Here is a 144,179-nt window from a genome sequence, read left to right as displayed (position 1 = left end):
GTGGATATTCTTGTACAGAATCTCTCTAGTTCCGTGTTTGCAGCAGAACCATCAAATGGAACATTTTCCCTCTCATTTTACACATACATAAATATAAATAACCAATTAAAATCCTGCACACATTAATTCAAAACAAAACACACATTTATATTGATTTAACATTCCAAACCTTTCCAACTGACATAACTTTCTACCCTACCCCCAACAGATCATGCAAAAGTCAACTGTCAACAGAGGTCAAAAGTTCAGCACTGTATAAAACACTGCTCCTCAACAAATTTAGACTATGCATAAGCACTTACTTTTAAGTACCAATAAAGCAAAAACGTCTCATTAAAAGCAACAAAGATATAAACACATAAACTTGATAAATATCTGTAAAAGATTTATTTTTAATTCATTTTTGTTGCTTACGTACGTTTATGGAACAACTTTCAAAATTCGCACTGTACTCTCACAATAAATATAGCGTAAAAAAAAATAGCATACATCACTCATTTTTTACAATCACCGGACACCCCATCCACCAAGCCTCAAATATAACGTTCAAGACCGTAGGTAGAGCCTCAAATCCACCATGATATCAGCCGGCTCCCTGCATCATTCGGGAGCCGGAATTGCTTTTGGTCAGAGAAACTACCTTACATACTGCTCTCTCAGATGAAAAACAATCTGCTTTCCTTCTTCAAAGAGAACTCTCCCCAACCATAGCAAACAGCAGACTCCCACGAATAGGCACCTTATAACACTACAAGAGCCGACCCTCGGAGACGGTGCTCCCCAGGGCCATCAAAGGCTCAACAAAGGCCATCAAAGATTTTGAACTTGGACATCATTGTAAATCCCCCTAAGCAGTCCTACGGGATCAGGAAGTCCTATAGCAAATAGCAAACTTTTCCGATCAAACTACACTCTCAATCTACACCCATATAAAAATAAATAAAAAATCACATTTATTCCCACATTAAATTCAAAACGAAACACACATTTATATTGCTTGAACTTTTGTTCCCTTTCCAACTGACAAAACATTCAACCCTTCCTCCATTCCACAATCTGCCAGTTACCATAGAAACACTTCAGGGAACACCTAACTCAGCACACAGGTGAAAAGTTCATCATACATTGTTGCAAATTAAAACAGCAAGTATGCTTCACTTGAGAATATATGCCTATTTTATGTAATGTTCTTTGCTAACACAAATTCTTAACCAATAAAAATCAGCCTTTTAAAACACAAAAACATTCATTGTAGCTTAGTGCAGAATGATCTCGAACAACTAATTAATCCTTTTCTTTTTTCAAAACTCCATGTTGTCCACCATTTTAGAAAAAATCTCACTTTTCAAACTGCCACTTCATTTACAGAGACCTTCAGAGTGCATCCAGACCTCTCTTCAAGATGCTTCCAGTGTGGATTTTGAGACACAGCTATATTTTCTGGAGTCAAAGGTATGCAGAACAGAAAGGAATTCACAAAGACGTACGTTTACCAAATTTAGACATTAAATGGATTGGACAGAGAGGGTTAAAGTGGCACCAATTGATTCCATTGGTGAAATCCTTTTTGCATCTCCAACACCCTGACCTCATAATTGTGCACTGTGGTGGCAATGACCTAGGCACTTTGACAGGGGTAGGTCTGGAAATGCTTATGAAGAACACCTTTGCACAATTGATGACACTGTTTCCCAAAACTGCCTTTGTATATTCTAATATATGCCAAAGGCAGAAAAGGAACTGGTCCAACCACTATTGTCAACGGATTGAAAAAGCTAGGAAACATGTGAATACATCTGTTTCTGCCTTTCTCCGTGACTATTGAATGGGGTCCATTTACAACAACAATCTGCGTTGCAATATGCATGACATCTATAGGAGAGACGGTGTACATTTTACAGATGAGGGGAACAGGGTCTTCCTCATAAACTTAAGACTCTGCATCGGTACTTACTTGTAGGTACTAAAATCTCCCAATAAACACAACAGCTCTTTTTAGAGCCACACAACTCATAAAGAAATACACTTCATAAATATCTAAAATTATTTTTATTTTTCTTGCTTAGGTACGCTTACAAGACGACTTCCAATATTCCAGCTGTACGTCGTCCATACGTGCTTGGTACGCGTAGATGAGAAGGACATCTAACATGAGCTTCGATTGGAATTCCATAGAGCATATTATCAAACTCATTATTGCCATTTTAGCGGAACTTTCCTGCCGATAAAGTGGCAATAATGTTGTCGCCCAGGCTTGATAATATGGCCCAGAGTGCGTAGTGTACAGCAGCTTCTCTGTAAAATCAGATACGTTACAACAGTCTGACAAACAGATCCACAACCTTATTACGCCACTTTTGAGTCACTTTTAACATGGGTAAAGTGACGCAAGGAGCTTCTAAATCTGCATCTGACTTTTCAAGAAAAAATCTCAACTCCAGACTCTGCGACACAGTTTTAATGTTGTTTTCTCTCTCTTTCTCCCTCTCACTCCCTGTGACATAATTTCTCTTTCTCTCTTATACACACTACTGTCTGTTGGACATGTAGAAAAATTGGTGAAAATAAGTTGTGAATTCAACTGGCTGAAGTGTTTCGCCGCAGTGTTTATACAACGGTAAGCACAGAGGTCTAGATCTACAAAGCCTTCATAGCAATGCATTATAAATAAGTCGGCATAAGAGGCGTCAGTAACGCATTAGCCACTTCCACATAGACACCACTTGAACACAGCACTATAACAAGTGAAATGTACCAGGTACACTGCACTCGTAAAACTGTAGTGTTACCTTTATTTGGGAAAGGAGAGAGGGCCATATTATCAAGCCTGGGCGACAAAACTATCACCACTTTATCGGCAGGAAAGTGCTGCTAAAGTGGCGATAATGGGTTTGATAATATGCTCTATGGAATTCCAATCGAAGCTCATGTTACTCAAGAAAACTTGTAATGCTTCAGCTCATTTACTCACATCTACATAATTCTAAACTCTAATTTTCTTTTTTGTTTTGCAGATTACCAATCGGACATCTTTTGGAGTCCATTTAACAATTTGTTTATAATATTGTTTGTTGTTAAATTTATTTTTCTAGTTGCTTCTAATATAGTCATAATTCAGTTTCGTTTACATTTATTAATTTAATAAAAGTGAATAAAAAAAACCGACATACTTCTTTTATTTTGTGGGGGAGGGGTATGACGGTCCACAATAAAAATAATGTTGAAATACTATAGTAAGATATTCAAGACTAGGATTGAAAACTACTGAGTTCTAAGTAACAGATATAATAAAAATAACGGTGAAAAACTACTAAAATGGTGGTGGACGGAGTACGTTATCAATGTTTGGCGCCTCAGCACTACCTTTCAAATAAATATAGAAAAAATATGATTACTAATACATTACAAAAGTACAGCAGCGGATAACACACACGACCCGGGAAAAGAAAGCGACAAATTTACTACCTGAAATAAAGAAAGTTTGCTTGTTGAACTTGAAGAAAAATAAAAGAACGTGGGCTGCGAAACGAGGCTGCGCATGCGTAGAGAGTACAACTGCTACACAAAAAAAAGGAAAGTTTTACATACTATCATAGAAATTAAGGGGCATATTATCAACAAAAGGCGATCCATTATCGCTGATTTTATCGACAGGAAACTGCCGATAAAGCGGCGATAATGGGCTTATGATAGGCCCTTGTAATTCCCATAGCAGCCCAGGTTCTGAAGTTAACCTGGGCTGCTATGGTTATTCACAAGGGCATTTTATCAAGCCCATTATCGCCACTTCATCAGCAGTTTCCTGCCGATGTAACTGACCATGTCATGAATGATTTGATATGTGACATCATCAGCAGTGGATTGCGGGTGCGCGAAATATAGTTAGTACAACTAATTATATAGGAGCAATTTCAATGGTTTTGTATGAGTGAAATGTCCAGCTAACTATAACACCCCTAAAACTTATAGTGTTTTGAGTGAATTTCAAAGGTTTTTTAAAAGCGAAGTCCTAACTAGATAAGGCCTGAAACCTAAGGTTTTTTCAGTGAATATATATATATATATATTACCTACTGGCGGTCGCCAGTAGGTATATATAGTTAGGATTTTTTCTCTATGGGATTTTTGAAAATTCTATGTCTAATAACTTTGCCGTTTGTGGACGGAATTGGCTGCAATTTTCAGGAAAATGGCACATTTTGTTTCTGAGCAGCCTTTGAAAATTTGGGGGGGGTTCGTCAAGGGGGGGCCGAGAAAAAAGGGGGGTCCCAAAACGCGTTTTTCCCATGTTAATTTCCATAGGGCGGTTGGCCTCACTTTTAGCCCGAACGGCTGAATGGATTTGCACGAAACTTGGCAAAATTGTAGGGACTGGTAGCCCGATGTGCCTTTTGTAGGTCTCAATATATGTGCTCCAGTGGATTTTGAGAAATTAACGTTTAAAAAAAGATATATATCTGTAAGCGCGGACCGGGCAGCGGCCTAGGACGCGTACTTTTCGCGCAACGGAGCTTTGTGAAGCGAAGCTGATTGGTTCTCCGGCGTCTGTCAACATTCCAAACAGTCCGTAGTGGCCGCAAACAGTCCGTAGTGGCCGCCATCTTGTCTCTCGGTAGGATCGAGAGACAAGAGGAGGCCAAAGCGAAGGGGCAAATGACCATAAGGGGGAATAGTAGATCCTCGCTGACCCCCTAGGTTTGATGTGGAGGTTTTAAAAGGGCCCCGCGGGGCAAAAAAAAAAAATTATAATAATAATCTTACGGCTGAATGGATTTGCACGAAACTTGGCAAAATTGTAGGGACTGGTAGCCCGATGTGCCTTTGCTAGGTCTCAATATATGTGCTTCAGTGGATTTTGAGAAATTAACGTTCAAAAAAAGATATATATCTGTAACAGCGCACCGCTTCGCGTACTTTTCGCGTTACGGAGCTTTGCGAAGCGAAGCTGATTGGCTCTCCGGTGTCTGTAAACATTCCAAACAGTCCGTAGCGGCCGCCATCTTGTCTCTCGGTAGGATCGAGAGACAAGAGGAGGCCAAAGCGAAGGGGCAAATGACCATAAGGGGGCATAGTAGATCCTCGCTGATCCCCTAGGTTTGATGTGGAGGTTTTAAAAGGGCCCCGCGGGGCAAAAAAAATAAATAATAATAATAATCGAACGGCTGAATGGATTTGCACGAAACTTGGTAAAATATTAGGGACTGGTAGCCCGATGTGCCTTTGCTAGGTCTCAATATATGTGCTTCAGTGCATTTTGAGAAATTAACGTTCAAAAACAAGATATATATCTGTAACAGCGCTCCGCTTCGCGGAGATAAAATTATATCTGTATTACCTAGCTGTTGCTAACACCAGTTAGCGACGGCTAGTAGGAGATAGCGACCATCTTGGGCCCCACTTTGCATGTGAGTGATATTTATCACTAATGACATGCAAAGTGGGCATGCCAAGATGTTAGCGACTGGAAACAGTCGCTAACATCGCTATCTCCTATTATCAACTTTTGGAAATATTCGAGATAAGCGCGAATATCTCCAAAAAGTAACAGCTGCCCTGAGCAGTTCTTAGCCATGTTATCCTATGGGAGGTGGATAACATGGCTAAGAGGATTAGCTCGGTAATGCATGAATATCGCTGAGTTTTCAGCGATATTAATGCATTGCGGTCGGTTTTTATCGTATTTGCGATAAACTTTGATAATAGCAAGGTTTATCTGCGATAATTTCTGACGGTAAAAAAATCTTTGCAATGCATCGTTAGGGATAAATATCGCTTAACTTTGGTAATATGCCCCAACGTCTGTTAACGTTCGATTCGAAGGAAATCAGGAAGTGTTGAAAAACATTGTCTGCGCCATCTTGTCTTTTTTCAAATGCCACACTTTTGTCGTGCACGGCAGCCATTTTAGATGCCTTGACCAGACCCACTCTGTGCACGCTGTCGATCCTTAGCATGGCTCCCCACCCTCGCAAGCATCTCCCCCAGGCAGTGGTCACCCCCGCTCTCTGTCTTATGCATGGGTAATAAACCTCCCCCCATCTGCGCTGCTCTTTCCTGAGAATCACACCCTGTGCCCGCCCGACACCTCCCTTTCGCCCTATTCACTACTGCACCCTCTGACACTCCTTTTCCTCTGTGTCCGATTGTCCAGGCTGGTCCTAGGGTATCAGCTAGCCCTGCAGATGTAGTTTATGGCCACAGCTGTAAAGATTCACCCCTCTTCAAAGGAGTTATAGTAGATCAAGGCCCACACTCGATGAGATCCGTCACAGCAGAAGCGTTGCTATTATCTGAAAACTATCCTGTATTGTGATTGGGGAGGGGACCGAGCGTGAAGCGGAAGATTCCAGGGATGAATCTTTGTACATCAAAGTTTTTACAATTATGTGTCACATTAAAAATATATAGCACTCCGACAAAGTAGTAAGATTATAAAACTTTAATAATTTATAAATATATACAAGAAAACAAAAATAGTAATAACATATAAACATTTTTAGGGAAAAACAACGAAGTAGCGGTCGGCTGTGCGAATAGTCCCAACGCAGCACAACGTCCAGATTTCCGGCGTGGGGCGGGTCATCAGTAGCAAACTGTTGTGCGAATAGTTCCAAGGCAGCAGAACGCGCTGAAATCTAGATGACACGAAAGTGATGTCTAGTAAGTTGCCACCCAGCAAATAACGGCGTGGGGCGTCGCGGGGGGTGGGTCTTCAGTAGCAAACTGTTGTGCGAATAGTTCCAAGGCAGCAGAACGATGGCACCAAGGTGATGTCCAGTAAGTTGCCGCACTGGTTTTGGTATCCTACAATGCTGCTCCGAATAACGGCGTGGGGCGCCCCGGGGGAGGCGGCGTGAACGGGCCTCTCCAGGTGGAGTGTCATCTGTTGTAGTGGGGCGCCCCTTTACCGTTTCAGTTGCCATTCCGTCCGTTTTTGGTCCACTGTGTCAAAAGCCGCAATTCAGCTGAGTTGCGCCCACTCTTGCGGTGCAGCGATAGGCGGCTGTCACAGGACTCTCAAAATGGCGGCAGGCTCTTTCCTTTTTGGGCCTGGTCCACTGAAATGGCCCTGGGACACCTTGGAAATCGGACGCTTGTCTGCTAGGTCTTGGACCCCATTCTCGAAAGCGTCCCCTCCGCCTTGAGAATTCATCAAAAGTTTTGGGGGCCCCGACTCCTGCAGGCTTCTGGTGGGGAGCGGCTGCCATGATTGCTCGCGGAATGACTACGACGGAGCTACGAGATGGTGGTGCTCTCATGCTGACGCCAGCTTCAGTCTGAAACATCCAGAAACAAGGTGGGGCTTTCATCGTTTGGAAAAAAAAAAAGTTTTCATCCAATGAAAAGTGTTGTTTTTAGGTCATATGATCAAGCCTTCCATCATTAGGAAACCAAAAGTAAAATGAACCAATGAAAAGTTTTATAAACAAGTCACATGACCTGTTATGCGGCATAGGGTATAAAATGCGGAGAAAATACGTTGGCACGTGAGGCGGCGTCAGTAGCGGACCGATGTGCGAATAGGCCGAAGGCAACACAGCGCGCCAAGATCCGGATGGCACCGAGGTGGTGTCCAGCAAGTTGCAGCACTGGTGTGGCCATCCTACAATGTTGAAAGTCGGCGTGGGGCGCCCCGTTGGCCTGTGAGTTTGCGTCAGTAGCGGACCGATGTGCGAATAGGCCGAAGGCAGCACAACGCGCCAAGATCCGGATGGCACCGAGGTGGTGTCTAGTAAGTTGCCGCACTGGTGTGGCCATCCTACAATGCTGAAAGTCGGCGTGGGGCGCCCTGTTGGCCTGTGAGATGGTGTCAGTAGCGGACTGATGTGCGAATGGGGCCAAAGGCAGCGCAACAATATTTTCTGACTGACACCACAAGGCGCTGAGATGCCAAGATCCGGATGGCACCGAGGTGATGTCTAAGTTGCGGACTGATGTGCGAATGGGGCCAAAGGTAGCGTAACAATATTTTCTGTATGGAAGATACCACTAGGCGTTGAGATGCCAAGATTCGGATGGCACCGAGGTGATGTCTAGCAAGTTGCTGCACTGGTGTGGTCATCCTACAATGCTGAAACTCGGCGTGGGTCGCCCCATTAGCCTGTGAGATGGCGTCAGTAGCGGACCGATGTGCGAATAGGCCGAAGGCAGCACAACGCGCCAAGATCCGGATGTCACAGTGGTGGTTTCATAGTTGAGAGGCACTTCATCTGCAGTGGGGCGCCGAGATCCGGATGGCACCGAGGTGATGTCTAGCAAGTTGCTGTACTGGTGTGGTCATCCTACAATGCTGAAAGTCGGCGTGGGGCGCCCCATTAGCCTGTGAGATGGCGTCAGTAGCGGACTGATGTGCGAATGGGGCCAAAGGCAGCACAACGCGCCAAGATCCGGATGGCACCGAGGTGGTGTCCAGCAACTTGCCGCACTGGTGTGGCCATCCTACAATGCTGCGCCGAAAGTCGGCGTGGGGCGCCCCGTTGGCCTGTGAGTTCGCGTCAGTCAGTGGGGGCTGTTTGAGGATCTGACTGCATTGGAAAGCAATGTGATGCTGTGCGTCGCCCCCAAGATGGAGGTTCCTCGGCTGCAGTGGGGCGCCCCTTGGTGTTTCACTCGCTATGCAGCTGAGTTGCGTGCGCACTTGTGGCGAATAGGCCGAAGGCAGCACAACGCGCCGAGATCTGGATGGCACCGAGGTGGTGTCCAGCAATTTGCCGCACTGGTGTGGCCATCCTACAATGCTGCGCCGAAAGTCGGCGTGGGGTGCCCCGTTGGCCTGTGAGGTGGCGTCAGTAGCGGACCGATGTGTGAATAGGCCGGAACCAGCACAAGGCGCCAAGATCCGGATGGCACCGAGGTGGTGTCATAGTTGAGAGTTCTGAGCAGCGCTTGTAACACTGTCTGAAGCTTATTTGCACCTGCTGCAGCTTCACTATTGCCCTGGTGTGGCCTAAGATCGCCCATGACATAGGCGGCCACCTCCCGGGGTCCGGCGGAACTTTTTTCCTTTTCCTTTGTGCATCTTGTCCCACAATCCGTTTGACCTGAAGACACGACCAGGTCCCTGAATGTGTGCAGGGGGACGCTATTGATTGAATCAAAATGGCGGCTTCACACAAAGCTGACTCAAGCGTTGCTGCTGATGCTATACAGAGAAAAACTGGTTTTCAGTTTGTACATTCTTCAGGATTTTTCCATCCAAGGCTGGTTGAGAGTTTGTATAACAATGGCTTCAGATTTTCAACATACTACTCTTCAACATTCTTCCTAAATGTAACAATGTGAGACTCACTAGGAGAACGGTGTAGTGAGGGCCACAAACGGCTGTTTGTCTTTCCTTTCAAAATGCTGCCAACAATATTTTCGGAATGGAAGACAACACAAGGCGCTGAGATTCGGTTGGCACCGAGGTGGTGTCCAGCAAGTTGCCGCACTGGTGTGGCCATCCTACAATGCTGCGCCGAAAGTCGGCGTGGGGTGCCCGAAGGGGGGGGGGGAGGCGGCGCAAACGAGCCTCTCCCGCTTCTCCATGTGGAGGCAGTTCATCTGCAGTGGGGCGCCGAGATCCGGATGGCACCGAGGTGGTGTCTAGCAAGTTGCCGCACTGGTGTGGCCATCCTACAATGCTGCGCCGAAAGACGGCGTGGGGTGCCCGAAGGAAGTGTCCTTATCCAGGGCATTATCGCTGTATCATGTCCTCCACTAAAATGGCCCTGGGACACCTTAGAACTCGGACGCTCGATTTTTTTTTCCTTTCCTGTACATGCAAAAAAAGGTAAATGCCCGGTACGTTACACGCTTCATCTGCCACGATGAACTCTCCAGAGGAACCGAAAAAAATATAGTTGTGGTAACTATACCATGCATCGTCATATGGAGAGGTGGCACCAATTAATTATAGTGCTGCATAAAAGAGAGATTTGGAGGAGAACCCCTGACCTGCTAGTACATTCATCAAAGAAGTGGCACTGAGAGCTTCAGAGGCAAGGGAAATGGTCCCAAATATTTAGAAGAACTTTGGAAAGATTAAAATGACATGTTTAGATTGTGGCAAATTAATTTCATGTGGACAGATGAGTGTTACTCTAATAAATACAGCATATGAACATCATCATAGTCGATGGTTGGTAGAGACATTTTGACTATATCCTGGACCTGCCCGTCCTCGCCCAAAATGGCGCCGGAATAAATGGGACTCGTAACTCCTTGTTGTGTACTGGTTGCAGAACCTTGAAATCACGAGATACGTATGCAGTTTTGAAGCACATGGCGGGCGGGGACGAGAATTGATTGAATATTTCGACATCCCTATTGATATTAAGTTCTGATGTGTTATTGATTACTGTACTGTTGAAAGTTCGAATTAACGTCACCCATGGTACTTGCCCGCAAATGTATATCTAGATAATTTTATTGTAACTGGCCCTGTCGTATTTTAATTATAAAATGTACGTCCACCGATTCCGTAACTGTTAGACACCTTAGTTCTTGCAACCTAATGGCCCGCCCGTTACGTTCCTCTACAGTGTAAATGTCTACTCATGACATACGATTACAGTTTGCTCCGTGGCCGGCCCACGTGGTTATAGGCTCGTATTTGTATAATGAAATTTTCACAATAAAGGTTTTTAAAAGAAAACATGGTAGTAGTATATACATTGGTAAAGTTTGTAATAATAGTCACTGTTTTAGAATCATTAAAAGGCAAGTGAAATAAAGCAGACCAATTACATGAAGGGTAAAAGGTATAATACGAAGGAACGCAGTAAAGATAAATGGTCAAGGGCTGTTGTGTTTTCTATTCCTGCAACATAAAGTGATCGATAAGAATCTCATATTCAGGCGTATCGGCGACTAAGACAGCAGGTCGACCCTCTTTTGCTCAACGGCTCCATCATGGGACGAAGAAACGCTCTTTTTCTCGAAAAAAGAATATATTTTACTTGCAGGACAGTTGTAAAATTTCCGGGAAAGTACATTAGCCTGGAACATTATAACATATATTTAAGAAAAAATAATGTTCGGAAGTAATGAAAAGCGTAATTTTTAGGTCATATGACCAAGCCTTTCATCATTACAATAAGAAAAGTAAAATGAACCAATGAAAAGTTTTATTAACAAGTCACATGACTTGTTATGCTTACGTTACGCGCTGCGCGCCCCGGATGACTTCCGGATGCGCTAACGCGGCGCGTCATATGACGCATTACGCGACAACGCAGGTCCAGAATATAGTCAAAATGTCTCCACCAACCAGCGGTCGGAACACAACCCCTTTCAGCAGGCTAAATAGTTCTGTTAAATGAGAACAGAAGGGACAGGCAACAAGAACCATCAGTGAAAGAGGGGAGGGCTAGTTCTTCTCTACCGGGTTACATTGGGGCGCTACCGGAACTGATCGAATTGGTAGTCTACAGTGTTTCTGGATGTTTCAGACTGAAGCTGGGGTTAGCATGAGAGCAGCATCATTTCGTAGCTCCGTCGTGGCCATTCCGCAACCAATCATGGCAGCCGCTCTTTATCGTTATTTTGGGCGGGGTGGGTGGCGGAGCCGAGCTGTTTTGCAGCCATCATTGTGTGGAGTTCAGTTCATCTCACTAGTTTTGTATTTGTCATGAGGGGTTGTTCCTAATGTTTCTATTTTAGCGAGGTCAAAAAGAGATCCCATTAGTGGCCTACTGATTTTGCTCGATTCCTTTTCTTTTTTTTTACACGATTTTTCGTTATCTGCAAAGACTAAACAGAGTATTGCGACTCTGTGTTTGTTTGTAAATAGAGAATGAACCAAAGAGAACTAATTCTAAAACAGTAAATACTTGGATAACAATCAATCAAATGGAGAGAGAAGCAGGCACGACGGATTACAACGGGGGCAAAGGCCTGCGTTAACTACCTTTCACTATCTGCAAAGAGAGAGTACTCCTAATAGAAATGAGGGGGGGGGGCACCATTCAAAGCAGATCAGTGTGCATAAACACGAAAATGTTTTCACTTACCACGTACTTGACATTCGACAGCTTATGATATTTGCTATTAAAAAACCATTGAAATTCACTGAAAAAACCATAGGTTATAGACCATATATAGTTAGGAATTAGCATTTACAAAACCTTGAAAATTCACTGAAAAAACCATAGGTTATAGACCATATATAGTTAGGAATTAGCATTTAAAAAACCTTATTTTACTCACACAAAACCATTGAAATTCCATATATAGTTAGTTGCACTAACTATATATTGCGCACCCGCAATCCACTGCTGATCATGTCACATATTACATCATTCATGACATGGTCAGTGACATCACTGATGACATCACTGATGACATCTCAAATGACATCACTGATGACATCTCACTTGACATCAATGATCACATCACTGATGATATCATTCATGTGATAATACAATGCATCTCCTCACACTCTAATATAACCTCCGTTACACCCAGTGTTAAATACAGAGTATAATTTTTGAAACCATTGACACACCAATACTAGTTACTACATACGCACTCACTGATTCCTATGTCTACACACACATTCACTCATACAATCATTCATACATACAATCACTCATCTTGACAACACTATCATATGCACTCATACACCTATACAGACACTCACACTCTGCCACTCATCCATGGAGTTACTCACACACCTAGTCAGTCCTGAAAAGAATCAATCACACTTCCATTTTCTCATCTATACAGTTAAACACAGAACACCTTACATTTTTTAAACATATACTAACACATACTTACTCTCTTATAGAATCACTGATACAAGTACACATTGATCTGCACAGAGTCACACACCTCCCAGCCAGCCATACACACACTCAGTCTCCCATACAAATACTTGTGCAACCAATCAATAACCCATATAGCTACTTATATAGCTACTGATCAACACATGAAGCAGCTTGCACAACAACAGACATACTGATGCACACTTTCAGACAGTTTAGTCACTAACCCGTGCATTCAGTAAGACGCATTTAATCACTCACTCATACAGTCAATCACGCACCTACTAAAACCTTCATTCAGACACTTATACATCCACTCATTCTTCAATATGTAAAACATATTTAAACTTTACAGAAACACATAATCACTGGATGTTGTCATCAGTGATGTCATCAGTGATGTCACTGACCATGTCATGAATGATGTAATATGTGACATGATCAGCAGTGGATTGCGGGTGCGCAATATATAGTTAGTGCAACTAACTATATATGGAATTTCAATGGTTTTGTGTGAGTAAAATAAGGTTTTTTAAATGCTAATTCCTAACTATATATGGTCTATAACCTATGGTTTTTTCAGTGAATTTTCAAGGTTTTGTAAATGCTAATTCCTAACTATATATGGTCTATAACCTATGGTTTTTTCAGTGAATATATATATATATATATATAATTCCAACTCCCGCTACTTCCAACCTCCACACGGCGAAGGAGACTCAGACTCCGCAGAACTTCTGCCAAGATGTTTATTCTTCAAAACAACAACCCACGCACCAATATATATATAGCCTACTGGCGGTCGCCAGTAGGTAGTTATAGTTAGGACCTATTTCCATAGGAAAAGTGTTTTTTGTTTTCTCAATATCTTTGGTGCTGGTTAACAAATCTTCGCGTAATTTTTAAAAACTAGTGGCCCGCTCCGGTCAGCTCCTGTCTTGAAAGCTTCGGGATGATTCAACAAGCAGGAGCTGAGAAAAAAGGGGGGTCCCAAAATGTGGTTTCCCCTTTTGATTTTCCATATGAAACTTTAGACACAGCTACAGCCTGAACTTCTAAACGGAATTACACAAAATTTGGCAAAAAGCTAGCCCTTGGTTCAGATAGAGCCCTTTTTAGGTCTCGGGCTGATCCAGCGCATGCGCTGTCTCGGCCGAGACCTTTACTGGGGCTTTGAGAAATGCTACTTTGATGGCGATCAGCTTGCTAGAATGCGCACAAGAGCGCGCGCGCATGGCATAATAGCAAGCTGATCGCCGGCAAAGTAGCATTTGCTGCGCTGCGCGCTTCCCTTGTTTAAGACTTGTGCCCTGCTTCCATCCCAATACAGAGTTTTTCTTCATTGCAGTTTCTGGCTTAGGGGGAACACGGTTCAAATATGAAAATCTGCCTTACAAAGCAAACACTGGTGTGCAATGAAGAGCTTATGGATTCTACAGCTAAACTGTACAAGGGAAAATGAATAAAAAACGACATACACGTGACATTGATTTCAAATTTCTCAAATGTGTTCTTTTATAAAGAGTTTACATGGAAAAAAAACACGCACCATCGGTTAAGCATTAATACATAGTTGTGCACTTGATTCAGAGAGGTTAGTTTATACATGCAATTTTAGCTCGTTTATGAATTTTTTGAAAATTACTCTACACCAGCTGTGCGTGTGTAAGTAGGTGAGCAATAAAAGCGGCGTTGCGTGAGTGTTTTGTAGTACTGCATCCCTTCCCACATGCACTGTCAAGGCAGCACAAGCGAATTCTCTATCAAAAGCATTTTCTTTCTTCATACGTCACCTGCTGTCACTCGCAGGTCACTTCCTGGATGAACTGCGCTTCTTGCAGAGCTAAAGCCATGCACTAAACAAAGGCTGAGCTCCAGAGCAGCCGCAACCCACAGGAATACTGTACCTACATTTACACCCTGCAGATCACTGTTGGGTTCAGGAGGTGGGACAACCGCGTCATTGGTGTTGATAATAGGAACGATGTTCATCCGCAGTAACTCGTGCAATGTTCAGTTTAAATTCCGACGCTTCTGCTCTTCATGAAAATCCAGGTTGGTGACCAAAATCTGGAAAAAAATACAATTTGCGGTTAAGTTCTAGCAGCAGAAAACAGATGGAGTCACAAAAAGGGAGTCTGATAATCAACCTAACTAGTCACAGTTTTGACTCATCATAAAGTAGCACAGAGGGTTAAAGTGCCTACTGTCAAGCGGAATATGTAACATGCAAGCCACAGATTTGTATTTTAAGTAGATAGATCAGTAGATTGTCAGAGAGATCCTTATGTTACTCGCAGTGCATAATTTACAAGCCTTCTAAAATAGCACTGTGAGCTATGAAACGGCATCCAGGAGGTGCATGCAAAGGTTTAAAACCATATTGTTGTTCTCTCAATCTTTTATTATTCGAAGGTTGTTAGAAAGGGTTTCTTTGGGTCACAATCAAGTCTTCTTAATCCTGAGAAACACAGCCATTGTATTAAGTTGTAAACTCCAACTTTTTTTCACCAGGCCATGCACTTGTACCATATATTAAATGCCTAATAATATGAATGATGTGTGACTTTTACACATTGTAACCCTCGTTGTCACATGCAACTTTGCTGTACACTGATTTGCACACTACTGCAACTCATTCTCTCTAGATAATCTGTGATGTAAAGTACTCAGACTCCCTACACCTGGATGAATAGTGCTATAAAAGTAATTACATGCAAATAATAAAAGAGTTGTTCCTATTTACATTGTTATTGGAGTTATTACGTACACAGACACGTTTAGCATGCTTACAGGCAATGCATTTATCTTGTTTACTTTGAGGCAAAAGCTCTAAGGACTTTCATTTGCCCCAAGACTCACGTCTCCTTGGGTGCACTCACCCCCCCAACCCCGCTTGATACGCCACTTCCCAGCGCTAGGATTCTGCCAAAAGGGAAAGGCTATTCAGATGGAGGGGTAAAAAGCAAGGTTAGATGTGATTTCCTTAAGGATGCTTCTGATGGTGCCCGCTGAACTTTCAAACGCAGAATATTCCAAATCTTGCAGCCACTTGAAGACCGCCGCCAGACGGTCTGGGTTTCACGGAGCTCCGCCGAGATGCCGCCATTGGGAGTTGGGGTTCCACAGGGTTCTGTGTTGAGCCCCACGCTATTCAACATCATTATGTCCCCTTTGGCGGACTTGGTGGAGGCTCATGGGGCCCAGATCGTTTCCTATGCCGACGATACGCAACTCCTCTTCACCTGCAGAAAAGATCATGAGTTTGATGGAGAGAGAATCCGGGACTGCCTTGCGCTGGTCTTCGACTGGTTCCAACGGAACAGTCTGAGGGCCAACTCGGGCAAGTCTGAGATTTTATTTTTTGGTTGCGTCGTCGAGCCGGATTGGCAGCACTGGTGGCCGTCCGACATGAATCCTCCCGCTCAGTCCTCCCAGGTCGCTAAAAATGTGGGCGTTAAGTTAGACAACCAGTTGGCATTGCGAACCCACATTATTGGCCTGGCCGGTACCTGTTACGGAATCCTGAAGATGCTCCGCAAATTTTTGCCTCTGCTATCGGAGGAGCACAGGAGGATTACCGTTCAGGCTCTTATCGGTTCGAGGCTGGACTATGTCAACGCTCTCTTTCTTGGCCTCCCCGATTACCTGGTCCAGCGTCTCCAGGTGGTGCAGAACTCTGCTGCCCGGGCAATCTTTGGTCTTGGTAGGCGAGCCCGTGCCTCGGGGTTGCTTCAGAAGCTTCATTGGCTCCCTATTGGGAAGCGGATCCTGTTTAAGTCCCTGACCCTGATGCATAAAGCTCTGCATGGATCAGGGGCGGGATATCTGCAGCGGAGGCTGAACTTTTATCATCCAGTTCGTTCTCTCCGCTCGGAATCCCTCTTTAAAGCTGTGGTTCCACGGGTAAGGAAGGCTCGCGCTGGAGGGAGATCCTTTAGCTGTCGAGCTCCCCAGGTGTGGAATTCGCTTCCGCTTGCCTTGCGCAGTGTTTCCAATCTGCTTCAGTTCAGGAGGAGCCTGAAGACGTGGCTTTTTAACTCTTAGTCTGTTTCTCTATTAAATGGTTTGTTTTATTCTCCTTTAGGTTTCTGTTTTTACTGTGTTGTGTTACTTTTTATCAGCCATTGGTGGAAAAAGCGTCGGGACACTCCTGTTCGAGTAGCCGTACGCTATACAAAAACAACGTAACATAACATAACATAACATATATTCAAGATACATAGGTATGAAGTTAAGACTAGTAAACCTATACTTACCTATTTTTGCTTACATTCACAATATTATGGTATGGATTGTCATATTTCCTAAGTACTTTTGGGTAAGATAAGAAAGTATTTAAAATGCTCCACCCGCTTCGGACTCTAGACATTTCACTGGCTTCCAGCTGAGGTCAGATGTCAGTTTAAATCACGGTCCATTGCATCCGGCGCTTTTCTCAACAGGTCTCCTATTTATGCAGTAGGTTCCAAGCCCTACAATTTAACGCCCCTAACCTTTCCGTGGCGATCTGCTTCCTTTAGCTTCCTCTCTGACATACATTTCTGCCGTTGCCACCGTGGTGATGCTCCTGTTTCGTTAAGGCTGCCTACCTCTGGAACTCTTAGTTAGAGAAATTTTGTGAAATATGAAAATCAGTGCAACCAACAGGAAGTGCGACAAAAAACAATAGGCATAAAGTATGTTGCATGCATCCTAGTTATGTGCTTTTCGTAAATCATTGTGAGGTGCAAATCAGTTTCTGTGTGGAGTGAGAACTTGATGCTGGATTTAGCAACGTGAACGTTGAGGGTTAGACGTGTGCCCTGTTTAACACCCAGACGAATGAATGAGGCTTCTAGTCTTATAGGGCTGGGCAGAGTCATTCACAGGCCGCGTGGTGGGGAATGGCAGAGTCAGTCACATGTCAGTCGAATTGTGATTTTCTATTTTCTATTTAGGGGGTTTTATAGAGCGCTTGGTGACGCACAGCGGCGTGTCCCCGCGCTAAGGAGCTAATGCCTACCAGAGCTGACAAATGCAGAAGATTATTGTGAGAATAGAGCAGTCTTCAGCTTGGCTCTGAAGAGTGTTTCTGAGGGTTCTAGTCGCAATGCCATAGGTAGCTTGTTCCATCTGGATGCTGCGAGGAGCCTAAAAGATCTTCCACCCATCCGGGCTCTGGACACCTTAGGGATTGACAGGAGTCCTGAACCGGAAGATCTCAGAGAGCGAGACGGCTCATAGGGTGTCAGCAATCCTTTCAAAGGGAGCGGAGCTCTCCCGTTGATCATCCGGTGGCACGTGCACAGGGCTTTAAATTCCACCCTGCTGTGAATCGGGAGCCAGTGCAGAGACCGGAGGGCCGCTGCGGAGCCCGCTCTTCTGGGTAGTCTAAGCACTAGTCTAGCAGCGGCATTCTGGAGAACCTGGAGACGGCTCAAATTCTTTTCCAAAGTTCCTAAGTAAAGAAGATTGCTGTAATCCATCTTTGACGTGACTAGTGCATGCACCAGAGTTTGGCGGGCTCTGATAGGTAAGAATTTTATTACCTTCCTGAGACTTTTGAGGGTCCCAAAGCATTATCCAGCCACCTGATTGATCTGAGGACCGAAGGCAAGCTCAGAATCAAACCAAATGCCCAGGTTCTTTGCCTTCTGGCACGGGGAGGGTGCTGGGCCCAAGCACGACGGCCACCACGCCGACGTCCACGCTGATTGGCCTCCCCCCACTACCAGTACCTCGGTCTTGCCTCCGTTGAGTTTGAGGCAATTGGCGGACATCCAGGCCGCAAGGTCTTGCATGCAAGCTCTGAAGATGTCCGCCGAGGGACCGGGTGTACGTGATAGGGAGATGACCAACTGCGTGTCGTCGGCATATGATACCATTTGGAGGCCGTAACTCTCTACCAAGGTAGCAATCGGGGTGACATAGAGATTAAAAAGCGTAGGGCTCAAGGACGAGCCCTGCGGCACCCCCTGATCCAGAGAGATGCGATCAGAGTAATGGTCACCCTGCCTTACTTGGAAACCCCGGCCTGTAAGAAATGAATAAATCCATTTCAGTGCTGCCCCTCTCACCCCGCCTTTGCTCAGACACTGTAGCAAGATGGAGTGTGCTACAGTGTCGAACGCAGCACTGAGGTCCAGGAGGATTAAGGCCATGGTTTGTCCCTCATCAGCACCTTGCCTGAGGGTTTCGGTAGCCCTAAGAAGGGCAGACTCCGTAGAGTGACGCGGCCGAAACCCGAATTGCGTAGGGTGAAGGAGGTTACTTTCTTCCACAAATTTCATTAGCTGCTTATTTACTACTTTCTCCGCGATCTTAGAGAAATAAGGCAGCAAGGAGATGGGACGAAGATTATCTAACTTCTCGGCGCTAATGTTGGGCTTCTTACGTAAGGGGAGCACCACAGCCTGTTTCCAGTCCTCTGGTATGGAACTGGATAAAAAGGAGATATCTAGCAGATGTCTGATATAGGGTTCTAGTGTTTCCAGACTGTCTCCCAGCCTTTTTGGAGAGGCGGGATCCCGAGGAGAGCCAGATTTAACAGATCTGCAAATCCTAACTAAATCCACCGGTGAAGGGGTGGTAAAATTAAGTAGCAGATTGTGATCGGCTTCATCACTCAATAAGTCTGCTGACATTTCTGCTGCAGGAGGTATGTGGGGAAAAGCAGAGTAAATCTTAGAGACTTTATCTCCAAAGTAGTTCGCAATGCGATTGCATGCTGCTACTGAGTAGTCGTCCTCTAAGGTAGAGGTTTTTGGGGTGGCCAGGGTTTTATATATGCTGAAGAGTTCCCTGGACGAGTTCTCTGCCTCGTGGATTCTGTCAGCATAGTATGTGGCCTTCTCTATCCGGATCTTGTTGTGATAGGCACGTCTCTTAGCGAGATAGGCCTCTTTCATCCGGTCGTCGTATGCCACTCTCCACTGCCTTTCTGCACGTTTGCAGTCCCTTTTGGCGCCGCGCAGCACCTCGCCAAACCAGGGGGCCGATTGGTAATTGACTCTGCCCAACACTCAGTATGTCAGAAAATATCACTCTCTTCTTCTATAGGCAGGACCGGACATATAATGTGTGACCTCAAATAGTAGTATTCTGATTAAAATACATTTTATTGTGCAATGAAAACGAGCTCTTACTCTATAAGAGGTCAATAAGTCGATGACTTCCACCCAGTCCGGGTCTTTTAGCCAACACCTGTCAGCCTGTGGAATTATGGAGATCCATACTTACAAGACATGTGGAACTACAAAACCCAGCATGCTACGTGTTTTGATTTTTGAAACATAAATAAAACCATTGTCAATTTTTACTTTGACAGATATACAAGCCTCTAAAGATGGTGAAATGTTTCTGTTGCCACCCCTTACCCAATATATCCTTTGACCATTTTAACTTGATGTAAAATAATTTTCACTTTTACTGGTCGCCCTGAGTTGTGTCTCTGGATACACCCAACACCCAGAACTGTAGCTGTGCCTTTATCCTGGTTACAACAGCAGCACTGGTACTTGGTTTCTATTCCACCAATGGAAATCATGAGTTAAGTGGTGTGTTTTTGTGAGTGGTCTTTGCAGTTTATACTCATGCTCCTGAACGAGCTCAACTCTAGGCTACATCCAGGCAAATATTATTCTTGTAGCATCATAGCTACTTCTTAACTAAAATGAAATTGATGGACATATTTTTGAATGCGTCTTAGGCTTTTTTTTCTCCTTTTTAGGTCAACTCATAAATAAATGGCTTTGTGATTTACAATGCCAATAGCTCAAACTCTGATAAATGCGAGTGCTATTACATTGCAAATGCTTGTTGTTAAATAGTGTAAATCCATTCAGTAGTTCCTCAAAATGTATAAAATACATTTTTCGATATATAGGGACGCGGTGGAGTCGCAACCCCCTCCCAAGCACAAGCTTCACAGTGATTGGCTGCCAACACTCCAAACCAGGAAGCGTTGGCAGCCATCTTGTGACTCGGTAGAACTGAGTCACAAGAAAACAGTAAAACAAAGTTGGAAAACAAGAAAAGGGGCAGGGTAGAAACATCCTGACCCCCTAGGCCTGCTCAGTGGGTCCCACAAGGACCCCCAGGTGCAAAAAAAGCATTTTTTTAAAAATTCAGTGAAATTCGTGCTGGGATTGCAAATCCAGCTGGAAAAAAAGTGATGCCCGTGCTTCATGTAATTGTGGTCCCGGGGTGGGCCAGGTCCGGGGGCACAGCCCAAAAATATTAGCAGGGGCCCGAGAGAGCCCAAGCACCCCGGGGACCGTCACCTCCCCAGGGCTATATTTATAATTTACGGGAGGGGATGTTGCCCTCCCGCCGCCCCGGGGACTGCCACCCCCTGGGGCTTGTTTAATTTGTGGGGACTCCAAGGGCCCCCAAAGCCCTGGGGATTACCACCACCAGGGCTTTTCTCAAATATTTGCGGGGTCCCACCCCCGGGGCTTGTTTAAATTGTAGGGGGCCTCTTAGGCCTTCCCACAGCCCCGGGACCGCCACCCCCGGGACTTCTTTTTTAAATTAAAATTAAACCTGTGTGGGGGGCTTGAGCCCCTCCTCACACTCTTGGGAACACTACCTCCCTGGGGCACTAATCTTGTGAATTTGGGGGTCCATTATGGACCCCCAAGCCTAGGGTACCACCACCTCCCCCGGGGGAGCCCAGGTCCCCGGGGATGAGGTCCCCAGGGCGAATGTAAATTAATAAAATTGTACATTTAAAAAAAAAGAAAATTGAAGTTGTGACGCTGGTGCGGCACTCAGTGAGGCCCCCTGGTGTGTACGCTGGGGATGCGTGCCCCCCTTGTGTGAACCCCAGGGGTGCGTGGCTCCCAGCACAGCCTCTGGTGTGAACACGAGGGTGCGCAGTGCCCAGCGCGGCCCCTAAGTGTGAACGCAATGGGTGTGCAGCTCTAAGTCGTGCTGGGTGCGCGAATCCTACCAAAAATATTTATGATTTTTTTTATATAAACCTAGATTATATGTTGGGTTATTGGGTGGCTCTAAAAAGAGCCTTTGTGTTTATTATGAGTTTCTTGCAGGTACATGTAAGTGCGGATGCAGCGCTTTAGGTTGTTTAGAAACACTCTGTTCCCTTCATCAGTGAAGTGTACTCCTTCACTCCTGTAGATGCGCTCCATATGGAAACGTAGATTGTTGTTATATATTGAGCCCATTCTATGGTCTCTGAGGTAAGCAGAAACAGCTTTATTGACATTTTATTCTAGCTTTCTCAATCTGTGGACAAAATTGATTGGACCACTTCCATTTCTGTCTTTGGCATATAGTAGAGTATACTAAGGCAGTTTGGGGGGAAAGCAACATCAATTCTGCAAAGCTGTACTTCATTAGCATTTCCAGACCTACCCCAGTCAATTTGCATAGGTCATTGCTACCACAGAGCACAATCATGAGGTCAGGGGGTTGGAGATGCAAAAAGGTTTTAACCAAAGGCATCAATTGGTGCCACTTTAATGCTCTCTGTCCAATCCATTTAATGTCTACATTTTTCAAAGCTAGGTCATTGTCAATACCTCTGCTTTCAGCATACATTTTGCACCAGAATACATAGCTGTGCCCAACAATCCACACTGAAACATCTTGAAGGGATCTCTGTAGGTAATCAAAAGATGTATGTAGCTGAGGTAGTCAGTTGGTAGAATGAGAGATATATAAAATGGTGGAGAAGATTGACAAAGCCCTCACAAACTCCAAGTTGATTTTCTGCTGCTTTGTCGACTTCAAAGCAGCATTCGACAGGGTGCCTAGGACTGCTCTGTGGCAAAAACTGAGGGAGTGGGGAATCCCAGACAACATCCTGAATCCCATCATCATGCTGTACTCCAACACATGGATCCAAGTGAAGTTAGGGGCTGGCTCACATCTCTCCCGTAAAATCAGGACCTTTCGTGGTGTCAAACAGGGATGCGTGTTGGCCCCCCTTCTCTTCAATCTATTTATTGCTGATCTATCAAGCACGTTGGAGAAAGTAATTAGCCATCCACAAAAAGTAGGAGGCACGGCATTAAGCAATCTCTTGTATGCGGATGACCTGGCACTGTTCAGTCTCACTAGAGTGGGGCTCCAGAGACTCCTTGATGCCCTAATGCATTACACGGTCAACAACCAGTTAGAAATTAACATGAAAAAAACGATGGTTGTTCCGTTCGGCAAAAAACGTTACAGCGGTGGAGGCTGGACAATTAACAAAGAAAGCATCACAATTGGCCAGTCGTACAAGTACTTAGGGGTCCATTTGGATTCCAGGGGCAGTTTCACCAAGCAGAGCACTGTGATTGCAGCCAAGGCCACTGCGCTAAGGGTATCCCTGGCTAACCTATCGAGGAGACTCTCAGGCCCCATGCTCTTGCCTTTACTGGATGTGCTCAGAGCAAAGATCGGGCCCACACTTTCGTATGGCATTGAGATCTTTAAGGGTAAAATGAACAATTCCTTAAACAAACTGACAATCAAACTCTATAAGAAACTGCTCCATCTGCCGAGTTCCTCCTCGCCAGCCCAGGTCAGACTAGAGTTGGGCTTAATTAACTACGAATTCTCTAACGCTGGCTCATATCTTAACCTGATTCACAAACTAAGACAGGCAGAAGAAGGCACCCTGGAACTCTTGGTTTGGAACGAAATCAGTGTGAGCAATCCGGGGGGGTCATTTGGTCGCCTTCTAAATGACTACACCCAACAAATGTCTGCTGCGGACCTCTGGGCCCTTAATCCAAGTCAGACTGCCTTCAAAATCACAATCAAAAAAGCCACAAGACTTAAATCTCTGATTACGGACAAAGCTCTCCTTGTGAAACCTAGCCATGCATGGGCAGTAGTCAACTCCTACAAACGATTATCCCCGGCTAACTACCTTTCGACTACTTTTTCTTATCTGTCAAAGCGATGTCTGATGGCCCTAAGACTGGGAGACTGGCGCTTCCTTCAAAACCTTCCTGTATGGCGTAGAAAAAGGGATGATCAAACGTGCAGAGCGTGTAGGTCAGCAAATGAAACTTTTTTGCACGTGCTTTGTACATGCCCTTTTTTTATTCTCCAACGTAGACGCCTTCTCAGGCCAGAATGGATCAGGCTGGTAGTTCGGACTTGTAGACATGCCACTATTGCCGCTCTGTCCCCAGAGAACACTGTGTTAAACATAAAATTGGCAAAATTCATTCAGCAAGTGTATAGTCTCTTAGAAAAATTGGACAACTGTGCAGAAAAACATGTACTTTAACCACACCTGCACGGTGCGGGAGTGCTAATTTCTAAATTGAGACGCTGCAGTAACCACTGAAAAGAAGGACACATTTTACTTTGTTTTTACATTTTCTTTTTTCTTAATCTCTTTTAATCTATAAAGTTGTGTTAATGTGCTCGAGGAATCTTTTAAAGATATGTTTTATATATCTAAATAAAGAATTTATTATTATTATGGTGGAGAAGATGCTGTTTTTAAGAAAGTAGAGATTTGATTGGCTGTTTAAGTTGATTATACATTCAAAAATAGGGTGCATTTTACTTTGTTTAAAAAGCATGTTTCTTATTGGTTAGTAAAAAAATGTTTGAAAGGTACAGCAGAAAGGATAAGGGCATGTTTTGCAAAAGCAACCACACTTGCTGTTTTTATTTGCAACATTCTGTGGTGAACTTGTGACCTATCAGTTAAGTTGAATGTTGCATGAGCTGTTGCTATGGAAACTGGCATTAAGCAGAAGCGGTGTAGAAGTCAGTTAAAAAGGGTTATTATGTATGACTAATGGAAATGTGTTTTTCAATTTGAAAATCTCTGGGAAGCAATGTGATTTGTTGCTTATGTGTATTTGTATGGCAAAATAGAGGGAAATCTTGCCATTACTGGTTTTACCTTGCAGAGTCAGGTGATCTATATTGACTGTGTGTAAAAGAAAATCCTGATTTTTCATTCAACAGATTTATTTGAAAGGTGAGTTATACATTTTTGAGGTTTATTTAAAATAGATTTGACATTATTGTAAAACTGTGTTGTTTGAAATATATTATTAAATGTAGAGATGTATATTGGGATTATTTTTTATTGTACTTGAAGTTTGTTTAAAAAACAGTCTATACAGTAATATATATATTTTTAAGTCTTTTGAAAGGTATAGCTGAATGATGCCTCTTTTTTTAGATAGTTGGTTGAACATGCACTACAAATGTGTATATTCAAAGATGTTCATATAAGGTGTCGTTTATTAGGCATCATTTTTTCTTCTTCCTACAAAGATATGGTTTAATGATACTGCATAGTTATAGATAGTTTGGTAAAATGTAGCACAGCTGTGCTGTCTGAAAGAGGATCATATAAGGTGTTAATAATTAAGTTTCTATTATTAGTTCGTACGGAAGGTAAAGTTAAAAGATGCCAAATGTTTTAAGATAGAATGGTGAAATAAGGTGTTGTTAATTATGCTTCTTTTTGTAGTTTGAGCTAAGGTATAGTTGAATGATGCCACATAATTTTTAGATATAATACTGAAGATGTATAATAAAAGTGTGGTTGTAGAAATGCTCATAAAAGGTGTTGTTTATTAGTCTTCTTCCTTAATCTGTTGAGAGGTATAGTTTGATGATGTCGCATATTTCTAGATTAAATGGTCAAGATATAGCTCAAAAGTAGACCACCACATGTTACTCTTTCTGGTATGTTGTAGTTATCTACTTAACTAGATAGTATATAATGACTCATGTATCTGTTCAGATTGCATTTATATAGTTGTATGTATATTTACTGAATTATTGAGAGTTGGCTGACTCATTACAGGAGTGCAAAGGTAGTGAATATGTGATTTTATATGTACATGAGAAATGATTTACTCTATTCTATATTTTGCAATCACCCAGTTAGAATCCAAGTACTCCCCATGCATTCATGTGATGACTCATGCACTAACTCATGCAGTGGTAAAATCTCCAAAGCACTACACATGCAGTGCAGTAATCCCCCTGTCACTCCCAATGAACTCTTTTATTCACTCTGCCATGTCCTTATGTAATCACTGTGCCAAAACCCAAGCACTTATAAATTCACCATGCTGTCAACTTCCAGCACTCTAAGTATCCAGTCACTATCCATGTACTTGTACAATGACTCCGACATTAACACATGCAGTGCTATAATCAAATGTGCACTATCCATGCAGTCCCCTAACCAACTCCACACTGCTGATTCACTCCTCCACTTACCCAGGTAGCACCCATGCAGTCCAGCAATCACACTGTAACATTCCGTCCACTCCTCCAATTATCCAGCCAGTACCATGTCTTTATCTAATCACTGTGCCAAGACCCAAGCACTTATAAATTCACCATTCTGTCAACTTGCAGCACTCTAAGTATCCAATCACTACCCAGGTACTTGTACAATGACTCAGGCATTAACACATGCAGTGCTACAAACAAATGTGCACTACCCATGCAGTCCCCTAACCACCTCCACACTCCTGATTCACTCCTCCAATTACCCAGGTAGTACCCATGCAGTCCAGCAATCACATTGTCACTCTCTGTCCACTCCTACAATCATCCAGCCAATACCATGTCCTTATCTAATTACTGCGCCAAAACCCAAGAACTGATAAATTCACCATGCTCTCAACTTGCAGCAAACTAAGTATTCAGTCACTGTGCATGTACTTGTACAATCACTTAGAGATTAACACATACAGTGCTACGATCAAATGTGCACTATCCATGCAGTCCTCTAACCACCTTCAGAGCTCTGATTCTCTCCTCGAATTACCCAAGTAGTACCCATGCAGTCCAGCAATCACACTGTCTCTCTCCGTCCACTCCTCCAATCATCAAGCCAGTACCATGTCCTTATGTAATCCCTGTGCCAAAACCCAAGCACTTATTAATTCACCATGCTGTCAACCTGCAGCACTCTAAGTATCCAGTCACTATTCATGTATTATTACAATGACTCCGGCATTAACACATGCAGTGCTACAATCAAATGTGCACTATCCACGCAGTCCCCTAACCACCTCCACTCTATTGATTCACTCCTCCAATTACCCAGGTACTACTCATGCAGTCCAGCAATCACACTGGCACTCTCTGTCCACTTCTCCAATTATCTAGCCAGTACCATGTCCTTATCTAATCACCACGCCAAAATCAAAGCACTTATAAATTCACCAAGCTGTCAACTTGCAGCACTCTAAGTATTCAGTCACTATCCCTGTAATTGTACAATGACTCAGACATTAACAAATGCAGTGCTACAATCAAATGTGCACTATGCATGCATTCCCTAACCACCTCCACACTACTGATTCACTTCTCCAATTACCCAGGTAGTACCCATGCAGTCCAGCAATCACACTGGCACTCTCAGTCCACTCCTCCAATTATCCAGCCAGTACTATGTCCTTATCTAATCACTGTGCCAAAACCCAATTTTTAACACCGTTCTTGATAGTATGCCCCCTATGTGTCACGCTTAGAGCACCAGAGATACACATAAACACTACACTGCTTGTATCGTGTTTAGTGCAGACACAAAAATACCTCTGTAAATAGCGCACTATGCTTATGATGTGCTTAGTGCAGACAGACAAAGACAGCAAACATTGGAATTCGCTCCCACTTCTACTTCGGGGAGCTACTACTCTTCTGGATTTTAGGAGAGGTCTTAAAACTTGGTTGTTTACTCAGTAGGCCTCTCTAGCAGTTTCTCTTTGTTTCTGTGTGTGTTGTGCTTTCTTTTTAATTGTGTTGTGTTATTCTGAATTAGTTTCCCTTACCCAAAGCGCCGGGACACTCTTTTTGAGTATCCGTTGCGCTATATAAAAGTATAAATAACATAACATAACATAACATTTCACTAGGTGTTGCCTGTGCAGGGTAACCAGACATATGCACAATAAAAACTGCACTATTTTATCTTGTGCCTAGTTTAGACGCAAACATAATCCACACTGCAATTTGAGTATCATATAGTTATATGCATAATGCAGCCAAACACCCAAACATAACCTGTGAATAATGCACTGCGTGTATCATGTGCTAAAAGCACAATCTCCAACCAATATAAGATGTTTATCATGTTTATAGTGCCACCAGAGACATACACACACAAACTGTAACACTGCATTACTCCCTGCTGCCAGATTGCCCTATAAACCAGTCTAGCAGCTGTATACGCCTGGTGCAGCCACACACATTCTTTCTTTTACAGACACACACTGTAAACGTGGTCCTCTGTATCATGTGCCTAGTGAAGCAATCACACACCTGCAGTAACAAATGCAATATTTGTGTCATGTCCATTTTGCCAGATGCAAATCTTCAACAGGACACTATTTGTATCACGTGTTATACAGGTTGGTACATAGGGCCATATGTATGAAAATGCCCATTTGCAATTCTCAAATAGCGATATTTTCCGAATCGCTATTTGAGAATCGCAAAACCCTATGTATGTAGGATTAGCAAATAATCTTGCGAATCCTACATATTCATTAATTGCGAATCGCAAATTGCCTAGAGGCCCATGGGAATGAATGGAAGGAATTGCAAGGGTGCCAGGGTCTCAAAAGGACACCCTGTTGCACCCCTGAAATGGGCATGGGGGCAGATGTGGTGAACATACATGCCCTAATGACATGTATGTGAGTCACATAGCACTTTGAAAAATGCATAAAAGTGCATTTTTTCCAAGAAATTGAAAATTACCACCAACTTGAAGTTGGTGGTAATTTGCGATTGCTTAAGTCCAAATTGCACTTTTTGGTGCTTCTTACATTGCATTTAAGGATTCGCAAAATTTGCGATTCCTTAAATGCAATCGCAAAATAAGGAATTGCAAATTTTGCGATTCCTTATTTTGCACGCAGATTTGCCTCATACATACCATTTGCAAAATTGCGATCTCAAACGCTGAAATTCGGCGAATTTCGGCCTTTGCAATCGCAATTTTGCTTGATACATATGGCCCATAGTCTCTAAAAAGTGCAATATTTGCATCACATGTTTATGGCAGTCAGACACACATACATCCTGTGGACAGTGGTGCATGAGCATCATGTCTATAATGCAGCCTGATCATGTATTTAGCGCAGCACGCGCACATACTCTGAGCACTGTAGTTTCTGTGTCACCTCTTGTGTTGCTAGAAACAGACTGCAAAAATAGCACTATATGTATCATGTGCTCCGTGCACTCAAATTAATGAGGTACGGGTTTGGTAGGTCTACCAAAGATCTGGCACCACCATGTGTTGGACCGTTGATGAGATTAAATATCACCAGAAAGTGAGAGTCCATTTTGCACATGTCCTGCAGAGATCGATGAGCGCACAAGGAGATTTAAGATCTCCTCTATCAGCTAAAAGTTTTCTCATCACTCTGCCTGAACGGTGGTAACCCACAATTATACACCAGATTTGTAAAGTCCACGGACCTTGTGGAGTCAAAACTACAAAATTGGACGCCTTACTAAAAGCATTCATCATCATAACTGGCCGCGTTCCTGCTGACGAACCTGTACTAATTCTATAGCTGATGGAAATATAGCAGGCTGCTTCTCGTGACCAGCAATTCAATACATTTTGCAAATTGTGAGTTGGGCAGTGTTCAGTTGACCCCAAGAATGGCTTTTATTTATTTTACATATGACTAAATTATTACTTTTTTACTAAACTAAAAAGCATTTTTATGGTTTCATGCATGTTTATTTTATCTTCCGTTTCATTTTGTATAATAGAATGAATTAATAATTGTAATGGTTTTAAATGACTTTGCAATAAACACCTACATTTCTTAACATGTACCCAGTGCAGCCACTCACATAAACTGTCACCCTTCATCTGTTTGTGTAATATGCTGTCTATCAAACACAAAAGGGTCAGGAGGATTAAGGGCTGTTAGTGCAGCCTTCAAATAACCTAAATGGACCACATAAGAACTGTCTGACTTTATTGTGTAGAGAAAATCACAATAACAGGCTTCCTTTTTAAGGACGGACACCCTTACCTACCCAGTGGATAGCATGCTTCATCATCTGTTCCATGCTGGCACCTCTCCAAATTGAGTAGATGCAAGCTACTATCCATGAGTTTATTGGAGAACTTAGGGGGCAATAAAAGATAGATAATTAGCTATGCCACTCATTTAGTCTGGATAAGTGTGAGGGAGTGCAGAGGGGAACAAGCATTTGCAATGCATCAGTCTCGCCTTTCGGACCTTATAATGCAGCATATTAGCCTGGGTCCTGAAACAACTACTGTTCTTTGACATGGAGGGAAAGTAAGCACCACACTGCGTGACATGCCAGGTATGGGAACACATGGAGAGAAATATTGCCTTTCAGCGGGAAATGGTATGGTCCAAAGCTCTGTTTTTAATATAGAATTAGGCCTTCGGTGATTATATCAGTTGAAATACAAGATTTAAAAAACATTTTTATCTACGGGTGCTCGTAGAAGACAACTTCTTTGGACCAATCCCTGTGTGGGCAGAAGGACATGGAGGAGGTAGGTAGTATGGGTGGCAGGCAGTGTGTGGAAAGCTGGACACAGGAGACATTAATAGAACTTAGCATGAATTAATGTAACTCAAGACAGGATCCAGAGAGTCATGGAATCACCATCTCCAGGTTTTAGTGAGAAATACTGTTTCCCCTTGTGTTTGCCATTACAAAGCACAATATGCTCTGAATTTTTCACCCTGAGGGTGGGGGCAATAATGGAGAGCGCAATAGGGACCTGTCTCAACACCTGCTAGTTACAACTGCCAGTGCTGAGCACCGGCAGGACCCGGCCCACTTAAATACTGGGTTGAGGTGTCCCTGCGATTGGCATGACCTACCCCATAGGGCCCTAGTTCATAAAAAGGCAAGGGGATTGAAACTACCTATCAGCCCCTACACTGTAACCCCTCAGCTGTTTGTGTAATATGCTGTCTATCAAACACAAAAGGGTCAGGAGGATTTAGGGCTGTTAGTAGAGCCTTCAAATAACTTAAATGGACCACAGAAGAACTGTCTGCCTTTATTGTGTAGCGAAAGTCACAATAACAGGAAAGGTAACCAGATGGGAAAACCTTCCCTCTTTAAGGACGGACACCCTTACCTACCCAGTGGGTAGCATGCTTCATCATCTGGCCCGTGCTGGCACCTGCAAGCTACTATCCATGTATTTATTGGGGAGATTACGGGGCAATAAAAGATGGATAATTAGCTATGCCACTTATTCAGTCTGGAAGAGTTTAAGGGATTGCAGAGGGGAAAAAGGAGTATGTGTGTATGTTAAAACTATCTACTGGGTGGAACTGATACATTTTATTGAATCTCCTAGTGGCAGGATAAAAGAAAATTGGCAGATAATTCTACCCACAAACGGAGGTCGACATGTTTCTGCCCATTTAGTCCTTCAAGAAGGTGTCAATGGTATTTGTGAGGGCTAAGGTGAGTTCGGTATGGTGGCTCAGTGGACTAATGCATTGACTGTATGGACCTGTATTTGACCTCATGGTCACATGGTCAAATCCCAGAGGGTCCGCTCAGCCTATCATCCATCTGAGGGCTAAAAAATGAGTACCATTGAGTTGGGTAACAATAAACATCTGTTTTTCAGCGCCAAGATGCCTACGGGTGAACATGCGCTTTACAAATACACGTTATGTCATGTTAAGGTCACCCTCCCTGCTAGTACAGTATAATCAAAGTACTAGTTTTAGATACTACCCGCATCTGTCGTGTATGTAAGATGTTAGGTGTCCACCTCAATAATCCGAACCATAGGTCTTTAAGAAGAATCAAGAAACTTACATCAATAAAATGTTAAAATAAGGATTACAAGTAGTTTGAACCCTGAGAACTCCAGATGTTGAAATTGTACCAGAGGTGGCTGTTTTTAGATCTCGCATAGGCTGGGCTTGTGCTGCCTTTTCGATACATGCTGTATTCAGGTAAGGACATGAGCTCCGCCCACTTTCAGCACATCTTTTTAATTGGCTCCGGTTACTGTCCTTTGTAAATGGTACATTTTCATTTGTCATCAGGCTTAGTAGTTCATCCTTAGTACTGCCTTTTCTGTTGTTGTAACCTCCCAAGATTACTAGCCCTCTTAGTGTGTTGTTACTCCAGATGAGTTATTTACAGTCTGTGAGGACTACATTTTTTATGTGACTTTATCATATTATAGGCACGCCATGATAACTTGCAACCGCGCTTTAACTTATTTTATTTTTTTAAATTCAAGAATGGCATATGCGCTATTAATGCTGTTAATGCCATTTTCATTATCACCATCGTTTTAAGACCCTCTTTGTTTTTTTTTTTAGGGGCGAGGCACGATATAGGTTCCAGAATGGCAGCCACACATTTCTTTTGTTATGCGCAACTCACTAAATCAGCTAACACAGTCAACAATTGTGCCGCAGCTTGCAGCCATTCATCCCTGTCTCGCCCGGGCACCACACTTAAAGCTTAGGCACAGCACCCGCTTTTCATTTTATTATTAACAGCACTCCCGCTTCGCCTTTAAGAATGATGGCCACACCTTTTTAGGTTGAGCCTGGGAAGTGCCTGCGCTGCTCTGCGAGGCATTGTGTATTCGTGTATGGATTTGAAGCTCTGCCCACTCTCCTCCCATATTTTTCATTGGCTTGTGGCATTGTCCTTCGTAAATGCAGGCTTATGATTCATGAATAGGCTTGTTAGTCCCTCTTTAGTACCCCCTTGTCATAATTTGTAACCTCCCATGAGAACAGCCCTTTTACTTCTGTTGTCACATGTCTTATTTAGTCTGTAAGCACTATATTCTTTGAGTTTCCCCTACTGCAGGCAGGACATGCTTTCCTGCAACATTCAGCGCGCCAAGCGTGCTTTCACTTTCCAATCAGCCTGGGAGAATGGCGGCCGCTTCTTTGCAATGCAATAGGTCTCCCTTTTACAGGAGTTTGTGCTGCTGGCATTGTAAATGACAATGCCTTTTATTTATGTGTTAATTATCAAAACTGATAAATTAAAGGCATTGTCATTTACACTGCCAATAGCTTAAACTCTCGCAAATGCGAGACCTAATGCATTGCAAATGCATGTTTGTTTAACATTCAAACACACAGATCTGAAGCTTTGCTCCTACCTATTTCTTCTTTTTCATCACAAAATACGTAAAGCTATCCACACAGTTCCACATCACACAATTCAACTCCACACATTTGCAATCTATACCACATAATTTGACACCAAATGACATAATACAACTCAACAACTCAATTACACAACATACCACATACATCTATTCCACAACACACATTTCCACATCGTGCCCAAAAAATGAACAGCACACCACATAAATAAACTCCACTACATACCACAACACAAAAAACCATTTCACATATTTACACTCCATAACCCACAATCCCACTTCACATAATTCTAGTACACTCAATACCTCATATTTACTATCCATATAATTCTACAGCATACCATGCCACATAATTCCACCACACGAATCCAATCCACACCACACCACACGATTCCATTCCACACAATTACACAACTAACTAATCCAATCCAAGACACATAATTCCCCTACACACCACATACATACATTCCATAACACAAACGCAAAAGACATTGCCATTTACAAAGCCAATAGCTCTAACTCAAGAAAACGTGAGAAAGATTGCAACGCCAATAGCTCAAACTTTCATTAATGCGAGACCTGTTGCATTGCAAATGCTTGTTCTCTTTTAGCTGCATGCATTTGGCCACAGCTCGCCAGGGGTCAGAAGGAGGACAGGCAGAGGTAAACATTCAGATATGTTTGGAGAGAAAGAAACAGGTCTATCTCTCCCCCTCCTCCCTAGTATTGGAATTGAATTGATGTTAGAGCTGGTTAATACTTCATTCTCTTTTCTTTCTGTTTTTCTTTTCCATCTGTGTTGAGAACACACATTATTGATTAGAAAATAATTTGATACTGTTTTTATAACCAAGTCAGATGGTTATGGAAACGTGAAACCGAAAGTGCATCTGTATGTTGTTTTATAGTCATTAATGGGACATGTCAGCATAGATGGAAGTAACAGGTACAGAATGATCTGCATGTGTTCCTTTTACCGAATGCGACTGGAGCCACAACCAAACAGCGAATAACTGCTTGTGTGATTGTTGCTGCAATCATGAATGGCTTATGTTGATTGAGCAAGCCACACAAACTGAAAGAAGTCATAAGCTTTGGCCTCTCTCCCAAGCAGGAGGCGTATTTAAATGCCTCTTAAGGGAGTAATTGTATTTTCCACATACACGTTTTCAATATTTTAGGCCCAGTTGTAAGACGATTTTTAGCATGAAAAATCTGGTTTTAAACTCATTTGCGCCCACTAAAAACCGTGGGCCCATGTACAAAACATATTTTGCGACTCGCTAATTAATTAGCGACTCGCAAAATAGGTTTCACTATTAGGAAGTCACTCATGACCCATGTATGAATGTTTTTTGACCGCAATTGAGATTGCAAAACACTCGCAAATTACCACCTACTTCAAGTAGGTGATAATACAATCACTTCTTCCAGTGCATATGCTCTCTGAGTTAATGTATCTGCTCTCTGTGTTTATGAATGTGCACATGCATTCACTCAGAGCGCACATGCATTAACTCAGAGTGCACATGCACTGGAAAAAAATATATTTTTACCCAATCAGGAGCACTGATCTGGCCTATGCTGGCTGGACCCACAGTGGGTGCACAGCTCCTGGAACAGGGGGCTGTGTGTCTGGTTATCCTGGGTGTCTGTATGCCTAGGTGTCCGTTGACAAAACTTGACCATTGCAACACTCATCCAATGAATGTTATTGATATTAAACTGTTTCTAGCAAAGAAGAAAGTTGTGTTTTTCACTCTGGCCCTCATTGGGAGTCAAGGGTTACATTTCGGTCCCTTTGCAAAGGTCTAGTCTTGCAGTCATAAACAGTGCAAGGTTTTTAGGTCTCGCTGAGTCAGAGCGCATGCGCTACACGGAGAGACATTTAGAAGCTGCTTTGGGAAGTGCTTCCAAAGCGGCGACCAGCTTGCTAGAACGCGCACAAGGACGCGCGCTTGCGCGCGCATCCCTTGCGTGTTTTAGCGCGTCATAGCGATCACTTTTGCTTTCACAGCGATCGTGATCGCGATTACTTTTCCTGGCCAATGCTTGTTGTATCGTTGGCATGAACCACACCATCTAGCTTTGTGATTATTGAGAATTCAGCCTCCTGCTAGTTTCTTTCCTCCTCTTTTACTGTTGTTTATTTCAATATGTGTGCTTTAATTTTTACTTGATTTCAGTTAAGCACAGTATGTTAATCAGTTTGAATGAATCATTTTCCATTCTTCAGCGACTTGCGTAGTTAGACACGTTGCTTTCAGAATGGAGGAATCCTGTCCGAGAGCATGCAGAAATTTCACATCTGGCGTAATGTCATGTTCCTCTGATGACGTCACCGTCTAAAGTTAGGCTCCTGAAATGTCTGGCAATGATTTCCCCTAGGGATGTTGTATCCTGTTGTGAGATGAAAGAGTAATGTCATAGTCTGTGTTCTAGGATTGATGTCTGGTCTCAGGTTCCCTAAATGGATGTCACAGTCTGGGCATTACATAGCACGTGCAGTTGCAAAGCGCACCATCGCCCGGAGGCATCTTGGCGCTGAATAACAGATGTTTATTGTTGTCGCATTGTGGACTCAGGTTCCTAAAGTTACATTTGAATCTGAAGCCAGGCTGCTGAAGCCATTCCAGTGTCTGTTGCCATGTTTCTGGTGTGAAATCACAGAGTACTGGAGTAATTTCAAAGCCTTAAATCTGGTTCCAGAAGTCATGCCATAGTCTGTTATCAGCTATACATGCTGACACGCCCCATTTGGGATGGATAATTCTGGATTTTAAAAACAAAAATATGCTTTTATTTAATCTCTCCTGTTTAAAGCTGTTTCACTACATTGTAATTTAATGGGAACATTACATTCCTAGGATTATTTATTTGAAAAGTATCTATTCTTTGTTCCCAATTGCTGCCATCGGATTACCACAGATATGTGACAGTGTGATGTCTAAAGCCAGGAATGTTAAACATCAGACGAATAGCTATTGGAACGCAAAAGTACAATTTGAGACCAATCAGTGTGGGACAGGGCATGGAAAGTCGTGATGCCCCTCCCCTCTCTCAACACTCGTAATGCATCGTAGATCACTCTCAGGGGGCGCACTAGTTTTTCATGTGTGGAATATACAGACACGGTTTTTAACCAAAACCAGAACCTAGGATCCGGGATTAGTAGATGCATTTATGGTAGTAGCAATCTACCTTTGCACTGTAATAATAAAGGTATGAATCTGTGTTTATGACTACACAGTGAAATAGGTAAATGGTTAGTCTGTGCACTGCTGCATAAACATGTAATGCCTTGTACCTGCTTGCCCACCTCTTACACTCTGCCATTCTCTGCTTCCCTGGGGAGGGTCCAGGTAATTGAGCTCATTTGCTTTCTCTTCTGAATCAGGTAGCAACCAGCTTCCTGTGGTTCGTTAAAAAAAGCTGTTTTGCTGATGACCGAATCTGAGAACTCTATTAAAATGTGCACGGGTGAAAACCTGGAGGGGTGAACGCGCACTTTTAAAAGATGTTTACTATGCAGAGTAAAATGTGACAAAACAAAACACAGTGAAGAGTGTTGCATATTAAACCAAGGCAAGCAAAATGTTAAATGCAGTGGAAACTCTAATGTCTCTTGCTTGACTGCACGGCATTCAGCTCAATAGGCTTGAATTATAAAATAGCTCAATGTGCAATGTGTCGCATGCGTTGACATATATGGCAGCTTTTATTTATAAAACTATTAAGCTGGAAGCTGCAACTCAGGTTAATTGGACTGATCATTTTATTATCGAATTTTATACTCCTTATTTCAAAACTACCCCCTCAGGCCCGATCTCCTTACCTAGTGTACGTAGACAGTGGCATAAAGTTACCGCTAGCTCCTTCAAGGAGAAGTTCAATACTCCCTCCATCCTACCCATGAAAATATTGAAACCTCACTCGAAAAATTCAAAAGAGCGACTAAGGAAGTTATAGATAATATAGCCCCTCTAAAACAGTTCAACCCCGACCTGCCAACAAACAGGAAATCTGATTCTCAGACCACCTAAGGACACTAAAACTAACCGCCAGGAAATTAGAGAAGAAGTGGAGAATTTCTCACCTGGCGGAGGACAAGAAGAGATACTGGGATTCACTATCTATCTACCATAAAGCTATTCGTGTAGCACGCAAAACCCATATTGCCTCACAAATCACAGCTGCAGGGAACTCACCCAGGGTCCTATACCAAATTTTACAAACATTTGTCAAACCAGCAGCATGTGAATCCTCTGAGCTGGCATCCCAACAGCTATGTGATGAAATTTCCCTTTTTTTCTCTAATAAAATAGATAAAATTTATGAGAAAATAGTCAGCGCTAACAGGGCAATTACCACAAATATAGCGCTCTCTCAGGTGGATGCCGAATTGAAGCAGGACACACATACACTAGATACCTTCCCTCTTATTTCTATGAAAGAAATCTCCTCTTTAACCTCACAGATCAAAAGTGGTAGCCCAGATGATACTATCCCAGCCAGAATAATGCCCGCCCTGACGGAACAGCTCTGCCCTATGATTGAAAAATTGGTCAACCTCTCTCTCAGCACAGGCAATGTCCCTAGAGAATGGAAACGAGCCCTTGTTAGACCAATTAGGAAAAACACTGCCATCCCATGGACCGAATTAGCCAATCTCAGGCCCATCTCCTTATTACCTTTCCTAGGGAAACTGATCGAAAAGCACGTTAACCACCATCTATCCAGTCATATCGAACTTGCTGGCGGCCTGGACTACTCTCAGTCAGGATTCAGGCCGAAACACAGCACGGAGTCCACCCTTCTGTCAGTCACTGATGATTTGCACATGTACCAGGACAAGGGCTTCTCAGTGATCCTGGTTCTATTAGACCTGTCGGCAGCGTTCAACACCGTGTCACATACCATCTTGACTGATCGGTTGTCGAACGCTGGTATCAAGAACAAAGCCCTCGCCTGGTTAAAAAGCTACTCATCCGATCGCACCCAGAGTGTCACCATGGGTGCATATCGCTCAACGGAGGTAGAGATTTTGAAAGGGGTGCCACAGGGCTCCTGTCTAAGCCCGACCCTCTTTAACATCTATGTGGCACCCCTGGCAAGAGTGATGCGCATGTATGGCTTCATCCCAGTATCATATGCTGATGACACGCAGCTCCTCTTCCCTTTCAAAACTCTCTCCGCTGAAGTAAGAAGCTCCTTCTCATCAGGTATGAAGGCAGTGGCACACTGGATGTCCTCCAACTGCCTTCAGTGCAATGTCAGTAAAACTGAAGTTATGAGAAGCCAAAATGCTATGGACCCCAGAATGGTGCCCGCATGACTTGGGAGCAGTTCCCGAACCCAAGCAGGTCGTGAAGAACTTAGGGATCCGCCTGGATCAAGAATTATCACTAAGACAACATATCAATTACATCTCAGGTTCATACTTCCACACCATTAGCCTGCTACGTAAGGTTTTCCCCCTGCTACCGGATTCCTTTAGGAGAACGTTAGTTCAGGCACTTGTCTTAAGTCGGATTGACTATTGTAATGGCCTGTTGCTCTCTGCCGACGAAGGTGTCCTGGCTAAGCTACAGGTTATTCAGAACACGGCGGCCCGCCTAGTTCTCAATGTTCCCCCGAGAACTCCATCTAAGCCCCTCCTTGAGCAACTGCACTGGCTTTCAATCCGGCAGAGAATCAAATTTAAAATATGTTGTCTGATACATAAATGTCTAAATGGTCAAGGGCCTGCCTACTTCGAAAACAAATTTGTTCCTTATATTCCAACTCGATCTCTAAGGTCAAGAACCAATCTTCTCCTAGTGGTGCCCCGTGCTAAAAAAGCGAGGCATGGGAGCAAAGCGTTATCAATAACAGGACCCACATTATGGAACATACTTCCTCTGTCCCTGAGACAGTGTACAGAACATCTCAAATTCAGGAGGCAACTGAAAACCGTACTGTTCAAAAATGAGATCTAGCTCTTATTCTATCCACACCCTCTGTTCGACCGGCTCCAAAAGCGCAGAGATACTCCACTTGGAGTCGATTCAATCGCTATACAAACCAGCAAATAAATAAATAAATAAACTGTTACCAAGGAAAGGATGTAATATAAACATGTCATCCTTATTTTGTTTACATGTTCATCGCCCATGGCTTTGGTATAGTTCAGCGCTGTGAGTTTAATACCACCTCCACTAAGAGAAGGTACACGAGGGGTGATTTTGTCAATTTCCCTGCTTATATCCTTCTCTTTTTACTTCTATTTCTGCAGTAGCCTTAATACTTTCTTCCAGAAGGTAAATATTGTATCATTGTTAGTACCTCTAATTTTCAGATTTTATTATTCCTGGGATGTTATAAAATCAAGCAAACCCCAAACCTATTTTGCTCAAACCTACCAAGAAAAAAAGAAAGAAGAGGGACACATTTCCCTTGCACTGTCGTACACCCCCTAACTGCTGAGGCTTTTCCACCCCAGTGCTGAGCCCTTTTTAGGTCGAGCCTATGCCATCCCAAAGGGATGGTGGGCGAGATATATAGTAAGGTTTTTGAAAAGTCTCCCCAAACTGGGGATTAGGTACAGTTCATGTGAGCCAGGCGTGTGCACATCATCACCAGCCACATCGCACATCACACACCACCATTTGTCTGAGCCTTGGCATTAGACTTCAAAGGAAGTCACTCCTCTACCACCGCCACCCAATGCTGCTCCCCCTTCCCTGCCACCCAGTGGCGGTCCCCCGCCCCCCACCACGCAATGCCTATTTCACGATGTTGACACAATGCTCGAGGGTGTGTGTTCTGGTGGCTTCAATATTTATCTTTGTGCCCGGAGGCATTCAGCGAGCGCTGAGGTAACAGGCACAGATAGTAATTGAAAGCTGCCTTTTCAGACATCTGGCATGCGTGAGGCAAAAGGTCATTGCTGTTCATTGTCTCATGTGAGGATTTCAATTAGCAAAGAAGTCACAAGTACAGCCCGCAGCAATCTTCTGTGGCCTCGGGCTCAGGAACCAAGCCATGCATTGGAGAATGGCTGCACCACAGACTTTCCGAAACAACTGGAGAGAGGTTAAACGCAGTTCGGAGACATATTTTTACAGATGACGCCACAAAATGCTCTCTTCGTTTGTTTTTGCCCCATTTCAGGTGGTCGTTATGTCTTCGCCATTCCTAGTAGCTGCATTACTGATTCATATTTGTTGGGGGCAGTCGTCCCAAAAAACGATGACGATGTGCAGTATGTTCTATTGCAGAGCCCTACATATTTTAAAGCTGCTCTTCAATATCATGGTTGGAGGGTATAATCCTATCTAGCACTACTTATCCACATTTCATCCAGCAATGTTGGCTTTCATTTAATACATAATTGTCGATCTTATTTTGTGGCGAAACGTATTAAGATGTCCCTGCCGAACTGTGTTTAGTTATTCTACATTTACTCTGGCAATTCTGTTTTACAGGGCTGTGCATCGTGCTGCGTGTAAAGACCTTGCTAAGGTATCACTATCAAATTACTTCTTCCAAAAGAGGTGTTCAAAAGGGGTTATAATGTCGTTTTATAATTGGTTATAAAAATACATGCTTTTCATATAATAAACCTTTCAGTGTGCCTAATATTTCGGATACAGAAGTGAGGAGAAGCTTTCTGCAGTGCAAATTTGATGCAGTTGAATATATATATATATATATATAAGCAACCCCAAAAAATGTAGGAGCACACGCACACAACTCCACACACACACAACCCCACACACACACAAGCACACACACAACCCCACACACACACACAACCCCCACACACACACAATCCCACACACACATAACCCCCCACACACAACCCACCTACACCCCCCAACCCCCGCACACACCCCACACACACACCACCACACTCCCCACACAACACACACACACAACCCCACACACACACAACCCCACACACACAACCCCCCACACACACATCCACACACACACACAACCTCCCCCCACACACACAATCCCCCGTACACACAACCACACACACACAACCACACACAAACAATCACACACACACAACCACACACACAACCACAAGCACACACACAACCATACACAACCACACTTAACCAGACACAACCACACACTACCACACACAACCACACTCAACCACACACAACCCCACAACCACAACACATAACCCCAAACCCAACACACAACCACACACACAACACACACCCCCAAACACAACACACACAACCCCCCACACAACCCCACACACACAACCCCACACACACAACCACACACACAACCACACACCTAACTACAACCACACACACACAACAACACACACAACACACACAACCACACACACAACCATATATCTATCTATCTATCTATCTATCTATCTATCTATCTATCTATCTATCTATCTATCTATCTATCTATCTATCTATCTATCTATCGCACTCACTCTATCTATCACCCTCACTCTATCTGTCTATCTATCGCACTCACTCTATCTAGCAGCATCACTCTATCTATCTATCTATCTATCTATCTATCTATCTATCTATCTATCTATCTATCTATCTATCTATCTATCTATCTATCTATCTATCTATCTATCTATCTATCTATCTATCTATTATATCTATATATCTATCTCTCTATCTATCTATTTATCTCTCTACACCCATCTCTCTCTACACCCCTCTCTCTAGGACCTCCTTAACTCTCTCTACACCCCTCTCTCTCTACACACCTCTCTCTCTACACCCCTCTCTCTACAACCCCTATCTCTAGGACCTCCTTAACTCTCTCTACACCCCCTCTCTCTACACCCCCCTATCTACACCCCCCTCTCTATGCCCTCTCTCTACACCCCCCTCTCTACACCCCCTCTCTCTACACCCCTCTCCCTCTACACCCCCCTCTGTCTACACCCCTTTCTCTACACCCCTCTCTCTACACCCCCTATCTACACCCCCTCTCTACACCCCCCTGTACACCCCTCTCTCTAGGACCTCCTTAACTCTCTCTACACCCCTCTCTCTCTACACACCTCTCTCTCTACACCCCTCTCTCTACACCCCCTCTCTCTAGGACCTCCTTAACTCTCTCTACACCCCCCTCTCTCTACACCTCCCTATCTACACCCCCTCTCTACGCCCTCTCTCTACACCCCCCTCTCTACACCCCCCTCTCTCTACACCTCTCTCCCTCTACACCCCCCTCTGTCTACACCCCTCTGTCTACACCCCTCTGTCTACACCCCTCTGTCTACACCCCTCTCTCTACACTCCTCTCTCTACACCCCCTATCTACACCCCCCTCTCGGATTGGTGTCACTACAACGCGGTTTATAACAACGCATTCCGTTACATCGGAATTTTTACAACGCAGGATCCATTACATCGGATGCCATTACAGCGCATGGCATTACATAGCAGATGCTATTACAACGCATGGCATTACATCGTAAGTATAGGTAAGTATACCTTTTAAAAAAAAATGTAATTAAGTTAATTTAATTAATTTAATTTAATTAATTTAATTAAAATACATTTTAAAATAGTAATTTATTTAATTAATATAATGAAATTAATTTAATTTAAATATTTTTTTAATTGTAATTAAATTAAATTATTTAAAATAATGTATTTAATTTAATTATTTTAATTAAGAAATGTAATTAATATAATATAATTAATTTAATTTAACCTAAAAACACCCCTGTACCCCAAAACCCAAACCCTGCCCTGAAACCTAAAAACACCCCTGTACCCCAAAACCCAAACCCTACCCTGAAACCTAAAAACACCCCTGTACCCCAAAACCCAAACCCTACCCTGAAACCTAAAAACACCCCTGTACCCCAAAACCCAAACCCTACCCTGAAACCTAAAAACACCCCTGTACCCCAAAACCCAAACCCTACCCTGAAACCTAAAAACACCCCTGTACCCCAAAACCCAAACCCTACCCTGAAACCTAAAAACACCCCTGTACCCCAAAACCCAAACCCTACCCTGAAACCTAAAAACACCCTTGTACCCCAAAACCCAAACCCTACCTTGAAACCTAAAAACACCCCTGTATCCCAAAACCCAAACCCTACCCTGAAACCTAAAAACACCCCTGTACACCTGTACTTATTTTAAAAATTATTTTAATTAATATAATAAATAATAAATTAATAATATTAAAAAAACATAAATAAATATATTTAATTATAATTAATATTAATAAAATTTAAAAAAATAAATACTTACATATACTTACGATGTAATGCCATGCGTTGTAATAGCATCTGCTATGTAATGCCATGCGTTGTAATGGCATCCGATGTAATGGATCCTGCGTTGTAAAAATTCCGTTGTAAAAGCCTCCCGTTGTAAAAGTTGCGATGTAACGGTGCATCACCCCCCCTCTCTACACCCCCCTGTACACCCCTCTCTCTACACCCCTCTCTCTACACCCCTCTCTCTACACCACCCTCTCTACACCACCCTCTCAACGCCCCTACACCCCTCTCTCTACACCACCCTCTTTACACCCTTCTCTCTACACCCCTCTCTCTACAACCCTCTCTCTACGCCCCTCTCTCTCTACACCCCTCTCTCTCTACACCCCCCTCTGTCTACACCCCTCCCTCTACACCCCTCTCTCTACACCACCCTCTCTATACCACCCTCACTACACCCCTACACCCCTCTCTCTACACACCTCTCTCTCTACACCCCCCTCTCTACACCCCCCTCTCTACACCCTCCTCTCTACACCCCCTCTCTACACCCCCTCTGTACACCCCCTCTCTACACCCTCTCTCTACACCCCTTCTCTACACCCCTCTCTCTACACCCCTCTCTCTACACCCCTCTCTCTACACCCCTCTCTCTATACCCCCTCTCTCTCTCTCCACCCCTCCCTCTCTCTCCACCCCTATCTCTCTCTACACCCCTCTCTCTCTCTCTCTACACCCCTCTCTCTTTCTCTACACCCCTCTCTCTCTCTCTACACCAGGCACGGCCCGTGTAGGGCATTACACCGGGCGGTTATGTCAGGCGGGGAGGGGCAGGGTGGGGGGTTGTAAAATGTGGGATATGGACCATTTCAGGTAAGTACCGGAAAAAATAAATAAAACGAATTTCGTTCCGTGCGCTACATCGCTAAAAGTGATGCAGCGCGCGCAGCAAATTCTTTTTTTTCTTTTCGGGACTTTCCTGAAATCATCCATATCCCGCATTTTACAACCGCCCACCCTGCCCCTCCCCCGCCTGACATCACCGCCCGGTGTAACGCCCTACATGGGCCGTGCCTGCTCTACACCCCTCTCTCTACACCCCTCCTTCTCTCTACACCCCTCCCTCTCTCTACACCCCTCTCTCTACACCCCTCTCTCTACACACCCCTCTCTCTACACCCCTCTCTATCGCCCTCACTCTATCTATCTATCTATCTATCTATCGCCCTCGCTCGATCTATCTATCATTCTCACTCTATCTATTGCCCTCACTCTATCGCCCTCATTCTATCTATCTATCGCCCTCACTCTATCACCCTCACTCTATCTATCTATCGCCCTCCCTCTATCTATCTAATGCCATCCCTCTATCTATCGCATCACCACAGCATCACTCAGCACCACCACAACATCACTATGCGCTACCACAGCATCACTGAACGCAACAGCATCACTCGTCACCACCACAACATCACTCAGCGCAACCACAGCATCAATCTGTGCAACCATTCAACAACAACTGGTTCAAATATGTTCTCTCAATATTTCAAGCTTTATTACAAATGTCTCAAAAAGATGTTAATATTTCACTTCTGTTCTTAGATTTTCGTCACAATAAAATACACTGAACATAATCTTAGCAAAAGTTATTTACAAAAGTTTAAGCTATTGCCATTATCATTTACAATAACTTTTATTTAAGTATTAATTATTAAAAAAATAAAAGCCATTGTTATTTGTAATATCAATACATCTAAGTCACGTAAATACAACACATATTGCATTACAAATGCTATAGGTGTCACATTTGCAAAAGTTAAAACTATTGGCATTGTAAACGACAAAGCTATTAATTTAGCTATTTTCAAAACCAACACATTAATATAAAAATTGTCATTTACAATACCAATAGCTCGAACTTTCCTAATGCGAGACCTATTGCATTGCAAATGCTTGTTATATACAGAATTAAACTTTCGTTTCATGGTGCGTTGCAGTGGGCAGCCCTCACCAGAAGAGGGCAGCACTTGGTTCTGTTGGCTTTTTTTGGCTTGAAAAACTAAACGGCGCTTAAAAACATCACGTGATTCGGTTACAGACGTTTTAATCTTCATTATGGATTAATATGAAGAGTCCCACCGGTTCCGCTGGCTTGCACTGCCTAGGAGAAGAAAGGGCGATAATCTATAATTCATATCGTCCACTTTAGACCTCCTTGCGTGCATTACGCTTTGTCACCTTCTGAATGGAGCCCACTGTGCTACTAAATCTGCTTCTCTGTCCCGAGCTCTGCACGCGGCCTCCTTTCACCTCAGCGTCTGCAGCTCAGCGTGTGGACCTGTTAGACACAACTAGCGGCGTGCACAGATTACTGTGGTGTTCAGTGCACATCAGGGCCTGCTGAGCTACTTTTACAATGTCGATAAAGCAGCTGACAGGCCAGTGGTTTAAAGGATGCGTCGGCACTTCGCGAACCACTGGACAACATGTAAAAAAAAAAAAAAGAATTGAAAATGCAAAAAGTCTCGCAATGGTTAGATTTAAAGTTATTGGCGTTGTAAATATTAATTTATATGTGTTTAAAAAAATTGTAATTCAATTAAATTGCATTAAATATTAAACCCCCAAATAAAGCTTTTATTGTAGTAAAAAAGAAAAAAGTGATGGTAGACACATTTGTTTTGGTTTTGTAGTTTAGGTGAAAAAGAATTAAAAAGAAGTTCGGTGTATTAACCTTATGCTTGTAGTATATATTTGCCCATTTATGCTGCTATAGATTTCCTCCACTGTTGTTTCGGGTATTTGTGGTTTATATGACGGGAAAAAGTAACTTCTAATGTTACCTTTTCGTGTGAAGGTGTTTGAAGTGCGTTTGCGCCTTGTATTCGTCTGAAAGACAGAATGGTGGGCCAAGAAGTCTGGAATGGTGTTAATCCTTTGTGAATAGATTCTGTATGTGTTTGAATTGGAGTTTGGTGTGGTATAATAAAATAAAATGTAGCGTAGCGGTACAGATTGTTATTAGTGCAACTAACTGAAATATTAACATTAAAGCTGAAACCTGAAACCTAGAGCAGTAGCACTGACGTAGACAGAATTTACCGTTATCCCACACAATTAATAGTTCATAACAATAGTAAAATAAAATAAACACACAAATGCAACGTTAGCACTGGTAATTGTGAAGCCTTTAAAATATGCAGTGTAAATAAAATGTATAAACCGTATTCCGCAGATATGGTGTTATATATAAGTTATGGCGCACCAAGTGCCTATGTGGCTCAGTGGCGTAGTAAGATGGGCGGAAGTGGGAAGGAATTATATAAATAAACACAGCTGTTTCAGTTTAACAAAAATATAGTAGCACTCTTGTGAATAAGGGCGAGGGTGCAGCCTTACACCTAGGGCCTCATTTATGAGGCTGTGCGTCACTTTTACGCCGCCGGTGTGTCACTTTTTGTGACGCACCAGTGGCGTAAAAAATGCACCTTGTTGCACCATATTTACAAAGTGACGCATCTAGGTAGATGCGTCACTTTGTAAACCCTTGCGCCACATTAGCGATGCGTCATTTCTCATAAATGAGGCCCCTAGAGCGGTGGACCTCGAAGCTGGTAAACTGCGTTCGAGTCTCAGCAACAACGCTCAACATCCTGTGATTCAGGGCAAATCACATAATCTCCCCTAGGCTAAGAAAAATGAATGTGTCATTCTGTAACACAACTGGTGATCGTGTAAAGCGCTCTGATACTCGATGTCTTGGGTCTTATTATAAAACTGTAAACATAATTGAAAATAAATGCTTGGATTTCTTTTTTTACAAGTAAATAAAAAAACATTTATAAGAAAAGTGCTGTTATAGAATTATCTGTGTATGTGAACATGGGGTTTCTGTGGGGCAGTGTGTGTAATTGCTGCATGTAATTGTATTTTTGTTGTCTTTGTATATATAGATGTGTGTATGTTTGTGTGAGAGGTGTTGTTAGTTGTGATGCTTCAATTTGTGTGTATATATTGTGTGGGAACATGTATGTATTTTTTCCTTCAGAGAGCATGTTACATGTTGCATTATTTTGTGAAATATCGGAGGCAGACGCCTTTATATTTGAGTGGACCTGATAACGGTATGAGATGTGCAGTGAGGCCGTGCCAGGATGTAGCTTAAGGGCAGAGACCCCAGAAGTATGGTATACAGTAAAAAATGCAAACAATGCTGCAGCCGCCATAGGGATGAAACAGAATTAAAATAATGTGAACCGGTAATCGCTGTGTAAGTGTATACCTTTATATGCCTTTGTTCCACAACACCCATACTTTGTAGGCAGTGGTAACCTGCGTGTTGCTGTATGCAGCGTTTGGTGTTTTAACCTTATGCTTGTAGTATGTATTTGCCATGTTATGCTGATATAGATTTCCACCACTGTTTACAAGGAATATGGGCATGGCTCCAAGAAAGAACCTATAAATCTCTAAAAGTTAGCAAGGCGTTATGACGATGTAAACACCTATATTAGTAAAAGGAATAAAAGCAAATCTTCGGAGCATGAATAAACAGTGGCCACACTCCTATTTTAACTGTTACAAACTGGTATTTATAACCGTGCAGACTGCGTTATGAAAGGAATAATGGTGTGCTTTGTGCACTGTTGAGTGTATAAATCACGGAGCAAGAAAAGTGCTCAATATTTTAAGCAGACTAAAAGCAGTGTGATACGCTCCGTATGTTGTCACATTGGCGGCAATTTAATATACTAGTGGGAGAAATGCCTTATTTTATTTGGGGTTGCTGTTATAATTCAGAGCACGCCTTCTTATTGGTGTTAATATCTAATCTGTTGCTCCATGCATAAATGTGTTTGTGAATGCTGCCATGTACGTAAGTGTAGAGTGCGTTTAAGAAACAGTGTGGCGGAGAGTGTTTCCATTTGTCAAAGTACCCAATAGTAAAGGTGTGAAACTGCAGGTGATGTTATTTTAAAGGCGTTATACGAATACATTTTGTTTCAGTGATAGCATAATTGTTTTGATCTGTTTTCGTGCACGCATAGTGGTCTTAAATATGAGGGGGCAGATTTATGAAGGCCTTGCGCCGCCGGTGCGTCACTTTTTCCAATGTTAAAAATGACGCACCGGCGGCGCAAGGCCTTCATAAATCTGCCCCGAGAGGTCTTAAAATGACACAAAAAAAAGTGTTTGTGTAAACATGTCTAAAGAAAGCAGCTTGTATTTGAAGCACACTTTTAATCATGCCAAATAGAAGACGACACGGTGTGCCCGAGAGTTTGGATTGCTAAAGCAGTTGTAAATGTTTTCACAATCTACAGTAACAAGAAACTGAACTACCCTAATAAACGAAACAGGGCCCTGCAGTTAAGATCCTTGTCAGTGTTGCTGTAGCACAGGGGTACTCATAGTACGTCCGCGGGCCGCTGGCGGCCCGGCAAGCCTTCCCTGGCAGTCCGCAGACCTTGCAGACATTGGGCCTCATTTATGAGGCCGTGCGTCACTTTTACGCCCCTGGTGCGTCATTTTTTGTGACGCACCAGTGGCGTAAAAAATGCACCTTGTTGCGCCATATTTACAAAGTGACGCATCTAGGTAGATGCATCACTTTGTAAACCCCTGCGCCACATTATACCTGCGCCAGGTATAATGTATGCAAGGGGGGCGTATTGATGCAAGGAAGGGTCGTAGAAGTGACGCAGTGAAATCTATGAGATTTCACTGCGTCACTTTTAGGAAATCTTACGCCTGCCTCACAGCAGGCGTAAGACTGACGCAAGCCCATTCACATGGGGCTTTCCGCATGTGAAAGGACGCATTGCTGGAGTTGTGTCACTTTTGTGACACATTCCAGCAATGTGTGACTTTTGCGCTTACAGATACATCAGAAATACTGACGTATCTGTAACTCCTTGTGCCATGATGCATCATACTGTAAATATCACACATCATTGGTCTCGCAAGGAGGGCGCAGTGAAAAGTGACACATCGCTGTTGTCACGCAGCGATGCGTCACTTTTCATAAATGAGGCCCATGGTACCCGAGGTTTTTTTTTTTTTTTTTTTTTTGTCAGCAAACACCCCTGCAGCTGCGTGAATCAGAGACTCTGCTGCTCTGTGGGGGCCAGGCGATTCCAGCCATAGTCAGAGTGGGGCTGCAGGGGCGCTGAGATGTGAACAAAGCCTCATTAACATGCCAATGGTCTTTTAAAGACCTGTCAAGTGCTCGGGTGCGGATGTGTGTGTGTGTGTGTGTGCCCAGAAGCTGTCTTAACCCGGGCACACACAGGCAGGGTGAGGTTACAGAGGGAGGTAGAGGGAGGGAGACAGAGGGAGGGAGGGAAAAGGGAGGGAGAGGGAGAGGGAGAGGGAGGGAGAGCGAGAGGGAGGGAAAGGGAGGGATAGGGAGGGAGGGAGGGAAAGGGAGGGAGAGCGAGGCAGGGAGGGAAAGGGAGGGAGAGCGAGGGAGGCAGAGGGGGACAGCGAGGGAGGGAGGGAACGCGAGGGAGAGGGAGATAGGGAGAGGGAGGGAAAGGGAGGAAAGGGAGGGAAAGGGAGGGAGAGCGAGGGAGGGAGGGAAAGAGAGGGAGAGCTAGGGAGGGAGGGAAAGCAAGGGAGGGAAAGGGAGCGAGTGAAAGGGAGGGAGAGGGCGGGAGGGAAAGGGAGGCAGACAGAGCGAGGGAGACAGAGGGAGGGAAAGGAAGGGAGAGGGAAACAAAGGGAGGGAGAGCAAGAGGGAAGGAAAGGGAGGGAGAGGGAGGGAGAGGGAGGGAGGGAAAGGTAGGGAAAGGGAGGGAGAGCGAGGGAGGGAGGGAAGAGAGAGGGAGACAGAGGGAGGGGGAGAGGGAGACAGAGGGAGAGGGAGGGAGTGGGAGGTAAAGGGAGGGGGGGAGGGAGAGAGAGGGAGACAGAGTGAGGGAGACAGAGTGAGGGAGAGGGAAGGAGAGAGGGGGGACCTCAGAGAAAGGGAGACCTCAGAGTGAGGGGGAGGAAAGGAGAGAGAGGGATACCTCAGAGTGAGTGAGAGGGAAGGAGAGAGAAGGAGACCTCAGAGTGAGGGAGACCTCAGAGTGAGGAAGATCTCAAAGTGAGGGAGAGGGAAGGAGAGAGAGGGAGACAGAGGGAATGAAGGAGAGGGAAGGAGAGAGAGGGAGACAGAGGGAAGGAGGGAGAGGGAAGGAGAGAGAGGGAGACAGAGTGAGGGAGAGGGAAATAGAGTGAGGAAGAGGGAAATCGGATGAGGGAGAGGAACATAGAGTGAGGGAGAGGGAAACAGAGTGAGGGAGAAGGAAACAGAGAGAGAGAGGGAGACAGAGAGAGAGGGGGAGACATTCAGAGTGAGTGAGACAGAGGAAGAGAGGGAGTGAGACAGTCAGAGTGAGTGAGACAGAGGGAGAGATGGAGAGAGGGAGTGAGAGGGAGTGAGAGAGTCAGAGTGAGAGAGTCAGAGTGAGTGAGACAGAGGAAGTGAGAGAGAGGGAGCGAGAGGGAGGGAGAGGGAGAAAGAGAGGGAGGGAGACAGAAAGAGAGAGAGAGATGTGTGTATGCCGGGCCTGGTGGCTCAGTGGACGAAGGCGTCCGCTGCAGGGACCTGTGATCAACCTCATGGTCACAGTTTTTTTTTGTTGCTGTAGCCCCGCCCCCTTCCCCACTGACCCCGCCCTCATCAGTGCGGCCCTCGGACACAAACCACACTGTAAATTTGGCCCCTAGAGAAAGTTTGTGAGTAGCCATGCTGTAGCATATGGTATCTTTTCACTGCAAATGGTTTGAAATGCTTTCGCACCTTGTTTTCTGGAGAGATAATGGTGCGCCTAGAAGTCTGGAGAGGTGTAATAACTTCAAATACTTTCTACAAGTGTTTAATATGCATACTGGGAACCAACATGTAAATGTGTTTTTTTTAACTTAAGTAAGTTGGTTGGTTGTTTTTACAAACCGCAAACAAACTCATAAGCACATACACGGGGACAAACGTTTCAATACATTTTGAAGGTAAACTATGTATTTTACGTGACCTAAAAATAAACAGCCAAACTTTTAAATAAGGGCTGTTGTGTCTGTAAGTGTTAGTGCCAGCGCTATAACGCAGTGTACTGGGAAAGTAGCTGTGTGGGCTGGATATGTCCTACGTTAGAATAAAAGGAGTGGGTGTAAGGGCCCCAGGACAGCTGTTCTGTAGAGTTTTGGTGATGTTGCGATGCACGTTAAATAAACGTATATGTACATTTACATGTTGTGCAGTATTATATAGATGTCTGTGTAAAAATAGGGCTGTGCCTATGTTTGCAAGTGGTAATTGGAGAATAATTGGAAATTGCCTTTAAATTAAATACAGTAGATTGTATTAAAGCGCTTTCTACAATCAGCATTTCTATTATAAATAAATGTAAACATTTTGATAGGCGCGTGAAAAATACCTTATTAGTCCATAATTTTCCCATAATAAATTAATATCCAAACGTGAACTGTAATCCTCAGCCTCAAAGTTACCAGCTGAAGGTGTTACACTGCATGTTTAATATGCAGTGAAAACAGATTGCGAAGGAATAAAAGCACTTTAGAGGACTACTACTTACTTTACGCAAGCACATAGTAATTGTTCGTACACCTACTGAAATGTAGTGATGGGCCCATAATTAATGGATATTAAATTAAAGTGAAGACTCGAACCTCGCTCCTGAGCATTAAAGTACATAACGCTTGCTGTTATGCCACATCCTCTTCAATACGTGCTAGTGGACATCTCCTGTATATGGCATCACAGAAACAAAACATTATAGCAAAACAAACAAACGCACGTTCAAATAGTTTTATTTTGATCATTTAAATGTAATGCTTTAAGATTACCCAGTAAAGTAAGCTAGTTAATGTAACCTACGTAAAGAAAGCAGCTTTTATTTTAAGTATACTTTTTTTCATTCTGAATAGCAAACGTTAAGGTGTGCCAGAAAGTCTGGAGTGGGAAAGCAGTTGTGAACGGCCTCACAATCTGCTGTGAAAAGAAAAAGCACTCCTCTAACAAACGGAAACAGGGCCTTGCAGTTAAAATCCTTGTCAGTGTTGCTGTAGCATATGGTAATTTATTTTGCACTGGAATCTATTTGATATGCATACGTACCTTGCTTTCAGAAAGAAAATGGTGCGCCTAGAAGGCTAAAGAGGTGTGAAAACTTCAAATACTTTCTACAAGTGTTTAATATGGAGACTGGGCACCAATGTGTAAATGCGTTCTCTTTTAACTTAAGTAAGTTGTTTTGTTTTACAACTTTAAAGAAACTCAGAAGCACATACACGCAGACAAAAGTTTAAATACATTTTGAAGGTTAACTATTTTGCGTGACCTACAAAATAAACATTAATAGCAATAAAGGACAAATGGCCTTATGCATACCTAATAGTGCCCCATGTGTTTGTGTGGCTTGCAGCCAACTGAACACAGTAGGTACCTTTTTTACAAGTGCACAACAGCCCTATTATAAATATAGCTAAAAATGGTCAGAGAAAGGTTTTTCGGTCGAGTGTAGCGCAGCCGCATGTGCTGCTCTAGAAAATGACCTCTTGGATTCACTTCAGCTTTTCAGCAAACTCGTGTGTGTGGCTAAAAAAAGCCACACGTATGAGTACGCTGAAAAGCTGACGTGATTGGCCATTGCCCCGCAATTGGCCAAAGGTGGGTGCATGTCTCCCCTTCTCTACAAACGTTACCTCCCCTGACCTAGGAAGCTCAGGAACGAGCAGCAGCGCGGACGCGGACGGATGCCAGCTGCATTCCTGACATTCCTTTTCAATTAGTGCTGTGGCTTTAACTTTCGCGGCCTCACTTGTTTTATTTGCAATTCAAGAACTTCCTGTAGCTGAGAGGCATTAACCTGTAGCAGGCAGTCCTGTTACCAAGCAAGGCACCGTGGACACTTCTTATAGGTAAACGGTAGGCATTCATTGATACCGGTGGTTTGCATGGTTACGCAGCTAGAGAGCCATTAAAGTGGTTATGATGTAACAGTCACTCCGAGTCCGATGTACTGTCGCTCAGTCCCAGGTTCCCAGCGATTGGCCCCTCCATATTTTAGGAGAGTAGGGTCTGCTTCCTATGGTCACCCCCACTTTTTGCTTTTGCTTTACTGGTTTTCGACTTAGATGTGGCTTTGGGCCTGCTAATCAGACCCACAGCCCAGATGCACTCTCTCTAAATTCACACCATGTACTCTAGGTACATCCGCAATTGGGAATTGGCTCGCCTTATCAGCCCCTGTAGAAGTGTACCCTAGGTACTCAGGGCATAGGTGTAACCAAGGCCTATCAGGGGCTGCAGCATGTATTATGACACCCCTGGCTGGCCACTCAAACTAACACAACTGGCTGATCACTCAGCTGGGGCAAGGTCGTGTAATCACATGTTGTTGCTGACTATACCGGTTAAAGTTAACCAGAGCCCCAGCGTCACAAAATGGATGCTGCTGCCACAGACACAAGTCTGACCTCCTGCTGCTGGGAGTCCTTCCAGCGAGGGAGGCCTGGACAATAGGTTTCCTGCCTGGAGAGGTGCGAGCACCACCCCAGACAGGATTTTGTGTATTGGGACAGGGAGGGCTGAATAGAATGAGACATGCCTGGGGCACACTAGGTGCTCCATGCATACCCCAGTTCAAACCGGTAGCTGGGGCACTCCAGCCCCAGCTCTGGCGCGAAACTGCACAAAGCAAAGGGGGTGTAATCACCCCCCTTCCTGGTCCCACCCATAGGAGGGACCTTGTGAGTAAACCAGCCCCCTTTAGTAGTATAAAGATAGGAGCTGACCCAGGAAACTTTAGATTTGATCCTGAACTGAAACTTGAAACGAAACTCTGGACCCTTCGACATTCAACCGACTTGAAGACTGAATAATCTCCCTTGTGGCCAAGGAGTGACCACCCTGGGAAACCGGGCACCATCCAGCAACTCAACGGCGTGCTTTGTCCCAGTTCCCGCCGGAACTCAAGCGCAGAGCCTGACAAGACCTCGACTCCAGGACTCCTCTGACTCCACTGCACGACTCCAGCACAGCTGAGCTCCGTGGAAGGCGTCAGAATCCGTGGAACCAGGCAACTTGGAAAGTCTTCAACTTGCTAACAGCGCAGCTCCTGAGGTATCCTCGAAGCTGTGCACTGGGGACTGAGACACCCCGACACCGAGTTCCACCTGCACCGAAGACCAGCCCTCCACACTCCACGAGATCTGCGTGGGGCCCTTCTGCTTGTGTTCTGCTCGACGCGTTGTCCCGGTTGCTGGTCAGGAGGCTAGTAGCCCTGTGACAACAATTCCTTTGAAAATCCATCACTGGTCTGGTTGCTCCAGACTGGCACTTGCTTCACTGAAAAGGTGAAGTACCTCAGACCATCCTTCGTGGGACAGCTCCTCTCCAGAACCTGGTTGTCCTCGACGCCTCATGGTTCGCGTGGCTGTAACGACAAGCTTCACATCTGCACCTGATTGCTCCTCGACGACGTCTGGTTCCTCCCTGGTTCCTCCCTGCTTCCACCCGGTCACTGGCTAGTGACCCAGACTCTGTCCCCTCTGCTTTCATATCCTCTTCATCCTAAATCCACCCTTGGATCCACCCGGACATCTTCCTCCTGGTCGCCTGCAGCATCTTCTTCCAAGGCTCCATAGGAATCAACGAGAAAACCCGACACACTTTGACACCTATGCACCCGCAGCCCATGGGTGAGGTAACGCGAGTACTTCGGTGCTCCTGTAGGGATTGACTATCCTAGTATCTAGTTTTGTTAGTTGTACATTCCTAGTTAGACCAGAAGTGTCCTAGATCTTGGATTAATTACCTTTAAAGTCCCCTTTGACTTTCTATTGGCTCTCGTGTGAGTGTACTGACACTGCACGCGCCGCCTGTGGGCCTCCTACTCCTAACCTAAGGGTCAGATAGTGTAGCCCCAGCGATTCCCAAGGCCCTAGGCCTTCTCCTTTCCCAAGTCGTGGTTCCTAATACCACTTACTTAGTATACGGTTTTACGCGCCCCTAGGGCCTAACTGTAAATTGTGCTATTTAAAGTATTTCTAAGTGTAACTTGTTATGTGCTTTTGCCTCTGACCTCATAAAGAGTTCAGAGGAGTGTGTTAGTAAATAAATACATATATATGTTATATATATCCTGTGTGGTGTCCTTTCATTTGGTATTCAAGGGGTTACATATGGTAAAACAGCTGGCTTTACACACCCTCAAGAGTCTTTTAGCCTAAGACTGTTCTATCCACGCTACCACTAGGATAGCTGGTCTATAAGGTTGACTTACAACCATCACCATAAGGGTTGTTTGGGCTGGTTCAAGGTGCTCTATAGAATAGTGAGCATCATATACCAGGCCAACCTCTCACATTGGTGTGCAGCGGTTGGGGTTAGAGCTTGCTGTTGTTTTACCAGTTGTAATCTTGAGATATCATTTGAAATATCACATAGGTACCTGTAGGTACATATAAAAACAAGTCTTAGTATACTTAAGTTCTACTGAACTTATCTGTTGTAGAGCCTGGGCCTAGCACACCCTGACTAATACTCCTATCTAGGTTCTGTAGGAAAACACATAGGCGTCGATTCCGATCCGGTAAAAAGCGCTCCGATTTGCCGTTCGGAGCGTTTTTCCCCGTACGAATCGTACCCGTATGCGTCCCCGTACGAATCAGCAAGTATGATCCCAACCAAAAGCGTCACTCCGTACGCCTCGTAAAAAACTCCGTACAAATCGAAAGTCCATACTAATTGAAGTCGGCTGACGCTCCACGCTATGTCCGAATGTAAATAGACCGCGTCTTGCGAACCATGAAGTACGATCCGTGTTGAACACACTCCGTACGGCTCTTTTTCTACGAGAGCTGAAAACTACCGTAAAACCAGACTCCGGCACGAACCGCATCACGGTACGCGGCAAGCAGGACATGAACGCCATCGTCCGTGTCATCCCAATACTGTACGGCCACCACCTCGTACACAGAAACCGACGACGGCGCAGACGGTGAGTACAACGAAGTCCAACATACCTGTACGTGGTGCCACACGCGCAAATCTCCATTGCACGACTGTAATGTCTGGGTACGTTGCGCCAAACACTCCCGCACATCACCAGTGTAATACTGAGACGTGCCGCACCTACGTCATCGACCTCGGGGTACGGTACATCACCGCACATCACCAGTGTAATACGGAGACGAGCTGCATCTACGTCATCGACCTCGGGGTACGGTACTTCACCGCACATCACCAGTGTAATACGGAGACGTGCCGCACACCTACGTCATCGACCTCCGGGTACGGTACACTACCACACAACAACAGTGCAATACGGAGACGTGCAGCACCTACGTCATCGACCTCGGGGTACGGTACGCCACCGCACAACAACAGTGTAATACGGAGACGTGCCGCACCTACGTCATCGACCTTGGGGTATGGTACATCACCGCACAACAACAGTGTAATACAGAGACGTGCCGCACCTACGTCATCGACCTCGGGGTGCGGTACGCCACGGCACAACAACAGTGCAATACAGGGACGTGCCGCACCTACGTCATCGACCTCGGGGTACGGTACGTCACCGCACATCACCAGTGTAATACGGAGACGTGCCGCACCTACGTCATCGACCTCGGGGTACGGTACGCCACCGCACAACAACAGTGCAATACCGAGACGTGCCGCACCGACGTCATCGACCTCGGGGTACGGTACGTCATCGCACATCATCAGTGTAATACGGAGACGTGCCGCACCTACGTCATCGACCTCGGGGTACGGTACGCCACCGCACAACAACAGTGCAATACGGAGACGTGCCGCACCTACGTCATCGACCTCGGGGTACGGTACGCCACCAAACATCACCAGTGTAATACGGAGACGTGTGGGACATACGTCTGCCATGTCAGTGTAAGTGTAAGAGGTGTGTAGAAAACACACCCAGCAGTGCCCAGCATTAGAGTGTGTGTGTGGCTAAGACCCCCACCAGTGCCCACCAGTGCCCAGCATCAGAGTGTGTGTGTGGCTAAGACCCCCACCAGTGCCCACCAGTGCCCAGCATCAGAGTGTGTGTGTGGCTAAGACCCCCACCAGTGCCCATCAGTGCCCAGCATCAGAGTTTGTGTGTGGCTAAGACCCCCACCAGTGCCCACCATCAGAGTGTGTGTGTGGCTAAGACCCCCACCAGTGCCCACCAGTGCCCAGCATCAGAGTGTGTGTGTGGCTAAGACCCCCACCAGTTCCCATCAGTGCCCAGCATCAGAGTGTGCGTGTGGCTAAGACCCCCACCAGTGCCCACCAGTGCCCAGCATCAGAGTGTGTGTGTGGCTAAGACCCCCACCAGTGCCCACCAGTGCCCAGCATCAGAGTGTGTGTGTGGCTAAGACCCCCACCAGTGCCCAGCATCAGAGTGTGTGTGTGGCTAAGACCCCCACCAGTGCCTACCAGTGCCCAGCATCAGACTGTGTGTGTGGCTAAAACCCCCACCAGTGCCCAGCATCAGAGTGTGTGTGTGGCTAAGACCCCAACCATTGCCCAGCATCAGAGTGTGTGTGTGGCTAAGACCCCCACCAGTGCCCACCAGTGCCCAGCATCAGTGTGTGTGTGTGGCTAAGACCCCCACCAGTGCCCACCAGTGCCCAGCATCAGAGTGTGTGTCTGGCTAAGACCCCCACCAGTGCCCAGTATCAGAGTGTGTGTGTGGCTAAGACCCCCACCAGTGCCCAGCGTCAGAGTGTGTGTGTGGCTAAGACCCCCACCAGTGCCCACTAGTGCCCAGCATCAGAGTGTGTGTGTGTGGCTAAGACCCCCACCAGTGCCCACCAGTGCCCAGCATCAGAATGTGTGTGTGGCTAAGACCCCCACCAGTGCCCAGCATCAGAGTGTGTGTGTGGCTAAGACCCCCACCAGTGCCCACCAGTGCCCAGCATCAGAGTGTGTGTGTGGCTAAGACCCCCACCAGTGCCCACCAGTGCCCAGCATCAGAGTGTGTGTGTGGCTAAGACCCCCACCAGTGCCCACCAGTGCCCAGCATCAGAGTGTGTGTGTGGCTAATACCCCCACCAGTGCCCAGCATCAGAGTGTGTGTATGGCTAAGACCCCCACCAGTGCCCAGCATCAGAGTGTGTGTGTGGCTAAGACCCCCACCAGTGCCCACCAGTGCCCAGCATCAGAGTGTGTGTGTGGCTAAGACCCCAACCAGTGCCCACCAGTGCCCAGCATCAGAGTGTGTGTGTGGCTAAGACCCCCACCAGTGCCCAGCATCAGAGTGTGTGTGTGGCTAAGACCCCCACCAGTGCCCACCAGTGCCCAGCATCAGACTGTGTGTGTGGCTAAGACCCCCACCAGTGCCCAGCATCAGAGTGTGTGTGTGGCTAAGACCCCAACCAGTGCCCAGCATCAGAGTTTGTGTGTGGTTAAGACCCCCACCAGTGCCCACCAGTGCCCAGCATCAGTGTGTGTGTGTGGCTAAGACCCCCACCAGTGCCCACCAGTGCCCAGCATCAGAGTGTGTGTCTGGCTAAGACCCCCACCAGTGCCCAGTATCAGAGTGTGTGTGTGGCTAAGACCCCCACCAGTGCCCACCAGTGCCCAGCGTCAGAGTGTGTGTGTGGCTAAGACCCCCACCAGTGCCCACTAGTGCCCAGCATCAGAGTGTGTGTGTGTGGCTAAGACCCCCACCAGTGCCCACCAGTGCCCAGCATCAGAATGTGTGTGTGGCTAAGACCCCCACCAGTGCCCATCATCAGAGTGTGTGTGTGGCTAAGACCCCCACCAGTGCCCAGCATCAGAGTGTGTGTGTGGCTAAGACCCCCACCAGTGCCCACCAGTGCCCAGCATCAGAGTGTGTGTCTGGCTAAGACCCCCACCAGTGCCCACTAGTGCCCAGCATCAGAGTGTGTGTGTGGCTAAGACCCCCACCAGTGCCCACCAGTGCCCAGCATCAGAGTGTGTGTGTGGCTAAGACCCCCACCAGTGCCCAGCATCAGAGTGTGTGTGTGGCTAATACCCCCACAAGTGCCCACCAGTGCCCAGCATCAGAGTGTGTGTGTGGCTAAGACCCCCACCAGTGCCCAGCATCACAGTGTTTGTGTGGCTAAGACCCCCACCAGTGCCCACCAGTGCCCAGCATCAGAGTGTGTGTGTGGCTAAGACCCCAACCAGTGCCCACCAGTGCCCAGCATCAGAGTGTGTGTGTGGCTAAGACCCCCACCAGTGCCCAGCATCAGAGTGTATGTGTGGCTAAGACCCCCACCAGTGCCCAGCATCAGAGTGTGTGTGTGGCTAAGAGCCCCACCAGATCCCACCAGTGCCCAGCATCAGAATGTGTGTGTGGCTAAGACCCCCACCAGTGCCCACCAGTGCCCAGCATCAGAGTGTGTGTGTGGCTAAGACCCCCACCAGTGCACACCAGTGCCCAGCATCAGAGTGTGTGTGTGGCTAAGACCCCCACCAGTGCCCACCAGTGCCCAGCATCAGAGTGTGTGTGTGGCTAAGACCCCCACCAGTGCCCACCAGTGCCCCGCATCAGAGTGTGTGTGTGGGGGTCTTGGCTAAGACCCCCACCAGTGCCCACCAGTGCTCAGCATCAGAGTGTGTGTGTGGCTAAGATCCCCACCAGTGCCAAGCATCATAGTGTGTGTGTGGCTAAGACCCCCACCAGTGCCCACCAGTGCCCAGCATCAGAGTGTGTGTGTGGCTAAGACCCCCACCAGTGCCCACCAGTGCCCAGCATCAGAGTGTGTGTGTGACTAATACCCCCACCAGTGCCCACCAGTGCCCAGCAGTGCCCAGCCGTTAAATCAAAAACATACCATTGTTAACATCATTATCATCAGGAGATAGACACATGTTGACATACCCAAATTTGAACATCACACCAGCTCCCAGGCACACAGCAGTCACAGACATTATCAGACAAACTAAAGTTCAGAAACTGAAATAAATAGCTTTATTCAGCTGGTTCAAAATTGAAAACGCAAATAAGAGTCCTTGCTCATAAAAGGCCAATGGCCAGTCCAAACAAGTAAGAATAACAGTTTGTACCTTCATGGATGTGCTCACACCCAAACTTGCCTGCACTTGGAGTTCAATCCGCTGTGGTAACATTGGGGACATCATCTGTTGAATCCTCCGGCACCGCATGGACATGAGAGGGAAGGACAGGTGGAGTGGGTGCAGGTGTTGTGGATTCATCCACACTGGCCGGTGCATCGCTGAAAGTAGCAAGATAAACTTGGCTGCACACCTCAGACAGTTTGGAAAAACTACCACCTGAACCCGGGGACACATTGGGGGTGGAGGTAGAGGGCTGTGAGTCTGTTCTCCTGGGTCTGTGGATGCGTGTGTGAGATGTGTCCTCTCTCCCTGTGGGTGTGCCTACATCCCCTTGAGATTGTGTGCGTGGAGATTTGAGCTTCTTCTGCCTTGTGGGTGTGCTTGGTGTGTCTGCTGTTGTGTCTGACCTGTGGTGTCTGCGTGTATGTTGGGTAGGTAAGGGAGAGGCTGAGGTGGATGGGTCTTCAGGATGAGGGGGTGCAGATGCTGCTGGGTGTACAGAGCTGCCGTCAGTGTTGACTCTATGGCAGCCACACTCCGACGTAGATCAGACATGGCAGATGACATGCCCTCCATGAATGACACCAACTGTGTAATGAGTCGTGTATGTCCATGGAGGACAGTCAACATTGATGTCTGACCTACTACAAGCTGCCGGAGTAGGTCCACGGACTCAGCACTGAGGGCATCAGGGGACACAGGGGCAGGGGCTGCGGTGCCGGGAACAAAGGAGACACAGGGGCTAGCACAGACCCTAGGGACACTAACAACTGGGAGGGTGGAGATGGTACTGGAGATGGGGAGGCCAGCCAAAGATGAAGAAGTAACCATTGCTGCATATTCCCCCTCCTCCTGAGAGTCTGATTTGGAGCCGTCCGCATGGTAGGATGTGTCAGTCACATGTGGTCCGGCCTGCAGACTCTCCTCACCCTCCGTGCCACTGCCTCCCTCTAACTCCTCAAAGCAGGTGGCACTGTCGCTGGGTCCCTCTGCCTGGTCCGCGCCTGTGTCTCCTCCAGATTCTGATGATGATGCTGTTGGCAAGGAGAATAGGAAAAACATATCTGTCACCTGTACACAGCAGACATATCAGCTACAAATCATTTGGGCACATGTATAAACATGGCATGCATCATGAGTCACATGCCACAGAACTCTGCACAATGCTAAGTCTAGTTTTGGGCAATTGTAAGAGAGACAACGCTCAATGTATAGTAGGATGCAAGCAACAGGCAAGGCAAAAACTTGTATGAGAGACACAATGATGAGCCACTGCCTGACAACAGGATAGCTGATGATGCATCACAGTTCATTTGCCCACCCTGCCACCCAAAGCCAGACCTGGTCATGTTTGTTTTGCTTTGACCTTGTGCCACATGGAAAAAGTCCTGCCTGAACTGCCATGTGATGCCATCCTGGGACCTGAACCAAGTGTCCCAACACCTCACACTGGCATCACAGCTGTCTACACCCAAAGCCACATTGTGTGGCTGACCATCAATATTGTTTACAAACTACATGCAACATATTTGGAGAATATGCACACACGCACTGCCCAGTGTGAGTATGCACAAGCCAAAATTAGTGCACTTGTACAGTGTGCACCTGTAGCTAACACATGGCAATTAGAAAGTGTACCATGGACAAAGGCCACTGAGGCTGACTCGTGCAGAAAACACATGTTGAGACTCAAGATCAGTGCCAAAATATGATGAAGGGCAGACACAGTGCACATGTGGTGCTACATGTAAGGTACCAACAGGTGTCACAGACCCCCCTCCAACATGATGATGTGCAAAGGAAGATGCATACTAAGACATTGCACCATAGGAGTACATGTCAAAAACAACCATTAGCCAAAGTACTGGTCAAATGTGGAGTAGGGCAAGGCATGTAAAGAAGCAGCTGATAAAACTGGGAAATTCTTATGGCAATGCATTAAGTGCCTGTCTGACCACACAACTCCAACTATGGGAGTGTTACCATGCCTCGGAGCACTGCAGGTAGCATGTGACACACATGACAACAAACAGACATGTACCTACCCCCTTCTTGCTGCTGTCCCTGCTGCAACTGCCTATGGAGGTCAGGGAACACCACTTCCAGGACCCGGAGCATGTGGGGGGTGAGGTGGCTTGTGCCCCCATGCCGGCGTGGAGCTTCCAGCTTCAGCTGTACTCTGGCGATGCGGCGGGTCCAGCACCGGATGTCCTGCCACCTCTTCTTTATGTTTCTGAGCCTCCTGCGAGGCCCCCCCTCACTCCTGACAGCCCTGGCGATGTCCACCCAGATTTCACCCTTCTCATAGGCAGATACCTGTCACGAATGTAAAGTAAAAGAACATCAGTACACCTGGTTCAGGTTTCAATGACACACATATGAGCACAAAATACTTGAGGACACCAGGGCATTGAATACTCCACACATTTGCATCATTGTCCAGGAGTATGTGGCCTGTGAGCAAACACAACTGCATTACATGCCATTTAAAGGCTACAGATGACATGAGGGGTGCAAACCACTCTTTGAGCATGGCACTCACTGAGCAATATATGCTACATCTGTGTGCACTGCAGCACGTGACATGCTGTCAGACACCCCACTACAACTTATAACTCTCTTGAAACAACACTGTACACCTTGGCACTCACTCCCAACAACATAGCATCTATCCACTATACATACACAGTGGCTATAATGTCACACACACAACAGGTGCACACTCCAAGGTATTGCACACATCACTCACCTGATCCTCTGGTCTCCCATATAGCTTGCTGTAGTTAGGCAGGAGGGCATCCAGCAGGGCCTTGTTCTCACCATCAGTGAATGCAGGTGCCCTCTCCATGCTCAGCTAATCAGGGTCCAGAGGATACAGAGACAGCAGCTGTGGTTACCACTCCAATGTTGTGCAGGCAAGTGCCCTCCCACAGCTACATGCTGCCTTATATTTGTAATGCAGAGGGTCTGTGAGTCCAAGGAGTAGTGTGTGATAGGCCACCATAGTTAGCATCCTATGTTTCATCCAATCACATCACACAAAAGGCCATGACACACATATGCATGGTTTGAAAACTGAGCCAGAGCTGAACAACAACTTTTGCAACATTGTATACTTTTGCCCAACTGAATTTTCTAGAACACCTGTAGGAGGCTCAAAACTCTCTGTATCCATGACAACCTGGTTGCATTCTGATCATTCCACTGTTCCCCTAGATGTTCCCTATGTATTTATTTGAATACCCACACAAGTACGGTGCCATTGCCGTTGCAAATGCAACCCATTCAATGGTGTAACGAGGCGTACACACGCACGTACTATTGGTGTACACTGTGCTCGCATATGTCTAAAATGCAATCGGGAAACGAGGCGTACACACACACGTACCATTGGGGTACGCTGTGCTCGCGTATGGCTAAAATGCAATAGTGAAACGAGGCGTACACACGCACGTACCATTGGGGTACAATGTGCTCGCGTATGGCTAAAATACAATCGGAAACGAGGCGTACACACGCACGTACCATTGGGGTACGCTGTGCTCTCGTATGGCTAAAATGCAATAGTGAAACGAGGCGTACACACACACGTACCATTGAGGTACGCTGTGCTCGCGTATGGCTAAAATGCAATAGTGAAACGAGGCCTACACATGCACGTACCATTGGGGTACGCTGTGCTCGCGTATGGCTAAAATGCAATAGGGAAATGAGGCGTACACACGCACGTACCATAGGGGTACGCTGTGCTCGCGTATGGCTAAAATGCAATAGGGAAACGAGGCTTACACACGCACTTACCATTGGGGTACGCTGTGCTCGCGTATGGCTAAAATGCAATCGGGAAACGAGGCCTACACGCGCACGTACCATTGGGGTACAGTGCGTCAGACATGCTCAAGTGAACGCTTGTGTGGGCTGTGTTCCTGACCTGCTTCATGTCACCATTGGGAGAGTGACTCCAGTAAATCACATTGCAGGGATGTAGTCTACACTCATGTTGACGATGTGGATGCATACATCAGCGTGGCATCCTTACATCAGCATGCCCCAGGTGTGGCAGACATTGAAGAAGCACAGGGACTGTGACCTTGTGGCTCAGTTGATGTGTGAAGAGCTGTTGAGACATGTCAGTAATCATTTTGCACATGTGTATCACAAACATCCAACACTTCGCACCTGATTAACGTCTGCAACATATCGTGATGCACATCAACACTGGAATGGCACACCATTCAGTACAGGGAACTGTCACATGATGACAGCAACATGCCCACTGTCACAGAGGTCGAATTGACGCACAGCATGACCCTGTGTGACCACGTCATGTGTGTGCCCTGTGCGACATTGTGCATGCTGTTTGCATATGAAATAAACTGGTCGGTATTATATTCCTCACCTTAGAATATCCCCAAGTGTCATCCTGGATATGGCAATTTCCGCTTAGCAGTACACTTGTCGTTGGCGTTGTGTGCGCCGTGATGACGTTGTCTGAGTACTCATACGTCGCCTCTGCGTGCTCACGTCAGGTCCTCTTTTTTCACACCACCAGCACTGTTCCCGAATAAGTGTAACCGTACTCAATTTTCTTTTTCAAATCATAGTACGATCACTTCTGACCATTTAACTTGGATTGTCCGATTCAGGACGGTGCCAATAGGGATGGCCATTTCCAAGCCTGTGAGGATTGCGACCGACTCTTGTCGGTGACTGACCCTCACCGTCGGTGTCTCCACTGTTTTGACGTCAAGCACGACAACAAGAGCTGCTCCGACTGCCAGGACCAGACATATGAAGCTCAGTGTGAGTGGTCCCACAAGCCGCTCGGACTCCAGCATTTGGCCCTGCAACGCAATATCTCATGGTCTGGACGTAGGTCGAGTACCTGGGCGTGGGTGTTGAGACATCAGAGCACCGGGATTTGACATCAGTCCTCCAGGGCAAAGTCGTCATGTAACCACAATAAGTCAAAGAGACGTCATCGCAATTCAAACTCACTACAATGCGCGTGCAATGCTGCATGGGATTCGGGTGACACCGCCCACGCGGCTCTGTCAGATTTTCAGCCGTCGTAGCCTGCATCACGACCTCCGGTCCTTGGCCAGCATGCGACGCAGGAGGACTAAGTGCGCTTCCTCATGGCCATGATGTCCCTCACTCCACCTACGGCGCGGCTTAGGGCCCAGCGGACCCGTCTGGGGGCACTAGCGGGTCTGGTGCTTTGCCCCCGCCGCCGTCACTCGCTTTGGCTCTGATGCTGGCGGCGCCTTCGTCCCGGCCCCGCTGGGACAGACAGGATCCGATTGGTGATCCTGGTCCTCGCTGGTTCACCTCACAACCTCACCGGCAACAGTCCCCCAGGTGTCACCCTTGGCGCCGTCCTCGGGTGGTGCTGTCCCCGATACCACACACTATACGGCTCTGGCGTGGGAACTGTGCGGCAGAACACCGATTTTAATGCTGCATGGGGAGGTAAACTTCAACGAGCCGGGCACAGCCTATGACAACCCTGATTATCAGGGAATGGGTGATAAGGAGTATTGGGAGGGTTCAGAAGACCCACTGACACGTGAGTGTCAGTCCCAAGATGACAGGACAGGTGGACTGGGGGATGTGAGTGGTCTGGACACCTCGTCAGACACTGGTAATGTCTCTACTCCAAACGTGTCTTTGGATGAGTGCTCAACGTACAGTGTTGTGTTTACGTGGGCGGCCGAAGCCTTGCCCCTTCATCTCCCCGTTGCGGCCGTGAGGAGCAACCTCCTCACTGAGGTCCTTAAACTGCAGTCAAGCTCTGCTGAGCCTCTGCAGCTGTTTCATGAGGAATTGACTGATGCTATATTGGCCACCATTTCCAGGCTTGCTGCAGGTTTGGCTGTAGATAGGCACATTGCCAGATGCCCACACCCCTCCCCGGACAACCCATGTTTCCTGTCCTCCCACCCCACCCCAGAGAGCATGGGCATCCAGGCCTCCAAATCACAGACCGCATTCCCGTTTGCTCCGCTGGACAGGGTATCCAAGAGGTATGAGCAGTACGGAAAGATGGTATCATCCTCCCTGAGTCTGGGACTGAGGTCTTCCAACATCACATGCCTCTTTTTCCGCTACACACACTCTCTGTGGGACACGGTTGTGGAACTGCAGCCAGAGCGCACATTGTAGGTAGGGCAATACTTGGCCAAGCCCTTGTAGAATGCCGATCTGCGACACGGTATTCGATCCGGTGTGGGCTGGATAGCACCGACTCACTGGGCAGAGCGATGGCATCCACGGAGGCAATTTGTTGCAAAGCCTGGTATGTATTCCAAGTAAGGAATATGGTACTAACTACTGTTCCTTACAGATATTTCGTTACAAAAGGTAAGTAACTAGTTCATACTGTTCAGTATATCTGCTGTAGGAGCATATATGTTGGGTCCTTGCCGTGATGACAGGGTTTCTAATGTACGCACACCATGCCACTTGTGCAAAAAAACCGCTCATATGTGTGATGGCATCACAGACCATTTGTCTCAAATCCCACATTCATGCTTTCTGATGATGTCCATTTAATAGTTTGGGAAATATCACACTGCAATAGGAATATGTCTGATCTGTGCAAATGATGGCACATGTGATGTCGGTGTGTGTATTGCTGTCAGCTGTCTGGATGTGCAGACAACCTCCTAATGCAATTTACATGACGTGTGTCACTGACATGATACATTGTCATGCTCACTCAGACCTTCCCATCAGATCATTTGTATGCATGTCATAACCATTCCACAGACCACAGGTCTTTTACTTTTCACGAGGAGTGGCTGGCAGCTGGCACATGTTTCCTCAGTGTGTATCCCACGCCACACTCAAAATTGTCTAGATTTGTTGAAGCAGTGTTGCTTGTGCCATGTACATTGTTATTGTCTTAGTCTGACAGTTGTACACATTTTCTACTAAATATGGTTTGCAGGGCACCCCCTCTGGAAAGGCCGTTGCCAGACTTGGAAGCCATGAGGGAACATAATTGCATACGGCGTTACCGCTTCGGTAGACAGTTGATCAAGGACCTGACGGACAGGCTGGAAGATCACCTGCAACCACGACACAGGTATCCAACTGCGCTGACACCCAAGGTAAAGGTGATGGCAGCCCTACATTTCTTTGCCACAGGTACGTTCCAATTTACCATAGCTGATGTGGGAGGGATGTCTCAGACAATGTTCAGCCGTGTATTGACCGATGTATTGGCAGCTATGTTGCTGCACATCGATGAATTCATTACATTCCCTACTCCAGAACAGTTGACACATGTCAAGGGGGAATTCTATGCCCTGGGACGCATGCCACATGTAATTGGTGCAATTGATGGTACACATGTTACTCTGGTGCCACCACAGGCTCAGGAGCAAGCGTACCGCAACAGGAAACACTACCACTCGATAAATGCCCTGGTGGTGTGTCTTGCCAACATGATTATCTCACATGTTTCTGCACGATTTCCAGGATCGTGCTTTCATCATGAGGCGTAGCAGGGTACCACAGATGATGCTGCAGCTGCACAACCACTGGGCATGTCTAGTTAATGGGTAAACTCTGTCAGCTATGTATGTCAGTATGCCAAAACTTCATGGACTGCATCATAATACACACTCATTTCCATTGCAGGAGACGCAGGATATCCAAACATGCCGTGGCTAATGACTCCGCTACGCAACCCCAGGACAGCTGCAGACCAGCGGTACAACAATGCTCATGGGAAGACCAGGCGGGTGATCGAGCGAACATTTGGACTCCTGAAGAGCCGGTTCAGGTGCCTGGACAAGACAGGCGGAGCCCTCCAATACACCCCACGCAAGGTGTGTGACATCTTCACCGTGTGCTGCATGCTACACAACATGGCAGTGGAGAAGGCCGTGCCACTCTACTTTGATCCTGATGAGCTGGAACATCCGCCCGTTGAGGATGAAGGCCTTGCCCAGGATGCCAGTGACGAGGAGGATGAAGATGATATCCGGAGTCACCTCATCCGCAACTTCTTTTCATAATGGTGAGTCATAGATGCTTTTTGGTTAAACATGTACTATAGAGTTGGATGGGTAGCATGCTGTGTATGCAACTGACTATATGCAATGTCACTTGGATGTTTGTTGTGCAGTGTCACACAGGTGCAGATTTAATGCAACACAAATACGTGCTATGTGTGTACTTGGAATGTACAGGTGTACTACAACATCAGGCTATTCAACAGGACAATGTCAGAATGACATTATACGGAACTTGACCCCTTGTGTGCCTCTCATCCCCAGGTCGCCCTGCATGTTGTCCGTTGGGGTCATCGTGGTCAGCCTGCTACTGCTCATTATGATTGCAAAGTCAGCCGAATCAACGGAGCATGCATGGACATGTTGAGAAGTCAATTTGGGTAAGGACTCATATGAGGCTGTTTAGCGTTGGTATAGTTTCAAATGTGTGGTACATGTTCATGCGCATGTAGTGAGACCATGCATACATGCAACAACATAATTTTTCTTATTACATGTATGCCCACTCCCATGACAGGATAGTCACCCTATCTGACAGTCATCTGTTATAGGTTTAGACTGGGGTGAATGCATCAATGTGTGTAGACATTGACACTGCAACATTGCATATACCATGGTTTGACATTTTGTTAGAGGTCACAACCACAGACTCTGTGGGGGATTGCAGCCTCACTGTGTGCATTAGAATGTGTCTGGTTCCTCACCTCCACCTTGTGGGCCAGTCCACTTTGTTTACCACTAAACCAAGTCGTGTAGGTGTGGCCCAGTGTATGTTCCACATGTTAAGACAACTTTCCTGTGATTCTGTTTGCATGGATGCATTGCCCCTTGTTGCAGTATGTCATGTCACTGTCATGTCGTTACCTCAGTGCAGGTTGAGAATTCTGCTACGCCAGCCTTCACAGTGAGTAGCAGTTCTGTTTTAATTCACATGATGCCATGTATGTTTAGCATTAGACATGACAATGTTGGGATGATGCATATGTGAATTATTGTGTTGCACCAGTGGAGTGCGGTCATTCACATGAATCTCTTGTCCCGTGCAGCATTTCTGTGCAATGGTAGGGTATGATTATGTGGCTTGGATCAACATCACTTGCTGTTGAGTTATTTTCAACCTGCTTGTCATGTTTAGCATAGTGATGCAAAGTTGATAGAGCAAAAGACTGGCTACAGAGTGCCTTCATTGCATGTTGGTCATTAGCTTCCTCATCCTATGTGATTCTTACAGCTGTTGTGGGTGATGTCAAGTTTGCCTACATGGCCCTTAGGGGTACACATAATCAAATACAGATATTACACTTTGCGTAAGTAGCATTGCCATATGTTTTAATTTGTTTGTAGGGTCCACATCATCAGAGACAGTGAATTATTTTTTGTCAACATAGATCTCATTGCATGGTAGCTGACTTGTGAGCGTTACACAAGACTCAAATAGATGACAGACTGTCCTACGTTTTATGTGTCCGTGTTACAGCATCGGATCTCATGTGATAGCATGATGACTGGTCTCTAATTGGCTACAGTCATTACACTTCACAGGTGTGACTGGTACAGTGTATCTCATGAGGTATTTTTAGTGTCATTGATTGAAAAACTACACCTAATGGTTTTATCCCTCTGTTTCAGGTCTCCCTCCCTGCAGTTCCCATCCTCTCCTTCCCTCGCCTGATCACCCTTTTCTGTCTGTCATTTGTACTCAGACCAAGGGGATATTTGGAGGTGGAACTTTTTGAGCATCACACCAACTGATGAAGAAAGGTACGGCCAGTCCCTGACAGGCTTGTAGCGAATCATTCTGCTGCATTACAGGTGACATCATTCATAGACTTTTTTGGACTTCTTGCCAATGCCAATGCGCATGTATGTTTGATAATGCTCCATGGGCTCACATGGTAAATCATCATGTTGTGCATGACGTGTGATTTCAACTGAATATTGTGCCTCCTTGATGTCAACCCACATGTCCTTCTAATGTGCATGTATACTATACGGCATGAAGTAAGCTTATGCTTGTTATGTGTTTACGTGTACAGAGACTACATGTATGGTGTTGGTTAAGGCTAAAATACTATATTGTGTGTGAGGTAGATGGCTGTGTAGCTGCTGTTTAGCTTGGAACACACTAGCAGTAGTCTACACCTGCCTGACGCTGTGTGTCCTGTGCCCCACTTGTCCCTAAGGGGCCTGATCCAGTGACCGTGATCTTTGGTGATTACTGTGCCATTTTATTTGCAGTGACCCTGAGTGAAGCAGACACTCCTGCATTCACATACACATGTCACTTTGTTATTTGCCAATGCCCTTGTGGTATGTGCTTGTTTTGCAAGTTGTCACACCCCTCCTGCCGTCATGTCTTCACTCATTCCTGCTGCTGCATACACAGCCACAATGCAGCACACACTATCCAGGACCACACACGCCTACAGGATACCCCTCCTTCCATCCATTTGTAGAGCATGCTCCTGCCACCCTACACACAGAGAACATCAGACAATCATCCTCCTGGTATCACGATGCCTCAAACTCAGCCATTACAGCTTATATGCCTGTGTGTGCGACACATACTGGCAAGACTATGCAGAGCCACATGACATTGTGTCTACGTACCACCAGGTCATGTGCCTTGTACAGCACACACACGCCTTCCATAGGCACAATATTGTACAGTGTTACATTGTCAACACCACAGCAGCAAAAATCGGCTTCCTTACAGTCACGTGGCAGTACATGACCTGGTCACACCACTTCAACATAGCCGTCACAGTCAGTCAAGTAGCCACAGGGGACACACACCATGACCACGTCTCTTGGGTGTGGTGTGATTTGCACATTCTGGTGTAGATAATTGTCAGACGTGGGTAGTTGTTCTGGATGCGTTGCACCCATCACAGGAGTATAATACTTGTAGCTCCATAGGGGTAGGTCACCTAATCAGGTGTGCTTGGGTAGAGTGCTACAACCCATTGCCCACAGTCTGTCCTGCCACCCTTGTCCTGTGCGCCATTCATCACATCCACAGTACAGTATCATGCTGATGATAGTTCACATACCTGAGGACACAGTTGTAGGTACTCCCTACGTGGACCACTACTTTTTTGCCACTGATATGTACACCTCAAAGTGACTCTCCTGGGCCTGGCTGTTATTGCAGTTTTGTGATCCAAACCCCCCTCCAGCATTTACTATCCAACACAGGTGTGTCTTTCCATCCATGTATCTAGTTTTTAGGAATTTGTGAACGATGTGTGTCCTCACCCGGAATCAGATCCAAGTGTGTGGATGGCTGCAGTTTGTTGAATACCCTTGCATTTCATACATTTGCACACACATATCATTTTATACTGTGGTTACAAGATAACTCACCAAATGCGTATGATGTTTAGAATATTTATTGGGTGATCTTGTGCAGGAAACGTGAATAGGTGCTGTATAGAAAGTGGTGGAATCCAAAGTTCACTGCTGGAGATGAGATGCCTTACAGTTTGTGTCAACAGAGTCCAGGCCACAGTGCTTGGCATCATTGGGCAGACTGTGACCAGCAAGTCCATGTGGGAGAGTCTCATAGGTGATGCTGTTGCACCCAAGGGCAATATGCCAGGTCAGGTGTCCTGGGAGTTGTGCATGGCCCACTGCCTCTCAACGTCTTAGCCGTAGACGACCCACCTTCCTTGGGGGACCCTCACGTGCAGGCATGGACGATGCATGGGACGCTACGTCAGACAGTTCCTCCTCCTCCTCCTCCCTCCCTGTGGCTGGTGTTGCACTTTGCCTTGATGTAGCTGGCCTTGTGACACAGGGAGGGTGGTGCATGTTGGCAGCATTCTGACGTAGTGATTGGCTCATTTCCCGATGCACCGTCAAGAGCTCAGCCAGACTTGCCTCCACCCGTCCATAATGTTGGTCTTGCCTGGCATTTTGCTCAGCCTGCTGTTGTTTCACCTGGTTGAGGGCCTCCGCTAGCTGGCTTACCTCCCTGGTGTCTCGCCGGTATGCCTCCAGGATGTTAGTCAGTTCAGGCATACCAGGCCCTGCAGCTGACTAGCCAGAATCTCGCCTCTGCCTTGCGCCTCTCCCACCACCCTGACCCACACGAGCATAGCCTGCGCTTGTGGGCACATCCGATCGACGGGCCCCCCGAGTGCTGGCAGGGTGGAGGTTATCTGCCTCCTCAGGCGTGCCCGACAAAGGGTGTCCCTCATTTTCAGACAGACTCTCTGGTGGATCATGTGCAGGGCTCTGACCTGTCTGCTGGGATGTGGTGGGAATGGTTCCGGTGGTTGGCACATATGTCGCTGGTACAGTTGCTGCAGGGGTTTGGGATCCAGAGGAGCCAGGTTGGTTGGGGTCATCCACAGTGCGTTGAGTGGCGTTGCTGTCGGTGGGGTCAGGGTCCTGCTGAGCCTGGGACTGGGAACCTTCTCCCCCCTGGTTGGGGGGGTCTCCACACGTTGCCCTGTGTGAGGGAGAGACAGACAGTGTTAATGTCTTGCCGGCACAACACATATACAGCAGTGCTCAGGTTCACGCAACATCCAGGATACGGTGTTAATCCTCATGTCTGCCTCAAGCATGCACAGAGTTTATATGCAGCATGTTCATATAAGAGACAAAGCATTATTTAATTGCATTAAATCTTCTACCTTGGATAGGTGTCGCTGTTCCGTGATGGCCAAACAAAGCCAACACCCCTGGACCTGTACACCCACTTCTAGATCATGGCTTTGGAACGTGGCACTTCTCCAAGACGCATCACCTGGTCAATACCCATGTCCATGTTGGTACTTAAGTGCATCCACAACGTTCATGAGATGGGGCACGTGCATTGTGTGAGAGGGACAATAGACAGGAGCATCTGCAATGTGCATGTAAAAGTTGTATGCGTATTCATATGAGTCAGTGTTTAGTTGTGGTACATGACAATTGGGACAGTGTTGCACTCCATTGCCTGTCCCCAGGGGATGAGTTTCTGTAAGAGGGGTGTATGACAGGCCATGCTAGTAGTTTGCGTGTGATTTGCAAGCATCCATCCTTCATGGTTTGGCTGTCCCCTCATGTAGCATGCAGGCATAATCGTGGTTGTGTGTTCCTGCACAGGATGTGTGACCTTGTCCTGGTGTTTGTGTTTGCAATGATCACAGGAGGGACTTGTGCTGCCTACACCTGTGCCCATTGTGTACTACAGAGCTTTCCAAACTGTGTTTCCTCACACAGTACAGTTTTGCATGCAAATGGTGGGTGTGTTACAGGCACTTAGTAGATGACTGCTGGTAATTAGGAGACATCCCTAAACACTCTGTTCTATGGTCTTTATAAGGCCTGTGCAGTGCTTGGATGCAACTGTGTGTGTGCCCAGGGAGCTGGGGTGAGGTGACAGAGGGAAGAACACTGAGGGATGGATACAGAGGGAGGGAGGGACACAGAGGGAGGGAGGGAGACAGAGGGAGGGAGGAGGGCAACAGAGGGATGGAGACAGGGATGGAGGGAGTCAGAGGGATGGAGGGAGACAGAGGGAGGGAGGGAGACAGAGGGAGTGAGACAGAGGGAGGGAGCCAGAGGGAGTGAGACAGGGGTGACAGACAGAGGGAGACAGTCAGAGGGAGGGAGACAGACAGAGGGAGGAGGGCAACAGAGGGATAGAGACAGGGATGGAGGGAGTCAGAGGGATGGAGGGAGACAGAGGGAGGGAGGGAGACAGAGGAAGTGAGACAGAGGGAGGGAGCCAGAGGGAGTGCGACACAGGGTGACAGACAGAGGGAGACAGTCAGAGGGAGGGAGACAGAGGGAGGGAGGAGGGCGACAGAGGGATGGAGACAGGGATGGAGGGAGTCAGAGGGATGGAGGGAGACAGAGGGAGGGAGGGAGACAGAGGGAGTGAGACAGAGGGAGGGAGCCAGAAGGAGTGAGAGAGAGGGTGACAGACAGAGGGAGACAGTCAGATGGAGGGAGACAGAGGGAGGGAGGAGGGCAACAGAGGGATGGAGACAGGGATGGAGGGAGTCAGAGGGAGGGAGGGAGACAGAGGGAATGAGACAGAGGGAGGGAGCCAGAGGGAGTGAGACAGAGGGTGACAGACAGAGGGAGGGAGACAGAGGGAGGGAGACAGACAGAGGGAGGAGGGCAACAGAGGGATGGAGACAGGGATGGAGGGAGTCAGAGGGATGGAGGGAGACATAGGGAGGGAGACATAGGGAGAGGGAGACAGAGAGAGAGGGCGACAGTGATGGAGGGAGTCAGAGGGAGGGAGGGAGACAGGTTGTTTGTGCTCGCTCGCTTGCTACACTGCCTTACTGTGTCACAAAATGATGCCACTCCCAAAGGTGTGTCAGCAACATGAAATAGTTTATGAGCTGTGGTCTACTATCTTGTGTGATATTTCACTATCCCTGTGCACTGGGCATGGTGCTTGGGTATATCCCTGGGACATATGGGATGGGAGCAGCCTCTTACCCTACACATTCCACCCTTTGTGCCTCCCCCTTGCAACTACCCCCATTTGGTTGTGTACTGCTGGGACTCATGGCCACACACCCCATGCTGCTGGGCACTGTTGTAAGTCCATCCATGTAACATGTGTTTTTTGTACACTCACCAGACTCAATGGCTCCTTCAATTCCATGTACTCCCACCGGTGGCAGCAGGGCCAAGACTTTCTCCTCCCAGGGATGGTATACAGGAGGTCTGCGGGGACCACCACCTCCAGTGTGGTGTGCAGAGGCGTAGTCCTGGTCCATTTTCTTCTTCACCATCCTCCGCAGCTCATACCACATGGACTGGCATTCCTCCCTGGTGCGCCTGATGGGTGCAACAGCATTGACCCGGTCTACGATCCTCTCCCACAGGCGTGTTTTTTCTGCCATGCTGGTCTGTCTGACCAATGCGCCAAACAGCTGTGGCTCGACTCTGATGACTTCATCTGTAAGTATCTCATTCTCCGGGTTAGTGAACTTTGGATTCTTGGGTGTGGTCATGGTGTGGGGTGTATGTGATTGAGGGGGTGATGGTGTCTATGGATGAGGGTGTGTGGGTCTGATTGTGAAGGGGGTGGTGTGGGTGTAGATGAAATAGGGTGTATGTGTGAAGGTGTGTGGCTGCAATTGTTGGTGAGATGTCTGTGTCTTCGCAAGAATGGGAATGTTGCAAAGGATGATGGGTTGTATGTATGGACCCTTTTATTGGTCAAATAGTGGGTGTGGCTTAATTTGAATTGGTGGTGTGTGTGTTATATGGGGTGGGTGTTAGTGTTGACCTCTGTTTGCCTGTTTGGCTGTGACCAGGACATTGATTCTCAATGGTGTGTACACAGGAGACATGTTCAGCGTTGTTGTGCGACTCGTTAGCAAAGTCCTTGTACTGGTTTAGGTGTTGGCGTTATGTGTGCGTGTCATACTTGTGCGTGCGATTGACTTGTACGGGCCGTTGGCGGGTGGGGGTGTTTGCGTAGGCTTGATGAGGGGTGTGCCTGTCGTACTTGTGCGTGCGATTGACTTGTACGGGCCGTTGGCGGGTGTGGGTGTTCGTGTAGGCTTGATGGGGGGGGGTGCGTGTCGTACTTGTGCGTGCAATTGACTAGTACGGGCCGTTGGCGGGTGGGGGGGTTTGCGTAGGCTTGATGGGGGGTGTGCGTGTCGTACTTGTGTGTGCAATTGACTAGTACGGGCCGTTGGCGGGTGGAGGGGTTCGCGTAGGCTTGAGCAAGGGGTGTGCGTGTCGTACTTGTGCGTGCGATTGACTAGTACAGGCCGTTGGCAGGTGGCGGGGTTCGCATAGGCTTGAGCAAGGGGTGTGCGTGTCGTACTTGTGCGTGCAATTGACTTGTACGGGCTGTTGGCGGGTGGGGGGTTCACGTAGGCTTGATGGGGAGGTGTGCGTGTCGTACTTGTGCGTGCGATTGACTTGTACGGGCCATTGGCGGGTGGGGGTGTTCGCGTAGGCTTGATGGGGGGGTGTGTGCGTGTCGTACTTGTGCGTGCGATTGACTTGTACGGGCCGTTGGCGGGTGCGGGTGTTCGCGTAGGGTTGATGGGGGGCTGTGCGTGTCGTACTTGTGCGTGTGATTGACTTGTATGGGCCGTTGGCGGGTGGGGGTGTTCGTGTAGGCTTGAAGGGGGGGTGTGCATGTCGTACTTGTGCGTGCGATTGACTTGTACGGGCCGTTGGTGGGTGGGGGGTTCACGTAGGCTTGAGCGAGGGGTGTGCGTGTCGTAGTTGTGCGTGCGATTGACTAGTACGGGCCGTTGGCAGGTGGGGGGTTCGCGTAGGCTTGATGGGGGGGTGCGTGTCGTACTTGGGCGGGCAATTGACTTGTACGGGCCGTTGGCGGGTGGGGGTGTTCGCGTAGGCTTGATGGGGGGGTGTGCGTGTCGTACTTGTGCGTGCGATTGACTAGTATGGGTCGTTGGCGGGTGGGGGGGTTCGCGTAGGCTTGAGCGAGGGGTGTGCGTGTCGTACTTGTGCGTGCGATTGACTAGTACGGGCCGTTGGCGGGTGGGGGGGTTCGTGTAGGCTTGAGCGGGGGGTGTGTGCGTGTCGTACTTGTGCGTGCGATTGACTTGTACGGGCCGTTGGCGGGTGGGGGGTTTGCGTAGGCTTGAGCGAGGGGTGTGCGTGTCGTACTTGTGCGTGTGATTGACTAGTACGGGCCGTTGGCGGGTGGGGGGGTTCACGTAGGCTTGATGGGGGTGTGAGTGTCGTACTTGTGCGTGCGATTGACTTGTAGGGCCGTTGGCGGGTGGGGGGGTTCGTGAAGGCTTGATGGGGGGGTGTGCGTGTCGTACTTGTGTGTGCGATTGACATGTACGGCCCGTTGGTGGGTGGGGGTGTTCGCGTAGGCTTGAGCGAAGGATACACGTGTGGTATGTGTTGATGCCGCTTGCTGTGAGGCGAATGATCCCGTACGTATCAATCTTCATGCGCGAATACTTTGGGCCCTACGAATCACGGTGAGGCTTTCCGTACCGGATCGTACGAGTGTGTTTGTACGGCCTGGTTACGAATTGTATGGTAGGATTCACAAGGCTTATTCGTACGGGTCAACGACTGTGGTTCGTACGGTTCGCTGATATTCGTATGGAAATCGACGGAAATGGATCGGAATTCGGAGGTCGGACGGTAGTTTCCCATTTGTACGGATTCAGCTACGAATACGATTCGTACGGTGGATTATTTTAGCGGATCAGAATCGACCCCGTAGTGTAGGTAGGTGCAACACCACACCTCACTAGAAACCATGTCTCAGACAGTGAACCCCAGTGGTTCTCTGTCCACAGAGGTAGATCCCTTGCGGACTGCCTCAAGATATGAAGCCTTAGCCTTCCAAGAATTGAGACAATTGTGTACTTCTGGAAGGCTAAACCAAGGTTGAAACCCTACCCTCAAATTCCTAGTTGAGCTCTTAGAAGAGTATGATGCTCAAAAGACACCTGACTCAGGTGCTTCCGGTAGCTTAGATGAAGTCCTGCCCTCCACAGAGGATAACACTGATACTATAGTACCAGATGAGGTAGAAGAAGTAGAGGAGGATGATTCTGATCCTGAGACAAACATCCAGGTCCCAGTCAGAAGACTTAGCCAGGCTAACTTAAGCATACATGGGAGTCAGTATCGGCAGCCCTCAAACAGACCCCCAAGTGGGCTTAACCAGGGGCAGAGAAGAGGGAGATCCCACTCCATGGACTCTCTCAGATCTCATGCTTCAAATAGCTCTCATGGCCTTACTCAGAGAGGGATGACTTCCCCTCAGAGAAGGGAACATGAGGCAAAGATGAGAGAGGCTGCTCTTAGGGTTGAAAGACCAAACTTGTGGTTGCCCTGGCCAAAGAGAAGCTTGCTCGTGCTAGAGAGCATAGAGAGACTGGGTTAGAATCCACTGGTGGCAGCAATATCCCTAAGGATAAAGATAGGTCCTATGAAAATAGACACCTAAGCAAGATTGTGCCCTCGTATAAAGAAGGGGATGACATCCACAAATGGATTACTGCTTTGGAGAGGGCCTGCAAAGTGCAGCAGGTTCCCCAAAGTCAGTGGGCAGCAATCTTATGGCTCTCCTTTCCTGAAAAAGGTAGAGAAAAGCTCCTCACAGTTAGTGATGGGGAAGCTAACAACTACTCTGTCCTGAAGAGTGCTCTGATTGATGGGTTTGGCCTAACTACTGAACAGTATAGGTTGATGTTCAGAGATACCCAGAAGACACAGACTCAGGACTGGTCTGATTTTGTTGATTGTGCCAGTAAGGCTCTGGAAGGCTGGTTATTGGGAAGTCAAGTTAGGGACTATACAGGAATGTATAATTTGATCATGAGAGAGCAAATCCTTAGCAACTGTCAAAACCAGCTATTGCATCAGTACCTGATTGACTCTGATCTGACCTCTCCCCAAGAATTGGGAAAGAAGGCAAACAAATGGGTCAGAACCAGGATCAAGCAGAAAAACCAGAACCAAGGGGGTGATCAGAAAAAGGCAGACCAGAAGGGTAATGAGCAGAAAAGAAAAAGAACAGAAGTCTTCACCAGGCCCCCAAAAGGCACAGGGGGAGGGTGGCTCCAAAAAGATCAAACAGAAACAAGAAGGTCCAAAGAAGCCCTGGTGTGGATACTGTAAATCAGTCTCTCACTGGTTTAGTGAGTGCACCAAGAAGGGCACAGCACCATCCACCATTGCCCCTAAGGCAATTGTTCCCCCTAGTCCAGCTGTTAGTGGTGGTTCCCAGCAAAAGGGTGTAGTAGGGTTAACCCTGGGAACTGAGGTGGACTCTGGCCTAGTCAGAGTACCAACTCAGGCTGTTCTTGTCTGTGATGGGGACATAGCAATGTCCTCTACCGTGAGTCCCAGTAATCTGAGCAAGTACAGACAGACACCTTTTATTAATGACAAGATGGCTCAGGTCTACACTGACACATGTGCCAGTGTCACTATGGTGACACCTGACTTTGTGAACCCTGACCATATCATACTAGGTGAAACCTACCTAGTGACCAACGCTAGCAATGCCACTACCTCCGATAGTATGGCAGTTGCTAAATTCTCCTGGGGAAGGGTAACTGGCCTCAAAAGAGTTGTTGTGAGTTCAGACCTTCCGGTAGAGTGTCTGTTAGGTAATGATCTTGACACCTCAATTTGGTCTGAGGTGGAGTATAGGACACATGCAGAAATGCTGGGAATATCAGCACATGTCCTTGCTGTGACCAGGTCACAGGCCAAAAAGTGCTTACCTGAACAAGTGCTGGATCTTGAAACAATAGACCAGACACTATCCAAGAGACAGAGCAAGAGTGTTAAGGCAGTGCCTTCCCCCCTGCCTCAGGTTGAGGATCAGCCTTCCCAGGAGGATGATTCTGAGATCCAAGAGGGAACTGTCTTGGAAGAACTTGAACCTGATCAGGTTGAGTTTCTTGGGACAGGGGGACCCTCAAGGGCAGATCTGAGGCAGGCTCAATTAGATTGTTCCGCTCCTGAACCCCTCAGACAGCAGGCTGCTGCTGAGGCTGCTGGGAATGCTCAAGGTACCCATGAAGTGTATTGGGATGATGGGCTCCTTTATTCAGAGGCTAGAGACCCCAAGCCTGTTGCTTACAGGAGGTTGGTTATTCCTCTGCAATTTAGGGGTTTCCTTCTTACCTTGGCCCATGATATTCCCTTAGCAGGACACCTGGGCCAGAACAAGACTTGGGGCAGACTAGTCTCTCACTTTCACTGGCCCCATATGTCAGAAGATACCAAGGAGTTTTGTCGCTCCTGTGTTACCTGCCAAGCCAGTGGCAAATCAGGTGGCACAACAAAGCCCCCCCCCTCATACCATTACCTGTGGTGGGGGTACCCTTTGAGAGAGTGGGGATAGACATTGTAGGACCAATGGACCCCCAAACAGCATCTGGGCACAGATTTACACTGGTGGTAGTGGATCATGCCACCAGGTATCCAGAAGCTATCCCCCTGAGGACCACAACAGCTCCTGTTGTGGCAAGAGCCCTACTTGGAGTTTTCTCCAGAGTGGGGTTTCCAAAGGAGGTTGTCTCTGACAGAGGTGCAAACTTCATGTCAGGATATCTAACTGCAATGTGGAAGGAGTGTGGTGTCAACTATAAGTTCACCACCCCCTATCACCCTCAGTGCAATGGGCTTGTGGAGAGATTCAACAAGACCCTCAAAGGGATGATAAAAGGGTTACCTGGAAAGCTGAGACGAAGATGGGACATCCTTTTACCCTGCCTTCTGTTTGCTTACAGAGAGGTCTCACAAAAGGGGGTTGGCTACAGCCCTTTTGAGCTTTTGTTTGGGCATCCTGTAAGAGGACCCCATGTCTTGTGAAGGAAGGATGGGAGTTACCTCTCAAAAAGCCTAAACTTGACATAGTGAACTATGTACTTGGTCTCCGCTCCAGGATGGCTGAGTATATGGAGAAGGCTTCTAATAACCTTGAGGCCAGCCAAGAGCTTCAGAAAGCTTGGCATGACCAAAAGGCTGTGCTAACTGTGTACCAGCCAGGACAGAAAGTGTGGGTGTTGGAGCCAGTGGCCCCAGAAGCACTCCAGGACAAATGGTCTGGACCCCATACAATAGTTGAACAGAAGGGAGATGTCACCTACTTGGTGGACCTTGGGACTCCCAGAAACCACCACAGGGTGCTTCATGTCAACAGACTAAAAGCATTTGTCGACAGGGCAGACATGGGCTTGCTCATGGCTACAGATGAGGGGCAGGAGGAAGAGAGTGACCCTCTCCCAGACCTGCTTACTCAGAACCCTGATGATGAATCAGTAGATGGTGTTGTCTTTGCTGACAGCCTCTCTGAACATCAGCAACAGGACTGCAGACAAGTTCTTCAGTCCTTCAGACATCTATTTTCCCTGACCCCAAGTCAGACAATCTGGTGCACCCATGAGGTGGACACTGGTGACAGTCTGCCGGTCAAGAGTAAAATCTACAGGCAACCTGACCATGTCAGGGACTGCATTAGGACAGAGGTCCAAAAGATGTTGGAGCTGGGAGTTATTGAGCCCTCAGAGAGCCCTTGGGCCAGTCCAGTAGTCCTGGTGCCTAAACCTCAAACCCAAGATGGTAAGAGAGAGATGAGGTTTTGTGTGGACTACAGAGGTCTCAATGCTGTCACTAGGACAGATGCCCACCCGATCCCATGGGCAGATAAGCTCATTGATAGGTTGGCTTCTGCCAAGTACTTGAGCACATTTGACCTGACAGCAGGCTACTGGCAAATCATATTAGCTGAGGATGCAAAAGCCAAGACAGCATGTTCGACCCCAGGAGGACATTATCAATTTGTGGTAATGCCCTTTGGTTTGAAGAATGCACCTGCCACTTTCCAAAGGCTGGTGAATCAAGTTCTCACAGGACTGGAAGACTATTGTGCAGCTTATCTTGATGATATTGCTGTCTTTAGCTCCACCTGGGAGGATCACCTGGTCCACCTGAGGAATGTTTTAGAGGCTCTGCAAAAGGCAGGTGTAATGACCTACTTCACTGTATGTTTTGGTGCTTCTGTCAGTCACCAGGCCATTACTTACCACATCCTTTCTCAGGATTCAGAATGACTCCACAGTTCACAATACTTACCCAAGAAAGGAATAAACACTGACAACATATAAGACCATTGCCGAGGAGCTCGCAAATAACAAGTCACAACACCTCCCCATCCGAGAGGGTACACAACGCATGCTCCTCCTAGCAATGTATTGGATAGAATAATTAGAATTTAGACATCCCCGGTGGGAGCCAATTTCCCTCCCGTATCAACAATTACCCATTAGAGGGGAATCGCCCATCCCTCTTTAAGTACTTGGTAAAAAAGGGTCCAGACCTTCCCTCACAAGGAATACAAACAATTGATATGCTCTAGGGTTTCGTTATTACATTATAATAGGATGACAAGGAAGAAGAAATAACTAAACATCACAGTAAACATTAGTAGCAATCATCAACACATACATATACATAGAGCCTGAAAATAAAAGACATAGTTAGATACAATAAGTACATCTGGAACATCTCACCATAATCTTAGGCGTCTTGCCATCTGAAGAAGGGTCCGTCTCTCTTTCCCTCTCTGGTTGGGTCAGGACTCTCTGTTGCACAAACACGTCTGCACGTCTGCACCGTGATGTATCATCAGACCGCCAAACCACCAGACCAGCATCTCAGCATCTCAGCATCTCTCCCTCTCTCGGACCCCCTTTCTCTAATATAGAATGCAGCTCTCCATAGAAGTTTCTAGCTAACTCTGCCTACAGTTCACATTGGATTCCTGTACCACTTCGTACCAAGAGCACAACAAGCAGCTGGCCAAGCGTTTTGCTCTGACTCGGCACGAAGAGAGCACATTCCACCCGATTAGAACCGGTCCTGTCTGGTTCACTACTGGTGGACAACACATGTAAACTAAAATATAACCTCTCACCTACAGAGGCTCAGAAGATGGCTGCAGTTTAGAATATGGAGTTGCTCAAGCATAGGCCTCTACTACTTGGAAAGCAGAATGATATTAGACCACGTCAAAGCCAATAGGCTAAAGTCATAATTCACCTAACTCAAATAACACTATGCACTTAATCCCTCCGTATCCTCTATGGAGCACATGTGTGCACCATCACCAACAACACTGCACCTCGACATCCCATACCTTCTATTCTTTGGCAAGATTATTGTAATGCAAGACCATCTTACATTAAGGCTAAAGTAACATAGCACACTAAAGTCAGTTCACAATGGTGGTGATCGAGGGTCATCACAGACCATCAGACCCCTAAAGTGGTTGATTCACTGATTCACTACATTGCACCCCATGACCCTTGAACATCACCATTCACATATATCAAAAATAAAATCACTGAACTAAAGGCACAGCTATGACTGCATCTTTTAACTGCAAAATTGGCATTATTGCAAAGTAACTAGCAACTGAATATTATGATTGAAAAACAAAAATATCATTGGGACACTGTATCTGTTAACTGTAAAAGCAGTATCAATGCATAATAACCAGCAACTAAATAAAACCTAACTGAAGATCTGATTGTCATTGAAACCTTGCATGTCTCATTTAAAGGCAAAACCTTAAAAACTAAATTTTCAGAGTGAAAGATTCAAAACTGTAGGCTATATTTGAAAGAGTATAAACTGCATTACAGAATCAAAAACATAACTGTTAAAAAGCAAAAACATTATATTCAAAGCAGATCATAATTAACTGGTTTTCTCTTTTTGTTCTTTTTAAACTTCATCACATATGATCACTATGAAGCAGACAAAGACTGCATTACCTAAAACAATAACTCAGGTGAAATATCTAAAAATAATTCAGCTTGTGTCATTTGAACCTCTAATAATGAAACTGAAAATTCTACTGCCAAGGCAGCCAACTGTAGCTCAGCAAATATCTTCTCCAAATGCAGTAAAGTGTCTCTATGGGAAAACAGTGTTCTTTTCTGTGAAAAAAGGAAAACAAAAAACACCACTGTCTCTTGTCAGGGTGCACAAGCAGTTCTCCTGTGCGAAAGACACACAGCTCTCATGCTCTCAAAGTCAGTCTCACTTGAAGGGGACAGTTCCAATTGTAGCACACTCTGCTGACCCCTTCTTCACTTAGAAAGAAGCAGTCCATCTATGTAGATGACAGCTCCCTGGCATCCAACTTCCTCAGTATCCCCTCGGCAAGGAAGAACCCCATCTGATCTGGTTCTCCATAGATCATCAGCTCCCGTAGGCCATCAGCCATAAGACACCACTGTCCGCTCCGGTCTGGCTCCAGGCTTGGGGGGGATGAAGGGGGGCCCACTCACACAAAAATAACAAACAAAAATAACAGCCGAAAATAACAAAAAGGAAAGGGAAGGGGAGGGCCACACGCACCCGGCATGATCTGGCAACCTGAAACGATAAACACGGGAAACATCCTTTACAACGAAACTTTTACAACGCACTACCATTACGATGCAACTTTTACAACGCAAATCATTACAACGCATAGCGCTGGGGGGCGCTCTAGGATAGGGAATGTATTTAATATACTATCCAACACCTTCCCTACTATCCACGGGGACTGGAGTTGGAATAGTAAATTAAATAAATCACTATCCAGCGCCTAAAAGCACTATGCGTTGTAATGGTATGCGATGTAAAAACCGCGTTGTAATGGTAGGCGTTGTAAAAGTATGCGTTGTAACGTCATACATCCGATAAACACGTATCACTCATCTTACAAAAAAAGTTTTAATTCTAAAGCACACATTTTTCCTTTCACCTCTCTAGAAGTCTTTTAATTTGTAAAGATCTCCTCTAAATCCAGAGAATAGTTTAGGAATCCTAACTACATTATGTTCTCTAATTTTATTTGGGCAAAATCTAATTTTTTCTTGCACAGCCAGAAGGGCTGGGGTAGCCAGCTTCACTCCTTTCTCACTCCTAGCTAGCAGACCCCCTCCCTTCGGAGATGTCCGCGTCCCAGGGCTGGCTCAGTTTCAACCATAACAGAGACTGCTCTCTGCCTCTCAACCCCTTCCTTTGAGGAGCTCACATTCCAAGAGCGAAGCACCTGCCAATTTCTGTCTGCCCTGCCTACCTCCTCATAGGGAGGGGGCACCTTTACAAGCCTCCTTACGCTTCTAATTGAGGGAAGCTTTCTAACCTGAGGAGTGGAATTACCCCTCCCTTTCACAGATTCTCCGCGGAAAGAATTGGGTGCTCGCCAAACAACAAGCAGAGACAGCTCTGCTTCTGTACTAGCTCTGGACCCCGCCTTCACAAAATGCTCTGAGCCAGGCAGGCTGTGCTCACTTATCTCTTCAATGTTAAAGCATGTCAGCTCCCAGCCGTTCACAACCCAATAGCTGTGAAATTTTCCGTTCTTAAATGGAATACACTAAACTAAAACCACATTGAACAGCCCACCTTTGAATGCATGCACCTTCATATATATATATATATATATATATATATATATATATATATATATATATATATATATTCACTGAAAAAAACCATAGGTTATAGACCATATATAGTTAGGAATTAGCATTTAAAAAACCTTATTTTACTCACACAAAACCATTGAAATTCCATATATAGTTAGTTGCACTAACTATATATCGCGCACCCGCAATCCACTGCTGATCATGTCACATATTACAACATTCATGACATGGTCAGTGACATCACTGATGACATCACTGATGACATCTCAAATGACATCACTGATGACATCACTGATGACAACATCCAGTGACTGTATGTTTCTGTAAAGTTAAAATATGTCTTACATATTGAAGAATGAGTGGATGTATAAGTGTCTGGATGAAGGATTTAGTAGGTGCGTGACTGACTGTATGAGTGAGTGATTAAATGTGTCTCACTGAATGCATGGGTTAGTGACTAAACTGTCTTAATTTGTGCATCATTATGTCTGTTGTGATGTAAACTGCTGCATGTGTTGATCATTAGCTATACGAGAGGCTGTATGTGTTATTAATTGGTTGCCCAAGTATTTCTATGGGAGATTGAGTTTGTGTGGGGGTGGCTGGAAGGTGTGTGACTCTGTGCATAGATGTGTGAGCAGTTTATTCACTAGGTGTATGAGTTCAAGAGTGCATGTGGAAACAGCTACATGGGCAGTTGACTGTGTGCATGAGTGTATTGATGAGTGAATGGATATCTCAATGCTACATGTCATAGTAAGTACATATGTAAAACACAGTACATGTGAGAGTTGGCATATATAAATAACTGTGCATGAGAGCCACTAAATGAGTGAGTGGTTGTATCGATCATTGTGAACTTGTATCAGGGATTGTATAAGAGAGTAAATATGTGTTAGTATATGTTTCAATAAGTAAGGTGTGTATAACTGTATAGTTGAAGAAATGGAGGTGAGATTGTTTCTTTGCATGACTGACTGGGTGTGTGAGTAACTCCATGGATGAGTGGCAGTGTGTGAGTGTCTGTATACACTGAGTGTATCTAAGGTTATATTAGAGTCTGAAGAGGTTTATCGTATTAGCACAAGAATGATGTCAAATGAGACGTCATCAGTGATGTCATCAGTGATGTCATTTGAGATGTCATCAGTGATGTCATCAGTGATGTCACTGACCATGTCATGAATGATGTAATATGTGACATGATCAGCAGTGGATTGCGGGTGCGCGATATATAGTTAGTGCAACTAACTATATATGGAATTTCAATGGTTTTGTGTGAGTAAAATAAGGTTTTTTAAATGCTAATTCCTAACTATATATGGTCTATAACCTATGGTTTTTTCAGTGAATTTTCAAGGTTTTGTAAATGCTAATTCCTAACTATATATGGTCTATAACCTATGGTTTTTTCAGTGAATTTCAATGGTTTTTTAATAGCAAATATCATAAGCTGTCGAATGTCAAGTACGTGGTAAGTAAAAACATTTTCGTGTTTATGCACACTGATCTGCTTTGAATGCTGCCCCCCACCCCTCATTTCTATTAGGAGTACTCTCTCTTTGCAGATAGTGAAGGGTAGTTAACGCAGGCCTTTGCCCCCGTTGTAATCCGTCGTGCCTGCTTCTCTCTCCATTTGATTGATTGTTCTCTTTGGTTCATTCTCTATTTACAAACAAGCACAGAGTCGCAATACTCTGTTTAGTCTTTGCAGATAGCGAAAAATCGTGTAAAAAAACAAAAGGAATCGAGCAAAATCAGTAGGCCACTAATGGGATCTCTTTTTGACCTCGCTAAAATAGAAACATTAGGAACAACCTGTTGAAAATAGCAATGTGTATGTACATAAGCGGCGTTCATTTGTGTTCACAGTACCCCTTGTTGATTGTTTGAATCGAGCGTTGAATTGTTCAAAGTTGGTTCTCTTAAGGATCTTCTCTGCCTGCAAACGGGGAAGAATAGGAATATTCTCTCTCCCTTTGCAGATAGTGAAGGGTAGGTAACGCAAACCTTTAACACGTCGTGCCTATTTCGTTCCTCATTGATTGATTGTTTGCCCGAACATTGACTGTTTGGGAATTGGTTCTTTTTGGAGGTATTCCCTGTTTGCAAATAAACGTAGGAAAATCTTTGCAAGTAGTGAAAGGGTAGGTAATGCGGACCTTTCTCCCCCGTTGTAATCTGTCATGCCTGTCTACTCCCCACTGATTGATGCACCTGTTTCACCCGGACCATTTACTAGAGATAGGTCATCTGGCCCGACCAGAGAGCACCCCTAGTGAAAAGGACATATGCAATAATAACGAAGTGATCACTGTATCCTGTTAACAGAAACTTTAGCATGAAACAACCTGGAAAGAAAGGAATAGGAAAACGAAAATCAGTAGGCCACTGATGAACTTTTTATTAAATAACAAACAAAGAAACGATAACAATACGTAATGATAAAACCTATTATTGTCCTAGAAACAAGAAACGTTAGAAGTAAGCCCGTAATAAGAAACCTGAAAACAGTAAGAGAAACCAAGTGTGACATTGCAACGGCCACAAGGCAACGAGGCTTCATCGCCCCTCACTGCCCCAAAACGTGTCTGTCCCACCGCCTGCCACGGCCAAATAACGGCAAACTGGGAAAGATACAAGTCAGCAGACATCCGCCCCATTCTGGAAACTTCCAAAGTGCAACAGGTTTGCGGCTACGCCCAGCCGGAAGCAACACATATAAGGCGGGTCCTGCTGCCAACCGTCGGCAGAAGATCATCACGTAGGGTGTAGCCGGAGGAAAGGCCGAGGCCAATGGGACCCGGCCAGGGGGATTGCTACGACAACCCTGGAGAGTTGCAAGGGGGGGAATGTCTGTGTCCTCGACCCTCCCCTCTCTCTCCCAGTCCGGCCACCATCAACCAGAGGCGAGGCCGACGGGATCCGGCCGCGGTGGCGGTAACCCTGGAGAATTGCAGGTTAGACCCTCTCTCTCCCAGTCTGGGCCAGCATCCATGGAGGGCCTGGGAGTGGAGAGGCCACTGCACGAAAGGCCCACGAGAGGCACCACACGCCAAGGCCTGCCCCACCGGATGAGCCAAGGAACCCGTTCATGGGGCCAGAGCAAAGGGCGTCCGGCCGCCATCCACCGGAGGTCCGGCCCAAAGACGGACGGGACATTTCTTCTTTCTTTTATAATGGCTGCGACAACACTGGGGGGGGATGTCTTGCACATGCCTCCGACCCCCCCCCCTCGTCCTCATCGCCTGGTCCGGCCATAACAAATGTCAAGCGAGACACCGTGGGGTGCACTGGGTGGGAGAGACGGTGCGAACAGGCCTCTCCCGCCTCCCCAGGTGGAGGCTTCCCAGCTGCACCCTCATCCCTCCAGGCGCCCGGAAAAGGGTTCTTCCACTGTGGCGATGCTGCAACGTCTCGCCCGGCAGGGTGGAGCCCGTCCGCTCATTTGACCCCGCGATCGCCGGTAGCTACCGAACTCTCAAAATGGCGGTCGACCTGGCAAGAGCGGGCCCAGCATAAAGAAATGGCCCGGTCACTGGTTGACTCCACCACCGTAGTCCTCCACGACCTTGAAGATTCTAGAGGAGCCGCGGGAGTCCCCGACCCCCGCAGACAACCCCGATGGGGAATGACTGCCATGATCGCCCGTGGAGTGACGAAACTGTAGCCGCGGGACGTCGGCGCTCCCATGCTGGCGCCAGCCTCAGTTTGAATGACTAGAATCCTGCAGACCACAGTTCGGATCAGTTCCGGTGAAAGCACAGTGTGACCCGGTAGGAAAAATTGTTGCACCCCCTCCCCTTTTTGACTGATGGTTCAAACCACCGATCCTTTCCTTTGCCCTTTTAACGGAACTTTGGACTGCCTCCCCCCCCCCCCGGGGCGCCCCACGCCGTTATTCGGAGGGCGGCAACTTACTGGACATCACCTTGGTGCCATCCACATTTCAGCGCGTTCTGCTGCCTTGGAACTATTCGCACAACAGACCGCTACTGACGACCCACCCCCCAGGACGCCCCACGCCGGATACCCAAATCAGTGCGGCACCCAGGCAACATCACCTGGGTGCCGTCCAGAAATCTGGACGTTGTGCTGCCTTGGGACTATTCGCACAACCGACCGCTACTGACCATTGTTCCTTCTTTTTCCCTAAAAATGTTTAAATGTTTTTACTGTTTTTGTTTTGTTGTATATATTTATAAGTTATTAAAGTTTTATATTCCTACTACTTTGTTGAAGTGCTATATATTTTTTATGTGACACATAATTGTAAAAACTTTAATGTACAAAGAGTCATCCCTGGAATCTTCCGCTTCAGGCTCGGTCCCCTCCCCAATCACAATACAGGATGGTTTTCAGATAGTAGGAACGCGTGTGGTGTGACGGATCTCATCGGGTGTGGGCCTTGATCTACTGTAACTCCTTTGAAGAGGGGTGATTCTTTACAGCTGGGGCCATAAACTACATCTGCAGGGCTAGCTGATAGCCTGGGACCGGCCTGGACAATCGGACACAGAGGAAGAGGAGTGTCAGAGGGTGCGGTAGTGAATAGGGCGAAAGGGGGGTGTCGGGCGGGCACAGAGTGTGATTCTCAGGGAAGAGCAGCGCAGATGGGGGGAGGTTTATTGCCCATGCATAAGACAGAGAGCGGGGGTGACCAGTGCCTGGGGAGATGCTTGTGAGGGTGGGGAGCCATGCTACGGATCGACAGCGTGCAGAGAATGGGTCTGGTCAAGGCATCTAAAATGGCTGCCGTGCACGACAAAAGTGTGGCATTTGAAAAAAGGCAAGATGGCGCAGACAATCTTTTTCAACACTTCCTGATTTCCTTCGAATCGAACGTTAACAGACGTTGGGGCATATTACCAAAGTTAAGCGATATTTATCGCTAACGATGCTTAGCAACGAATTTTTTACCGCTAAGCATCGTCAGAAATTATCGCAGATAAACCTTGCTATTATCAAGGTTTATCGCAAATGCGATAAAAAACGGCCGCAATGCATGAATATCGCTGAAAAGTCAGCAATATTCATGCATTACCGAGCTAATGCTCTTAGCCATGTTATCCACCTCCCATTGGATAACATGGCTAAGAACTGCTCAGGGCAGGTGTTAGTTTTTGGAGATATTCGCGCTTAGCGCGAATATCTCCAAAAGTTGGTAATAGGAGATAGATATCTTGCATGTTGTAATGCAAGTTATTGTGGTATATGGAACTCATACCATAATCTCTCAGGAAAGCAGGAACTGATCCTTTTGGGACCGCCTGAGAAGGCCTAGGGGGTGAGGGGTACTCTACTTTGCCCCCTTTTCACGTTCTGAACTATTTTATTTTACTCTCTTCTGTAATTACACAAAATGGCAGCGATAGGATGCATCAGAGACAGACAGTGAGAGAAAGGAGGCCGGAGATGAAGAAGAGATGTCAAATACACATTGGAGATAATATAGTGGGAGAAGGGAAGTAAATATGAGTAAACGTACTATGTAACATAAAAATGTTGCACTCTATACTATAAGTCTCATTTTATACTACAATCACTTCGCTACAACTTCATAAATTAAAAATAAAAATGAATAATGTCTCAAACAATTTTTGATTTCTAAATATAAATTTATTCTTCTGAATTTTCATAATTTGAAAGAACTAGTAACATGTCCTCATCAGGAATTTCCTCTTCAATCATCTCATCAGGAATCTCCTCATGAAAAGTCTGCAATGATGATTCTTGTAACTCTATGGTCTCCAAACTTTCGATAAATTCGCCGTCAAGAGATTGATCAAAAAAATCATTTAAATCATCTCCTCCTTGTGAGAATATTTCATTATTGGTGCTGTCAATTTCAATAAATGTAGTGGATAATTCAAAAGAAATTGCCACGGTCTCTTCATTGAGATCCATTTTATTTTGAAATTTCTTGCTGTAAATTGCAGAAAAAAATAATCACTTTCATTTATCGTTTTTAGTAATACATAATATAAAACTAACTTTATCAAGTATTTAGTATAACAGAAGGACTGTAAATAAATAACAGAAAACATTTTTCAAATTATCTTAAAGTGTACAACATAGTTCCCCTTACAAATTAACAACTCACCTTTTTGAAAGTAGAAGAAGCGTTAATACTGTGTAAATCAAACACCAGAAATTGAGCACCAAAAATTCCTCACAAATGTACCTCAGACAGTAGTATCACAAAATGGCTGTGGTTTCCTCTCATTTTAGATATATACATAACCAATTAACTTTCATCACACACAAATGCAAAACCAAAGTAACATTTTAATTGGTTCTAAATTTCAACACTTTCAAATGTGTTTTCCCCATGCAATTTTCCATAGGACATTTAGATACGTCTACAGCCTGATTGGCTGAACGGATTTACACCAAACTTGGCAAAATGGTACATCAAACCTAGGGGGTCAGGGAGGATCTACTATGCCCCCTTATGGTCATTTGCCCCTTCGCTTTGGCCTCCTCTTGTCTCTCAATCCTACAGAGAGACAAGATGGCGGCCGCTACGGACTGTTTGGAATGTTTACAGACGCCGGAGAACCAATCAGCTTCGCTTCACAAAGCTCCATAACGCGAACAGTACGCGAAGCGGAGCGCTGCCCGGTCCGCTGTCACAGATATATATCTTTTTTTGAACGTTAATTTCTCAAAATCCACTGGAGCACATATATTGAGACATAGCAAAGGCACATCGGGCTACCAGTACCTACAATTTTGCCAAGTTTCGTGCAAATCCATTCAGCCGTTCGATTATTATTATTATTTTTTTTTTTTTGCCCCGCGGGGCCCTTTTAAAACCTCCACATCAAACCTAGGGGGTCAGGGAGGATCTACTATGCCCCCTTATGGTCATTTGCCCCTTCGCTTTGGCCTCCTCTTGTCTCTCAATCCTACCGAGAGACAAGATGGCAGCCGCTACGGACTGTTTGGAATGTTTACAGACGCCGGAGAACCAATCAGCTTCGCTTCACAAAGCTCCGTAACGCGAAAAGTACGCGAACCGGAGCGCTGCCCGGTCCGCTGTTACAGATATATATCTTTTTTTGAACGTTAATTTCTCAAAATCCACTGGAGCACATATATTGAGACCTAGCAAAGGCACATCGGGCTACCAGTCCCTACAATTTTGCCAAGTTTCGTGCAAATCCATTCAGCCGTTCGGGCTAAAAGTGAGGCCAACCGCCCTATGGAAATTAACATTGGAAAAATGCGTTTTGGGACCCCCCTTTTTTCTCGGCCCCCCCTTGACGAACCCCCCCAAATTTCCAGGGGCTGCTCAGAAACAAAATGTTCCATTTTCCTGAAAATTTCTGCCAATTCCGTCCACAAACGCCAAAGTTATTAGACATAGAATTTTCAAAAATCCCATAGAGAAAAAATCCTAACTATATATACCTACTGGCGACCGCCAGTAGGTAATATATATATACCTAATATATATATATAGTAGGTATATATAGTTAGGATTTTTTCCCTATGGGATTTTTGAAAATTCTATGTCTAATAACTTTGGCGTTTGTGGACGGAATTGGCTGAAATTTTCTGGAAAATGGAACATTTTGTTTCTGAGCAGCCCCTGGAAATTTGGGGGGGGTTCGTCAAGGGGGGGCCGAGAAAAAAGGGGGGTCCCAAAACGTGTTTTTAACATTGAGTTTTCCATAGGGCGGTTGGCCTCACTTTTAGCCCGAACGGCTGAATGGATTTGCACGAAACTTGGCAAAATTGTAGGGACTGGTAGCCCGATGTGCCTTTGCTAGGTCTCAATATATGTGCTTCAGTGCTTCAGTGGATTTTGAGAAATTAACGTTTAAAAAAAGATATATATCTGTAAGCGCGCTCTGGGCAGCGCTCCGGTTCGCGGACTTTACGCGTACCGGAACTTCGCGTAGCGAAGCTGATTGGCTCTCCGGTGTCTGTCAACATTATAAACAGTCCGGAGCGGCCGCCATCTTGTCTCTCGGTAGGATCGAGAGACAAGATGTGGTGAAAACAAAGGGGGAAATGACCATAAGGGGGCATAGTATATCCTCCCTGACCCCCTAGGTTTAATGTGGTGGCTTTAAAAGGGCCCCGCGGGGCAAAAAAAAAAAAAATTTTGTTTTTTTGCGTGGGTAGCGCCCGGTTCGCGAACCGGGAAGCGTTCTGGGCAGCGTACTATAATGAAAAATGAATGATAGACTTTTCAAATACTGTATGTTAATTGATTGTTGGTTTTGTTGATTATTTTTTAATTTTTTTATTTTTTAAGCAATTATTTATTATTGTGATTGTGTTTCAAAATTTAATAACATTTCTAACATTTAACTGGTTTATGAATTACATATAAAAATGATTAAAGACTCAAACAATTTTTTAATATTACATACAATTTTATTTTTCAGATTGTTTTTCAAAATTTAATAGAACGTCTAGCATTTGACTGTCCGATATGTCCTCTTGTTGAGTGAACATAAGTTCCCACATTTGACCGTCATCATAATGGAGTAAATGATCGACAGATTCTACACATTGAAGTAATTCATAGTCCCGTGACTCATCCATGAATTCTAAGTCATCAATGGGTTCCATAACTTGTTCATTGTTGCTGTCCAGAACAATTTCGAAGGAAACATTCTGCTCACCTTCCATTTTATTGCTGTAATTTGCATACAAAATAAATATATCAGTAGTGATAGGGCACTGTTGAGTTTAAGTTCAGACAGGTACTTGTGAGTTTATAACAGAGAAGTAATCTATGGGCACTGTATGGTTTCAGGCGTGAAGTAGTACTATTAAAAAGTGCCTGTGAAGAAGCCTAAGTAAATTCATAATTATACCACAGAAACCTAAATCAATCCATAATTATAATAAAGAAGCCTTTCTCAATGTCTAACTCTTACAGAGGGATAGTAGAAGAAGCCTAAGTAAATTCATAATTATACCACAGAAACCTAAATCAATCCATAATTATAATAAAGAAGCCTTTCTCAATGTCTAACTCTTACAGAGGGATAGTATATAACTATCTGAAAATGTTTTCAAATGTATAAAATAATATCTCACCTTCTAAAAACAAGTTTAAGTTATGAGTGAAAATGATCTTGCAATGTAATTCAGGAAGTAGTAGTCAAAATGGCTGTGTTTCTCTCTCTTTCTTTATATATATTCAGGTACATAACCAATCAAATGTCAGGTAAAAAAAGTAGAAAATGAAAGTAACATTTTAATTGGTTGTCAATTCCAACACTTCAGATGTGTTTTGTGAAGTAATTTACCTCAGGGTATTTAGAGAGGTCTACAGGCTAAATGGTTAAATGGAATTTCAATCAAATTTGTGAAAATGGTAGGCATTGGTATGTAGTATGAGGTAATCTATATTTGGTGAAATTGTCTCCAGTCGCTTTTCTGTAAACTACTTTCCCACCTTTTTTGATGGTGCGCTTCCCAGGGAGCGACCCGGTACGCGAACTGGTGAGCGCCCCGGTTCGCGAACCTTAAGCGTTACGGGAGTCCACCATTTAGTGTTTCGGTCGAATTAAGATACAAGATGGAGGGCAAATAATGTTCAGAATGGGTAGAAGGGGGCACGGTAGACTTATCTTGACCCCCTAGGTTTTCTGAGGGTAGCTGAGGATGCCCATATGTGCGAAAAAAAACAATTTTTTAAAAAATTTAGCGAGGTTAGCTCCCGGTTCGCGTACCGGGAAGCGCCCCAGGGAGCGTACTTTGTTGAAAATTAGTGAAAAAAGTTAGAGTAAAATAATAATTGTGAGTGATCAGATGTAGGGTAGCTCTGAGAAGAGCTTTTGGGTTTATGGTACATTTAGGTACTTATAAGTAGGTACCAATGCACAGTCTTAAATTCAGAATGAAAACTCTGTTGCCCTCATCTGAGAAGTGAACTCCATCTCCTCTGTAGATATCTTGCATGTAGTAACGCAAGTTATTGTTGTACAGGGAGCCCATTCCATGGTCTCTCATGTAAGCTGAAACAGATTTGTTTACATGCTTCCTCGACTTCTCAATTTGTGGACAAAATTGGTTTGACCACCTCCATTTCTGTCTTTGGCATATATTTGAATATACCAAGGCAGTCTGAGGAAAAAGTGCCATCAATTGCTCAAAGGTGTCCTTTAAAAGCATTTCCAGACCTACCCCAGTCAAAGTGCCCAAATCATTACCTCCACAGTGCACAATTAACAGGTCAGGTTTTGGCAAATGCATAAAGGTTTTCACCAATGGTATCAATTGGTGACATTTTAATCCTCTGTGGCCAAACCACTTAATTTCCACATCTTGTAAATTGAGGTTAGGTAAATTCCTGTTCTCAGCATACCTCTGAGCCCAATAGATGTAACTATGACCAACAATCCAGACAGAAAACATGGTGAGAGAAGGTTCTCCTGCAGTCAGATGAAGTGTGGCAATGAAATGGCAGTTGAAAAAATAAGAGTTTAAAATGAAAAAAACTGTGGAGTTTCTGTGTTAATGAAGCAGTAACAGTGATTGGTGGATTTTGATTGCTGAAAACAGAAAGTTAGGGTGCATGGATGAGTTGTTTGAAAGATGTATTTTGAGTGGTCAGGAAAAAATCATTAAATGAAAGAATGCACTGGATATGAGGTGCACTGAGAGTTCAGAGTTCAATTGCAACATTGTTGTGTGAACTTGCAAACACCAGAAGTCTTCCAAGAGGTGGTTGCCATGCAGAAAAGGCATGAAATGGCAGAGGGGGGAAGGGTTTTCATTTGAAAAAAAGTGAGGGAAGAGTTTTGATTGGGTGACATGAGAGATATGTGTGAAGAATTACAGCATTTCTGTGCTTTTGATAGCTGCAGACTCTGGAGTGCATACCTTTTGCTCTGCTGAAGACAAATTGGTGTGTTTCTGAGACTGTTTTCAAACTCAAAGTATTTGCTAAGGTGAGAAAATATTTCTTTAATTTAGATAGAGAATAGTGTGCTTTAAGGAGAAAATTATGAAGAAAGTTGTGTTTTTCAAATGTTGCTTTGTCTCAAGTGTTTTACAAATAGATTTTGTTTCTTTGAGAAAATGTAATTGGAGAAAATGTGAAGTATTAGTACTGACAGGGTGTTTTTCTGCATAGGAGCTGTGGGGTCTTTTCAAATTATGACTTGAAAATCGTTTTTGAGGAAAATGAATGGTTATAATATTTCTGACAAGGACATAATGGTGTATGCTTCTTTATAATGCAATTGACTGTCTCTGATGTTATTTTTCCCATTTCAATTTAAGACCTTTCTCTGTGGCGCAAATTGCTTGTAAATATGCTCCCACCTGTGCATGGCAAATTTAGATTTTGAATGTTTGTGTTACATAGCCATGTTAAAAGTGATACAAACATGCTGCAAAGGCAATCAAAAAACGCTTTTATGTGTCTTAAGGACATTTTAAGTAATTTTCCCATGTGCAGTGTTTTGAAATTATGATTTGAAAATTGTTTTTGGGGAAAAGGAATTGTTTTTAAATTTATGACAAGGACATAATGGTGTATGCTTCTTTATAAGGCAATTGACTGTCTCTGATGTTATTTTTCCCATTTTAATGTAAGACCTTTCTCTGTGGCGCAAATTGCTTGTAAATATGCTCCCACCTGTGCATGGCAAATTTAGATTTTGAATGTTTGTGTTACATAGCCATGTTAAAAGTGATACAAACATGCTGCAAAGGCAATCAAAAAACGCTTTTATGTGTCTTAAGGACATTTGATGTCATTTTTCCCATATTACATTAAAAGACCTTTCTCCGTGGGGCACATTCCTTGTAAATATGGTCACACTTGTGCATGGTAAATTTAGATTTTGACTGTTTGAGTTACATAACCATGTTAAAAGTGACCCAAAAAAATTGCAAAGGCTTTCAAAAAACACTTTCATGTGTCTTAAGGACATTTTAAGTCGTTTCCCTGTGGGCAGTGTTTTCAAATTATGACTTGAAAATCGTTTTTGAGGTAAAGGAATGTTGTTAAAATTTATGTGCGCCATATGCCCCCAAATTTCTTTTTCAGGGGTGCAGCAGGGTGTTCTTGAGACACCCCTGCACCTTTGGAAAAATTCCTAATTTGCGATGAGCTAATTGCTAATCGCAAATTGCACCTTCATTCCTATGGGCATCCTGGCCCATGGAAATGAATGGGTAATTTGCAATTAGCAATTTGCTCATCGCAAATTAGGAATGGTAAAGAATCGCTATTTATTCCTTAAAATTCGCTATTTTGGAAATGCAAAATAGTTTGATGATACATATGGCGGTTAATTTCTAACAAGATAAGAAGCTTAGGGATACATTTATGATGACTGGCGCAATGAAGTGGACATCACTTACTTCATTGGTAGAGCTTTACATGTATTATCTCCTCTGTATTCTTCATCAAGCGTAACTTTAATCTGCAATCCTGAGTAGGCCTCACCTTAAACAAACCTCTGGATAGGCCACACCTTATCGTCATCATGAATTAATCATTTAAAATGCTAGGGACAGATTTATGATAGGTGTATGCCTCTTTTGCGCCACTTACAAAACACTGCCCATGGGGAAATGACTTAAAATGTCCTTAAGACACATGAAAGTGTTTTTTTAAAGCCTTTGCAATTTTTTTGGGTCACTTTTAACATGGCTATGTGACTCAAACAGTCAAAATCTAAATTCACCATGCACAGGTGGGAGCATATTTACAAGGAATGTGCTCCATGGGGAAAGGTCTTATAATGTAATATGGGAAAAATGACATCAGAGACAGTGAAATGCCTTATAAAGAAGCATACACCATTATGTCCTTGTCATAAATTTACAAACCATTCCTTTTCCCTAAAAACGATTTTCAAATCAAAATTTGAAAACACTGCACATGTGGAAATGACTTAAAATGTCCTTAATTCAAAATTTGCTATTCCTTATTTTGCGATTGCACTGAAGGATTTGCAAATTTTGCGATTTCTTAAATGCAATGTATCAAACAAAAAATATGCAAAAAATGCCATTAAGGATTTGCAAATTACCACCAACTTCTAGTTGGTGGTAATTTGCGAATTCTTTTCAAAAAGCTTTTTTTCCAAAAAACAAAAGGTGACATATGACGCCCATACATGCCCTTAGGGCATGTATGTGCGCCATATGCCCCCAAATTTCTTTTTCAGGGGTGCAGCAGGGTGTTCTTGAGACACCCCTGCACCCTTGGAAAAATTCCTAATTTGCGATGAGCTAATTGCTAATCGCAAATTGCACCTTCATTCCTATGGGCCTCCTGGCCCATGCAAATGAATGGGTAATTTGCAATTAGCAATTTGCTCATTGCAAATTAGGAATGGTAAAGAATCGCTATTTATTCCTTAAAATTCGCTATTTAGGAAATGCAAAATAGTTTGATGATACATATGGCGGTTCATCTGTAACAAGATAAGAAGCTTAGGGATACATTTATGATGACTGGCACAATGAAGTGGACATTACTTACTTCATTGGTAGGCCTTTACATGTATTATCTCCTCTGTATTCTTCATCAAGCGTAACTTTAATCTGCAATCCTGAGTAGGCCTCACCTTAAACAAACCTCTGGATAGGCCACACCTTATCGTCATCCTGAATTAATCATTTAAAATGCTAGGGACAGATTTATGATAGGTGTATGCCTCTTTTGCGCCACTGTGCGTCACTTTTGTGATGCAGCGGCGGTGCAAAAGATTTGCTATGAGGCGACAAAATTACAAATTGATGCATTTAGGCAGATGTGTCATGGTGTAAAAAAAACGTGCCACATGAAACCGATGCAGCAGTGATGCAAAAGATGCACCATGTTGCAAGACAGGCCTCACTTCGGGCCATATTTATCAAGCTAATTACCATTCGGAAAGGTCAAAATTCTGCGAATTTCGGCCTTTGCGAATGCTAATTAGACAAATGGTATGTATCAAACAAGTTTGATGCAAAATAAGGAATAGCAACATTTGCTATTACTTATTTTGCGAATGCACTGAAGGATTTGCAAATTTTGCGATTCCTTAAATGCAATGTATCAAACAAAAAATATGCAAAAAATGCCATTAAGGATTTGCAAACTACCACCAACTTCTAGTTGGTGGTAATTTGCGAATTCTTTTCAAAAAGCTTTTTTTCCAAAAAACAAAAGGTGCCATATGACGCCAATACATGCCCCCAAATTTCTTTTTCAGGGGTGCAGCAGGGTGTTCTTGAGACACCCCTGCACCCTTGGAAAAATTCCTGATTTGCGATGAGCTAATTGCTAATCGCAAATTGCACCTTCATTCCTATGAGCCTCCTAGCCCATGGAAATGAATGGGTAATTTGCAATTAGCAATTTGCTCATTGCATATTAGGAATGGTAAAGAATTGCTATTTATTCCTTAAAATTCGCTATTTAGGAAATGCAAAATAGTTTGATGATACATATGGCGGTTCATCTGTAACAAGATAAGAAGCTTAGGGATAGATTTATGATGACTGGCGCATCACCAGGGATGTGCCAGTCATCCTGCGCCGCTGTTCCGCCACCCATGGTGTGCTGCATTTACAATGCGGCGCAGCATGGGGCAAAAATGGCACAGATGCGTGACGTATCTGTGCTGTAAAGGTGGCGCATTGCTGGAGTTGTATCGCAAGTGCGATGCAGCTCCAGCAAGGCTCAGGGGTGCCCCATCTCCACAATGTTGCGTCAAGACCTATGCCTGCTTAAAGCAGGCGCAGGGTTTTGACGCAGCTTTCTCCTATCTGATTGTAAATGCGGCACACCATGGGTGGCAGAGCAGCGGTGCACGTTAACTGGTGCATGCCTGGGGATGTGCCATTTAACATAAATCTGCCCCTTTACATTTAAGTATGTGCAGGGGACACAGAGTCGGTGAGGCTTATCCAAGGTTAAGAAGAGATGAGTCCTGTTCACTGAAAAATTAGACATAGGCTTCACCTGCTCAGCATCGCTGGACATGGCTAAATAATAGCTGCAAAATGTTACTCTTGTTAAACAATTTTACTATTATAATCTCTGAGATTTGTCTCTTACTCTGCAACATCTCATTGTTGTTATCTTTCTTTAAAGATAAAGACAACATCAACATGAGCGATAATCTGCAATCAGTTGATTTTGACCTCATCATTGAACTTGTAATTGAAACATCAGTGGATGTTGATCCCTTGGATGATTTAAATCCTGAGGATGAAGAAGAACGTGATGAGGATGCAGATTTGTCCGAATTATATGACATAGGGTGGGAAGCTGACCTGCTTGAGCCTATGGAACTATTAACATTTATTTTTAAAATTTATAATAAATAAAAAGTAAAAATGTAAACCGTTTAATTTAAAAATAAAGACACCTTCAAAAACAGGTTATGTGTAGTGTCTTCAATAAAATATTAAAATATGCTCATAAAATTAGATCAGATTCACATATAAGATAGCACAGGTAACATGAATATAAATTCCATTTCTTTTCTGCTATTTCTGTATTTTAAAATTGCCATGCACTAAAAAATCCTATATGTAAAAATGTAAAGTAGTGTTTTAAGTTTTTGATTACTGTTATTGATGTACTGTTGAGTAATAGTGGTTAATAACATTTTTTAATATATTTTACCACAGATTCAACTGCAGATCATTTCAACATTTCACCATGCCAACGAAAGAAAGACTGAGAAAGGCTGCAAAACGTCAAAGACAGCAGGTGATTGAAAAAAAGCAGCAGTCCTCTAACAAAAAGATTTGTCAAGTCAACAAGAAAGCACCGGGTAAGAGTACAAAAACATTCATAAGAAATATTTGCAGTAAAAAAAATATTACTACAGAAAATGTTTCAGTCCAGAAAAAGAGAAGCAATTCAAATGGAAAGGAAAGGCCAATCAAAAATGTTACTGCTAGACCAAGAGATAACTCTGTGCATGATAGTAGAAGGAAACAACAGTTTAGGGACATTCGTAAACGAATGTTCCGCAACAGAATAATTGGCAATTTGTTAAAAAATATTAAGAAAGGTCAACAGAAAGTGGTTTTTTATAAGAGAAAAAAATAAGTTGAGAAAGTTATTGATCAGGCATTTGAAATTAAACGTAAGTTATTTATTTTGATAATCAATAGAATTAGGAAGCTAAACAAGGCAATTTATGATTTCAAAAGAAATAGTAGATGGAAGAGAATAGTTAATCGTAGTAATTTTTGTGAAGTTTTTTCTGGAGAATGGATGCATAGTTCAAGCTGTGAGGCATTTTTTAATGAGGAGAGTTATTTCCAGGATAATGATTTGGTGCATGCAGTTGACACCAGTGGTCGTGCTTATGAAGTGAAAGATGGTTGTCCAGTTGAAAAAGAAAAACTTGTGACAACAGAGGCAGAAGAGGTGTTAGGTAATGAGGTTTTAGGAAGACGTGCTAAGGGTCCTGTGTACACCTGGAAGTGTAGTAGTATTTGCAGTGTGCGACAGGATTCCATCAATTTGCTTTGTGATTTTGTACGGTCATTTAATAAGAAAAGTTTGAAGCAGAAAATAAGGTTGTTGCAAGAATTAGATCCTTGCAGAGTGAGAGAAGTGACAGGTTTGCATGGTCATTCACTGGCTTGTCTTTCCAGGAGAGTATGCCAGAGTGTTTTTCATCATTTCAGGATGCTAGCAGTGCATCATAATAAAGTGAGGAAATTAGTTAGAATGTTGTATTATGCTAAGAGTCCAGCAATTATGCTTAAAAAAGTTATGTGCTGCTCTTTTGCATGGTTCTGAAATAGATGTGAAGAATATATGTGAAGAAATTGAGTTTTGTTACTTTGGAAGTAAAGAGGAGAATGTTGAAATTGACCAAGAAGAAGCGGGTAATGTGGAAGATAGTGTACAGGTTTCCAGTACAGATAATTTCCAGAGGGAAATTGCCACGTTTCAGGTCAAATCAAGTGAGAGGCCAAATTTCACTTGTGTGTGTTGTCGACGCACTTATTATAAGAATCAGACTAAGTTAGTGGATTTATATGCAAAAAGTGAAAGGGAAAATAATAGTGAATGGAAGGATTTCGCAACATACTTGATGGTAGAAAATTGTTTTGATTTGGGATTGGATCAACGTGTGTGTACTTATTGTTGTTGCAAATTAAATCAAAACCAGATGCCTGCTAGAGCAGTTCATAATAATCTGGAATTGGTTGAGATTCCTTCTGAATTGAAGGATTTAAATACTTATGAATCTATTTTGATTCAAAGTATCCATCCCTTTCAGGCTATTGTAAGAATGGAGCCAAAGACAGGGAAATTGCCTCCATCAGATTTACAGAGAGGATTAAAGGGAAGAGTTGTTTATTTGCCTCTAGATTTGAAGAAAAACATTAACACAATTGGAGTAGAAAAAGTGGATGAGGAACCTCTGGTTATCTTAGTTAATGGGGTTCCGACAAAGAATAAGAAAATATGGCAAGATTTAGTAGATGTTAGGAAAGTTAAAAAGGCAACATTGTATTTGAAAAAAAATAATAAATACTATAAGAATGTATATGTTGCAGAAGAGGAAGTAAGTGAGGAAGAGGATAGCGATTTGTGTGCTGGTCAAATTGAGAAAGTAGAAACTTCTACTAGTGAAGAAATATATGAACATTATAGTGTTCATCCTTTGCATTCCAAGGAAGTCATGGGGAATGCTATTGAGTTATTTCAAATGAAACAAGCCAAAGGGAGTCCCATTAGTGTTTGGGAGGAAAGTTTGGAAGCTCGGTGTTTCCCACAACTTTTTCCAACAGGTCAGGGAGGAAGATATGATGAGCGACCTCATCAAATTCCTGCTTCTGAATACCGGACTTTGCGATTGTATGCAGGAGATGCTAGGTTTCGACAATGCATTCCTTATTTGTTTCATCTCATGTTTGAAAGCGATCTGTCTGGACTGTCATATGCAGTGAACCACATCTTGAAAAGTGGTATACACATGCAAAACATCTCGGCAAGTGACTTTATGGATAAAGTCAATGTCCAAGACAGTATTTTGGATTCTCACCTGATTAATCTCATGGCGTGTCAGCGTGGTACTAATGAGTACTGGTACCGTCGTCATGGTGATTTAAAATGTATGCTGAGGAACTTAGGTACTCCCACATGGTTCCTCACTCTGAGCTGTGCCGAGTATGGCTGGGAAGACTTACTTGAATTTCTACGAGAGGCAAATGCTAACGTAGAAAACATCGAATTCAAGACACCCGGAGAACTGTGCTCTTTGGATCCAGTCAATGTATGTAGGTACTTCAATCATAGATTTGAAGCTATGATGTCTTTCATCATGAATAAGAAGAATCCACCTCTTGGAGAGGTGTTGGATTTCTTCTGGAGAAAGGAGTACCAAGCAAGAGGTGCTCCTCATATACATATGTTGCTGTGGATCAAGGATGCACCTAAATTTGGAACGGATCCAGAAGACTCAGTGATGAGTTTTATACAACAGTATTCTACGTGTGCTGTTCCAAACGCAAAGGAGAAGAAAAGCCTAAGAGAAAAAGTTCTGCGTTTCCAAAGCCATCGATGTGGAAAGTACTGTCGTCGTAAATTCCGAAACAAGGACAAGTTCTACACCAAATGTCGTTTCGGCTTTCCACGACCGGTGATTTCTAAAGGAAGAGTAAACAGTTTGATGTCTTCGCTGCGACATAATGTGATGAAGAAATCACCTAAAAACACATACAATTTGAAGAGGAACGAAGAGTCCAAGTACATCAACGACTACAACCCGGTGATTTTGTCCATGTGGAATGCTAACATGGATATACAGTTTGTGGCTGATAACTGTATGGCTGTGGCTCGGTATGTGACGTCTTACATCACCAAAAAAGAGAAGACAGAATTGAAGGATATGTGGGAGGACATTTCCCATGAAAAGAGCCTCAGCAAGAAGTTGTACAGTTTCAGTCTGAAGATGTTGTCGCATCGAGAAATCGGAGCGTACGAATGTTCTGACCGGTTGTCTTCAGCAAGTCTCTATGCCAAGTCCAGGAGTATCATTTGGGCGAGTCTTGGTCTTGCTGCAACGCGTAATCGAGTTCTCAAACCTGTGCGGGAAATTGAGTATTTGGCGGAAAAGGAGCCAAACAGTACCGACATTTTGAAGACCAACATGTTGGATACATATTATCCAAATCGAAGCATTCACCTCGAGAATGTTTGTCTGTATGAGGTTCTTCAAAATTACATATTCAAGAGGAACATCAAAGAAGATACTGAGAAAGGAGTGTATGCTGTAATAGGAAGTGAGGGATGTCTGGTCAAGCAAAGAAAATGCCACTTGGTAAACCATCGAAAATTGAGTGGCGAATCTCCTGAAAAAAACGGAGTTTTTCTATTTAGCACTTTTGCAACTTTTCAAGCCTTGGCGTGCAGAAGAGGAACTGCTTGGAGATTTTCTCTGTTACGAAGACTCTTTCAATGCCGCCAAGGAGACCATAGAATGTCCTGCTTTTCCCAAATATGTAGAAATGTTGAATGCGGAAATTGAGCAGGAAGCAATGATTGCAGCCGAGATTGCCAGAGACAGTTCTCAGGACAGTCAGAGTTCTGCTTCATTGAGTCAGGATCCACTAGGAGGACCTGTTATCGAAAATGAAGCTGCCACTGCTATGAATGAAGTGGAAAGAGCCATGGCACATGCTCAGGAGGATGCGGTTAACTTAGAAGAGTTGGAAAGACAACTCAACGTTGAGCAGAGGAAAATATATGATGAAGTTACCATGCAAATTGATCATGGATTAAGTCATGACAAGAAAGAGTGCTCACGTACGTCGTTGAAGCCTGTCCAACTGTACGTGAGTGGAGAAGCGGGAACTTGGAAAAAGTTTCCTCATTAAAGCAATTTCATGCTATTTGCAGGAAAGGACAGAGTCATCGCTGTCTTGTGTTGTCACCGCTCCAACTGGACTGGCAGCACATAACATTAAAGGGATTACTTTACATCGTTTACTGATGCTGCCAGTGGAGCATGACAACAAATTACAATATCACAAGCTATCTGGAGATGCTTGTTTTGAAGTTTCAAGAATCTTGAGGAAAATGAAACTTCTTATCATTGACGAAGTAAGCATGGTTTCCAATGTCATGCTTGCCTTTGTGCATTTGAGAATGCAAGAAGTTCTCAAAACAGAGTATGATGTGTTATTTGGTGGCAAACACATCATTGTTTTCGGAGATCTTCTGCAGCTGACACCAGTGAAAGGGCAACCTGTGTTCAAAATGCTCACGCATGAAGATACCAGGAAGTGCCTAGGCAGAATTGGCAATGTCAATATATGGTTAAACTTCAATTATGCTGAACTGCATGAAAATATGCGTCAGGCGAAGGATGAAGTTTACAAGACTATTCTACAAGATGTTAGAATTGGAAAAGTGACCGAGCATGGGAAAGAAGCTTTACATGCACGATTACTGTCAAATTTATATCCAGAACAAGATGTTGTGCCTGAGAATATTTTTCAGAAAATTACTGAGAAGAAATCTGGAATATGTTTGATGCCAACTCTTGCAGAATGTGCCAAATTCAACAACAAAATGTTGCATTTAGAAAAGCAAGAGATTGTGAAACTGGAAGCTATTGACAGAGTAGAGCATATGGGATCAACAATTATTTTGTCTGAGAATCTGAAAACAAAATTGGATTCATTAGAGAAGAGTATATCTAAAACTGCAGGTTTTGAAAAGACTCTGAATGTGTGCTTGAACTGCCGTATAATTTTAAGAAGGAATTTACATGTTGAAAGAGGTCTGGTAAATGGATCAATGGGTAATGTTGTTGATTTTGTAAAATACAGAAATAGAGATGGAATTGAATTTTTAAAAATTAAATTTGATGGCATTGAGGAAGTACAGCTAATTGGTCGTTGCTCTGCTAGATTTTTGCTTGTAAAAGACTTATATGTTCGCAGTAAGCAGTTTCCTGTTTGCTTGGCATATGCGGTGACAATCCATAAATCGCAAGGTTTAAGTGTAGACAGTGCATTGGTGAATATTGGCAGTTCTGTGTTCAAGGAGGGTATGGCATATGTGGCATTGTCACGAGTTAGAACTTTATCGGGATTGTACTTGATTGAGTGTGATGTCACAAGCATTGTGTTAAGGAATACAATAGGTTAAGAAGAGAGTATGCGCCACATTTGCCTCAATATCCTTTGTTTGAGAAATGTGTGGTAGGCCGGAAACGAAGAAATGTAACCAATACTGGGGAGGTTGTAGCAAAAAGACGAAAAGTCGATGAACCTGAAATTATAAGCAGAAACAAAAAGAATTCTGTTGAAGATGTTGTTGGTTTTCAATTTGAAAACAGTTCTGGTGTCAACTGCTATGCTAATGTAGTGGTTAATGTTTTGTTTTCTCTAGAAAATGTAAAAGAAGAGATTGTGGTCAATTCTGATCAAAGATTTTGCAGTTTGTTAAATTCTGTGTTAGAGAAATGTAGCACTGATAGAACAAACATAGAAAGTGTGTCTGAAATTCGAAATCTGTTAGACAGATGTTCAGGCCAAACACAATTCTCTCAAAATATTCAGCAAGATTGTCAGGAGTTTTTAATGTATATGCTTGATGTATTGCATGCTGAAGGTGTAGATGTAGATCAGCTGTTTGGGCTTTCTTATCAATGGCAGCATGACTGCGAGAACTGTATGGTATCAAGTACTACTAGTGTAGACTCAGAAAGATTTATATATTTAACTTTGCCAGACAGTAAATCAGTCTCCTTTAATAAACTAGTAAAAGCAGCTGATGATCACAACATGGAGTGTAGCCAATGTAAATCTGAAATGATGTCCACATTATTTATACGAACATATGGCCAGTATGTCATTTTAATGTTCCAACGATGTAGGCCTGATGGAACAAAATTGACAACTTTAATTAAAAATGTTGTGGCTTCGCAGTTGTCAATATCAGGAAGGACTTTTGTAACTGCAGCAATTATATATCATGACGGTCCTTCAATAACATCAGGACATTACACAGCTTATTTAAAGTCTAGAAATGGCTGGTCATTTTGCAATGATTCTGTTTTAATTTTCAAAAAAAAATTGCCGTATGACCTTAAAAACTCTTACCTGCTGTTTTTAAAACCAAAATTTTAGGGAAAGAATCTCGGGATGTGCTCTGTGGAATTTCAAGAAGTTCTAATGGCTCCTACACGATTTGGCCTTGAGGATAAGTGTAGTTCAGAGACATAACTTCTAACCATAAGACTGGACGTCATGGAGAAATAAGTGCACTTTGAATGAGTTCAGAAAAACGATTTCTTTTTATAAGCTAATTGAAGCAGCCAATCAAAACATAGAGTAGAGGGAATGTAAGTCTGCAATGCTGTCTACTGTTTTACATTGCTTTGTGATTAAAAGTGATGTAGAGAATTAAATAATTGTAGTAGTCATAGAGGTAGTGTAAGTCTGCTTCATAGTAAGCAGTATCAGTGTCATAGGAAATGTAGAACATGACTGAGCAAGAAGGGGAAGATATTACTATTCCAGGATTGTGAAAATGATCTTCAACATTTTAATTCTGAAAGTTGCAGAAATGCCAAATGATGGGATTGGCTTACAAGAAATCCAAGAGTTATAAATGGCTCTGACAAGATTTGGCTTTGTGGAAACTTGTGGTAGAGAGCAAGAAGTCATTTATTGCATGTAACATGTTTTTAAAAACGATGGAGGTTTTCTTTCAGAAAGTGGCGGCCTGAAAGTAATAACAGCACAACAGAGTGTAAGCTGTTCATAGGACATCCTTTGACGTCATGGAAAGTAAGTTAACTTTAAGGAGTTCTGAATTCTGATTTGCTATGTTGTATGGGTTTTTTAAACACAATCATTTTGATTGTGTTTTTTTTTCCCCGCTGTTATATGATGAATACCTTCAAGTCACTGTTTTTAGTGAATTTTGATACATTCTGAGAACAGCAAAAATAAACCATTTAACATGTATAATTAATTCTGTACTGTTTGCATTTATGATGTATATGTAGAACTGTGTAGGAGGCATGGAGAAGGTGAGGCTTCTGTATGTGTCAAAGTTGTTGCATGCAGTGCTGCACTTCTGCGTACTCTTTCATATGCTGGACTACATCTGCACAATGAGAAACCTAAGCAAAGGAAACACAAGTGATGTGATTGTGAAATGAGCAAAAGAAATTGCACGTATTTCAATTACATCACCTGTGTTTCCTATCATTACGAATCACATTGTGCAGATCAAGTTTAGGTCTGTCCAGGGAAACAGAGGAGGTTTGGTCTTTGTTCAAGAGTGCAGTGGACATGACTCACTTCATTGGTAGACCTTCACATGTATTATGTCCTCTATTCTCTTCAACAACTCAAAATTTCATCTGCAACCCTGAGTAGGCCTCACCTCAAACAAACCTCTGGATAGGACACATCTTATTGGCATCCTGAAGCAATCATTTAAAATTTTAGTGTCTTGCGACACTTTTCTGAGACAACAGCAATGCAAAAGATGCACCATGTTTTAAGATAGGCCTCACTTCATCTGCATCAAGATACTGTTAGTTTAAAATGTATATCTTTAGGACTGTGTAGGGGGCCTGGAGAAGCAGAAGCTTCTGTAAGTGTCAAAGTTGTTGAAAAACTGTTTGTCCTTCAATCTTTTCCCTTGTCTTTTGTAATTTTTAAATACATGTTTTAATATTTTTCAAATGTTTGTTCTCTCTTTCACAGATTGAAAGTATAAAAACAAAAAGTGAGTAATTTAACGACAATTATAAGGTAAATGTTTGTACTCTTTTCGTTACATTTCTATCACATTTAACTTCTATTAGTTCCACTGCTTCATTTCTTTAACCCTCAGTTTCCTGCCTTTGCTACTTCCCTCATTCCTTTCTCTATTACCTACTTACTCAACTCCTTCCACTCTTTTTCTCAGTCCCTCTCTTCTCATAGTTCCTCACTCTTGTTCACTCACTCCGTCTCTATTACTCTTAGTGTCTTTGACTGATCACTCTATCACTATTTGTTCATAATGCTTTCTCTGTGTAGTTGAAGCACACTAAGGGGCATATTATGAACACAGCCAATAAAATTATTGCTGTTTTTATTGGCAGAAAACTGGTGCAAAAGTGGTTTTAGCGGCAGTTTTCTGCCGCAAAAGTGGCTTTAGCGACACATTTCTGCCAATAAAAGCTGCAAAACTTTTATTGCCTATGTTGATGATATGGCTCTATGTTACTTACATTTCTTTGCTGTTTCAATTAATCTTTTTCTGTTATTTTTTGTTTTCTGTTTTCTATTTTTTCTCTCTGTTATTCCCCATGTTTTAATCTTATTTTGAACATTCACTCACATTCTCCAAGAAACTCTTCTTTGTTAATGTTATACTCTCTTTTTTTCTCTTTCACTTCCTTATCTATTTTGTTTTTCACAATTATACCCTCTTCCGTCTTTTCTTCGGTAAATAGATCTATTAAACAGTATCTCTTCTTTACTCCCTATAGCTGTCTTTCTTTTAACATCACTCTCTGTTTACTTTCCTTATACTTACTCTTTTTTTTTTTTTTTTTTTTTGGTTAGCTCCCGGTCCGCGTACCGGGAAGCTAACCGGGAAGCGAACCAAAAGAAATAGAGCTTGCCAGAGTGCTAAACATTCTAGCAATTTTTTTTGAAAGGGGAGGTAGTTCTGAAAAGAACTTTTTTTTTTATATTTTTGTTGTTTTATATATATTTTTTTTTTTTTGAACATTTTTTGTTTTTTTTGTATTTTTTTAACGATTTTATATTTTTTTTGGTTTTTTGGGGGGGGAAACAACAAAAAACAGGCATTGAAAAGGGCTCAACAGGAGCAAAAAAAAAATTACTGGGGGCGGTTAGGGCAATTATGATGTTCATAAGCCAGGTTGATAGCATTTATACTCATATTACCACATGCTATCAACGCACCACAGTGCATACAAGTATGTTTCATGTGGCCAAAATTCTCTTGTATGTTTGGCACAGTTTCCCGTGCCTCTGCTGGTGTCAAAGATATTGACGATCTTGATCTGGCCACAGGAGTTGATGTTGGATTTTCCTCCAAATCTCGTATTTCCGCCCGGCTGTAATTAAGTGGATGCTTCCTGATCATGTGCCTATGCATAGTATAGTTCCCATAACTATATTTCTTATCAGTCCCTCTTGATAATTTATCTTTGCAGATGAGGCAGGTGACATACCTCGCATTCACTTTTTTTTGGCCTGGAGGGATTGAATAAAACTGCCAGATGAAACTGGCTTTCTTATGGGAAACCCGGGGCACCTCTTCCAAGAACTGTGGTTCTTCTCCCTCCTCTTCCTCCATTTCTTCCTCTTCCTCCTCTGTGTTGGTCATGACCTGGGGAGGTGGTCCTCTCTTCCCATGAGGAGGTGGAGGTGGTGGTGGGGGTGCACCAGCTGAAGCAACTACTGAAGCCATTTCTGAAGTATTAATAAAGGTCTTCCTCTCACAATGATGAAAGTCAGAGTGAGGAAAGAAGGAGGGGTTTTCATCATTTGGGAAAAACAATAGTTCTCAACCAATGAAAAGTGTTATTTTTAGGTCACCTGACCTAGCCTTACATGATTATGAAACCAAAAGTGAAATGAACCAATGAAAAGTGTTATTAACAAGTCACATGACCTGTTATGCTTACGTTACGCGCTCCGGTCCGCGCCCCGGATAGCTTCCGGGTCGCTGCGCTTCGCGCCTCGGTCCGCGCCCCGGGGCACTTCCGGGTGCGCTAACGCGGTACGTCATAAGACGCATTACGCGGCAACGCGATACATCGCGCTTTCGCGCCGCGCCGCGGATCGCTTCCGGGGAGCTGCGTTTCGCGCCTCGGTCCGCGCCCCGGGGCACTTCCGGGTGCGCTAACGTGGTACGTCATAAGACGCATTACGCGGCAACGCGATTCGTCGCGCTTTCGCTACGCGTCACGATGTTGATTTCTAAAGCGGCAGTTGCGCAAACGGAACGTTTACCGGTTCGCGGACTGGGTCGCGGCATCAAGATGAGCTAACGGGAAGCTTCCCGGTTCGCGGACCGGGAGCGAAACACAAAAAATATTTTTAAAAAAATTATTAATAAACATATAAAATATATTTTTGGATTTAAAGAAGAATACATTTTACAGCTATAGATATTAGCTTTTAAAAAACCAATGAAATTCACTGAAAAAACCATAGGTTATACACCATATATAGTTAGGAATTAGCATTTACAAAACCTTGAAAATTCACTGAAAAAACCATAGGTTATAGACCATATATAGTTAGGAATTAGCATTTAAAAAACCTTATTTTACTCACACAAAACCATTGAAATTCCATATATAGTTAGTTGTACTAACTATATATCGCGCACCCGCAATCCACTGCTGATCATGTCACATATTACATCATTCATGACATGGTCAGTGACATCACTGATGACATCACTGATGACATCTCAAATGACATCACTGATGACATCACTGATGACAACATCCAGTGACTGTATGTTTCTGTAAAGTTAAAATATGTCTTACATATTGAAGAATGAGTGGATTTATAAGTGTCTGGATGAAGGATTTATTAGGTGCATGACTGACTGTATGAGTGACTGATTAAATGTGTCTCACTGAGTGCATGGGTTAGTGACTAAACTGTCTTAATTTGTGCATCATTATGTCTGTTGTTCTGTAAACTGCTGCATGTGTTGATCAGTAGCTGTATGAGTAACTATATGGGTTATTGGTTGATTACCTAAGTATTTGTATGGGAGACTGAGTGTGTGTGTGGGTGGCTGGGAGGTGCATAACTCTGTGCACAGATGTGTGAGCAGTTGATTCACTAGATGTATGGGTTCAAAAGTGCATGTGGAAACAGCTGTATGGGCGGTTGACTGTGTGCATGAGTGTATTGGTGAGTGAATGGATATCTAAGTGCTACATGTCAAAGTAAGTACATATGTAAAACACAGTACATGTGAGAGTTGACATATATAAATAACTATGCATAAGAGCCAGTGAATGTGTGAGTGGCTGTATGGATCATTGTGAACTTGTATCAGGGATTGTATAAGAGAGTAAATATGTGTTAGTATATGTTTGAATAAGTAAGGTGTGTATAACTGTATAGTTGAGGAAATGGATGTGAGATTGATTTTTTGCATGACTGACTAGGTGTGTGAGTAACTCCATGGATGAGTGACAGTCTGTGAGTGTCTGTTTACACTGAGTGTATCTAAGTTTTTATTAGAGTCTGAAGAGATTCATCATATTATCACATGAATAATGTCATCAGTGATGTCATCAGTGATGTCTTTTGAGATGTGATCAGTGATGTCATCAGTGATGTCATCGGTGATGTCATTTGAGATGTCATCAATGATGTCATCAGTGATGTCATCAGTGATATCATCAATGATGTCATTTGAGATGTCATCAGTGATGTCATCAGTGATGTCATTTGAGATGTCATCAGTGATGTCATTTGAGATGTCATCAGTGATGTCATCAGTGATGTCACTGACCATGTCATGAAAGATGTAATATGTGACATGATCAGCAGTGGATTGCGGGTGCGCGATATATAGTTAGTACAACTAACTATATATGGAATTTCAATGGTTTTGTGTGAGTAAAATAAGGTTTTTTAAATGCTAATTCCTAACTATATATGGTCTATAACCTATGGTTTTTTCAGTGAATTTTCAAGGTTTTGTAAATGCTAATTCCTAACTATATATGGTGTATAACCTATGGTTTTTTCAGTGAATATATATATATATATATATATATATATATATATCCTGGAAACTCGAACCACTTCCTGATTCCGCCGACGGCGGATTAGGCGAGGATAGAGACACAGACCTCCGAGGTTTAGTGGGCAAAAAGTGTGCTTTATTTTCAGTGACCCAACACAACGCGTTTCAAGCTCGTAAGCCCTTGTTCATATATATATATATATATATAGTCCACAATGTGATCCTTAGAACAGCGCGCTCTTACAGCGGGTGCTTGGCGTGGAAGCCGGATCCTGGCTTCAAAGTCAATTTTACATACAAAAATGCACAGCACTCCGGAGTGAAAGGTATTATTTAACTTAATTTTATTTGCACAGATCCCAACCAACGCGTTTCAGCCTACTCGGCTTTGCTCACGGTTAGTGAGTCTTCTCTTTCTACACTATTTAAGCCCAGAGGACCATTATGTGGCATTTTGGGCATTGTAGTGTATTTTATACATCCATTCATTGGTATCCAGATTTTACAAAGAAAAGATTTCAATTGCAATAACTGTCTTACGTGGAGGATGTTTTGATCTACAATTTGGCATAACCATCAATACTTTTTTCATTATACACGTTTGTTGTAAACATTGCAATTTAGTTTTGATATTTTCAACGTGTCATATCTTGGTAGATAAAACCTTATCATTACTATTATATGTTTATGTATCCATGCTGTTTTTGAGTATAGTACTCATAATTCCATTAGCCTTTGGTTATGTCAATAGTTTTCTATTGTATCCAAAATACAGGTTTTCCTAGTATTTTGATGCAATCATTCACATTTCACACTTGTTCACAGGATATAATCTCCACAGTCAATACATCAAAATAAAAGGGGTTGTCCGTTATAAGTTCAGATCTTATCACTCATATTATTCCAAATGTGTATAAAGCTCCTCGTCATAATTCATTCCTCTCGGGGTCTTTGTTTTGAGTCTCACAATGTATTTGGATTCCATTTGGCGAAGTTTTCTAGTTCTGTTCCCGCCCCGTTCATTCAGCGTGACTGTTTTTATGCCATAATAACACATTGATCTCCAATCTCTCTTCTGGCATACCACCATGTGTTTGGTGGTCGCATATGAGGTGTCTTTATTTTTCACCGCTCAATGTGTTCCAAAATGCGTTTGCGCAAAGTGCAAGTGGTACTTCCAATGTATTTGCTGCCACAATTGCATTCAATAATGTATATCGCATATTGTGAAGTACATGTGATCTTCTCATTTAACACAATTGTGTTGCCATATGTATATATATACATATTCACTGAGAAAACCATAGGTTTGACACCAGTTATAGTTAGCTGGAAATTTTACTGATATAAAACCAATGAAATTCCACGTTATAGTTATTTGGACTCACTATAACTTGCGCGTGTAATGCACTGCTGATGACGTCACATATTACATCACTCATGACATCACTGATGACACCATCCAGTGAATGTGTGTCTTTCTGAAAAATAAATATGTGTTATATTTGTATATATTATTGAATATCTTAGTGAATACATATATTAGTGAGTAATGCTTAAATATTTAAATATATGTATTAGTGTTTCACTTTGTGTATAAGTGGCTGCATGGGTTGATGAGTAGGTACATGTGTATGTATATAGGTTATTAGATGTTTTTCTTAGTATCAGTATGAGTGTTTGCATGGTTTGGTGGGGGTATTACTTAGTACATAGATGCAAGAATGACTGAGTCTCTGTTTGTATGTCTTTTGAAGACAGCATATGTGCAGGACTGTATGGGTGGATGAGTGTGTATATGTCTGTGTTAGTGAGTGAATGACTCTCTTATTAGTGTCTTTATCAGTAACTACATATGTTTTAATGTAGTATATGTGAATATTGATGTATATAAGTGAGTATATGTGAGAGTGAGGGATTGTAAGAGTTCCTGTTTAAATTAGTATGTGTTTCTATAAGTGATTTTTTAAGACAGTAAGTATGTGTAAGTTTCCTTAGAAGTAGAGTGGTAGTGTGTGTATAGCTGTTTATGCAAATAAATGGATGTTCAATAGTTTATTTGCATGTGTGTGAATAACTTTTGGATGACTGTCGGTGTGTAACAGGATGTGTAGGTGTATCACTAGATATGATTAGTGAATATATGTATGAGTGACTATATAGAACTGTTGGTGAATTAGTGCATGTGTATATAGATGGTGGAATTATTGAATTGGTTGTTGTAACTGGTATGGGTATCTCCATTTTTTTGAAAATTTTAGTTTCTATTTTTGAATATGTGTTTCAAGGGTTAGATTACAGTGAAAGGAGGTCTGTCACTGTGTCACAAGGATGGTGTCATCAGTGATGTCATGAGTGATGTAATATGTGACGTCATCAGCAGTGCATTACACGCGCAAGTTATAGTGAGTCCAAATAACTATAACGTGGAATTTCATTGGTTTTATATCAGTAAAATTTCCAGCTAACTATAACTGGTGTCAAACCTATGGTTTTTTCAGTGAATTTCATAGGTTTTGTAAATGCTACTTCCTAACTATAACGTGTGTAAAACCTATGGTTTTTTCAGTGAATTTCATAGGTTTTGTAAATGCTACTTCCTAACTATAACGTGTGTAAAACCTATGGTTTTTTCAGTGAATTTCATTGGTTTTTAAAATGCTAATTCAGAAATATCTCGTGTATACAACCTATACTTTTGTCAATAAAGTTCTGGCAATATTTTTTTCGGAAACAAGCCGTTTTCTTCACTGTTCAAGTTGCATAGAGACTCCTTGTAAAACGATACAGAATTAGAAAGTCTGTACCTTGCCTTTTTTTGAACGCATTAAAATTTGTCTGTAAATAAAAATAGCCTTTCTAAACTTTCGTGCGCGACCCGGTGTGCGCACTCTCGGCAACAGTTCTCAATAAAATGGATATCGCATTTCCAGGCTTACGTGCGCGACCGTGTGCTCGCACCCACCTTTATATTTCGCGAAAACTTTGCAATCTGAACTTATTGAATTTCTTCATAGACCCATCAAATAACTTATAGTACGTCAAAGAGACTAAACCTAGGCTTCTTTTTTATTATTATGAAAATTTTCATGAAATGGAGCCCAATGTCTTTTTAAACTTTCCTGCTTGACCGAATGTACACACCTTGGTATTTTTAAAAAAAATATAAAAGGTTTTATACTTTAACAATTGTATGCTTGAATCGACCTCAGAAGATATATAAAATCCGGATGTGTTTAGATTTACTCCTTTTCACGTTTTGAAACTTCGCTGAATTAGACCTCTACTTCCAAATGACGTACGTGACCAGATACTGTCACCGCGTACACGTCCTGAGACGCGCATGTGAAGTCATGTGACTTGAAAACAACACTTCCAATTGGTTCTTAGTAGTTTCTATTCTGCAATTTACACGGAGCACTCCACCCACTTCCCTCACTATCTTTTCTACTCTCAAAAGAGAACAACGTTCAACATCTTTCGGAAGATTTTCTTTTCACGCGATAATGTGAAATACTGAGATTTTTACAGGATTTTCTAACAGATATGTGTTCCCATTGATGTTGAAGCACTAACACCGTGGAAAATTCCACGGACATCTCTACCCTGTTATCTGCAATTGTGAGCATCAAAAGGAGCTGCGCTACGCCCCTGTGAGAGGCCTCACTCCCACTGCTGCAACGGCTTGGCAGTCCTCCAGATGCACAGGAACAGCCCCTCCGATCCATTGAAGTTCTGTGTCGGTCTCAATACCACTTACTGTAGTGTAGTTCCTATTATCCCAATAGGCTCTGCGCATTGGAATAATACCTTCAATAGTATAGACCTAGGGCAGAGGTTAACTAGGTCTTCTACTGTCGATATTAGACTTAAAGTTTTGTGTTTGCCAGCTAGCTCAGAGTTCACTAGAAACTTTCTCGAATAGGCAAGGAGGATTCTAACCTCCCTGGATAGACAAGAAGGGATTTAGTTTCTGACAACCATAGAACATGACAACTTTGCTCTCCCCTAATCAAGAGTGTATCTCTAGAGTCGTGTGAAAACAAAAGACAACTTATTTTACTCAGTCAGTTCAGTGCCTTCTTAGTTTTACCAGATTGTAGAGAAAAGGAAGAGACGGGCGTGTTCAATAAAAGATGTTATTTATTGATCAGTCTCTTTTCTCGTACAAGAGAAATGAATCGATATTATTGCAATACTTATGGTTAAGTAAAGTGCATACAATAAAAGCAGAATTATGAAATAATACTGTAAAAGCATTGATATGGTTTCTAAGCCATATGATATTTAAAATGGATAAAATAGATACATATATATATACATTTGACTAATCGTACTCAACTGGTGCTTCTAACTACGCCTACCCCAGTGTACCTGACCTAAGCCTAATACGTGGGCGGGAGTAGATAAGTAGCAGTTTAAGTTAAGTTTGTTTTGCCAAGTGACTGATTCAAGAATTCTCTGCAAGGGGTTATTCAGTTCTGTACCTGAGATCTAGAATGGTTGAGGGCTGGTATCTCTCGTCTTTGGTCTTGATATTCCAGCTGCCTGCGAGGGCTGCTTGGAAGCGCCGGAGCTGGATTTCTCGGCAGGAGAAAGGCAGCGTCTCCTTTTCAGCGCGTCAGGAAGGCGGGGCAGCGCCAGTGGGCTTCGCTCTCTGCTGGGCACCTCGGCAAGTCTCGCTGCTCCGATCTCGTCACCACCGCGTGTGTTTGCTTAAGGCAATGTCGGTAATATTTATACCTGTAAGGTGCCGAGATTGACGTAAGGATGGACATATATACATCAATAAGGATGTCATACGAACTGGTCGTTAGCACATTCTTTACTGAAGTTCTCGGTGAAATCAAAACAATGGCTGTAGGGATTTTCCCAGGTTGTCATAGGTTTGATTTGTTTTGAGAACTCCGTATGCCTTATCAGGGGCTGGAGAAATAGTGCTTGCCTAATTAGATGGCAAGCGTTATGACCTAATCATATAACGCTTTCCTGCGCCGTGGTGTGGCTTAATCAGAGAACGGTATTTGCACCGTGGGATGGCTGCTAGTTAATTATTAACCAGATCAGGGTCAGGAATAGGGGGATCGATACAGAACCTATAGGAATACATCACACCCACTCCACGCAGACTATGTCCATAATTACAAATCTAGGCATAGTAAATATACTAGTAGAGCACGTGTATACCGTACCACCCCAAAATACATTCATATGCATTTTGAAACCATGAAATATACGAAAAGATAATTATATGCACCATATGCACTCGAGCAGTATAGTAATGTGAAATCAATTACGCATATTCATACATCATTATTAGTAAGATATGAAAATAACACATGAAATGGCTCTTAATACAGAAGAAAGGTGCGAGTCCATTTCATCACAAAATAAAATATTTATGAACATGCCAGAGGGCAGCTAATGTCTCTAAAGTTCCTAAAATAGAATCTTAGTTCTTTAAGAATAGTTTCTACTTTAAGCAGAAGATAAGTGTCCCGAAAAATTGCAAAAATATTTTGGGGCCGCTGAAAAAATTATGATTTGCTGTCCGTAAACTGGAGAAAATTTGTTCATGATACTTTTTTATCAGTGTTGAAGGCCAAATTCAGGGTGTTGGGAACGCCGTGTGCTAGCTTGCTCAAAAGTCATTATTTCTGCTCTGGTGAGAACATCATATCATTTAGACTGTCGAAAAAGCTGTCAACAGCTTCCTGAGAAAGTTCCACTAACTCGGAAAAGGTGTTTACCATGCATTCATGAGCATGATTGCCTTCACAGATGTTTTGATCAGCATAGCTGACAGACGGTCGTACCTGATCGATGCTGCTTTCATCTCGTACTTCACTACCCCTCAATCGTAGTGGTGAAGTCTCCACGAATGCCGTCATCAGGATTGGTAGCCGCTGGGGACAGCACAATGCATGAGCCGTTACCGGACCCAACAAGGTTTCTGCGTCCATTGGCATATCCAATTGTAGTGTCAGACAGGTGTCCAACACGCATTCTTCTCCGCACAGCATGCACCTTAATACAGGTAAAACACATTGTTGCCACATTGGTCGAAATGAAAGAAACCAAGTCATGTTTAGGTCTCTAAGCCGGGATAGTCCCAGTATTTTAGATATCCGGTCCCGGTATCCAATGGCTAGGATTGTTTCTTCCCTTGTCGCAGGTGTTTTGTCTGTGACACCGTTTGCCATAGCGAAATAACAGGATCAAAAATAGGATTCCTGCCACTAGTCCCAAAAGGAGAGGAAGTCCGCCAAAGATGGAGTGGACAAAGTCTGGAAAAATACCCAGAATGGCTTTGAATGGTGTTAAAGCCCCTGAAAACACTGTCTTAAATACATTTGAGACTCCACTGGTATCAGAAATATTTAAGATTTCGTTCAGGATTTCTGCGAAATGTATGGGGGAATTAGTTGATAACAATGAATGAATCTCTGCTGTTGTCCTTGCAACTTGGAGATCATACGTTTCTTTTGATGACGTTAGCCTGGTCGGCGTCTGGAGGAGCACTGTCTTCATTCTGCTTAAAGTATCAATTCGAATAGAAGTAATTTTCAGTTTGGGCCATAACCTTGCCTCCCTGTCTGGTGAAGCGCTGGGGAACAATACCCGTTCACAGCACATGACCTTCGCAGTCGTAGTTATGAGATAAGGTATTCCGGGCAGCAAACTACAACATCTGCGGTCTACAATTAGAATGTAACTCCCGTTCGATAGTCTCTTAAAGAATGGTTCTATTTGTGTTGCAGGTGTGCCTAGCTGGTGACATGAAAGGTTATTTGAAGACCCTTCACAGGCTCCATGTAAACTAATTCCATTACACAGAAGTGTACCGCTTAGTGACATCGCACAATTATTGCCACTAAGAAACACTTTCTGGCCTTTATTACTGACACATGCATGTGAATAGGGCAAGTTCCATGTTGACTTAATGTACCCTTTTCCCAATTTTTCCTACATGCCAGCCTGTATATATTTTTGGCAGTATTGAAACCTGAAAGTAGATATTGGAATATTAATTATCCCATGTATTATCCATTCAATGACAGGTCGTTCTGACATTGTCAAAGGTAATCTCTCGAGTTTCTCAATGCTCAGGATTGTATAATCAGCACCCTTCTGTGCCATACTGATTTGTTTATCAGTAAGGTTAAAGATATTGAATAGTGACGTTGTGTTGATTAAACGCCAAGGCACATAGCCTGAACGCAGATTTTGTAACGTCCAGCCAAGCTGTACAATAGAACGCAATTGGGACTGACCGTGTTGTAACAACAGTAAGTCTTGCGATATTATGTCGATTGCTGAAGACACAATGCTGTCCAAAGAGTATATTCTGGAGGACAGAGTCATTAACCCATTGTCCACTACAGAAAGTGATTTTTCCAAATTAATACGGTCAATTTCCCGTATTCTCTCAGCTGTCTCAATTTGAGTTATTTTCCAGGCTTCGTTATAAGCTGCATATATAGAGGCTGCTATGAAGCGTTTTTGACGCTGTTTGCGCGGTCCCATGATGAAATCACGCAAGTCAGCACCATCAGTAAGTAAAGTTAGGTGTTGCTTAATTTCTGCCAGTGTGGATGTTTGTAGCCATTGAAGGCAGAGTTTGCCCACACTGTACGTGGTAATTATCCCTGGGTGTTGTCTTTGGGAATATCTAGGGTCTGGCCTGGTCAATGTGAACCCCTGTATTTTGTTCAGGAATCTGTCTTGACAGTTATTAGTATCTGTGGGCCAGATCAACCATTGTTTCCAATCAGGGTGTGTTCTGTTTTAGCTTAATACATGGTTTACGTCTATCTCCTCATCTATAGAGCTATTACTGTTCATTGTTGGCTTTGGAATAGACGGTTTGTTTAAATCTTTTATTTTTGCTAGCCCAAGACAGGTAGTTTGTTGAATAGTGTCATTCAAAAATATAATTTGTTCTGGGATCATGCAGGCTCTAAATAATGATTCCATACCTTGTACTTGCCATTCTTTTGTACCCCAAACACTTTTTAGTTCAACATTTTTGTCCCAGTAATCAAAACCAAATGTATTCAATGAGTCTGAATATATCAATTTAGTGTTTGTAAGCATGGTCTTCGTACCTGTCCTGTTTGACAATTTGAAATAAAATGTTTCTGCATTACTTGTGTTGAACCCTGAAAAATTTGAATATTTGTCATAAAAAGTTCTTGAGCTACCTTTTGGAGGGGTTGCACAGTGTTCCCATTGATTATTGCAGATTTATGCAGATAATGGTTACCAAAGTGATTATAGCAGAACATTTTATCATAATTAGACGAACCCTGCAAATAATCATGTTTAGTAAATTTAGCAGACATCACTAGGTCAGACATCATATCATTAATACTTTCAAAGTCCCAATCATCAGCAAATGAGCTTGGTTTTACAAAGTCACTCAATGAGATCTTGATTTGATGTGGATACTTCAGGATTTCAACCGGACCATAGATTTCATAATCAGTATTGTCCCATGCTACCCCACCGGGTATAGGATTGGCTGTGAAATTGACTGAAGAAAGTTCTCTTTTCTCGACATGTGAAGATGTGTGTGGTTTGAGGACCAAGTTGATTTTCTGGCTTGCTGTGTCCATTTTAGCATATTTTCCTTCAATGAAATGTCCCAAGCATAGTACCATGATGAGCCAAAGTATGAGGATAAATGCACCTAAGTCCACCCAAAATTCAATCCATGGAGAAATTAGATAGGTTTCTTTCAGATGTTGAAAAAGTTCCTTAGCTTTATCTTTAAAAGTTTTTGTTGATGTCTGTTTCTTTAATTCACTCAGATCTTCAGATGAATCATTGAAATTGATGAAGTAGCCGGATGCTGTTCTGTCTATTGTTCCAATTGCTTCTGGATTATTTTTTGTTCTAGAAGTTTCCTTTGTTTCATCAGCATAGTCATATGTTACTTCATTGTAGGTTGGTGTGTCTGGACTAAATGTTTTTTTTTTGGGTTTTTAGAGGTTTAAGTTCAATTGCTTTGTTGCATAGTCCTTGTTGATTTACTGTAGAGTTTTCGAATGTGATTAGTCTCTTAGTTTGAACCTCTGTATTTGTAGCAAACCTTGGTGTTCTACTACTTCTTGGGAGTCCACTTGGCCTACTGTTTGTTATCGGCCACATGATTGTGGTTTTACCAGGTCGATGGATACAACTCGGTTCTCCTTTTTACCAGCAAGGGGCGGTAGTACTACTGATCTTGTCCCGTTGACAGACAAGACAGGAACTGCTTTTCTGTAAGAAGGCCCAAATTCCTTCTTTACCGCGATCTTCTCTCTGACTAGATCCCCGACTTTTGGAATCCAGACAGGCCTTGCTGGGACAGGTGGTTTTTCTTCAGTGGTTGTTGGCTGCTGTTTCAACTTTATGTTGCTCAGGTCTTTCCTTGTTTCATTTAAAGTCCTGCAAAATAGCCAAACGATCTTTGATATCAAAGCTTTTTTCTTTTACCACTGAAGTCTGACTATCAAGATCTAAGATCATCATTCTAGTCCCGAACAATAGTTCGTACGGACTGAATCCCCTCAGAGAATTTCTTGGCAGGTTGTTTAGACTACGTTGGACACTTATTAGATGTATGACCCACCCAGATCCCGAACCTAATACCTTTTCCGTTATAGATAGCTTTATGCCTTGGTTTTTTCTTTACACCATCCCGTATCCCTCAGGAAGGAAGTGAGAAGAGTCCCGCTATGCAATGCTCATTTGGCCATGCTTCCCCATAAGCTTGAGGGCTAAAGGGAAAATATTAGTCAACACGTAGCATGCTCCTAGCGTATATGCCATTATAGACTCGCAAATCTTTTCATAACAGTCCAGACGTCAGCCGAGCGCTGGGTTCTACATTACAAGTGGAAACTAGTCTTCATGTGTTAAATGGACGCATTATTTCTTATTGTTGATCCATTCTGGATTGAAACGCCATGGTAATATACCGTTTCTCTTGCCACTGCGATCTCTATTGCAGTCTGGGCAGTTCTTTACAAAGATGTGATGATGCAGGCTCATGCCTGGCCACCAGTACACTGATTTTAACTCTTCCAGAGAATCTTTAAGCTTGAGGTGACTAAGACCCTCACCCATATGTGCGTCTGCTATTAACAAGCTTCTCCTGTCCGTGTTTGGAATTACTCTATCCCCCACTCCAGGGATTCGAGCAAAAGGGACGGAGTTTGCATCGATTATGTATGTATAATTGAGTGGATAGTTGATCGGTAGCGCTGAGCAGTCGCCTTTTGATGACGTTTTCACCGCCAGCACTGTTTCACCGTCAATGTATTTTACTGCACGCTTTTTTCTAACTACGGAAGCCGATTCAGTTGCTACCGTTGTGGCTGTCTCAGCCAATGAATTCCCTGCAACGTGAACGCCATCACGCTGATGACTCAGTGAGTGTATCACGTGAGTCTTTGGTAGTTCTTTCTGCAAAAGAACTATTTTTTTCCAAAGCACTTTTTGCTTTATTGTTGCACCTGTGTTATCTTTGTAACCGTTTTAAATCCATTTCTGCAAATCGTTGTTATATGATTTGACGCAATATAATGAATCGGACACTATAAGTGTCGGGAATTCGCGATCTGCATTATCTAGCGCCATTTTCAATGCTATTATTTCAGTTTGTTCTTCTGAATTAGTTTCTACTGAGTGTGTTTTTATTAGCAGAGGTCTCAGTTTCCCTTCGTGCCACACTTCTTTTGTAATTTCACATGTGGGGTTGTATGCTTGTTCTCCCCACCCTGGTGGTTGAGCATGGCCGTCTGTATAGATTACACAGGCGTACTGTCGTAAGGGCAGAATGTCGATTGGCAGAGGGTATGTCATTTCATATTCTAGATATTTTAATTCCTTTAATTCTGGATCAAAGTAGTACTTTACTTTGTCCGTTGTAATAGAATTCACCCATTGTATCCATTCTGGATTCAATGCTGTTGTTGGTAAATTACATGGGGTTGTTAATGCCTCAAAGGCTGATTCTGCTGTTCTGACTGTGATACGTCTCCAGTCAGCTTTGTCTTTTTCTCTTGCTATAGCCGTTTGAACTGCATGAACAATGTTTTCTTTAATACTGAACTTCTTTTCAGCTTCTGTGTACAAGTGTGATTTGTATGCAATTGGTACCTTTTCTCCCTCATTAGAGGTCAGGTATGTGAATCCGCATCTTCCTGGGATGACTCGAATCACAAGGTTGCGTGTGTTATCACGTGTTTGTAATTTTGTTTTAATTAACATGTCTGTTTGTAAAGATCTCAAAATTTCTGTGTGTTTTAGAGTCCAATTGACTCTTTTAAAATCTGGTTTTATTAGATCATAAAGGGGTTTGACCCTTTCTGCGTAATTTATAATGTAAGTTCTTCCGAAATTTAGGAAGCCTAGAATTGATTGTAAGTTTTTTAGTGTTCTAGGTGCTTGGATTATGTTATGTTATGTTACGTCTATTTATTGTGCGCACAGCTACTCCAGCCAAGGAGCGTCCTGGCGCAGAGACAAGGTAGCCCGTAACACAACGAGAGGCTAAGAACAGAAACTAAGAAGCAGCTAGAACAAGAAGGTTTTTATAGCCTTCCGAAAAGTCAGAAGGTCCTCCAGCAAGCGGATTTCAACAGGGAGGGAGTTCCATGCTGACGCAGCCATTACCCTAAATGAGCGGCCTCCCATGCGGCTGAGCCTGAATCTGGGAACCACCGCAAGGGCCAGACCTTGAGAGCGGAGGCAACGGGCAGGGACAGAAAAAGACAGACAACAGCACATTTCTCTAAGAAATTGTCAGCCAGGCTTTTGCCTTCACTTGATAATTCATATCCTAAAAACAGGACTGTTAGAAGGGCTATTCTAGACTTTTTAAAGTTGAATTTGTAACCCTCTGCTGCGAACCCAAGTATTATGGTGTTCACTCTCTTCAAGTGAGTATCCAAATCATCATCTGTTAGGTAAATGTCGTCGACATAGGATAATGCTTCGTCATCATATGTTTGTAGTAACTCTGTTACTCTCGCTGAGAATAATCCTGGGCTGTTCTTGTGCCCCTGGGGTAAACGGCAGAAACTTTTTTGCGAGCCATTTACCGAGAACGCAGTCAAGTATCTGCTCTCTGGTGCTATATTCTGACAAAAGAATCCATTAGAGATGTCTAATGTTGTTTTGTATTTTTTTGCGCACTATGTTATTCATTAGCGCAGCACTATGCGAGTTTTGTACTGCAAAAGTTTTGCAACATGAGTTAAGGTGTCTGTAATCCAAAACAAGACGATATGAATTGTCTGGTTTGGAGACAGGAAACAAAGGGTTGTTCATTTGTGAGGTGCAAGTTTCAATCACCCCCTGGTATTCTAGTTGATCTAGGATCTCTTTTACCTGTTTTTTAGCTTCTTGCTTAATTGGGTACTGCCTCTGTGCAGTAGGCTGTGATTTTAACTGGATTTTGTGAGGAGGAGAGTCCTCATCCCATCCTACATGATTTTTATATAAAGCAGGAGCTTGAGCTACTGCCCACTTTCTAGCAAGTGTATATTTTTTTATGAATTGGAATATGATTTGAGAAGGCAGGCATAATTATTTCTTCGCCATGAGGGCACTCCCTGACAAACTCAGGTGGCCAGTCTCGTTCAGCTAGAAGGATGTCATAGCCCTCGGAGAGATTATTCCAAAATAGACCCTTTATTTTTCTAGTCTTATCCCCCTCTATACGTAATGTTATTTCATATATTTTATGAGGTTTGCTAACTCTGGTATCGGCAGTTTCCACCTGAATGTATTCATTCGTGTCCACTGTCTCCAGATGATTCATAAGGACTTTGCGAGCTATGCTCACTTCTGCTGCGCTGTCTAGCATTGTCTGAGCCCATTCTCCGTTTTTCAGCTGTGTCCTCAGTATTCTCGCATCTTTGATTACTGTAATACTGGCTACCTTCTTTTTTGGAAATTGTAACTTTTTATTTGGATGAGCAGGTTCCTCGTCTTTGGACTTGACGTGCTCTTCCCTGGGTTCTGATCGTCCTCTTCTTTCCGATTTCTGCGAGAAAGTCTGAAAAGATTGAGAGGGACGTGTATCATTATCTTGATATCTATCAGGTTTCTTTATATTATCCCTATTTCTAAGGTTGTGTTTTTTCACAGAGGGCTCCCTTTGGGGAGACTTGCGTCCTTGGTCAGGAGATCTTTATCTCCGCCGAGGAGACCTTCCTCTGGACTGGAATCTTTTTTCTTTAGGATTGGATTGTTTGTTTCCATCCCAGCTCTTTTTTTGAGTGTTTAAATTATTTTTAATAAATACTTTTTCTGGACTTTCAATTAGTTGGGGTTTTACCGGTATTCCACCCAAACTATCTCTACCTAGTTCCTCAAAGGATTTTTCTATAATTCTGGCAATTTCAGCTGGTTGGTCTGCTATATTTGTCTCTTTTAACCTTTGGCGGATCGCCACATTCGCTGCTTCTCCCTTTATGTTGGCTAGTAATATTGCCGAGACCTGCTTGAAGTCTTTCAGTAATTTCATACCAAGAGTTAAAGCGGGTTCTGGACCGTATTCATCTTGAATTTGTTTTAGCACGTCTGGTATTACTGACATGGATGGTACACCATGTGTTTTTGTGTAAATGTAAGCAAAGACTATACCCCAAGTGTCACAGTCCTCCACGTGTGGTGCGATTCCCATTGGAAGACAGATAGTCAGAATCCTGTGTTTCTCAAGAGGAGAGGTGTCTGGAAATACCGCCTCTATTTGAGTGATTTTTTGTGCTAACAGAATGGAATTTGTTCCTGTTTAGCTGGTACTTTACCTAGGCAGGACTGTATGTTCTGTGGTGTAATTTTATTTGTGTTCCCCTGATGAGGGGTCAGCTGTGCCTTTGCTATGTCTCAAGATATATGCTCCAGTGGTTTTTACGAAAATTAACTTTGAAAAATATATATTGGGCTACATTGGGCTATATATATGTTAGAGCCCAAATGTAGCCCAATGTAGCCCAATGTAGCCCAAAGATGGCCACCAGAGACAAAAAAAACAAATGTAGCCCAAATATCAGCCAGATGTAGCCCAACTATAGCCCAATGACAGAATGTCCCAGAGTGTTCTAAAGAACAACTAGAACGCTAACAGTCTTACTTATGACAAAAGTATGGCACACCTGAAGTCATCTTGATTGGAATAAAGTGGTAACACTTAATACATTTAATTTGAAAAGGAACAAAATGAGGGGTTTCATTTTGCCATAGAAATGTTATATATATATATATATATATTACCTACTGGCGGTCGCCAGTAGGTATATATAGTTAGGATTTTTTTGAATAGGGATTTCTGAAAATTCTATGTTGAATAACTTTGGCGTTGATGGACGGAATTGGCTGAAATTTTCAGGAAAATGGCACATTTTGTTTCTGAGCGTCCCCTAAAAGTTTGGGGGGGTTTCGTCAAGCGGGGGCCGAGAAAAAAGGGGGGTCCCAAAACGTGTTTTTAACATTGAGTTTTCCATAGGGCGGTTGGATTCACTTTTAGCTCGAACGGCTGAATGGATTTCCACAAAACCTGGCAAAATTGTAGGGACTGGTAGCCCAATGTGCCTTTGCTATGTCTCAAGATATATGCTCCAGTGGTTTTTACGAAAATTAACTTTGAAAAATATATATTGGGCTACATTGGGCTATATATATGTTAGAGCCCAAATGTAGCCCAATGTAGCCCAATGTAGCCCAATGTAGCCCAATGTAGCCCAAAGATGGCCACCAGAGACAAAAAAAAACAAATGTAGCCCAAATATCAGCCAGATGTAGCCCAACTATAGCCCAATGACAGAATGTCCCAGAGTGTTCTAAAGAACAACTAGAACGCTAACAGTCTTACTTATGACAAAAGTATGGCACACCTGAAGTCATCTTGATTGGAATAAAGTGGTAACACTTAATACATTTAATTTGAAAAGGAACAAAATGAGGGGTTTCATTTTGCCATAGAAATGTTATATATATATATATATATATTACCTACTGGCGGTCGCCAGTAGGTATATATAGTTAGGATTTTTTCTCTATGGGATTTTTGAAAATTCTATGTCTAATAACTTTGGCGTTTGTGGACGGAATTGGCTGAAATTTTCAGGAAAATGGCACATTTTGTTTCTGAGCAGCCCTTGAAAATTTGGGGGGGGTTCGTCAAGGGGGGGCCGAGAAAAAAGGGGGGTCCCAAAACGTGTTTTTAACATTGAGTTTTCCATAGGGCGGTTGGCCTCACTTTTAGCCCGAACGGCTGAATGGATTTGCACGAAACTTGGCAAAATTGTAGGGACTGGTAGCCCGATGTGCCTTTTGTAGGTCTCAATATATGTGCTACAGTGGATTTTGAGAAATTAACGTTTAAAAAAAGATATATATCTGTAACAGCGGACCGGGCAGCGCTCCAGGACGCGTACTTTTCGCGCAACGGAGCTTTGTGAAGCGAAGCTGATTGGTTCTCCGGCGTCTGTAAACATTCCAAACAGTCCGTAGCGGCCGCCATCTTGTCTCTCGGTAGGATCGAGAGAGAAGAGGAGGCCAAAGCGAAGGGGCAAATGACCATAAGGGGGCATAGTAGATCATCGCTGACCCCCTAGGTTTGATGTGGAGGTTTTAAAAGGGCCCCGCGGGGCAAAAAAAAAAAATAATAATAATAATCGAACGGCTGAATGGATTTGCACGAAACTTGGTAAAATATTAGGGACTGGTAGCCCGATGTGCCTTTGCTAGGTCTCAATATATGTGCTCCAGTGGATTTTGAGAAATTAATGTTCAAAAAAAGATATATATCTGTAACAGCGCTCCGCTTCGTGTACTTTTCGCGTTACGGAGGTTTGCGAAGCTGATTGGTTCTTCGGCGTCTGTAAACATTCCAAACAGTCCGTAGCGGCCGCCATCTTGTCTCTCGGTAGGATCGAGAGACAAGAGGAGGCCAAAGCGAAGGGGCAAATGACCATAAGGGGGCATAGTAGATCGTCCCTGACCCCCTAGGTTTGATGTGGAGGCTTTGAAAGGGTCTCGCAGGGCAAAAAAAAAATATACAGTTTTTTTAGTTTTTTTGCGTGGAGTGCGCCCGGTTCGCGAACCGGGAAGCGTTCTGGGGAGCCTACTTTCTTGAAAATTAGTGAAAAAAGTTAGAGTAAAATAATAATTGTGAGTGATCAGATGTAGGGTAGCTCTGAGAAGAGCTTTTGGGTTTATGGTACATTTAGGTACTTATAAGTAGGTACCAATGCACAGTCTTAAATTCAGAGTGAAAATTCTGTTGCCCTCATCTGAGAAGTGAACTCCATCTCCTCTGTAGATATCTTGCATGTAGTAACGCAAGTTATTGTTGTACAGGGAGCCCATTCCATGGTCTCTCATGTAAGCTGAAACAGATTTGTTTACATGCTTCCTCGATTTCTCAATTTGTGGACAAAATTGGTTCGACCACCTCCATTTTTGTCTTTGGCATATATTTGAATATACCAAGGCAGTCTGAGGAAAAAGTGCCATCAATTGCTCAAAGGTGTCCTTTAAAAGCATTTCCAGACCTACCCCAGTCAAAGTGCCCAAATCATTACCTCCACAGTGCACAATTAACAGGTCAGGTTTTGGCAAATGCATAAAGGTTTTCACCAATGGTATCAATTGGTGACATTTTAATCCTCTGTGGCCAAACCACTTAATTTCCACATCTTGTAAATTGAGGTTAGGTAAATTCCTGTTTTCAGCGTACCTTTGAGCCCAATAGATATAACTATGTCCAACAATCCAGACAGAAAACATGGCGAGAGAAGGTTCTGCTGCAGTCAGATGAAGTGTGGCAATGAAATGGCAGTTGAAAAAATGAGAGTGTAAAATGAAAAAAACTGAGGAGTTTCTGTGTTAATGAAGCAGTAAGAGTGATTGGTGGATTTTGATTGCTGAAAACAGAAAGTTAGTGTGCATGGATGAGTTCGTTGAAAGATGTATTTTGAGTGGCGAAGAAAAAATAATTAAATGAAAGAATGCTCTGGATATGCAGGTGCACTGAGAGTTCAGAGTTCAATTGCAACATTGTTGTGTGAACTTGGAAACACCAGAGGTCTTGCAAGAGGTGGTTGCTATGCAGAAAAAGCAGAGAGGGGGCAGGGTTTTGCTTTGAAAAAAAGTGAGGGAAGAGTTTTGATTGGTGTGACATGAGAGATATGTGTGAGGAATTACAGCATTTCTGTGCTTTTGATAGCTGCAGACTCTGGAGTGCATACCTTTTGCTCTGCTGAAGACAAATTGGTGTGTTTCTGAGACTGTTTTGAAACTCAAAGTATGAATATATAAAAAAAAAGAAAATCGTTTTTGAGGTAAAGGAATGTTTTCAAAATTTATGTGCGCCATATGCCCCCACATTTCTTTTTCGGGGGTGCAGCAGGGTGTTCTTGAGACACCCCTGCACCCTCGGAAAAATTCGTAATTTGCGATGAGGTAATTGCTAATCGCAAATTGTACCTTCATTCCTATGGGCCGCCTGCTGCATGGAAATGAATGGGTAATTTGTAATTAGCAAATAGGTCATCGCAAACTAGGAATGGTAAAGAATCGCTATTTATTCCTTAAAGTTCGCTATTTAGGAAATGCAAAAAACTTTGATGATACATATGGCGGTTCATCTCTAACAAGATAAGAAGCATAGGGATAGATTTATGATGACTGGCGCATCACCAGGGATGTGTTAGTCATTCTGTGCCGCTGTTCCGTCACCTATGGTGTGCTGCATTTACAATGCGGCGCATCATGGGGCAAAAACAGCACAGATGCGTGACGTATCTGTGCCGTAAAGGTGGCGCATGGCTGGAGTTGTATCGCAAGTGTGATGAAGCTCCAGCAAGGCTCAGGGGTGCCCCTGTCGCAGGGTTTCTGTTCTCACACAGAACTGTGGACAGAGGATTGGAACCTCGGCGAATTAGGGTGTCCCAGAACTCACCTTAGTAATCAAAACCCCTTAGCAAGCTAGGTACAGTGTCACATTGGATATAACAAACTCTCAATGTTTAGACAATCCAGAATATGAACTTATAGTACCTCAGGATACGTGGAACTCATGAATAGTCGGTCGTTATATATTTCTTAGAAACCAGAACATGGAGTTAAGAAGAACACATGTGTATTTGAAATGTTTATTTACTAATGCCGTCTTCTCAGGCGTAGTATCTTAGATAATACAAGTACACATATTATCAGTAGCAAAATTACCAGCATAGTTACTAGTACATAAAAAGCGAATGGTGACAGTATGTTAACATGCTGTAAATGAATAAGAGTTAGCAACACTTATAAGCAGCCGCGGGCCGTGGAGGGAGTTACGGTGGGGCAAGGAGGCGGGGAGGGGGAGGGGCAGGGTGGAGAGGGCTCCACCCTGCCCCTCCCCCTCCCCGCCTCCCTGCCCCACCGTAACTCCCTCCACGGCCCGCGGCTGCTTATATCTCACCCTCCCTAATACACATATTATATTATTTGCTAAGAAGGTCTCTTTGTGTTGGTTTAGGGCGTGCCCATACTTTAGTGTCTTAGATTTGAAGGAATCACATCAGCATACACCAGCTCTCTCTTCATGTGAACCGCATCAACTGTTGTGTATGTGTGTTCGGCAAAGCAATATAAAACCCGCCTCATGCCCAGAATTGGCAGAAGTTGCACTTATGTTATGAGTATGAAGTCGTGGAGATCAGACCTCATAACAATTCTGTATCATGTTGTTCTTGAAACTTCAGCACTCGCTGTACAGATATAGTTTAACAAGCAAAGCAGATAGTAGAGCAAGAACATATTATTCTCATGTAAACCACGATGAACTACTAGGTTGAAAGCTAAAGCAACAACTAAGTGTCGTGTGCAGAAGTTGCAAAAAAGGAAAAATGGCGTATAAACCGGTAATGAGCCCATGCTAACTTAACACGGTGTAAAGATATCCAGGACCTAGATGACACCTCCCCATGATCCGGAAACGAACTGAATAAGATAATAGAAGTGCCATCTCATGAGAGCAGATTGCAAGTTTATATGTGGACGGTCCGCAAGGTAAAGCATTAAAAACTAGGAAAATTTAATGCTAAAGAAAAATAAAACAGCCAAGTACTTTATCGAGTCTTAAGCCAATAGGCAAGCTAAATAATAAAAACTTGACAAATAAGTCAATGAATTGTCAATGAAATGCTAGTACTCAGCATATCAAACATGAAAAAGGTCTATGACATAACTGTGTATGCAAAATAAGCTGCAACAGCCTCCAATAGGAAGTCACCGTCTTCATCCGAAAAGAGTTCAGCCATCCAATTTAAAAGCGGAAAAGAACATACGTGCTCTCCCAGCACCGGATCCTCTATCACCATCAGAGGACAGCTCGGTGGGTTTTCAAGAAAGCTCTGTTCCAAGAAAGACTGTGTTGCCGCCAGTAAATTCCAGGGACCAATTAGTCCATGCATCAATGCCACAGCCATAATCCTTTCGCCAGGACAAACCAACTTGTGAGTAATGATAGGAGTCATCAGCTGATTAAAGTCGACGTCAGGAGAAACCGGTCCGCAGAGACACAAATCAATGGCCCAATCGAAATCACAGGTCAGGCAGTGAAATACAGGCTGGACACAGGTGAAGTAGGAGATGTTGAAAATTAGTACGGTTTGGTGAACATTATCTGCGCCATCTTGCCTCTTCCCCTGATGCCACACTTTTGTCGTGCGCGCCCGCCATTTTGTTAGATGCCCCGATCAGAACGAACCCTTTTGCATGCCGCTGGCCCCTGACATAGCCCTTCGCCTTCACTAAGCCCGCACGCTGACCACCCCCTGCTTGCACCTGCCTTGAGTCATAAACCCCTCTTCGGCGCTGCTCTGCCCCAGGCCCTCATCCTGTTCCCAGCGCGACACCTCCCTGCTTCCCTTTTATGATCTCCGGCCCTGAGATGCAAACCCCCCTTTTTCCCCGTGTGCCCGTTTTGTCTTCCCCGTTCCCAGGCCGACACCCAGCTCTGCCGATACCATCCCTTGCCCCTCCCCGTACAGTAGAAAGCTTCCCCCATCAAAGGATCTCCGGGTTGATCAAAGCCCCCCACTCCATGAGACCCGATCAAACCCCACACATCCCGTGAATCGGCGGAATATCCAGCTGCGTGATACTCATCACCTGTTGTGACTAGGGTGGGGACTTCAACTGTAAATGTGTGTGGGAACGGGCCCAAAGGGGAGTTCCGGGAATGTCTTTTTCATACATCAAAGCTTTAACGTGAATGTGTAATCTACAATAAAGTCATAAACTTGTGTATAAGAGGCCAGGCCTCAGGGATGCAGTTAGAGCACCTCAGAACGATACCTTCTGTCCGTTTCGTTGTGTTCTCCTCCGGAGAGAATAAAAACCTTGTTTCCTGCTTTCCAGTCTCCAGCGCCTGCCTCTTCATTTGATTAAATAACTAGAGGGTCACAGAGGCAATACCGCCGGGCAAATATCGATTGTCCGCGACCCGCCACAGGTTTTTACAATTGGCGCCCAACGTGGGGCCCATCAGCGACTCGTGGATCCAGTGGGAGAGGTCCCGACGACAGAGTGAACGACTGCAACGATCGGGAGAGCTCTTGCCCAATAGACCCTCGTCTGGCAGCCGATCATCCGAACTTCACTAGTTCCGAACAGACCTCTCTCGAGTGATCTACGGTCCTGACTGGGGACCATCAGGAGTGCCGTGAGAAATACGAGAAAAAGAGGACGATCGGGCGCTGGATTCGGAAGACAAGAAACTGTCCATATGGTCCGGGTAAGGTCGTGTAATCACGACAAGTTGCGAAATAATTGCTTGATTGCTTGATTGTTTAAAAATACTAGTATTGCTCTTTTTATTTATTTGGAGATTCACTGTCTACAAACGGAGAAACAACGGGCTCTCTCTTTGCAAGCAGTGGAGGATAGGTAGGGCAACAGCCGTGCTTATTTTTTCTCCCCCACTCAATAATTACTTGAAACTGAACTGTTGTTCGCAAAATATTGTTTCCTGGAGATTCCCTGTCTGCAAACAGGGAAGAGACCACCCTTTTTGCAGATAGTGAAAAGGGTAGGTAACGCAGATCTTTGCGGACCTACTCATTCTCCCCATTGTTATTTATTGGTCATTTTTGTTATTTTTGATCCATGAGGTGTTCACTGCCTGCAAACAACGTTGAATAGAAATATTCTGTACAGTCTTTGCACCTAGTGATAAGATAGGCAGTGCTGACTTTTTAGTCCCTCGTTACGAGCCGTCATGTCTGTCTTCTCCCCACTGATTAATAGCCTGTTTAGCCCGGACCGTGTATTAGAGGTGGACCATATAGCTCCACTAGAAGGCACCCCTAATAAGGACATGTTCATAAACTATGGATTAGTCACCATAGCCTATAATAAATTGTGGCACAGGTATACCGAAGAGAGTCAAGACAAACAGTGGCCACTGGCAGGATCCTTTGACCTTGATAAAATAGAAACGTTAGAAATAGCCCTTCGAAATAATAAGACAACGCCAATCATGCTCGACAGTCTCGGTATGTGGCGCAGGGAGGCTATGCAACGACAGAGAAAAGACGAGGACAAACCAAGTAGAGAAATATACCGACAGGACAACCCCAGGACACCGCTACCCACAACTTATCCCCCGACACTATGCAAAAGACGACCAGACTTAGGGCAAAACCAATGCGCTTTTTGTAGGTATGTCGGACACTGGAAAGCCCAATGCCCGACTCTACTGAGCGTGAGTAAAGGCAAAGGGCCGACAGGAACGACAGACCGGCAGTACAAGAAAAAGCGCGAGACAAAGAAGAACCCGACTTACATAGACAGACCAGACAGAACCACCACGTTTGATTATGCCCGATGGCACAGATTTCGCCAGGACAATTTCAGCGGCATGCTCAAGTTCTCCTAGGTCGGGCAACGTCAAGACGGGAACCCAGCCTCGCTTTAAAATTCACAGACGGAAAGAGATAATCATGACCAATAACTGTTTTATATTCGTCTTGGGTCTTTGTATGTCGTACTTGTACTGTCCCCCGTCTGAGTTTGTGTGTATGTAATGTACAAATCTGCGTCATCCCTCTACACGTGTTTCCGTGTTACTCAACCTCTGTTAGCAGAAACTTAGCATAAAAGCAACCTAGAAAGAAAGAAATGGTAAAGCAAAATTCGTAGACCATTAATGAACTTGAACTTTTTAATTTAACACAACAAACAAGGAATAATAACGGTAAACTGTAGAAAATGAAAGTCAAACAGAACATTCGCCCCCCCCCCATTCTGGAACCTTCCAAAGTAGGGCAGGGTTACGGCTACGCCCAACCAACAGCAACCCATATAAGGCGGGCCCGGCCGCCAACTCTTGGTCAGGAAATCTTAACGTATGGGGAAGCCGGAGGAGAGGCAGGAGCCAGCAGCCTGGGCTGTTGTAGGTAGTCCCGCCACATGTCCAGAGAAGAACGAGGCACCTCTTCCTTTTCTCTTCCGTAACAGCCGCAGCAGCTCTGGACGGCGGGATGTCCTGCACGTACCTCCACAACAATTTGTCCAAGTTGGGCTGGGAGGGAGAGGCGACGCGGACGAGCCTCTCCCACCTCCACCGATGGGAGGTTTCCCAGCCCCCGGCCCGACGCCGAACACCCCCAGTCAGGCGATGGTGCCAATACTTCCACAGCACCGAACACACAATGGTGGCACCCCAGTACTTGCGCAGCACCGAACGTGCAATGGTGGCCATGCTCCTACAGCACTGAGCACAAGACTTGGGGAACACCGGATGTGGAGAAACCTTCATGCGGGGCGATGAAAAGGAGCGGCCTGGAGTGCACCGGGAGAAGGAGGCGATGCGAACCAGTCTCCCTCGCCCCCCCAGGTGGGGGCATCACAGCTGCACCCCAGCCGAACGTCCCGCTTTCACAAAACAGAGACCTCTTCCTTTCACTCCGAAGGATCTCTCCCACTCTTGCAAACTCGACGAGAGTGGCCCCTGTAGGGCCTCAAAATGGCGTCTGGGTCCGCTGGAAGGCGGGCCCCGGCCACTAGAGTAACTTTGACCAGCAACATAACTCGAACATTTGCCCCCTGGAGCACGAGCCCCCATCTCCGACAGCATCTCCACAGCCTTGAAGATCCTACAAAGGTCCCCGGCGGAACCTTCGGCCTCTGCAGGCTTCCGGTAAGGGACGGCTGCCTTGATCGCCAACAAAACAAACATGACATTGCCACTCCTTCTGTTAGCATGAATTCTAGAACTGCCGAAAAGGACTCTGGTCCAAACTGCCAGTAATAAGAAACATTTCCCCCTGATGCTGCTTCCGGACTGAGCCGGCACCGCCCAAAATGGCGCTGGTATCAATCGGAACTTACGAACACCTCGTGGTGTTCCTTCGCACTAATATAAACTTGATGTTCTGAGATTTTATATGATCCTTTGTACACTTGGCTAGAAAAGACAAGGAGAACTCACTCGACGAACAGTATGAAAGGATCCCCGTTACAAATGTTGATTACAAATGTACAAATGTATTATATTTTTTTATAACTGATGTAAACCTCATTTACGACGTACACGTACGGTATGCATATAGGAAATCTGATTACAACCATTATGATTATGCTTCTAAATTATGAAAATAAATGCCCCCGAACCCCCAGCCAATTAATAGACGTTTTAGTTTCTTACAAATGAATGAGTCAAACTTTCCGATGTTTTTATTGCCGCAAACGACACCCCCCACTGTACGCACTTTAGCCATTGCCACGACCGGCCAAATACGACCGCACCCTCATAATCCACATGCTGAAATGATTTTGCAAAATAAAGTTTTTGAAACTATGGACGGGTATTGCATGCTTTATTTTAAAAATGTGGGATCGGTGGGAAAGTTCTTTTCTGTGCACCCTACTCTGCTCTCTCTTTAAGGTTAAAAGAAGATGGTTGCCCAGCCCTGGAGGACGGATCGGATCGACAACACGACACTCCGCCTTCAAAGTACGCGACTGACCCATGAACTCTCGCGTAGGGGAAGACCTTGACTTCCAAGGATGGGTAAAACGAACGGTGTAAATGAAGGAATGTAAAGGGAGGGTGAAATGAAATAATGTAAATGTTATAAAGTACAACGTTCCAAAGTACCAGGGAACGGAGCTGACCCAAGAACCGAAGAACCTTAGAACGCCACAGCGTTGAAAGAGGTTTAAGGATCCCGATAGTGAGATACATCCTTTGATTAGATACCTCGCACTAAGCACCTCTGGTTTCCTTTTTACGTTTCCCCGCCCACGACCTATATGGACACACTACCCCCCCCGACTCCAGAACCCATATCCCCGGGGACCCTGCCCCGAGGAGGAAAGACGAGTAAGAGGTAAGTAAAGAACTTATGAATCCATGTATTTGAATATGCGCGAATGCTGTCTCCCCCACCCCCCCCCTTTTTTCCCTCCCTCTGCAGGTTACATCAGAGATTACAGCCGAGGTGTGGCGAAGATCTGAAGCCTTGCCATGTCTAATACACGAAGCGGACTAGCGCCGCAAGGTGGTGTCTAAGCACGCCTGCAAACTACCCACGTATCGAACAAACCCGGAAAATTAGCACAACCTGATAAAAAGTGATCACCCTTAAACCAGACCGGACGAATGAACCCATGCCACGTATGATGCGAAACTATGAGGGAATGTGTGTGTGTGTGTGTGACTGAGGCGTTGACCCAACTGGTCGAAGGACCGAGAATGCGAGAAGTGCGACAAAAATGGTACCTCCTTTCTTCTTTCCTTTTTCTCAAAGCACGTCCCCTCTACCCTGTCTAATGCTCAAACTGCATGATTACAAGATTCTAACGCAGACCCGTGAATGCCCTTTACTGTGTAATGCACTAAATAGCCTTTCTTGAATACACTGCCACCCTCTCTGTGGCACGTGTACTATTTAGCCTGCCGTTGCACTCTCTCTCTCTCTCTCTCTCTCTCTCTCTCTCTCTCTCTCTCTCTCTCTCTCTCTCTCTCCCCTATTTTTGCACTCCCACTCTTCCGAGTGATTAGCCCCGAAATTGGCAGATTGCCACCCCTAGCACACCACCTAATTGGCTTCAAATACTGTCAGTATTTGCAAAAAAAAAAAAAAAACTTGTCTTTAATACAATCACCCTGAGGCCGCGTCATTACCCCTCCTTTCCCGCTAGAAGTCAACGAACCGAGGTTGGGCCGTAAGGGAAAGGACAGGTAAGACGACAGAGGTTCCCTAATCTGGCCCGAAATAAGGGAACTACATGTCAACGGCTCCTATGGTATAAAACAAGGACCTCAGAATACGCGACCCTCCCCGCCCCGAATTATCACAATACCCAAACCAGAAAAATGATCACCCCTGTTACCTCCCCTGTGTCAGCCGCCCAAAAACCTGGAATTATGAAACTACCCCTCATTTCCGGTCGTGAGAGATGGGTCGATTTATGCCCTTACCACAAGTTTCCTATGTCCCTGGTTGTTTCCCATAAAACCCCTGTCCTTCCTAATTAAGTAATCGGGCTGTAAAAGGTTACGTAGGATCCAGAATGATGTTTTACAAAGTTAACAGACTAGTCCAATGTAAAGAAATCATCAAAATGAACCCCGTAGTAGTTGAAAAGCAGGATGCATCAATAGAAAGGAAATGTTTAGCCATGTTCGTCTCCCAGCAAAATACCTGTGTAGTAAATAATTGTAAAGGAAAGTCATAGTAAATCCAACAAGCCCGTCTCCGGTCATTCATATGCCAGTTGTGAACACTAATATAATGGGCATTTTCATTCTTTGCCTGGAGCTGGGAGAGAAATAGACTTTTTGATTATCTTCATCTGCAAATTCTCTAAAGACTGTCTTTTCAAACTTGTTTAAGGGTACTGCTGTTGGAGGAGAGAAGGACCGGATGTGGGAGCACGAGGCCTGACTGCAGACTAAGGAACACCTGCGACATTAGCCAAGGCGAGACCACGACAGAAAAGAGCTGCAGGACGAGGCACTGTTTTCGACAACATGAGAAGAAAGGGTCGACCTGATGCCCCTGCTCGATGTCCAGTGTCTGTCGACAAGTCCCCGCTCTCTGAATTCGGTCACACGCTCGCCTATTGGAAGTCTCTCGTTCCCCTAGTTTGTTCCTAATTTGGCCTTGCTCCATCCCCCTTTTCCTCTGACCTACCCTAAGGACTGTTTTGAACGCTCTTCTTCCATCTGAACTTTCTGACAATCACCTCAAAGGACACAGGGCGAAAGGGACCTTTCCGACCAGGAACGCGAGGAAAGGGTCGTGCCCTGCAACGCAGAACTTAGAACCGAGCTGGACTTGTAGCTCCACCGCCGGTGCTCAACAGCGCCAACGAAAGGCAGCAAAGAACATTTGACATCCCCAATCGCCGTTTCTGCTAGACCTCATTTCTCTCCCAGCCGCCATTGTATTGATCATGCTCCAATCCGAACCTGATATATATGTAATCACCTGCCAGTATGAAATATTTTGTATTGCATTCCTATGACTTTCCTGCTAAACAAATTGATCAAAGTTTATCAAATAGGTCCACCTCCTAAAAACTAGAAATGTTAAAATGTATTGTTTACGACTCTTTTCATCTAGGGTTCCTACCATTTTCTTTCTCATGCCCACCACAATAGAACCAAGTAGAAAATGAACCAGCAAGATGTCTTGAATATGTTAAAGGGAGGACTGTTGAAAATTAGTACGGTTTGGTGAACATTATCTGCGCCATCTTGCCTCTTCCCCTGATGCCACACTTTTGTCGTGCGCGCCCGCCATTTTGTTAGATGCCCCGATCAGAACGAACCCTTTTGCATGCCGCTGGCCCCTGACATAGCCCTTCGCCTTCACTAAGCCCGCACGCTGACCACCCCCTGCTTGCACCTGCCTTGAGTCATAAACCCCTCTTCGGCGCTGCTCTGCCCCAGGCCCTCATCCTGTTCCCAGCGCGACACCTCCCTGCTTCCCTTTTATGATCTCCGGCCCTGAGATGCAAACCCCCCTTTTTCCCCGTGTGCCCGTTTTGTCTTCCCCGTTCCCAGGCCGACACCCAGCTCTGCCGATACCATCCCTTGCCCCTCCCCGTACAGTAGAAAGCTTCCCCCATCAAAGGATCTCCGGGTTGATCAAAGCCCCCCACTCCATGAGACCCGATCAAACCCCCCACATCCCGTGAATCGGCGGAATATCCAGCTGCGTGATACTCATCACCTGTTGTGACTAGGGTGGGGACTTCAACTGTAAATGTGTGTGGGAACGGGCCCAAAGGGGAGTTCCGGGAATGTCTTTTTCATACATCAAAGCTTTAACGTGAATGTGTAATCTACAATAAAGTCATAAACTTGTGTATAAGAGGCCAGGCCTCAGGGATGCAGTTAGAGCACCTCAGAACGATACCTTCTGTCCGTTTCGTTGTGTTCTCCTCCGGAGAGAATAAAAACCTTGTTTCCTGCTTTCCAGTCTCCAGCGCCTGCCTCTTCATTTGATTAAATAACTAGAGGGTCACAGAGGCAATACCGCCGGGCAAATATCGATTGTCCGCGACCCGCCACAGGTTTTTACAGAGAATCGAAAAGATAATCCATATGCTGTGCTTAATATCGCCAACGGCATTGTGCCATAATATTCTAGCATGCGATTGCGGAACAGTGTCAGCAGCTGCAGGGCGGGAGCTTGCACAGGAGGGACATCCATATTTAAAAATGTAAAAAAGCAGAAGAGCGTCCGCTGGTAATGCAAGTAAAAATGGGAATCCACCAAGCACAGTGGAAAAAATAGAATGAAAGAAAGCAGGGATGACTCCAAAGATTTTCTCAAATGAAGTCACGAGACCACTGGTAACAACTTTAAAAAAGTGCACCAGGGCCTTTGTGGAGGACGCGTTAAAGATAGTCCGAACCATCTTGCTGAAATGGAAAGGCAAATCTGTATTGAAAAGGGTCTGCACCTCTGTACGGGTGTTCGCTATGTGAAGCACGAAAGCTTCACGGGCCGAACTCAAGGCCACCTCTCTCTGAGACAAAAGAGCTCTTATTCTTGCCATGCCGTTGAAATCTGCTCCCAAGGTTGGTATTTGTGGCGAGATTGAAAACTCCCTATGTTCATGTGTGGGAGGAAATAGAACATTTCTGCAGCAAATAACCCGTTCACTTACTGTTACGATAAAAGGAATACTTTTAATTAACCCAGAACAATCTTCATTATTGAGCATCAAATAACTACCATTTTCCAACAACTTGAACGTGGGGATGATAGCAGGAACTGGCGTGCCTTGCAACACGCAAGCCATATTTGGTCGGTGTTTGTTGCATGAACCGTGTAACTGTATGTGCCTACACATTAGTGAATGATGTGGCGTCTCAGTGCATTCCTCTCCATTCAGATAAACTTCTTGATCATCTTTGAAACATCTGTATGTGTATGGAAGCGACCAGACCTCATGAAGAAAAGCACTACCTAAAGGTTCATAACGACCTATTGGTATATATTTCATACAATTTGAAAACTTATATAAAGCAAAAGGCAGCGTTATTAAACCGTGGATAAGGCACGTTGCCAAAAAACCCGCAATCCTCTGCTGATGATGTCACTGAGCATGTCATGAATGATGTAATATGTGACATCATCAGCAGTGGATTACGGGTAATAGTATCTCTAGTTTACTCCCTTATAGCTGTCTTTCTTTTAACATAAGTGTCTGTTTCCTTCCCATATACTTACTGTTCTTTTTTTAAAAAAAAATTTTTGGTTCACTTCCGGTTCGCGTACCGGCGAGCGAACTGGGAAGCGAACTACGAGAAATAGAGGTTGGCACAGTTCCAAATATTGTACCAATTTTTTAATAACGGGGAGGTAGTTCTGAAAAGAACTTTTTTTTTTATTGTTTTTGTTGTTTTATATTTTTTTTATTATTTTTCTGAACATTTTTTTACTTTTTTTGAATTTTTCTGAACAGTTTTATATTTTTGGGGGTTTTTCTTGGAGGGGGCAATGAAAATGATTCATTGTAAAGGGCTCAACAGGAGCAACAAAACAAAAAAAAAGTATTTATTATTTTGGGCGTTTCGTACAAACTTGCATATGATAGTCAATAGCTCTGTTGATCAGAGTGATGCTTCTTTCTCCGTAGCAAATGAATCCATCGCAATGTACGCAGAGGTGTTTTACTTCACCAAATCTCATTTGTATATTTGGCACTATCTCCCTGCCCTCTGGTCCCGTTACTTCCGGTACAACAGATCTTCTGGCCATAATAGGGAGATTATCTAGGTCGTTCCGAAACTGTGCAGCACTGTAGTTGTTACGATGCCACCTAGTCATATGGCGATGCATTGTGTAGTTTCCGAAACTGTATTTTTTCTCGGTCCCTCTGGACAGTCTATCTTGACATATAAGGCAAGTTACGTATCTTGCATTTACTTTTTTCTGACCTTTGGGAATTTTAAAAAATTGCCAAATGAAGTTTTCTTTCCGGTGAGACGTCCTGGGCTCCTCAGGCAAAAACTGCCTCTCTTCGTGCTCGTCGTCCTGTTCCTCTTCTTCCTCTTCTTGTTGAATTATAACTTGAGCAGGTGGTCCACTCTTCCTTGGATGTGGTGGAGGTGGTGGGGAAGCACCAGCTGAAGCTACTAAAGAAGCCATTGCTCACTGGTAACAAAGGGTCTTTCTCTCACAATGATGAAAGTCAGAGTGAGGAAAGAAGGAGGGATTTTCATCATTTGGGAAAAACAAGAGTTCTCAACCAATGAAAAGTGTTCATTTTATATTATATGACCTAGTCTTACATCATTAGGAAACCAAAAGTGAAATGAACCAATGAAAAGTGTTATTACCAAGTCACATGACCTGCTGTGTTTACGTTAAGCGCTTTGCAGGGCCTCCCGGTTTGCTTCCAGAAACCTGCGCTTTGCGACTCGCTTCGCGTACCAGTTCGCTAACGTAGCACGTCATATGACGTATCACGCGACAACGTGAAACGTCATGCGGACGGGAGGCGTCACGATGTTGTTTTCTAATGCGGCAGTTGCGGTAAAGAAACGTTTACCGGCTCGCGGTCTATTTCGCGGCATCAAGGTCAGCTAACGGGAAGCTTCCCGATTCGCGAAGCGGGAACGAAGAAAAAAAAATATTAAAAAAAAAAATTATTCATAAACATATAAAATATATTTTTGGATTTAAAGAAGAATACATTTTACAGCTACAGATATTAGCTGTTAAAAAAACAATGAAATTCACTGAAAAAACCATAGGTTATAGACCATATATAGTTAGGAATTAGCATTTACAAAACCTTGAAAATTCACTGAAAAAACCATAGGTTATAGACCATATATAGTTAGGAATTAGCATTTACAAAACCTTATTTTACTCACACAAAACCATTGAAATTCCATATATAGTTAGTTGCACTAACTATATATCGCGCACCCGCAATCCACTGCTGATGATGTCACATATTACATCATTCATGACATGGTCAGTGACATCACTGATGACATCACTGATGACATCTCAAATGACATCACTGATGACATCTCATTTGACATCAATGACCACATCACTGATGATATCATTCATGTGACAATACAATGCATCTCCTCACATTTTAATATAACCTCTGTTTCACCCAGTGTTAAATACAGAGTATAATTTTTGAAACCATTGACACACCAATACTAGTTACTACATACGCACTCACTGATTGCTACGTCTACACACACCTTCACTCATTCACCCATACAATCATTCATACATACAATCACTCATCTTTACAACACTATCATATGCACTCATACACCTATACAGACACTCACAGTCTGCCACTCATCCATGGAGTTACTCACACACCTAGTCAGTCCTGTAAAGAATCAATGACACTTCCATTTTCTTGTCTATACAGTTAAACATAGAGCACCTTACATTTTCAAACATATACTAACACATACTTACCTTCTTATACAATCATTGATACAAGTACACATTGATCTGCACAGAGTCACACACCTCCCAGCTAGCCACACACACACTCAGTCTCCCATACAAATACTTGGGCAATCAATCAATAACCCATATAGTTAGTCATATAGCTACTGATCAACACATGCAGCAGTTTACAGAACAACAGACATAATGATGCACAAATTAAGACAGTTTAGTCACTAACCCATGCACTCAGTGAGACACATTTAATCACTCACTCATACAGTCAGTCATGCACCTACTAAATCCTTCGTCCAGACACTTACACATCCACTCATTCTTCAATATGTAAGACATATTTAAACTTTACAGAAACAAAAAATCACTGGATGTTGTTATCAGTG

Source organism: Lissotriton helveticus, chromosome 4_2 (assembly GCF_964261635.1).
Source record: "Lissotriton helveticus chromosome 4_2, aLisHel1.1, whole genome shotgun sequence".
Taxonomy (NCBI): domain Eukaryota; kingdom Metazoa; phylum Chordata; class Amphibia; order Caudata; family Salamandridae; genus Lissotriton; species Lissotriton helveticus.
This window is presented reverse-complemented; position numbering follows the sequence as displayed.